Here is a 144,179-nt window from a genome sequence, read left to right as displayed (position 1 = left end):
TTGCAGGCACATCACCAGGAAATTCTGCAGAAAATTACTCTGCAGCAGTCATTGACGGACACATCGACGGACTGTTGCGCCTGCGACGGACCGTCGTATGCATCCGTCGTACTAGGTACATTTTTCTGTCATTATGAAATTAGGGCACACACGACGGAACCAACGACGGGTCATCACAACTGTGACGGACCGTCGTCGGGGAACCATCGCGTGATTAATGAGGTACACCCGACCTGACCCGGCAGGACCCTTTTCAAAAATCAGACCGTCTAAACTCCCCACCCCTTCATATTTCACCCCATTACTTCATTATTTCTCCCATTTCCCCCCTTACAATTCTCCCATGCCCTAAAGTGATAATCTACTAGTGAAAACTGCTGCTGTGGGTGTATACCTTGCCACCGAGTACTTGTGCATTTGTTTTTATCCATTTCTAAGGTATGTGTCTCTAATTTATACTCATTTATCTTGCATTTGTGTTTACTAGTTAGTATTAAGCTTAGTTCCTCATTGTATTTTGTTTACTTTAGATGACTCTGCCTAACCTAGGTTACAAATGTTCGAAATTACCATGTTTACAACCTTAGACATAGGTGCTTTTACATTCCTAGTTTCCTAGGTAGTTTGGTTAAACACATATAGGTCCAAAACACTACAAGGTCGATGTGGGTTCATCGGGGATGCTTAGGGTACCCTTAGTTCTGTCACTCAATGCAGAACGAGACCCCGATGATGGAACGTCGTACCCACGACGGACCATCATAGGGTCCGTTGCAAAATCCCTGGCACCCTGTCCCAACGGGCATATGTGACGGACCGTCGTCTTCTCAACGGTCCGTCCTGCACAACCGTTCTTGTTGTCAGAGACCCTGCTACTAAGAGTCTCTCATTTTTTCCCAAGTGTTCCCCAACGGACGCATGTGACGGACCGTCGTCTTCACAACGGTCCGTCCTGCACTACCGTTCTGGTTGTCAGAGACCCTGTTTCTAAGGTCTCTCATTTTTTTTCTAAGTGTCCTTCAACGGAAACATGTGACGGACCGTCGTAGCCAAGACGGTCCATCCTGCATGACCGTCATGACGGTCAGAGACCCCTCTCCTCAGGGTCTCCATATTTTTTCTCTAGTGTCCTACGACAGACATTTACGACGGACCGTTGTTCGTGTGACGGTCCGTCCTGCACACACCGTCATGCTAGTCACAGACTCTCCTTCAGGGTACTCTATATATACATAGTCCAAGTAAAACACGACGGACCTCACAACGGTCCATCATAGTCACGACGAGCCGTCACCAGGCCCGTCGTGTGTCACTGTTTCTACAGCAATTACATACTATTTTCACTGTTTTATTTCGTATGGTTTTGCTTGTCTTGTTTTTCCACTACTCGTACTAATAGTGATCCTTTGAAGGTACTATCTACTATGGCACCCAAGCAAGACCAAACCTACGCACGCGGGCGATCCAAGTCTGTCTCCCCGTCTGCACGTATGATCATCGGCTCTGATGATGAGCGGGACCCTGAGTATGTGCCCCCAGGCACTTCCACACCTTCTCGTGCTGCACGTGCTCCCAGAGCCACACCCAAAAAGGTGGCGTCCGGCGTAGTCACTGCCTCCCAGTCTGATGAGGAGCGCACACTGACCGGCACACCTTCTGGGTCTGCCACAAATGAGGAAGGAGCGTCTGGATCCTTAGGAATATCATGGTCCGAGGAAGCCTTTGGATCTGCTGAGGTTCCTGCACACGCTACCGCTGCAGCGTCGGCCTCGTCTGATGAGGCTGACAGTTCAGACTCCACATCCGGCGCACCAGCTCAAGTCCCCACCCCAGCCTCTGATCATCCCAATCGTTGGTGTGTCGACGGCCAGTTCCAAGTCTAGTCCGACGCCAAGTTCCTGAGTGATAAAGGAGTGATGACTCGAACACTCAATTTGGAGCGGCGGGTACTTACTGAGAGTCTCCCGACGATGCCTGAGATCCACAACCTCTTCACCAGGCATCACTTGGAGTGGACAGCATGTCCGTTGGGACGATACAGCGAGGAAATGGTCCAAGAGTTCTACGCATCCTACATAGCAACTCTCCGATCACAGATCGCTAGGCGAGCTGCCCCGCTAAACAGGCCCCACTGGAGCAGGTCCGAGTCCGGGGAGTGCAGGTTGACTTTTCCCTGGCAGCCATCCGCCGGTTTCTATAAGGCGAGAGTGTTGATGCCACTCGAACTCCCCCCACTGCCGAGTTTGACTACCGCTGGCAGATAGAGAAGGATGGCCAGTTTTTGCACGAGCCAACACTGAGAGAGACCACCAAGAGTTGGATGGCCCTGCACCTATCAGTCGATGGAGAGGGTGCCAATTGGGTGACTGAGACGAAGGGTGCCATCAAGAAGGCCAACCTCACGTTCACCGCAAAATTCCTGTGGCTGCTTTTTCGTCACTGCCTTTCCCCCACAGCTATTGATAACATCGTTACTTGGGATCGAGTAGTGTTGATGGCGGAAATGATAGCCGGATTCGAGGTGGACTTCGCATGGCTTCTCCATGCAGTCATGCACGAGAGGGCATTCAAGGTCACTACTACCTACCCTTTCTCGTGCATGATCTTTGCCCTTTGCAGGTCCGCAGGTGTGCCTATATGGCATGTAGATCTGCTGAAGACCCCACAGGGCACTGTTGACGTCGGCCTCATCAGAGACGAAGCCAATGAGTTGGCTCCATGCAGAGGGCCTCGTCCAGAGCTGCCCCCACTTGCTGATGATCTTGCGGATATGGTAGCCCAGGCATGCACAGCTACACAGGCGTCCACTGATACCACCCCGGTCGAGTCTATCCCGGGTAGTAGCACAGCCCCGAGCTCCTCTCGCACAACCCCTCTACCGGTACTGATCCCGCTTGCTAGGGTCCAAAAACTAGAGACACAAATGGCCACTCTTCTACATCATATCCAGCCGTGGATGCAGAAGTCGATTACTGAGTCTGAAGCGCGTCTAGAGAGGAAGATGTAGCTATTTACAGAGCGGAAGATTGCTGAGGTCAACCAGCGCCTGGATGCCTTTGAGTTGAGAGTGTTAGCCCGACCAGCCCCTCCGGTGGATGTGTCGACTCTTCAGGCTGCAGTCGACAGTCTTCGTGCAGACATCGACACGATCCTAGAGGCGAGGGTGCCGGAGTCTGAGGTCTGTCGAGCCTGCTGAGGACACCGTGCTGGCGGCCCTGTTTACTACTTCTGAAATTCCACCACCTCCCCCTCGAGAGAGTGCCAAGAGGCGTAGGGGTCGAGCAAAGGATGAGGTGCGAGCAAGGAAGAAGGAGCGCCGAGAGATGGAGGCTGCGAGGAGAGCCTCACTTACTGAGGAGGAGGCGCACCAGATCAGAGCATCACAGTTAGCGGCTGGGGCGTCTAGCTCCCGTACTGTAGAGACAGTAGGAGGCACTACTGATGGTGCGGTTGTTGCTGAGGACACCACTGAGGGTGTCCAGATTGCAGAGGACGTGGTTTCCGGGGAACCGGACCCACTAGCTTGCTGATCGACGGTGCTTTGCGCCACAGGTTTGCTTCACCTACCACTCTAATATCTAGATTTTTTTATGCATTGGGTCAATTGCATGCTTTTTTCTTGGGGGTGGGGTAAATGGAAAGTGAGTGTTAGGGTGAAGTCTGAGTAGCCCAACTCACTATCCTCTTTTGGGGTTTTCTTGCCTGTTTTCTTTTCCCCCAAAAGACTGATTACTTTTTCTGTTGAACCTGCATGTTTATATCTTTTGTACATAGTTTAAATCTAAAGCATGATGGCTAAAATGATATTCTGATAAAAGTGGAAAATGTTGCATGACTAGGCATAGTAACTGATAATTATGTTGCTCTAAGAATAAAATAGAATTACACCATTGCATTACGCTAAGTCTTCAATTCGAACTAGGTGTCTAATAATCTGTTATAGTGATGAGATGTCAAGTGAGTGTGAGGAAATTTGAATAGTCCACTATTGGTACTAAGCTAGAACTGGCCTGGTTAGTCCTGCTAAAAGTAAGCTGTAAGAGACAATTAGGAAAGGATCATAGGGCTTTATTCAAGATAGCCCATTTTTAGCCTAAATAAAAGAAACCAAATGAAAGTTATCCTTCTTTGATCCAAATAATCTGAGCTTAAAATTTAGACCTTTCTTTTTCACCCCAACTGATCTTTTCTGGGAACAATATGTTGGCCCTGGTCCCTCCTTGGACATGTGCACCTCAGCTTATGCCAAAAGCATAAGTTGAGGGTGGCTAATGCATAAAAAACCTTCGTTATGGCCCTGACCCAACTTTGGGTATTGTGTACCTTGACTCATGGCAAAGCCATGACTTGAGGGTGGCTGTTTTGAGAAATGCTCTGGAAAGTGGGGTTGAAAGAACAAAGAGAGAGAAAGATCTAAAGTAAAGTGACTCAAGAACTCTTTGAAAGAAAAGTAAAGAAAAATAGAAATATAAAAAAAACAAAAAAAAAAGAGGAAAAGAGTCACTTACACAAATGAAGAAAGAAGGGAAAAAAGCAAGGTGAAAGAATAGGAGAAACTGGGCGCGATAAAGTGATAGAAAGTGGAAGGTTTAGCCGATATGTCAAGGAGGGCAAAAAGTCAATAAAGTATACCTAAATATACCCTACCTGACTCTGACTCTATGTTACAAGCTAAGAAAGTCCTATCGTGATCCTAAGGGTTGTGTAGCAAACTTAAGGCAGTGAAAATAAGGGCAAGCTTATGGAAATAGGTATGAATGAGTGTTACTTTGTTCTGCGAGCGAGTGTTGCAAAGTAATTCTTATACTAAAACTGAAATCATTGTGTGAAAAATGAGGATTTTGTTTTGAAGTGAGGACACTAGTTGCAATACCGAAATTGTTAGCACCTCGGTGAGAAATTGAAAGAGGATAGGTGTTAGTGCATGGTGAGTCTGTGTCATGTTCTAATCCCACACAAGCCTAATAGTTATAGCATGCATAGATTTGATGAGATTAATCGGGATTGATAGCCAAATGATTGCAAAGGATAAAACATGGATACTATTGTACAAAGATTGTGTAATGAGTCATAGTGCGTCGCTTGAGGAAAAACAACGAATTTAAGTTGAGGGTGTTGATATACCGTGGTTTTACTGTATAATTAATACTTTTTCCTTAAGTTTAGTGTGTCCGAAAGTCTTTTTGTGCTAGTTTTTCTATGAGTTTCTCTTCGTTTTGCAGGAAATCTGTCCAAAGTTGAATGCGGAGATTTTGAGCGAAGAAATGCAGAAGAGACCACCTACGGAGCTAATGACGGTTCGTCGTGCTTGTGACGGTCCGTAGGTGGCAGCGTAGAGAAGCTGCTGAAGGAAGATGGGGAAGTCTGACCAAGTGTGGGGTTACGTAGCTTGTGACGGTCCGTCGTGGCTATGACGGTCCGTCCTGCAGATTCGTCATGAAGTTTAGAGAAGTGATCCAGTACCCAGATTCCAAGAGTTGAAGTGTTTTGAAACGAAGACCCTCGATGGACCGTTGTGCCTATGACGGTCCGTCATACTAGCCGTCGAGGGGAATGAAGAGAGCAGCAGAATAAATTGCTAAGTATGGGACGATGGAGTCCATGACGGTCCGTCGTGACCACGACGGTCCGTCGCGTGTTCCGTCGATCCAGCCGCATTTTTGCAGATTTCCAGCAAACAAAGTCCATGTTTAATTAGGTTTTTATTTTTTTAAATAGTTCGAAAAACCTCGTTTATGAGGTTAGACTCCATATTGTTAGGCTCCATATTATTAGACTTTTTGATTGTTGGATTATTGGAACTTGTGATTGTTGATTACTGTTAGATTTTGAGATTTTTACAAGTGATTTTTGGTCATTAATCAAGCAAACTTTTGGACTTTATTCTTTCTCATTGAAGTAAGTACATGAATTCTTATTTAATATATTTGAATATTGTGTTTATGGCTATGAGTAACTAAACTCCATAACTAGGGTTGTGGGAACCATATGCAAATAATGAGATAAACCCTAATTAAAAGAACAATTCTAGAATAGTGTCTTGCATGTATTAATAATTCTTTCGTTTAGAAGTCTTTTTAACGGATGGACAACGTTAGAACTCGCCTTAATGCTACTTGCCGGACCAAGGAGGTAGATAATAGGAAAAGAATTATTAACATAGATTTAGTGTATACTATCTAATAGGCTAGTATTGATTTGTACGAGGTAATAACTTAGTCAAATATCAAATACGATGCTTAATATGAGGTAAGGATAAGGGTTAGGATAGCAACACACGTGGCCGGACCAAGGTGCGGAGTGAGATTTTCTACATGTCGAACCAAGGATTTGGAAATACATAACATATCACTTTGCATGCAAGATACTAGGAAAGAATTGTTATAGTTAGAGTTATCAAGTTAGGAACCTGTGGGGAACACGTAAACCCTAGTTACTTTGATTAATTGATTAAAACCCAACATTAAAAGCTCTTAAGTGTCTCTTTCAAGTTTGTTGTTTATTTTCACTTATTTAGAGATAGAACCGCCCTTTTTATATTTTACTTTCCAAGGACGTTATTGACCAAATGATAGTAATAATAGGTTGAAGTTAAGTCTAAACTATTTTCCTCGTGGGAACGATCCCAACCTCACTAGTTGGGTTATTTACTTGACACGACCGCTTTACTTCTTCTTTGAGAAGTAAGTTTGAGCGTATCCTCTCATCTCTTCCCACACCTATAAGTTTGTCACAATACATTCGTAGGTGGGTTTTGGGATCCCCAATTCCATTGAACATCTCAAATTTTGGAAGCTTGTATTCTTCGGGCAGTTCTACATCAGGGTCCATGACAGATCCTCATTGCTAAATCCTCCTAACTTCTTGTTTCCTTCAACATGTTGTACCCTGTTGGTCAAGCTGTCTAATCTCTCAGTCAGGTTTTTTATTAGAATGTCATTTTGATGGGACTTTGATTCATGGAGGTCATGGGTCAGAGGGGCAATTTCCATGTATATTGGATTGAGGTTGTTGTTTCCAAGAGTATATGGCATATTTGCGTTTTGGGTTTTTTTTCGGGAAGGTTTGTTTGGTTTGTTGGTAATAGTGGTGAAATGGAACTTGGGTATTTTGGGCGTGGGGTGGTGGAAAGGTATTTGGACGAGTGGGTTCAGGTCGGGATATACTGATCGGAGGACTGTTTGGCATGGTTGTTTGGTTAGGAGGATTGTCTATGTTTTCTCCAAATTTGGTTCCAAGAGAGATAGACAACTTGGCCAAATCACGCATGTGGGCTACCTCTTCTTCCAATTCTGAAATCTTGCACTCAAGTCTTAGGACAAGATTATTTTGATGTTGTCCTCCCTCAAAAGCTTCTACCCTTTCATTGGTGCTGTTGTCGTCAACCATTTTACCTTTGTCTTTGGAGCTTGCTCTTTGAGAAGAATGAGAGGGGAGGGGGTCCCTTTTGATCGTGTCTGTGCCAGGATGAAGGACAAATCAACCTATGAAATGGGAAAACAATAGAATCAACAGAAAAGAGTTAGGGGTTAGGATAATATCATAATATCAACACGTTGTTTTGAGATAAACACCCTAAATGCACGGAACCTCGTTGACCCAAAGGTAGGCCTAAGCGACACATAAGTGATGCATAATAATTAATTCAAGCCTTATTTGCCAATTTGGAGTTAAGAGTTAGACAATAAAACGACTTTCAATTATTGAAATAATTTCTATTTATTACATCAATCTAGAGATAACTAAAGGGCTAGGGATAACACAAGGGGAATAAAGAGAAAAAAAACTTTAATTATGTTGCTCTCCAATGTTAGGCACAATTTGCTTCCTCATTTCTGGGGTAATGTCATAATCGGTGTTGAGGAGGTTGCGAGCCCATCTTCTATCTTTTCCATCGCCAAAACCAGGAAGACCTCCTTCGCTCAAATCTCTATGCTTTGCGTCTTCTAAAACCCATACGTAGTATTCAGGTGTGCAGAAGGGTCGGTGCTCCTAATTATCAATAGTTATCATATTCTTCCATCTTCGCAGTATAGTGGTCACTTGCGGTAATTCTGACCCAAAGTCATATCCATAGTGGCTCATGTAGGATCACAAAGGTATCATTTGGATCTGTCCGAATTGTCGAAGGACTCGAAGTGGTGCGTATGGTTGCACACCATTCAAACCGATAAGCTCAATGAAGTAAAGTTCATTTCCTCTTATGATGGCACATCGTGGCTTCAACCAATAATACTTCCATTGGATTTCAACGGTTGAGCGCTCCTTTAGGTATGTGAACCAGTCCTCCGTTCCCACAGGGGAGATAAAATATTTCATCCTTAGGCGATGGTTGATAATTTTGTTCCCCGTTGTCCCCCTAACAATGTCTACTTTATTAGCTCTTTGGTAGAAATGTTCGACGGCTTAAAGTTGCAGCAGAAAGTATCACCCCTCAAAGTATCTTTTTCCTTTGGTGCATGTAGTCAAAGCTCTTAGAATTTCTGCAAGTATCATGGGGACCAAGGTCTTCCCACCTCGAGCCAACATGCGAACCACGTAACACAAGCCGATGTTGATCTTTCCTCTTTCTCTAGGAAAAACCATTGAATCTAATAGGGCGACGGCGAATGCATTAAGACAATATTTTTCTAATTTTACAAAAGAGCAAGCAAATTCTTTGTGAAAGTTTTGATGACCTTCCTCATCCCCAAAGAATGAATAGAAGAACTCTAAAGAAATCCAACCTTCTTTCAGACAAAGTAGACTTGGATTATGACACATGCCCATTCGCTTCAGAAAAGATCTTGGACTAGGCTTGTGTGGAACAATCATTTCCAGCTCTTTGTATGCGAGACCCATGAATCCTCCCACTTCTTCGATTGTTGGGGTTAGCTCAAAATCCTTGAATTTGAAGACTAACCTCTCACTGTCCGAGAATTTCAACAATGCCTTAATTAAGTGACGATCTGACTCTACGGAGATCAAAGCAGTGAGGCCGCCTAACAGTTCATTTGCTTCTAACTCTCGATTTTTTTGAATATCTTTCCACCAAGTCTTCAAAATGGGACTAACTTTGACTACCATTTGCGTGTTGGGAAAGTGAGGGTGAGCCATGACTCTGCAAACAAAGTAATAAACGACTTCTAAACTCCATTTTGACAACGTTGGCTTGATTTAATTATTATGATAACGTTGACACATAAATATGCAATTTGTCTGAGGGTGTTGGGTCCCTTTAGTTGAGAGGGTGGCTACTAATTATGTGGATTGACACCAAGGGTCAAACCACCTAAGGCTTATGCATCATGTATGACTTAACCAAGACTTCTAAGAGTTGGCTTGGCACAGACTTGAAAGGAATTCTATGCGAGAGGCTCGTGGCTTCGCGGTAGTAAAACTATCCGTTACGTCCACGCATATGCCGACTCTCAATAATGGGTATTTGAATAGGATTGGAGTAGTTGTGAGAGGTGCAAAGGCACAACATCACGAGAACAAAATAAAAAAAGTAAGAGGGTCCCAATTGGGGGGAAGTATGAGTGGAATGTCAATTATCAAAGCAATAAACATTTAGCATTTAAATTGGAAATCAGTAACATATAGACAATTTATAAACAATAAATAGATAAATAAGCACGGATAAAAAAAGAAATTTAAACATATCAAAATATTTAAATCACGCAAATAAGGAAAGAGGATACGAGATAAAACATGTAAGCAAATAAGGGAAAAGGGACGAGGTGAAACATGGTAATAAACAATTAAGGAAAAGGGAAAGAGTGGAACATGGAGAGAAGACAGTAAATAAGGCAACAAAATAAAATAAACATGGTAAGCACCTACCAAATAATGAAATGACCAAAAATGAAGTAAACCCCACATAAATAAGCAATTAACACGTAATGGTAAGAACCTAATTTCCCCAGCGGAGTCGCCATTCTGTCGCGTCCTATTTTTGCAAAAAACGGGTTTTATGCACGACCTAACAACTCTTTTGGGATTTTGAATTTGGAGTCGCCACCTAACGAATTAAGGCGCGTTAGGGCACCTATATAGCCTAACTAAGTGTAGCTAAAGTCAACAAGCCAGAGATTAGGGTAAGAGTTCTAATTACCTTGAGGGGAAGGTGTTAGGCATCCCTCGAGGTCCACAAATGTGGGTCCCGACCGTGTCTCATGCAATCTATGTGGGGGTTAGAAGTAGCAATCAAAGTCACTTCATTATTATTTAATAATATACTTACTAAGTGATAACAAATATAAAACAATTAATAATATTTTGTTATTTTTTTTATTAATTTAGATATGCAAGGCTAGGTGATAGCAATAAATAAACAATAAAATTTAATTTTTATTTAAGCATATGAGACTATGTTATACACAAAATTGGCAAATAATAAGCAATTAATATGTACGAAAGTAAAATTTGAAAATTGATAAGTTTTGAATAGGAATTTTTATTTTAAAAAATGTTTGTTTCTTTATAGGGATGATGCCACGATATTGTTGATGGCGCTCCTCCACCATAGAAACAGTTTGTTTTGAGGTCGGTCTTAGACACATAAATATTTACATATAAATATACATAATAACTTTTGAAATTCATGTGTAGGTGGTACTTCCGGGGATGCGTCGGTTTAATTTAAAAATTTGAACTAGACCTCTTAGTCCTTTGACTTTTCCATTAACGATAGGTTAGGAGATAGTTCTTCTAATTTATTTTTAAAAAAATAAACAATGTCATAATCAATTCAAAGTTTTAAAGGATGATTGAATAATGACTTTTTTTAAAGCAAAAAAAAAATATTGCAAAAAAACTTTGTAAGAAGAAAAAAAATGGAACATTAATGTAGTAAATTTATTAAATGCAAAGATTTTTCTATGAAATATTCAAAAGCCAAGTAGTTTGTTAAATGCATGAAATGATTTACTATCACTATTATTTTAAGAAAACAACATATTGCATTTAAATGCGGATATCTTCAATAGGACAAATAAGAATACTAATTAAATAATATTAACTAATTTTAACGGGAGTGCACAAATATGCACAACAAATTTTATTTTTATTATGGATATGCTAAAAGTTATTTACAAGCCTATAGACATGATTTCTAGGTGTTCAAAAAAAAAAGACGGAGTAACACATATATGCATGATTTTGTAAATCTAAATGATATGAACAATTTAATCCTTAGGCATGGTTTCTACATGACAAGACAATGCTAAAAAGTTATAACATTTTTAAAACACCTAATCAGCCTACTAAATTATTATGATTTGATTTTAACATTAAAAAATTAATGGAGTCTAGTTAGTTTTTAAGACTTATTAACAAAAGCGTCAAGCAAATTGAAAATTGGTTAGATTACAACGCCTACAAACAGTAATTAAAGGTGGTCAAAGATAAACCTATAGGCATGAATTCTAACTTAAAAAAATAATTACAATGAACAAGTATGTAAATCCCCTTCCCCTAGACGATCCCTCAAATAAATTTATATATGAGAGCTTTAGAGTTATACAAATGTTACAACATTCAAATAAAAAAAATAAGAAAAAAAATATAGATTCAAATAAACAAATAAATCTTTCTTTATGACCAATCATCAACTTGAACTTCAAGTTTAAAACCTGTCAAAGCAATCAAATAACTACACAAGTAATCACATTTATTAGTCAAGGTGAGACAAATAATGCAATTATTTAACAACTTATACATAACAAAAGAATAGAACAATGAGCTCACACAAATGTAAGAATACAAAAAAAAATAATGTAAATGCTAATTCCGAATACTAACCGGTTAAATAGATTAGGAATGGTAGCAATGAAAAAATAAGTTGATCCAACCTTTATTCGAACAAAAGCAAAATAGCAAAATAGCGAAGAAGAACACTTGAATGTTTACCAGAATCTTAATGTGTTTTTAGAGTAGCAAGAGAGCAATGAGAGAGGGAAGAATAATGAGAGAACTTGTGATTGAGAGTGAATGAGTGTATGAGTTGATGAAATAATGAAGGGAGGGGGTCTTATTTATATAGCAAGGAGGGGGAAACAAATAAGGAAAAGAAATATTTAAAGGAATCAATTAATCATATTGTTTTCCTTATTATAAAAGAGGACCAAATCAAAATATTTTAAAAATAATTTATCACCAAAATACAAACAAGTAAGAAATCAGTAAGTTTATACATAAGGAAAACAAGATCAATTAAACTTATTTTCCTTAACTAGTAGAGAGTAAAATCAGTACAATCCTTTTTACCTTAATTAAATATAACTTTTCTAAAAATATAACAACTAAGAATATATTTGAAGTCAATCAAGGTAAAAAAATAGTCAATTAAAATGACAATAATATTTTAAAAGATATAAGAAATCTGCAACTACTATTGAAAATTAAAAGACTTACCATAATAAATAATAATCACAGTGAAACCAATATATACTTAGCATGTCAATACCCAAATCACATTTAGCAGACTTACTGGGAGGCAGAAACTGATTATCATACAATATTGTTTTCAACACGGCTAAAACATATGTGCTTTGCAAATTTTCAAAAAAAAAAAATCAACAAGAATAAGATCAAACAAATCACAATATATTTTCATACTCATAGCAAAATATTTCTAAAACATGCATAACATTAGGCAAATTAAATATTTATAATGAAAAAGTAAAACAGATACTAACCCAGATGGATCTTTTGAAATTCATCTTAAAGTCAGCCGAAATATTGAGATATGAATAGAATCTGCGCCGTTCATTTGCTGAACTTGCTGGCCGGAAACAAGAAAGAAGCAAGGCTCGCCGGAGTTGCCTATTTGTTGTTGTTTCTCGCTGAGCTGCTGCTTCTAGTCTGCTGCTATCTCGTCGAGATGTTGCTGCTGCTGTCTCGTCGAGATGCTGCTGCCGGTTGTCCCTGCAAAAGGAGGAGAGAAAGGGGAAGAGGAAGGGGAAAAGAAGACACGGGAGGGGAGAGAGGAGAAGAGGAGAGAAAGACGGAGAAGGGGGATGACGGGAGAGAAGGAGAAAGGGAGAAGAGGTGGCTAGCGGCTGACTTTGCTGGAGCTGCCACTGGTCGCCTGTCTTCGTCGGAGAGGAGAAGAGGAGAGAAGGAAAGAGGGAAGAGAGGAGAGAAAGAAAAGATGGAGGCGGGGAGAGGGAGAATGACGGGAAGGGAGGCGGCTGGAGAGGGGTGGCGACAAAGGGGCGTTGCCACCTCTGGCTGATGGGCTCGCCGGCCTGAAAAAGAAGAAGAAGAAGGAGGAGCGGCGCTGGAGAGAGAGAGAGAGAGTGGCGGCTTCCAAGGAGGGGAGGGAGAAGGATGAATGATTTTTAGGGATTAGGCTCTACGTTAGGTTAGAATAGGTGAATTAAATATGGACCATTGATTTATTACAAGATGAAGGTTTAGGATTCAATCTAGTTATTATTTTTAAGATGGATGGATAAGATTAATATATGAAAAAAATTAAAATCAAATTGGTTGAACGATTGGAATGGCTAAAATCGCAATTAAATTGGCTAGAATTGAAATGAAAGAGTGGCTATGATTATAATAAAAATTCAATTGGAGTGGCTAGAATTGGAATAAATTAGAATAGAATAGGCTAGAATTTAAATAATTTTATTAAAATACTACATACATTATAATATTTTTGTATAATTGAAAATCATCTAAATTTTAAAACATTTGAAATTCATTAAAAATTTTAATATATAATAATATTTATGATAATTTTATAAAGTAAACGATACTAAAATATATAATTTTTTAGAAAAATCGACTAAAACTTCAAAACTTTAAGTAAATTTTAAAATAAGAAGTGTTATATTGCAGGAACTCAGTCGTCAATTAGGTTTTCTTGCTAGGAATACAAATTGAGTGGTTAATATTTCATATTAGGTCGGTTTAACTTATTGAGACAAGGCGGGGCGTAGTTGAATCTATTTTCTTTTAAATTGAATAGTTCATTTAATTTCAGCCGTTCACGTGTTCTATGTTAGTCATAAGTGTATATTTAGCCCGAAAGTATAACGGGAGGGGTATATTTAGCCCGAAAGTATAACTAGGGGTATATTTAAATTATTTCATATTGTACAGGGTTTATATTTGACCCTTTGCCGAACGTAAAAATCAAGAATATATAAAAAAAATTAAAATGGTTTGAGGATACTTTTGTCCTTAATAGACTTATCCCATGGTATTATATCTCATGTATTACTAATACCTCCAAATACAAGGTATTAGTAACACATCATATAATATCATGTAGGAGGTATAACTAATCCATGAATTAGTTATACATAGATCCAATTTACTACCAAACATAGTATTAAATAATATCATACATAATACATGGACTATTTCTTTTAATACGGCTTGCCAAAGGATCGCTATATGTATTATTCATGATACTATTTGATTCTTTTTTGGTAGAATTATTAATTTTATACGATAAATTTAATAAATATTATATATCAATGAAGTTAATATATAGTAAATCATGATATTTATAATTAATAAGTTATTAATATATATAAATAAAGATAGAATCGTCCTTAATACACTAAGGGGCCGTTTAATATAAAAATAAATAATGCAGGGAATATTAATGTTGGGACTAGTAATGCAGAGATTAATAGTGTAGGGATTAGTAATTTAGGAATTATTCTTTCCAAGTGTTCGTTTCATTGTTTCTTAACTCATCTTATGCTTGGATTGAAACTTTATAAAAAACTCTTTTTCAATTATACCCTTGAATTATTATGTAACTGAGTTAAGGTAAATATTGCCGGACAATATTATATTTTATGGCCTTCTAACTAGCTATGAGAAGAATAATTTTGTTGTCATGTTTACTTTTTTTTTCAACATAAATTATTTAAGGATATATTGTTGTTACTTAGTATTGATTACTTACAAAATTTGTTATTTTTTGAATTAAAAAAAAAAGACGAAGATAAATTATCAACTTTTAAAATTGAAAAGACGACAAAGAATAGTAAAATTGAATAAATATACATTTACACATAAAAATTACAAGTTGTAGTTTTTATGTATATGTAATTTTATAAATTGTTAAATATAAAAATAATTAGAAAACCACACAAATATTTATATACATTCAATTAAAATCACAAACTTCATGTGGTGATATATTTGCGCTTTTAATTAGTTAATGTTAAACAACTCACATTTTGAATATCGTATCAATTTGTGTTTAATTTATTTAGTTGACAAACAACTTTTCTCTAAATAATTTATAAGTTAATCTATTTAAATAAATTTACTAGTACAAATATAAACCATAAATCAAGAAAATAATTAAAATGATTTGAGGGATATTTTTGTCTTTGCATATACTTATCCCATGGTATTATATCCTTTGTATTGCTAATCCCTCCAAATGAAAGGTATTACTAATACATCCTATAATAACATGTAGAAGGTATAACTAATTCATGGATTAGTTATACATAAGTCCAAATCACTATCAAACATAGTACTAAATAATACCATCATAATACATGGACTATTTATTTTATTGCGGCCTAACAAACGATCCCTAAATCAAACAATTTATAGAAAATAGTTTCCACATAACAAATTTGAACATAACTAATTCATGATATTACTTTCCAACATTTTTATACAGACTATATTGTACTGTTTTTATAAACTCAACTAAATGAACTATAAAATTTTTGTGTTATAAATATATTATGTTGTGGATGTTCATTACAAAACTTATTGGACAAACTTTTAATTGTGTTAGCTTAAATCCGATAATCATACAAATTTATAATCTTGCACAATACCTTTTATTTTTCTATAAATAAAAAGTCAATTCAGTTCATTAGTACATGAACATGAAGTTGAATAATATATTAGATTTTTTTATATAATTCTTTTTTAGTGTATTTATTTTTTTACTTTTATAACACGTTATCAATACATAATATTACCGTTCGAGGTGATCTTTCAAAATCTTTCAAAACTGCTAGTTTTGAAATTGCCAACAAACTTCAAGATATTAGTTACTATATATTATGATGCTTTACAGATTGAGACAGTATGTGTTTAGCTAGTTTTAGTTTAATTCCTACACATAATAATGTTACATTTTATTTGGAAATTAAGAAAAAATGAAATAAAATAATGTATTAGCAATGTCAAATTTTATGTGGAAGTTATTTTCTTGAAAACTGCAACTAAACTACATCTTATTTTAGTTGACACTGTTGAATTCATTCCATTTTTTAGTCAATTTTAGCTATTCAATTGGTACAAGCAATTATTAAAAAGGAATAGCAATTGGAGTTGAAAATAAAAGATTTGGTATTTGGCAAATTGGTAAGATTTGCAACCATTCTTGACTTTGCTATATTTACATATGTCATTAGAGACATAGGCATGGTTTTATCCTTCTATAAATAGAGCATTCTTGTTCATTTGTAGAACACACCAAGTTAGAGAGAAAAACCATTTTGATAGCACAGTGAGGTATTCCATACACTATACAAGAAAATAGTCTGTGAAGAAAAATAGAATGTGAGCGATATTTTAGTAAGACGGAAATCAAAAGAGTGTTGTTTCTTTTGAGCGTGTAGTAGTCACTTTGAGTATTGTGTTCGTGACTACAAAGTGTAAAATTCCTTACAATAGTAATATAAGTTGCTCCTCTTGACTCGTGGTATTTTCCCCTTATTCAGAAGGGTTTCCACGTAAAATTCTTGGTGTCATTATTTTCCTATTTTATTTCCATTACTTTTATCATATATATTTTTGTGCTCATCCGCGTTTTCCCAACAAACTGTTATTAGAGCCAAGGTTTTATCTGAGTATGCTCTGTTGTTGCAGCACAGTCTGAACTTCCAGATTAGAAAAGATTTACTTTGATTGGCGATAACTATATTTTTTAGGGAAAACAATGGAAGCCAACACAAGTAAAATGATTACTTTGAATGGTGTTAATTATGCCATTTGGAAGGGGAAAATGGAAGATCTGCTTTATGTTAAGAATTTTTACAAACCAGTATCTACCACTGTAAAGCCTGATAATAAAACAGATGAAGAGTGGAATCTGTTGCATAGACAGATTTGTGGATTCATTAGGCAATGGGTCGACGATAATGTGTTGAACCATATTTCTGGGGAAACACATTCTCAAACCCTATGGGTGCATCTTGAAAGTTTGTATGCTCGAAAGACTAGCAACAACAAAATGTTTTTAATAAAGGAGATGTTGAGTTTGAAGTATCATGATGGTTCTCGGATGACAGACCATCTGAATAATTTTCAGGGGATTATGAATCAATTATCTGCTATGGGCATCAAATTTGATGAAGAAATTCAAGGCTTGCTTCTACTTGGTACCCTACTAGATTCTTGGGAAACATTTAGAACGTCATTGTCAAATTCTACTCCGGATGGTATGATCTCTATGGATTCCGCTAAGAGTAGTGTCTTGAACGAAGAGATGAGAAGAAAAACTCAAGGTTCCTCTTCGTCGGATGTCCTGATAACTGGCCCCAAGGGAGAAATAAAACTCGAGGTTCTCAGCATAGAGAACAAAATAGGAGCAAATCCAAAGGCAGACTTAAGGATATTGAGTGCTATCATTGTGGCATGAAAGGGCACACAAAGAAGTTCTGCAGGAAGTTGAAGAGGGAGAACAAAAACAAAGAGGAAACTAAAGAAGATGGCAATGAAAATTGCCTAGCCACCGTCACCAATGAAGATCTTGTTACCGTTCTTGATGCAAACATGATAAATATTGCTTGTGATGAGTCAAGCCGGGTTGTGGACACTGGTGCCGCATCTCATGTGACATCAAGGAAGGATTTTTTTCTCTTTCTACACTTCTGGTGATTTTGGAACCTTGAGTATGGGTAATGAGACTATTTCTAGGGTGGTTGGTATTGGTCCAATGTGTTTGGAAACTAGTGTTGAAACTAAACTAGTTTTGAACAATGTGAAACATGCTCCTGATGTTCGTCTGCACCTAATTTTTGTTGGTGTTTTAGATGATGAAGGATATGTTAGTACCAACAGTGATGGAAAATGGAAGCTCATTAAGGGTTCCTTGGTTGTGGCTCGTGGTATCAAACGTCGTGGTCTATACTGAACTACGGCCTCTACTTGTGTTGATATGGTGAATGTGGTTGAGAGCGATAACTCTTCAACATTATGGCACAAGAGACATAGCCACATTATCGAGAAAAGACTTAATGTTCTAGCCAAGAAGAAATTATTGTCAAATTTCCAAAGTGCTAAATTAGAAAAATGTGAGCACTGCTTTGCTGGTAAACAAAATAGAATTTCCTTTAAGTCCTACCCTCCTTCGAGAAAGACAGAGTTTCTTGAGTTAGTGCACTCTGATTTATGTGGTCCAATGAAGACAAAGACATTGGGTGGTGCACTTTACTTTGTCACTTTCATTGATGATTGCTCGAGAAAACTTTGGGTCTATGTCTTAATGACTAAAGACCAAGTGTTAGGTGTGTTTAAACAGTTTCAGGCTTCAGTTGAAAGAGAAACTTGAAATAAAGTGAAATGTATTCGTACTGATAATGGTGGTGAATATTGTGAACCATTTGACGAATACTGCAAGCATCAATGTATTAGACACAAGAAGACTCCTCCCAAGACTCCTCAGCTTAATGTTTGACTGAGAGGATGAACAAGACCTTGATGGAAAGAGTTAGATGTTTTCTTTCTGAAGCAAAGTTACCAAACTTATTTTAGGGTGAGGCTTTATTGACCGCTGCATATGTTATTAATCTATCTCCTGCTGTTGCTTTGCAAAGTGATGTACCAAATAGTGTTTGGTATGGAAAGGATGTTTCCTATGACCATTTGAGAGTATTTGGTTGCAAAGCTTTTGTACATCTGCCGAAAGATGAGAGGTCAAAGTTAGATGCCAAGACAAGGCAATGCATCTTCATTGGATATGGCCTAGATAAATTTGGTTACATTCTATATGATCCAATTGAAAAGAAACTTATGAGAAGCCGTGATATTATTTTCATGGAGAATCAAACAATTGAAGATATTGAGAAAGCGGAGAAGGTAGAATCTTCAAGTTTTGATGGTATAGTTCATCATGATGAAGTTCCTCACACAAGTGTGCATGATGTTGTTGGGTTTGATAATCATGGTGACGCCCAGAATCATGTATCGAATACATGTTGATGTTTATAATAACAATGATATTGTTATTGATGATCCTGTTGCTCATGAAGTTGTGGACGAATCAAATATTCCGCTTCGGAGGTTCACAAGACACCATTTTGCTTCCTCCCGTTATTCACCCAATGAATATGTGTTACTCACTGACGGGGTAGAACCTGAATGTTATGAGGAGGCCATGAAAGATGAGCACAAGAATCAATGGATTGAAGCCATGCAAGACGAGATGAAGTCTTTTCATGAGAACCACACTTATGAGTTTGTAAAATTGCCCAAGGGCATGAGAGCTTTGAAGAACAAGTGGGTGTTCAAAGTTAAAGTTGAAGAACACAACTTGAAGCCTAGGTACAAAGCTAGATTAGTTGTTAAGGGATTCAGTCAAAGGAAAGGTATTGACTTTGATGAAATATTTTCTCCTATTGTGAAAATGTCCTCGATTCGCACAGTTATAGGTTTGGCTGCTAGTCTTAATTTAGAAATTGAGCAGATGGATGTGAAGACGGCTTTCCTTCACGGTGACCTAGAAGAAGAGATTTATATGGAACAACCTGAGGGCTTCAAAGTAGATGGTAAAGAAAATTTTGTATGCAAACTAAAAAAAGTCTCTATGGCCTAAAACAAGCTCCCAGAGAGTGGTACAAAAAGTTTGTATCTTTTATGGGGGAAGCAAGGCTATAAGAAGACTTCTTCAGATCATTGCGTATTCGTACAAAAAAATTTTGACAATGATTATATCATCCTTTTGTTGTATGTGGATGATATGTTGATTGTGGGCAAGAATACTTTCAAGATTGACGAGCTGAAGAGAGAGTTGTGTAAGTCTTTTTCAATGAAAGACTTGGGTCATGCCAAGCAAATTTTGGGCATGAGAATTGCTCGTCTTAGAGATAAAAGGAAGATTTATTTGTCCCAGAAGAAGTACATTGAACGTGTACTGGAGCGTTTCAATATGAAGAATGCTAAGCCTGTTAGTATACCTCTTGCTGGTCATATGAAGTTGAGTAAGAAGATGTGCCCTACAACTAGGGAGGAAAAAGAGAACATGGCCAAAGTTCCATATTCCTCCGTTGTCGGAAGTCTAATGTATGCAATGGTGTGCACTAAACCTGATATTTTTCACGCAGTTGGTGTTGTTAGTAGATTTCTCGAAAATCCGAGAAAAGAGCATTGAGAAGCTGAAGTGGATACTCAGATATCTTAGAGGAAGCTTAGATGGATGCTTGTGTTTTGGAGCATCAAATCCAATCTTGAAAGGCTATATAGATTCTGATATGGCAGGTGACCTTGATAACAGAAAATTCACTACTGGATATTTGTTTCCTTTTTCAGGAGGAGCTATACCATGACAATCAAAGTTGCAGAAGTGTGTTGCATTATCTATAACTGAAGCTGAGTATATTGCGGCTTCCTGAAGCCGCAAAGGAGATGATATGGCTAAAGCGATTTCTTCAAGATCTTGGTTTGAATCAGATGGAGTATATTGTCTATTGTGACAGCCAGAGTGCAATAGACTTGAGCAAGAACTCCATGTACCATGCAAGAACAAAACACATTGACGTCAGATATCATTGGATTCGTGAGAAAGTGGAGAATGAATCATTTCACGTCAAAAAGATTAACACAAGTGAAAATCCTGCAGATATGCTGACTAAGATGATACCGAAAGACAAGTTCGAGTTATGCAAAGAACTTGTGGGTATGACCTCTCTCTAAAGAAGTTGAAGATACCTTCCTCCAGTAAATGGGACTGGAGGTTGAGATTTATTGAATTCATCCCATCTTTTAGTCAACTTTAGCTATTCAATTGGTACAAGTAATTGTTAAAATGGAATAGTAATTGGAGTTGAAAATAAAAGATTTGGTAGTTGGCAAATTGGTAAGATTTGCAACCATTCTTGACTTTGCTATATTTACATATGTCATTAGTGACATAGACATGGTTTTATCCTTATATAAATAGAGCATTCTTGCTCATTTGTAGAACACACCAAGTTAGAGAGAAAATCCATGTTGAGAGCAAAGTGAGGTATTTCATAGACTATACAAGAAAATAGTGTGTGAAGAATAATAGAATGTGAGCGATATTTTAGTAAGACGGAAATCAAAAGAGTGTTGTTCCTTTTGAGTGTGTAGTATTCACTTTGAGTATTGTATTCGTGACTACACAGTGTAAAATTCCTTACTATAGTAATATCAGTTGCTCCTCTCGGCTCGTGATTTTTTTCCCTTATTCAGAAGGGTTTCCACGTAAAATTCTTGGTGTCGTTATTTTCCTATTTTATTTCCATTATTTTTATCATATATATTTTTGTGCTCGTCCGCATTTTCCCAACAGACACCTCATTCATTTATCTATTTGCTTTTCTTTTGTTATTTCCTTTTTCTAGTTCATGAAACTAATTTTTATTTTATATATACAGAGAAATGATGAGTAATGTCAATATGTCAGATTCGTGTGTACAGACTTTCTTTAAAGAAACTTATTATTTAACCTTTTCAATAATTCACAATGTATTTTCTAGATATAGCTCTTTACTTTCACTGAATGTTCCTTTTTAGAAATTTAGCTTTTATGAAGATATAACTTTTAAAATATTTTAATCTATAGCTCCAGGATTTTAATATTTTCAAGAAGCAATATAAAATATATACTCCACAATCGGGAAGAGGATAAATTGTTTTCCTTTCATTTGTATGGGGGACAACTTTAAACAAAACTTTAGGAGTTAGGATTAAGGTATTGCGAGTGGGGTGGGAGTGGGGGTTACTTATTCTAGTTTTTCCATTGGGTTACTTATTCTAGTTTTTCCATTATATTATTAAATACTTCCTTGTTACTGTATGTGACATTATTGATTTATTATGATATTTTTTTAAAAAAAAACTTTAAATTTTATGATCTAGAAAAGTTTTTAGATATTTATGTAATTGTAAATTATTTTATTGGGGTAAAGGGGAGGGATTTTAATGTTATATTATTTCTAATAATAATGACGTTACATTTTTTTGAAACTGACAGACAAAATTATCGCTAAAATGGGATGAAAGGAGTTACATTATTTAAAACAAAAGAATATGTTTGATCTCTTGGGAAGTTTTTATCGTGAATCCCCCCCACCCCACCTTTTTTTAAATAAATAATTTGTTGTAATCTTAATAGATAGAGTATGTGATAAATATTGGTAAAATTAATTAAAATACGTGTAAATTAGCCTTGACATTCCAAAGAAAAAAAAAAGGAGAAGAATCTCCATTTCTGCACCTAATAGAAAGTGGAGCCAAATTAAATTCCTTTGTATGTAGAACCAATCAAAATGTGATAAATGTTGAACTATTTTTCTGTCAAAGCATCTTTATTTTCCTGACCCATTTCATACATATTCGAGAGGTGTTGTGCTTGACTTGGAAAAATGTTTCAGCTTTTTTTTGACTCTAAGGAATGACCAACACTTACATATTTGGATGTTTCTGTGTGCTCATATTTAATGGGAAAAATGATCCAAAGTGGCAAATTTGAAGATTTGACTTTTTGGCAATGAGGTAGTGGTCCTTCAACCACACATTTAAAATTATGAAATGCATATAGATTTATTTTGCATTAAAAAGTATTAAAAAGTATTGAATTCAATTGAATTTATTAAATTCTTGCTCTATCTACTTGTTTATGAAGAGGGATTAAAGTACTAAAAAAAATTGTATGAGAGTGATAATACTCTTTCATCTACAATATAAAATTTTTCAATGTAAATTCATATTTAATTGAATTCAAATAAAAATAATGATGATAATAAAGAAGAGCACTAAGGTACAAATTTCCAAATTGGCAACATATGTGTGAAATAACGTGTGTACTCTAGAAGATTGCTGACATATGTACTGTGTGTCAAGAAAAATAATTTGGAGGTCTGAATTTTAATCATTCAGATTCATCCCATTAAGTATGTTTGATTTTTAGGTGTGACACTGAATCATTCAAATTCAACCCATTAAGTTCATTTGTTTAATTTTAAAAAAAACTCTTAATGGGTCTGAAGAGGACTGAATGAATCAGATCTGTAGGAGACTCTTAACAACATTCAAGCTTATTTGATAAGTTATCGAATAATAAAGGAAAAAAAGATAAATAAACCCCCGAACTATTGTAAATGGTACGTAGATATCCTTTGTCATACTTTAGGGACATTGGTGCCCCTGTCGTCCAAAAACTAGAGCGTATATGCCCTTTAGTCTAATGGAAGACTAAATAGGGACACGTGACACTATCATATTCATCGATCCGATGTTGGGTTGATGGATAAGATTATGACACGTGTATGTCCATTAGTATATAGGATATATATGTTCTAGTTTTTTGATGGCAGGGACACCAATGTCCCTAAAGTATGATGGAGGATATCTGCATACCATTTACGATAGTTCGGGAGTATATTAGTCCTTTTTCCCAATAATAAACATATCTTCTCTGCTTTGGATGTGTCTTTTCATCTCATAACTAAAAAATCTCTTTCTTACTTTTCTCAGTCAAACACCATTTTTCTCAACTGATAAGTTTTCATAAATACTTTCAAGTATTTTTTCTATATTTACAATTTTCTTGTATTGATGTGTGTCAAGAACACTAGTTGCAATAATATTTTTGGTGTATTGTTGTTTATCAAGGTTTTTGAATGAAAAAATAATACTCCAAGATCATGATTATTAAAACTTTTAGAACTTTTTCTTGAATAATAGTTATATATTTTGTTGAAATGAAAAATTTATAATATTTTATTAATATAATGTTTATTTCAAATTCTACATTCATATATTGAAAACAAACAATATTAATTATTTAGTGTTCAGATTTAAAGACCATATCTTGATATTCAGATGTGTATTCAAATCAAAACACCCAAATCTTAATGAAAATCTTAATATTCAGGTGTGTATCTTAATGGAAACAAATGAGGCCTTAGTTATCCCGGGATAACTTATCCTACCACGTATATGAGATAACTTATCCCATCATTATACTATAAATGGTGGGATAAGTTATCTCAAACATGTAAATCAAAGAAGATATCTAAATTTTATTCCAGGACTAATTTTTTTATCCCAAAACTATTTGTTAATCATATCTTCTGCCAAAAAAATGAGACAAGTCTTCAAGACATAGTCAAATTCGTGGGATTTGTAGGCTGAAGTTTACAAGCATTGTAGGCTGTCTAGCAATGTTGTTAGAACAAAAATTCGCCCATGTTTCAATTTGTATCAGAGCATGGTAGAACGATGGTGACAAACATTAAATTTTGTGAACAATTGCAAAGAATTGATCCTTCATTGGGATCACTGTTTAGAGATGGGATGATCTTTCATTGGTGGATCTTTTGACTTAGATTAATAGTTGGAAACAAGAATTTGTGACATTTCAGGGAGATACTGATTTATATATAGACGGCTGAAAATCTAAGAATTGAAGAGAGGTAGCAACACTACAAATGAAAGGACTGTCAGAGGAAATGAAAATCTTCAGGAAAAATTTGTAGTGTTGCGCGCATAAGGACCTCTGTGAGGGGAGTCTTCTAAGGTAAAATTTCCAGAACTAAAGGCCTCTGGAGACGCAAGCAGTGCTAATTTTTTTTTGAGAATTTCATATGAATTAAAGAAGTACTTCACAACTACCCAGGTTGCTGAAACAGACAACTTTTATATTGCAACTATGTATTTAACAGGTCATTCAAAACTTTAGCGGATGACTCGAAATGCGGACAACGAAGGTTCTGGCCGACCCAGAATTGATAATTGGGCCAAGTTAAAAAAGGAAATACATAATCAATTTCTCCCTAGAAATGCATCATAGCTGGCAAAGGATAGATCGAAAAGACTAAGGAAAAATAGTTCGGTGCGGTATTATATAAAGGAATTTACTTCTCTGATGTTATACATATAAAATATGTCTGCTAAGGAATAAATTACATATCTTTATTTTGGGCATGCAAAGATGGATCAAAATGAATTAAGGAGGTAGAACAGGGTGTGGGGGAATCGATGCCTCTGATTTTATTATGGACTTTTGAACTACTGTTGATGTTCCTTCTAGTTCAAAACCTAAGAAAATAGGTAACGAGAAGAGATACTAGAAAAGGGAGAATCGAAGGGACAATGCTTCTGAAAAAGGGATGACACGAATGAAGCAAGGAAACAAAGACATGACTAAGGGAAAACATAGTAATTTATAGAGCTATTTAACTTGTGGTGGTACTCACTTATCTAAGGCTCGTCCAAATTAGAAAATACTGAAGGATTTTCTTGATGGAAAGTTGAATCAATGTGAGGGGGAATATAATGTCATGGATGTCATAGCGAAACTTTTGGGTTTGTCTTTTAATTAGATTACTTTGATTAATAATGTTAAAGGTGTTTCCAATGCTTCGAATCCACATGCTTCACTGATTCATATCAAAATAGAAGTTCAAGAACAAAGTGTGATGTCTACGACTGATACATGGGCTACTCATACGTTTTTGGATGTCAAGATCACTACAACTTTAGTTGACTAATAGTCCCTCCTAGGTCAAGACTGTCAATACAAAGGCAAAAGTCATTGAACACATAACTACTAGTGTGCCTATTTCTGCTGAACATTGGGTAGGAAAACATAATATAATGGTAATGCCATTAGGTGAGTTTGAGATCGTACTTGAGATTGACTTCTTAAGGAACTTTATGCTTGTTTCTTTTCCTCACTCCTAGTTTTGTGAAAGGTATTTATCCATTTGGTTGGGTTGGTAAAGTTGATAAGAAAAAGGCATTGTTGTTGTCTGCTATGCTTGTTGACAATGGGTTGTGGAAGGGAGATGAAATTTTTCTTGTTTCGTTTGTTGAATTGAAGCCAAATGTGATGGTAGAAGTGCCGGATTGTATGGCTGAAGCGTCAATGCAGTTTGATTATGTGATGTCGTCTAAATTGACAAAGAAGTTGTCTCTAGGAGAGATATAGATCATAAAATTGAGTTGCTTCCATGTTCAATTGCTCCTGTGTAGGCTCTTTATCACATGGCTCCGAAGTAATTGGATGAGTTGCATAAGCAATTTAATGAATTGCATGATGCTGGACTGATTCATCCATCAAGGCTCCATATGGTGCATTTTTTTTATTTGAAAAGAAGTAGGATGGGAAGCTAAGGATGTGTGTCGGCTATAGGGAATTGAATAACACAACTATGAAGAACAAATATCCAGTTCCATTGGTGCAGAATTTGATTAACAAGTTGAGCAAGGCATGATGGTTCACAAAGTTAGATCTTAGGGTAGATGATGATACTACGATAATATGTGTAACTAGATATGGGAATAACCTCCGGACCTGCCAATCAAGGATTTTAACTAGTACCTCTTTATAAGTGAGAGTATACTTCACAACCACACTTTCTAAAGGTATAATAGATGTTGGATCGCCTACACACTTCTTCAACAACAAAATGTGAAAAATCAGATGAACTGCTGCTAGTTTTGTTAGCAACTCTAACTCATCTGACACTTTACCAAGACTTAACAAAATCTTGTTAGGGCCTACATGTATAGGATTGAGCTTCCATTTCTTTCCAAATCTCATCATCCTCTTCATAGGTGACCCTTTTAGAAAAACCTAATCATTAACTTGGAACTCTTATTCCCTTCTCCTTACATCAATATAGGACTTTTTTCAACTTCGGCTGTCTATAGTGTATCTCTAATTAGTTATACTTTCTCAATATCATCATGAACTGAATATGACCCTATTCAAGGATGCTTCACCTACTTCAAACCAACCAACTGGAGATCTACATCTACAACCATACAATGCCTCAGAAGGGGCCACCTAAATGGTTGAATGATCGCTATTATTGTAGGCAAACTGTATAAGAGGAAAAATATCATCCCAACTACCCTTCTAATCGATCACGAGAGCTCTAAACATGTCCTCTAAGGTCTGAATGGTATGGTCTGCTTGACTATCCGTGTGTGGACGAAATGTTGTCCTAAGGTTAACCTGAATACCAAGACCTTTTTGAATGACTTCTAGAAATGAGAGGAAAACGGAGGACCTCAATATGAAGTGATAGACAAAAGAACCCCATTAAACCTAACTATTTCATTAATTTAAAGATTTGGCGTAGTCCTTTTTAGAATTTGTAGTCTTAACAGCATAAAATTGCACAAACTTAGTGACTCTATCAACTATTATCCAAATAGAGTAATGTTGTCTGTGAGTACAAAGTAACCTGTAATGAAGTCCATGTAGATCACATCTCACTTTCAATTAGAAATTTTGATCTCTTGAGTCATATATCCTGGTGTCTTATGTTCTACCTTCACTTCCTGAATATTAGGACATTTATCCACAAAATCCTCTATATCCTTTTTCATACCCTTCCACCGAAAGACTTCCCGCAAATCACACTACATTTTAGTGGAGCCTTGATGAATAAAATATCAGAAGTTATGGGCTTCTGCATGAATCTGTTGTCTCAAGTCATCCACCTAATGAACACATAATTGAACCTGGTAGCAAAGCACACCATATTCCACGTGTGAGAAAACCTCAACTCTCCGTTGATGAACTTCACCCTTTAGTTGAAGCAATATCGGATCACGATCTTTGTTTCCTTAACCTTCGCTACCAATGAATAATCTAACCCATTCTAAACTGTTGCATCACCATTTGATATGTTTATAAGGTAAACTCCCAAGCGAGCAAACCTGTGAACATCTTTTGCTAGTTCTTTTCTTTCTTTCTCAACATGTGCTATACTGTCCATAAATAATCTATTAAGAGAATATTTTACTACGTTGTCCTTACAAAGATGATAATGCACACTCATATCATAATACTTGAGTACTCGTGAAGATTCAACTTTTTCTGGGTGAGCATATACTGAAGGTTCTTATGGTTTGTTAACACATCTATGTGAACACAATAAAAGTAGTGTCTCCAAATATTAATTACAAACACCATCGCTGCAAGCTCGAGGTCATGAGTTGGATAATTCTTCTTATGCACCTTAAGTTGTCTAAAAGTATAAGCTATAAACTTACCTCTCTAGGTCGACCCTAGACGAATCACAATAAATAATATAAATGTCTAAACCCTTTTGTGGGAGGCCATCTATGTGGGTTATTAGAGAAGGACAAAATGGAGATAAGATGGAGGAAAAGTTGATTTGCAAAGACAAACATGAAAATCAAGGAAAGATAGTGAATTGGTGCTCAAGTGGAAGTTCTTAAACACCCTTTTGTTGGTTGTTTTATGACTCACTATGGATGGAATTAACCTTTGGAGAGTGTAGCATCTGAGGTACCTATCGTGGCATGTACACTCTGGAACGATCAAGAATGGTGTTAGAGTTAATTCCAGTGGAGGTGGTGTTGTGGAAAGATATGAGTGTATCACATTCACGATGGAAAGAGGCGAAGAAGGGGAGGAATTGAGAATAAATGCCAAGAAATAGAGTAATTTAGCTGAGGAAGCTATGAATAAAAATGGTACATCAAGTGTGAATCTCAAGAATTTTGCTAATGAATTTTTACTTAGTCATAGTGAGTCACTCGTGAATAGTTTATTTTAATAAAATTGCTAGTAATCAATTAGTTTTTAAGAGCTTGTTCTCCGTTTCAGAAAAATAATGAATTTGTTTGAAACTATTCATAATTAAATAATTTTCTTTATTTCTGAAATAATTATTTTAAATTCTTCCTAACTTAAAACATTAACTTTGTCTTTCACTAATTTCCTATCTTTTCACTTTTAATTATTTTTAGAAATCTATTTTTGGTTTAAAAAAATACAAATGAAAAGTATGCTTAAATTTTAACGGGTTTTTAAAAGTTTTATTTGATTTTATTTACTCACTTTAATATATAAGAGATAAACTTAATTTATAAATAAGAATTTTGAAATTAAATTTCAAATTAAATCAAAAGGAAATACATATAAAATAAAAAGAGTAAATAAAATCAATATAAAAACAAAATAAAACAGACAATGAATGAAGGTAAAAAAAATTAAAAAGTATAAGACAAAGCATACATGTATAACTTAATTTAAATACAAGATAAATAAAAAAAGATATGTACAAACATAATAAACTTATTTGATGGAAGGTGTTACATCAGTACAAAAGGTGCTAGAATATGAAAAATTGAATTCGAGGGATAATAGGACCCAAATTACATTAAGCATGTCACTTTATTTCGTTCATATATGGTTCGTGAGGGATACTTGTGCATTTTTCCTTCTTTTGTTCAAAATAAACATTTATTATCGATATATACTTATGTCATGCTTTGGTAGATCTTATTTGTTGCACACGTTATCTTTTATAATGAAACATACTATTTGCCATCATTATATTTTTAGTTACGTATTACTCTAAAGTAATCACATTTCCTCTGTTATTTTTTGCTAAATAATAAAGTTGATTCTTGGTATACCAATGAATATCAAATACTTTTTAGAACTTCAAGAAAATTTGAGTAAAATGTCTATTGATATATTTTTATTTTACTTTTTTATATAATCTGAAAACATAAATGTTTAAGGTAGACGTTTAGAGAATATGATAAATTCTTTTGTTTTTTAATAGTACTAGCATTCATGAGCACGTGCGTTACATGTGTGAACCATTCTAAGTTGTCTTGTTATCTATCGAGAGACATTTGTAAAGTTGTGTTTTCATGAGTGCGTGCAATATTGTTGATGTAGTAGAAGTTTACATTGTGTTAAATAGTCTTCTCATGAGTGCATAAGTTATTAGTGATGTTTTAAAGTGATAAAGATTTAATTGATGCATTTTATATTATGTAGGATTTTTATATGCTATAATATGAATGACATCAACAACTTAATATGAAGTATCACATTTAAAGCATGAAAGTATTGTAAATTATGAATAATAATAATAAAATTAAATTATTTGAATGCAATACAATAACAATAAACAATAAATATGAACATGAAACCACACATTGTTTGGTTAAATATCACGATTTATGAGTGGATTGACGGACTTAAAAAATTATCATAAATTATATTAACGCATTGAGGAGTGTGGGTTGATGAAGAATAGATTATGTCTGCATAGGTGTGTTAGTGTCTTCTAAACTTGAGTTATGAAGCAATGTAATATTGTTAAATCCACCATTTGTACATGAAACATCTTTATAAACGATGTTCTTTGTGTATATCTCATTATGGCATTTGAGTTTCTTTGTTAGGACAATTACTTTTGTTCTGGACATAGATATCCCTCTTGAGAGTGCAACATACAACTTACCATGTGATAAAACATGTTGAGGCAAATACAACTCAACATTAAAAATTGTTTGACCTTGCACTTTATTTATAGTCCTTGTAAAGCAAAGACGTACTGGAAATTACTTTTAAGTAAATTTAAATGGATAGCCTTCATTTTCTAGTGGTTACAGTTTAAATCTAAAAGTAAAGACAAGCTTAGTTGCACAATGACCACTTGATATTTTAACATGCAAGACATTTAGGGAAAAACCTCGACATATCATTCGGGTGCCATTACATAAGCCATTTGTAGAGTCTAAATTCCTTAGTAGCATGGCATGCACATTATCCTTTAATTATAACATTCATTATCAAGATATGTAAAAATATATCCATATTGATTTTTGTTACCTAGTTTTCCTGATTGTAATTCGTGATGTATTTTTCTGCAGTACCTATGTGGCGGCAGTCCTTTTGTTGTTGAAGTATTTAGATATACTTCTTGGTAATAGTTGATGGTGTCATATTCATTTGAGTCAAAGCTACTGAATGTCTTGCTTTCACCAGGGAACATGTATATTAACTTCTCATTAAGATTATCCACATTGTCAATTTTTCTTGCTATGATAGCTCATTCCATGACATATTTTTCCCAAGTAGCATTTTATTGTAGGTTTGAAAATGTGTCTTTTATCATAGATTCTTCTAGAATTCCACCCCTATAATACTTGAGAGTTAATTGTTCAGGAAGAAGGATTCAATTATCTTTTATTATTGGTTCATCTCCATTACCCACACGATGTAAGAACCCACTGAATGTTGGATCTGTTCTTACTCTCAAATTCTTCATGATTGAATCTTCTCCATCAAAGGACAGAGATATGATTTTAGCAAGCTTGTATGATAATTTCTACTCTAGTTTATTGTGGAACTACTGGTAAAACCTGATAAAAATCTCCTCCAAAATCCATGGCATTTCCATAAAATGATTTATCGATGTCCATTTTGTCTCTAAACCTCATGTCGTCTGTTTCTATTTTTTACCGGTTGGCCATTAAGGCTTCATCCCATATAACCACTTTTGATTTTCTAATCAATTTGACAACATCGCTTTTCTTTTACATGTTCGTCATAGTTAACTCATCTGTTTGCAGGGGGATCTCGAACCTTGAGTGTGTTATACGTCCTCCTGATAAAATTGAAGTTTCTATGCCACTAGTTGTTGTCGACAAAATCTAGCATATTTCTTGATCTAAAATTAATAAGCAATGCAAGGGATATGTATAGGTACTTTTTCCTAGTTCCCCAGGTCCATCCACAAAGAATGATTGTTTACACTACTTTTGTAAATGCCCACTTTTGTTTTGAATTTAATTGTGATTGTGTATCAAACTCTTCTAAAGTTATTAACATGGATGTTCTTAATTTATTTCTCTATATTATGATGGACAATCTTTGAGCAATTTGTGATCTAGTTGAGGAATGTCATATATGTCTATGCTTTTACCTATACGTTCCAAACAATGACTACTACTATCGAGGGTACACTGTAGTATAGTTTGGTGTAAGTTTCCAAATAGCTTGCTAAAGTCCTCAGACATATCCTCATAACAAATATCCATACTTTTCTAATATGCATTGGGTTACAATGAACCAAATTGTAGCAAACAAAGTTTGGAGAGCTGATGACTTTTTAAAGATAACAACCTCTTAGAAACATTTTGATATACTATTGTTGTACTCTAGTATCCTCTTTCTTTGACCGCTTCTCTGAAGGTATAACATTTTCTTTCGTTGACAGTGACTAAGTCATTGAATGATAATGGTTCTCTTATATGGTATAACAATAACCTCTCATAATACCTTTTATTTTCTCGATTATTAGCTGTAAAATTTAATAAAGGTTTAGTAATACGTTTAACAATTATTGATGTGTATGAAGTTATAGTTTACTATATCTACCTTACCAATTGCAATGCGATCAATTATAGATCTTGTTTTCCTTTTGTCCAAGTTTTTACCTTGGGATTCCAAAATAATACATAGGAAATTCTCTATAAAGGTATGCTCGTGCTTGAGTGTCAATTGAGAAAATCCTGAAATACTCGGTCAACATTTTTTACTTGACACCATCCCAGGCGATGATATTTTGTGAATTTGCATTTTCCAGTAAAAATACCAGTAAAATAGTTTGAGCTTGTTTATACCTAGTATTTGTACTATTACTATTATATTTATTATTTTAAATAAATTATGTTTTGTTATGCATTAATATGTGTATCTAAATGTTTTTCTAGATGTAGTTGAAGGTTGATCACTGGAGATTGCATTTCATTCAAGTTGAACTCATCTATGTATTTCGGATGGTAAAACCCACCATGCATCTTGTTAAGTTTGAATCTCCTCAGTAAGTTTTTAAGTATCATTAGACTGAACATAAACAACATACAAATCATGACCTTTATATATATACTTTTATAGTTATTTTATTGCCTTGACTTTTGAGACATCAACATTCATGTGAAAATTGTATTTTGGGAGCAGATAAGGGCTATAAGGTACCACCCATTGATTAGTCATATTTATTCCATGATCACTCTCTATCCTTCCATCCCTTCTTTTATAAATTGGATACCCGTCCTTCGCTTGAATTGATTTCTTTTTGTATGGCCTAGGATAATGATATTTATATTTTTCATTTTGCATGCACGTGTTTGTTGGCAGTTTTTTCCACATGGACCATGCATCCTATGCATGATCAACATTTCATCAAAAATGGGATACTTCCATTTATCTGGAATCTCTGCTGAGATAAATCTATCATACTGATCTCCTGATTTTATCTTGTGCCATTCTTTTTCTTTGACAAAGAGTTGTATGTCCTCGTTTATTGGAATGTTACCATGAATACATGAGAAGATACAATTTCAAATATTTCTTTCTTAAAAGTTTTGTATTTTAGATCCTACAACTTAGCTCAGAATACTCTTGTTAATTTTCACAAAGTCAGATCTATCTTAAGGAGTTTGTTATTTGGATGCCAATATAGTCAGTATTACACGTCATTGTTATGAATAAATCAGTCCTTCCAAAATGTTCTACCAAATCCATTGCATTCATATAAACCATCTTATCATATATTTTGGCCCCCAATAAAAGATAACGGAAGTAGTATTCTTTGCCTAATTCTATTTGCCATGTATTCTCCCGTGCTATTATTATAAATGGTACCTCAATAAACCTCTCTTATAAAATTTGTTTGTTCCTTTATAAAATATTGTAGCATTGTCGTTTCCAATTTTATATACATGTCAACAAAAAATTATTGTAGTAATCGTCCACATATAAGTAATACGAACATTGCTGTTTCTCGTAGTTGTGGATTATAACAATAGTACTCTCTCCAAGAAACATCTCCTTTTGTCTCGTGCGGACATCTACAAGAGTTAGTAATCACATAGATATAAGTTATATTTTAAGTTAATTGCAATATTGGTATAAATGAAAAGTGTATGGTATAATAATTTTAAAGGTATGTCCTATTCTTTGATGTTCTTTTTTGGTGTGCTATGGATACTATATCTTTGGATTGATTTGATTGTAGAATAATGTTAAATAGGAGTAAATGACCAAAAATATTTGTATTTTATACCTTATTTGCAGTAGTATTTGGAAATTGAAAAATGGTGTACATAATATTTGGCACGTGGGAACCTATTGTAATTGTGTTTTTGAAATGCATTTAAAAAAGAAATATTTTTGTCTGTTTCATTTAAATCTGATAACTAAGTGTAATACACATTATATCTAGAAAAAAAACTAATGCCAAGCTGATTGTTTTCACATAAGTTAGGGCAAACTTAAACTATAAGGATCACGTGGGGAGATAATCAATATTTGGTGGTATTTAAGTAAATTTCAGTTAATCCTATTTTTCATGGCACAAGTTTTAATCCCAATACGTTGTTTGTACTAATCTTCATTGGTAAAATATTTCTATGACTTTTCATCTTTATCTTATATTATGTATTTTTTTCTTGAGTATTTAACTTGTAAAGTGTAACACTTCGAAAGTCTAAGACATGTTCTAGAGCCTAACATAAGTGTCAGAGGTTTAGACACTGTTTTAAGGTGTATTTTATTGAATACAAGTCATTTAGGAAGTCTAGAAATCAAAATGTCAAAGAACGTCCATGACATCCGAAAACTAGTTCAATGTGGTACTAGCGTGCCTTAGCCTATTTGTGTCACGACCCAAAACGAGCCGCGAGTGGCTCCCACACTTATCCTACTATGTGGGCGAACAAACCAATCTAAACCCCAACATTTCAAACATAATAAATAGAAAACAATGCGGAAGACTTAAAACTCATTAACAAAATCAATAATCAACTTCTAAAACTCAAAACTTATCATTATCCCCAAAATCTGGAAGTCATCATCACAAGAACATCGATCCTCAAATTACTAAGTCTAAGAGTATCTAAGAAGCTAAAATAACTAAACAGACAGTCCATGCCAGAACTTCAAGGCATCAAGACGTGAAGGAGAAGATCCAGTCCAAGCTAGAAACAATAGCTCACCCTGAAATCTGACGTGATGAAGACTGGCTAGAGTTGCGGTTGAGTTGAAGACGACGGTACGTTTGTTGCACTCCACAATGAACAAAAGGAAAACATACAAGTAGGGGTCACTACAAAACATGATTACTGAGTAGATATCATCGGCCAACTCAAAATAGAAAGCAATATATATCAGATAATATCCTAAAATCAACTACAATACTCAACAGGTAGCAACAACAAGTACAAGAATCATTGATAATAACGCCAAGTACACCCATGAGGACACAAGCCTCCATACCATACTCATTTGGAAAATAGGTTCATTAAATTGAGTATATTAACATCATTCAAGATTCATTCTTTTTACTATCCTAGTGTCGAAACGTGACACTCCGATCCTCTAATACTACGTGTCGGTTCGTGACACCCGATCCCCCTAATACTACGTGTTGGTTCGTGACACCCGATACCCTAATACTACGTGTCGGTTCGTGACACCCGATCCCCTAATACAACGTGTCGGTTCGTGACACCCGATCCCCTAATACTACGTGTCGATTCGTGACACCCGATCCCCTAATACTACGTGTCGGTTCGTGACACCCGATCCATTAATACTACGTGTCGGTTCGTGACACCCGATCCCCTAACCTCATTCTTTTAGTTCATCAAGCCTCCTTTTATACCAAGGCATCATCATTAACAGAGAGGGTTTTAGGTTTAAGCTTCACAACCTTATCTTTCCAACCCATTACAATTACATAATCACATCATGCACGCACACAATTAAGCATGTAGAAGACTTTACAATAATACCCAACACATATTATTCGCTATTAAGAGTTTACTATGAAATAGCATAAAAACCATAACCTACCTCCACCGAAGAATTCGCGATCAAGCAAGCTATCCCCCAAAACCTTTGCTTTCCTCTTCGTTTCTCTCTTCTCTCGATCGTTCTCCCTCTCTTTCTCTTTTTCTGATTTTTCCTTATTCAAACTCTTTTTCCTTTACGCTAATTACCATATAATTAAGTATAAAAGATGACCAAAGTAACCCACTAATTAATTCAAGGTTATCTCCTTTAACCCCCATGTAATTGAATTATTAACATTCAACCACTAACTTTTTAATTATAAGCAGGAATAGTCCAAAACGCCCCTTAGAACATTTAACAGTTATCCGACCCAGTCAGGGTTACGCAGCCTGTGACGGCCCGTCATTCCTGCGGCGGTCCGTCCTTCTGCTTCTGTCACAAAGTTAAGAGAGTCGATTTTGTTTAAGACTCTGTGATGGTCCGTCGTGCCTACGACGGTCCGTCCTTCCTTGTCGTCGCGAAGTTCAGAGAGTTGTTCTTAGTACCCAAATTTCAAGATTCTAAGTGTTTTGGAACAAGACCCCCTCGACGGTCCATCGTGCCCATGATGGTCCGTCGTGGGGTGCGTCGACTCAGACAGTTATTACCAGAAAATAAACTCTACTGCTCAAAACGACTAACAGATCGTTACAATAGATACCAATTTACCCATCGTTCGTCCTCGAACGATCACAAGAAGAAAAACAAGGAGGAAAAGGAGTAACTGAGTCTGTAAAAAGGTGTGGATATCTTTCTTGCATATCAGCCTCCTTCTTCCAAGTGGACTCTTCAACGGGTCGATTCTTCCATTGAACTTTGATGGATGCAATCTCCCTTGATCTCAACTTGCGGACTTCTCTATCCAAAATGGCAACAGGCTCATACTCATAAGACAAATTCTCATCAAGAAGGATTGAATCCCAACGAATGATGTAGTTTCCATCACCATGGTATCTTTTCAGCATAGACACATGAAATACCGGGTGCACTCCTGACAGTTCTGGGGGTAAGGCTAATTCATAAGCTACCTCCTTCACGCGCTTTAGAACATCAAATGGACCAATATACCTCGGACTAAGCTTACCTCGCTTACCAAACCGCGTCACCCCTTTAATGGGTGAAACCTTCAGCAAAACTTGCTCGCCCTCCATAAACTCCATGTCTCTAACCTTTCGATTTGCATATTCTTCTGCCTACTTTGAGCCGCTAAAAGCTTCACTTTATCTAACGATTCCCTCAGAAGATCACTACCCCAAGGTCTAACCTCAAATGCATCAAACCACCCAATGGGAGACTTACATATTCTCCCATACAATGCCTCAAATGGGGATATATCAATACTTTAGTGATAGCTATTGTTGTATGAGAACTCTGCTAAGGGTAAGAAGTTATCCCAATGACCACCAAACTCTATCACACATGCACGAAGCATATCCTCCAAAACCTGAATCGTTCGCTCAGACTGACCATCGGTCTGAGGGTAAAATGCAGTACTAAGATCCAATCTAGTACCTAATTCAGCATGCAATGTTTTCCAAAACTTAGAAGTAAACTGCGTACCTCTATCTGATATGATGGAGAGTGGGACTCCATGCAATCGAACAATTTCTGAGATGTAAAGTTTGGCTAACTTCTCTGCATTGTAAGTAACCTTGACCGGAATGAAATAAGCAGACTTAGTTAGTCTGTCAACGATTACCCAAATGGAGTCATACTTACCCATTGTCTTTGGAAGACCAACCACAAAGTCCATTGCAATTCTCTCCCACTTCTATTCAGGAATGGGCATTCTCTGAAGTATCCCTCCAGGCTTCTGGTGTTCATACTTTACCTGCTGACAATTCGGGCATTGAGCAACAAAATCCACAATGTCACGCTTCATCCTACTCCACCAAAAATGTTGCTTTAGGTCACGATACATCTTGGTTGCACCAGGATGTATAGAGTACCTTGAGCTATGAGCCTCTGTGAGAATAGTGTGAATCAAATCATCGACGCGGGGTACACATACCCTTCCCTTAATCCTCAAAACACCTTCCTCATCGATTTTTGCTTCTTTAGCCTCTCCTCGCAATACCTTATCTCGAATCCGGTTTAGTTTCTCATCAGTAAACTGCTTCCCCTTAATCTTGTCAAGAAAGGAAGATCTTGCCTCCACACAGGCCAAAAATCCTCCCTTCTCATTTACTTCTAGCCTCATAAAGTCATTAGCCAGAGTCTGAACCTCTCTAGCCAATGGGCGTCTAGAAATCTGCAAGTGGGCTAGACTTCTCATGCTCCCTGCCTTTCTACTTAAAGCATCTGCCACCACATTAGCTTTTCCCGGATGATACAAGATAGTGATATCATAGTCCTTCAGTAGTTCCATCCACCTCCTCTGTCTCAAATTCAAATCTTTCTGAGTAAAGACATACTGTAAACTATGATGATCCGTATAGACTTCACATTTAACCCCATATAGATAATGTCTCCATTGCTTTAATGCAAACACTACTGCAGCCAACTCCATATCGTGGGTCGGATAATTATGTTCATGCACCTTTAATTGCCTCGAAGCATAAGCAATTACATTCTTCTCTTGCATTACCACTGCACCCAAACCAGAATAGGATGCATCACAATAAACAATGAAATTCTTACCTTCCACTGGCAAGGTGAGAATTGGTGCAGTAGTCAACAAAGTCTTGAGCTTCTGAAAGCTTTCTTCACACTCGTCCGACCATACAAATGGAACACTCTGCTTAGTTAAGTTTGTCAGTTGGGAATCAACAAAAGAAAACCCTTGACAAATCGACGGTAGTAGCTAGCTAAACCAACAAAGCTCCTTACCTCTGTAACATTAGTAGGTCTTACCCAATTCTTCACTGCTTCAATCTTGGTAGGATCCACCATCACTCCATCCTTAGAAGCCACATGCCCCAAGAAGCACAATGAATCTAGCCAAAATCACACTTAGAGAATTTTGCATAAAGCTTTTTCTCTCTCAACATTTCCAATACAATTCTCAAGTGCTCCTCATGTTCTTTCTTTCTCTTTGAGTATACCAGTATATCATCAATGAATACGATGACAAAGAGATCCAGATATGGCTTAAAAATACCGTTCATCAAACTCATGAAAGCAGCAGGGGCATTCGTAAGCCCAAAAGACATTACTAAGAACTCATAATGTCCATACCTAGTCCGAAAAGCAGTCTTGGGCACATCCGTGGCCCGTATTTTTAATTGATGATAACCAGATCTCAAATCGATTTTTGAGAAGGTACAAGCACCTTGTAACTACTCAAACAAATCATCGATGCGAGGAAGAGGGTACTTGTTTTTAACAGTTACCTTATTCAGTTGTCTGTAGTCAATGCACATTCGAAAACTTCTATCCTTCTTCTTCACAAACAAAACCGGAGCACCCCAAGGAGATGCACTTGGTCTAATGAAGCCTTTGCTTAACAACTCTTGAAGTTGGACCTTTAACTTTCTTAACCAGTGGGAGCCATCCTATAAGGGGGTATGGAAATGGGGCGAGTACCCGGCTCCAGATCAATGCAAAAGTCAATATCCCTATCCGGTGGCATACCAGGAAGGTCTGCAGGAAACACATCCAGAAACTCACGGACTATCGAAATAGACTCCATTGAAGGTACTTGGGTAGTATCATCCCTGAGGTATGCCAAGAAAGCTAAACAACCCTTACTAACCATTCTCTTAGCACAAAGAAAGGAGATAATACAAACTGGAGTGGAAGTGTAGTCACCCTCCCACACTAACGGATCTGTCCCAGGCTTGGCCAATGTCAGAGTTTTGGCATTACAATCTAAGATTGCAAAATTTGGAGAAATCCAAGTCATACCCAGAATTACATCGAAATCAACCATTTCTAAGATAACCAAGTCTACATGAGTATTGCTCCCCACAAAAGTTACAAAACAAGACCTATATACCTTTTCAACTATCACAGACTCACCCACCGGAGTAGAAAAACGAATAGGCATGTCAAGCAATTCACAATGTAAGTTATGACCAGTAGCAAATGAGGAAGATACATATGAAAATGTGGATCCAGGATCAAATAATACAGAAGCCATGCAATCACAAACCAAAAGATTACCTGTGATGACAGCATCAGATGTCTCCGCTTCAGATCTTCCAGGGAAAGTATAACAATGGGCTCTATCACCTGTCTGCCCGTTGCCCCTACCATGTTGCGCTGCAGAAGTCCCAGTTTGCCCGTCACCCCAGCCGTTTTGATGGCCACCATTACCTCGGCCACCACGTCCTCCCGAATAACGGCCTCTTCAATGACCACATCTACCTATGATCATTGGGGGTCTGTAACTCTGTTTTGGACAAGTTCTCCTAATATGTCCAGTCTCTCCACATCCATAACATTCTCTGGATTCAAGCATAGGTCTCTGTGAGAACGACCGAGTCTGGGGATAACCTCCAAACTCAGAGAATTGTTGACCGGTCTGTGGTGGACCCCCCGCTACGGTCTGTAGTGAAGACTGAATAGGTCGGGCTAGATAACCTCCGAAACTCTACCCTCTGGAGTAAGAACCATTAAACTCTCCTCCCTTACGAAACTTTTTAGTTGCTGATGCCATGGTGAAGTCATCTGGCTTCACTCCTTCCACCTCTATCACAAAGTCTACCACTTCCTGAAAGCATTTTGCTGCAGCAGATACCTGTAAGGCTGAAATCCGCAAATATGACCTCAACCCTTTCACGAAATGGCGAATCCGCTCTTGTGGACTGAAGCAAAGCTGGGTGGCGTACCTGGATAATGCACGAAACTTAACCTCATAAGCAGTAACCGACATCCTACCTTGCTCTAGGCTCAGGAACTCATCTCTCCTCCTATCCCTCAAAGTCCGGGGTATATACTTCTCCATAAACAAGCTAGAGAATGATGCCCAAGTCATAGGTGGTGCTTGTGCTGGTTGACACTCAACATGTGACCGCCACCACATTTTGGCGTTCCCCTGAAATTGATAGGTCACAAACTCGACGCCAAATCGTTCTACTATGCCCATCTTGTGTAGTAGCTCATGACAATCCACCAGAAAATCATAAGCATCCTCAGATTCAGTACCCTTGAAGACTGGAGGTTTCAATTTCAAGAACTTACTGAAAAGATCGTGATGATCACTTGTCATTATAGGCCCTGTAGTCAACCGAGGAAACGTGTCTATTTCCAATGAGGCATCCATGCGGGGAGCCACAACAGCTGCATGTTGTACTCCCGGAACCTGAGGTGCTGGTGCAGAAAACACTGGAGGGGTCTGGCCCTGATAAGATAGCCCGCTAAGATAAGCAAGGACCTGATTAATCATCTCTAGGGTAGGTTGGGGTTGTAATTCCTCATTCTGTACTTGCTCATTTTCCCCTTCCTCCCCCTCTCTTACTACTTCCTCAGTCGGTGGAGGAGTCACCGCCCTAGTACTAGATGGGCCAGGTGTTTGCCCTCTTCCTCTAGAGGACGTCCTCCCGCGACCTCTACCACGGCCTCTTGTCACTGCCCCTCTTCGAGCTACAGCCTCAGTGGCTGGTTCAGACGCATCTTGTCTTGCCGGTGTTGGTGTCGCCGCAGTTGTTGCTCTAGTTCTAACCATCTGCGAAATAGAGTGAAGATGGTCAAATACCAATTTGTATCACCTAGATACCAATTGGCCCAAGTAATAGCACGAAAGAAAGAAAGAATGGAGTTTTCCTAAAGTCTTATAGCCTCTCAAAGAAAAGTAAAGGCGTCCCCCTACCGTTCCTCAAGACTCTACTAGACTCGTTCTTGTGTAATGAGACCAACGAAACTAATGCTCTGATACCAAGTTTGTCACGACCCAAAACGAGCCGCGAGTGGCACCCACACTTATCCTGCTATGTGGGAGAACCAACAAATCTAAACCACAACATTTCAAACATAATAAATAGAAAACAATGTGGAAGACTTAAAACTCATTAACAAAATCAATAATCAACTTCTAAAACTCAAAACTTATCATTATCCCCAAAATCTGGAAGTCATCATCACAAGAACATCTATCCTCCAATTACTAAGTCTAAGAGTATCTAAGAACCTAAAATAACTAAACAGACAGTCCATGCCAAAACTTCAAGGCATCAAGACGTGAAGGAGAATATCCATTCCAAGCTAGAAACAATAGCTCACCCTTAAATCTGACGTGATGAAGACTGGCTAGAGTTGCGGTTGAGTTGAAGACGACGGTACGTTTGCTGCACTCCACAATGAACAAAAGGAAAACATGCAAGTAGGGGTCAGTACAAAACACGAATACTGAGTAGATATCATCGGCCAGATCAAAATAGAAAGCAATATATATCAGATAATATCCTAAAATCAACTACAGTACTCAATAGGTAGCAACAACAAGTACAAGAATCATTGATAATAACGCCAAGTACACCCATGAGGACACAAGCCTCCATACCATACTCATTTGGGAAATAGGTTCATTAAATTGAGTATATTAACATCATTCAAGATTCATTCTTTTTACTATCCTGGTGTCGGAATGTGATACTCCGATCCCCTAATACTATGTGTCGGTTCGTGACATCCGATCCCCCTAATACTACGTATCGGTTCGTGACACCCGATCCCCTAATGCTACGTGTCGGTTTGTGACACCCGATCCCCTAATGCTACGTGTCGGTTCGTGACACCCGATCCCCTAATACTACGTGTCGGTTCGTGACACCCGATCCCCTAATACTACGTGTCAATTTGTAACACCCGATCCCCTAATACTACGTGTCGGTTCGTGACACCCGATCCCCTAATACTACGTGTCGGTTCGTGACACCCGATCCATTAATACTACATGTCGGTTCGTGACACCCAATCCCCTAACCTCATTCTTTTAGTTCATCAAGCCTCCTTTTTATACCAAGGCATCATCATTAATAGAGAGGGTTTTAGGTTTAAGCTTCACAACCTTATCTTTCCAACCCATTACAATTACATAATCACATCATGCACGCACAAAGCATGTAGAAGACTTTACAATAATACCCAACACATATCATTCGCTATTAAGAGTTTACTATGAAATAGCATAAAAACCATAACCTACCTCCACCGAAGAATTCGCGATCAAGCAAGCTATCCCCCAAAACCTTTGCATTCCTCTTCGTTTCTCTCTTCTCTCGATTGTTCTCCCTCTCTTTCTCTTTTTCTGGTTTTTCCTTATTCAAACTCTTTTTCTTTTACCCTAATTACCATATAATTAAGTATAAAAGATGACCAAAGTAACCCACTAATTAATTCAAGGTTCTCTCCTTTAACCCCCAAGTAATTGAATTATTAACATTCAACCACTAACTTTTTAATTATAAGCAGGAATAGTCCAAAATGCCCCTTAAAAAATTTAACAGAAATCCGACCCAGTCAGGGGTACGCAGCCTGTGACGGCCCGTCGTGCCTGCGACGGTCCGTCCTGCTGCTTCCGTCACAAAGTTCAGAGAGTCAATTTTGTTTAAGACTCTGTGGCGGTCCGTCGTGCCTACGACAGTCCGTCCTGCCATGTCGTCGCGAAGTTCAGAGAGTTGTTCTTAGTACCCAAATTTCCAGATTCTAAGTGTTTTGGAACGAGACCCCCTCAACGGTCCGTCAATCCCATGACGGTCCATCGTGGGGTCCATCGACTCAGACAATTATTACCAGAAAATAAATTCTACTGCTCAAAACGACTAACAGGTCGTTACAATTTGACTAACTTTTAGGAGTCTGAAAGTGATTAAAATTGCTGGAAGGTGTCTAAAACACATTAGGGTTAATTCATAGTCGAAACTTTCGGGCACGACTCCTCAAGTATCAACCAAGGGCTCTTGAAGAGGACCATTGCGATTTGGCCAGAGGCTGCCAATAGGCAGTGTGCACCAACGAGTGTTATTGACGATTCCTGTGTCAATCAAATGGGCATCGATTGCCTCCGTTGATGGAAACTTAAAATATTTGTCCAAGGTCGATATTTCATAGTTTCTGAACTTAACGGCGAACCAATAGGACGGTTGGTCCTTGGCCCATCGACTAACAAACGGGGCATGGACGTGGTCTCGTCCGTGGGACCACTGTTTTTGTTGCACATTTTAGCTTAATTAAATTAATTTGTTGGATTATTTAGGATGTTAATTAGAGTTAGGGGAGGTCAAATTAAGTTAGTTAACCACCTATATAATGCCTCTAACCTAATTAGACTAATCTAAGCTCTCATAGTTCACAAACCCAAATCCTCTTGCTTCTCCCTTCTTTCTCTCTCCCAAAGAAACCCCCATTGAAGATCAAGCTAGAGGTGGGTTCAAGGGATGCAAAGGTTCAAGTTTATCCATCAATCTTCATTAATTAATAATGTATGTGATTTCTTTCACCTTTGAGACCTCTTTTCTCGAAGGGTTCCATCAAAGTGATTTCAAAAGTTAGGTTTTCAAATGGTTTTCATCCAATACGAAATAGATGTTATGAATTACCTTGTTTATGAATTATTTTGGATGTTATGAATATATTAACCTGTATTATAACTCAATTATGTTATATATTGATAGATTGGTCTAGTTTTTAGAAGATGACCTATTCCCCTTAACCCTAGATTGTGATCTTGATATGAATTGGGTAATATTTGTTCAATTGAATTGGTTATTGGTTGAATTACTACTGAATGATGTTATTGTATCAACTATGGTTAGATTAAGATGAATTATTGCCTTGTTATGCTAAATCTTGAGTAATTGATCTACGTTATTTGAGTATATTATGGAATTGACCTATGTCTTTTATCTTAAGCTATTAATTAGTGATGGATTGTGATGTAGTGATTCAATTGAATTTGTTAATATGTTGGTTTATTGATATGTGATGATACTATACCCTTATGGGGTTGAGTTACGGGTTGATGGTAAGACCTTGATGATAAATTATGAAGGAGACTTAGTAAGTCTTGTGATCTTAACTCTTTACTTCAATTATGGTTACTTGTGGGTAAGTGATGATGTTGTGTTGAAGTATGCCTTGTATTAGGATTGATAGGATTGGTATAATGTTGAATTTAAATATCTTGACTATGACTTGTGAGGTGTTGGTTAAGGTGAAAATCTTATAAGGATTGGGATAATTTACTAATGTCCCTTATCATGATATGAATATGTTTATGTGCTAACCTCACCTATATAAATTGTAATGAAAGGACCATACTCATGTAATTCTTATTAATATATGATGATGATGTTTAAACAATGGATAGACCCTATGACCTACATTAAGCTATGATGATTAATAAAAGTATTAAAGACATTTCAAAAGGGACTATAGCTTAACACCGAGTGAACTAGATTGAGGAGTGTCCCTTCCCACATAGAGAAGGTAGGATCACTAATGTGCTCTTGAGATTGGAGACTTCAATGCATGTAGCATACGGATGATCCCAACTATATTTCCTAGTTCTTGAACTATTTTGCCCTTATAGGAATACTAGCTAGTGGATCCACGTAGTTGCTATGTTTGTGTTTTGGTACTACCTTGACAAGTACTCCTCCTTCTTTCGGTGTAGGATTTCATGACGCCGGATTCCAAATTAGCTTATGTTGTCTATGTCGGTTAAGACAAGATGTTCCCAAAAGGTAAAACTAATTAAAGGAATGAACTCTAACTAAGATGACCTAAGGGGTTTAGATTAGTCTAGGTAGGGGTATGTAACTCTACCTATACATTGCTCTAATTAACCTTATGAAAAGTGATAGAAGGATGTTCTTATGTATGTATATGCTTATAAATGTAAATGATATGTATATGATGATCTTATATGTTAATGAAACTATGTGACGTTGATTACTCTTATGAACATGCATATGGTCTATATTGCTAAAGTATGATATTATGTACCCTTAATGTTATGTTATGTGAACTTGGACATTGATTATGATTCTTGCTAGGTTTACTTGATTAAGTAAGGTTATAAGTATTTGCTTAGTTATTGCACAAGTTGATTTAAAGAGGCTTATGAGTACTGGTCTTGCTTTGGTTGTGTTGAAATGAACTCTTATTCATGCTTGTGGTGAAAGAGTTGCTTTGACTATGTGAAATATGATATTCATGTTGACTTGTCCATGCCTTGTATTGTTGGTCTTGTGATGTACATGCCTATGATTGAAGGAATATGTCTTATTAATTGGTATACTCTTGTTGAATGTGCATAAAGGTTTTTAAAGTAAATTTTATAGTTTATAAAATATCACTTTTTAGCATGATTTGATATTATATGTGCATATGGTCTCATACTTAGTACACGTGGTGTACTAACCCCATGTCTTCCTTTTCCCTGACATTTTAGGTTCCAATCGTTGAAGGGATTTAGGAGGCGACTTTAAGAGGACTTTGAAGTCTTAATAATCCAAGTTTGGTAGGTCCTCACTTTTCGAGGGTAATTCCCATATCAAGTTTATAATGTTGATTTAGTTTTGAAGACTCTTATGTTTTTTCCTTTTCATTGAAGTACTAAACATTGTATGACTTATATGTGGTCTTATTTCATTATGTCTGGGCTAGGCTCAAACTGTTATACTCTTATTAGATGGTATGAGATGAGACGACTATTTGAGACTGTTATATTTTATATATATCTATGTGCAATAAAAGTAGAAGACTATGTAATCTTTATATAAGAAGGGTCTATGTATACTCGATATAAATATTATGTGTATGTAGAGGTCTATGTATACCTCAATGTAGAAGTAATGAAAAGTTTTAAATTTCCGCTAATTTTTACCTAAGAATGTAATGATATAAGATAAGAGGCTAGTCTTAGTCCTTAAAGAGGACGAGGACACTAGTTACGTCGAGGGGGTGCTCCCCGGATGTGACAAACTTTGTTTAGATCATGAGGTTGAATATCTTTGAGTCGATGTCTCTATCAACCACGTCTATGTAGGTTCGTGTTCATTATTGTGAAGTGTGCCACACTTATGAAAAGGAATCTATGTAATGCTTAGGAAACTCTCACTTTCTTGGAAGTCCAATATCGTGCCTCTATAGTTTAGCTCTATATGCTTTTGTATCTAATACTCTTATTGTGATTATAGGTAATGAATAATCGAAGGCATGCGGCACAAAGACTTGTAGAAGAGATGGCCAATGCGGGAGTTCCTCCCTGTGGTGATCAAGTTCCTCTTCTTGAAGAAGATGTGATTGATGACCAAGCTCCGGTCGATCCTTCTTTAATGGATGATGCCATTGGCATTGCTCTTTATCAAATGTCCTAAGATATTATATCCAAGCACAAGCCGCCACTTCCCAAGATCAAGCCATGATGACTCAAGTTAATAAGGAGGTTATACCCCGAGCAAACCAACAAGTTGCTACCATGGCCTCCCATCTAAGGCATTTCACTAGAATGAATCCCCCTACTTTCTATTGGTCCAAGATATAAGAAGACCCCTAATAGTTCATTGATGAAATCTACGATATCCTCTTTGCTATGGGGTTGTCTACTAGTGAGAAGGACGAGTTAGCCACTTACCAACTCAAAGATGTGGCCCAATCTTGGTACGTCCAATGGAGAGATAATAGGTCTTTAAGGGGTGGACAACTGACTTGGGATGTTTTCAAGAAGGCATTTCTTGATAGATTCTTTCCTAGTTCATCAACCTTTGTCAAGGAGGTATGAGTGTGCTTGAATACTCTTTGAAATTCTCTAAATTTTCAAAGTATGCTCCTTCTTTGGTTTCCGATCCTAGGGATGAATGAACAGCTTTGTGACAGTAGTGTCGGATGATTTGCAAGAGGAATGTCATTAGGGTATAGTACATGACAATATGAAAATTTCTCTTCATATGGTTCATGCTCAACCAGTGGAAAAAGCAAGGGCTAAGAGAAAGAGTCGAGATGCCAAGAGGGCAAGATCTTTTGATGGTCGTTCTTCTAAGGGTAAACCTTATATCCAAAACAAGCCTACGTTAAAGAAAAGGGTTTTTAACCAAGTTCCTTCCAAATTCTCTAAGGCTAGGGATGATAGTGTGTCTAACCCAAAGCCTAGGAAGGGAAGGGATACTAGCTCACCAACTAAAAAGCCAACTTGTGAAAAGTGTGTCAAGAAGCATTATGGTGATTGTCTAAGGGAATGGATATTTATTTTGGTTGTGGAAAAAGAGGGAAAAGGTTCGAGATTGTGCAAATGTGAAGGGTCAAGATAAGGGTAGTGGTCAAACTCAAGCAAGTAGTTTTAATGATTCTCCAAAGAAGAATCACTTCTATGCACTTCATAGAAGGGGTGAGCGAGAGACTTCTCCCGATGTGGTGACCTGTATGTTGAAAGTTTTCTCTATTTATATATATGCATTACTTGACTCGAGCTCTACATTATCTTTTGTTACTCCTTTGATATCTAAGAAGTTTGAGATTTTACCTGATATTTTAAATGAACCTTTCATAGTTACTTACCCGGTGGGTGAGATGGTTGTTGCAAAGACGGTATATAGAAATTTTCCTATCATGTTGCCCAATAAAGTTACTTATGTTGAACTAGTAGAACTTGATAAGTTTGATTTTGATGTCATATTGGGTATGAATTGGTTGCATTCTTGCTTTGCCTCAATTGATTGTAGAACATGGGTGGTGAAGTTTAACTTTCCAAATGAGCCCGTTTTAGAGTGGAAGGGGGAAATTGTATTCATAGAGGTCGTATCATTTCTTGATTGAAATCTTATAAGATGATCTCTAAAGGATGTTTATACCATATTAACACTCAAGATTTAGACCCTGAAATTCCTCACATTATGTCGGTCCCCGTAGTGAGGGAATTTCTAGAGGTTTTTCCTAATGATCTTCCCGGTATTCCACCTGAACGGGAATTTGATTTTGGTATGGACTTGTTATTGGATACAAATTCCATTTCAATTCCTCCTTATCGGAAGGCTCCAGCCGAATTGAAATATTTGAAGGATCAACTTAAATATTTTCTAGACAAAGGCTTCATAAGACCTAGTATTTCTCCATGGGGTGCTCCGGCTTTATTTGTGAAGAAGAAGAATGGTTCACTTAGAATGTGCATTGATTATTGCGAACTGAATAAAGTCACTATTAATAATAAGTATCCTCTCCCTCGGATTGATGACTTGTTCGATCAACTTCATGGGGCAAGCTATTTTTCTAAGATTGACTTGAGATCGGGATATCACCAACTTATGTGAGAGGTGAGGATATATCAAAAAACGGCATTTCAGACTAGATATGGTCACTATGAGTTCTTAGTAATGTTCTTTGGTCTCACTAATGCCCCGACAACATTTATGGATCTCATGAATAGGGTGTTTTGAAGTTACATAGATTAATTTATCATTGTCTTCATTGAAGACATCTTGGTATATTTGAAAAATGAGGGTGATCATATAGACCATTTGAGGGTGGTGTTACAAGTGCTTAAAGAGAACCAATTATTTGCCGAGTATAGAAATGTGAGGTTTGGTTGAGGTTGGTGACATTTCTTGATCATATCATCTCTAGTGAGGGAGTTGAGGTTGATCGAAGAAAAACTGAGGCGGCCTAGAATTGGCCTAGACTATTGACTCCAACTGACATTAGGAGTTTCTTGGGTCCAGCGGGTTATTATCGGAGGTTTGTCATTGATTTTGCGTCCATTGCATCTCCCTTGACTACTTTGACCCTGAAGAGTAAGAAATTTGAATGTTGGAGGGCATGGGAGGGAAGCTTCCAAATCTTGAAGGATAGGCTCACTTCCTCTCCAGTGTTGACTTTACTGAAGGGTACCAAGTATTTTGTTGTATATTGTGATGCATCCCGAGTGGGTTTGGGGTGTGTTCTATGCAACATGGGAAAGTAGTAGCCTATGACTCTAGACAACTTAAGGTGAATGAGATAAACTATCCAACTCATGATCTTGAGTTAGAGGCTGTAGTATTTGCCTTGAAAAAATGGAGACATTACTTGTTTGGTGTTCATGATGATGTGTATATCGACCACAAGAGTCTACAATATGTGTTTACTCAAAAGGAGTTGAATCTTCGACAAATAAGGTGGTTGAAATTGTTGAATGATTACGACATAAGTATTCTCTATCACCCCGGCAAGGCCAATGTGGTTGCAGATGCTCTAAGTCGTATGGCCATGGGTAGTTTATCTCATGTACAGGAAGCCAAGAAAGACCTAGTGAAAGGTGTTCATAGGTTGGCAAGATTGGGTGTTAGGTTGGGAGATTCTTTGAATGGTGGTTTTATGGTCTATCATAACTCCGAGTCATCAATGGTGGTTGAGGTGAAGTCCAAACAACACCTAGATCAAACATTGATGGAGTTGAAGGAATCAATTCTTAGCAAGCTTAATGAGTCATTCTCCTTAGTGGGGATGATGTCTTGAGGTATCAAAGAAGGTTGTGCGTTCCTAATGTGGATGGTTTGAGGAATCGGATTTTTGAGGAAGATCATGGGTCCCGTTACTCCATTGATCCCGGTTTTACAAAGATGTATCATGACTATAGGAAAGTGTTTTGATGGGAAGGTTTGAAAAAGGACATAGTAGAATTTGTTGCTAAGTGTCCAAATTGCTAACAAGTGAAAGTTGAACACCAAAAGTCGGGTGGTCTACTTCAAGAAATCAAAACTCCTGCATGGAAGTGGGAAGACATCAATATGGATTTTGTGGTAGGTTTGCCTCGGGCACAAAAGCAATATGACTCTATATGGGTGATTGTAGATAGGTTGACCAAATCCGCTCATTTTATTCCCGTCAAGTCTACTTATTCGGCGGAGGATTATGCAAGGATCTTCATAGATGAGATTGTATATCGCCATGGTATTCTATTATCCATCATATCAGAAGGTTGCACAATTCACATCTAGGTTTTTGAGGTCATTCCAATACGTTTTGGGTACCAAGGTGAAGTTAAGCACTACTTTTCATCCCCAAACGGATGGTCAAGTGGAGTTTACTATTCAAACCCTTGAGGTTATGCTTAGATTTTGTATCATTGATTTCAAGGGAAATTTGTATAAGCATTTTCCTTTGGTGGAGTCTTCTTACAACAATAGCTACCATTCATCTATATATATGGCTCCTTATGAAGTCTTGTATGGTAGGACATGTAGATCTCCAATTGGATGGTTTGAAGTGGGTGAGTCTTCACTTTTGGTTTTCAATTTGATTTATAAGACTTTGGAGAATGTTCATATCATAAGGAACCGGTTGCAAACATCCTATACTAAGGAAAAGTCTTTTACCGATCATAGGAGAAGGGAATTAGAGCTTGAAAGAAGGTGATAAGGTGTACTTAAAAATTTCTCCTATGAAAGGGGTGGTTAGATTTTGCAAGAGAGGGAAGTTGAGCCCTCATTATGTGGGTCCCTATGAAATTTTACTAATGGCTGGTAAGGTTACCTATGAATTGAAACTCTCAAGTGAATTTGCCTTTGGTTCAACAGGTTTTCCATGTTTCTAAGCTTAAGAAGTGTATCAGCGATTCCGAGTCCATTATTCCTATTGAGGGTCTTAGTGTGAAGGATAACCTCTCTTATGAGGTGGTTCCAGTTGAAATCCTTGATAGGCAAGTGAAGAAGTTAAGGAACAAAGAAGTAGCTTCTGTAAAGGTGTTATGGTAGAATCACCTAGTTGAGGGTGCGAAGTTGGAGATCGATGCCGACATGATGTCCCATTACCCTCATCTATTTGATAACTAAGGTTAGTTATTCCTGTTATTAATGCAAATAATGACTAAAAATTTAAGTTGTTTGATTTTTGCTGAAGTTTTGCAAAATGAGCATTTTTGGTGTCATTACAGTGAAGTTATTGTGAAATGTTCCTATTCAACTTGAAAATTGTCAATTTGGCTCTTTGGCTTATTTTGAGTTATGTTGTGAATTTTGATATTGTGAGTATTTATGAAATGATATATAACATGTTAATAAGTTAAGATTTGGCATAATTGACTCATATTTGATATGTTGAGCTCTTGTTGTTGGGAGAAGGATGTTCCTCATAATGTGATTTTGAGCCTTATGTGTGGTCATTGAAGTTTTGAATTTCCTTGTGTAAATGATATTATTGATGTTGTTATGCATTTTTGTTGGTTGGGCTGCTAGTGTTGAGTCTATTCCTTCCTTCAAAAGACCTTAGTGTCATTCGGGGACGAATGATCGTAAGGCAGGGGGGATAATGTAACATTTCGATAGCCTACGATGTGTTCTAGAGCCTAACATGAGTGTAAAGAGGTTTATACACTGTATGAAGGTCTATTTTAATGAATATAAGTCATTTAGGAAGTCTAAAAACTAAAACTTCAAAGAACGTCCATGATGTCAGAAAACAAGTTCAATGTGGTACTAGCGTGCCTAAGTCTATTTGACTAGCTTTTCGGAGTTGAAAAATGATAAAAATTTGTGGAAAGGTGTCTAAAACACATTAGGATTATTTCATAGTAAAAATTTCCGGGCTCGACTCCTCAAGGATCAACCAAGATCCCTTGAAGAGGACCCTTGCGATTTGGAAAGAAGCTGCCAAAAGGCAATGTGCACCAACGAGTCCAATCTACGATTCCTGTGTCAATCAAATGGGTTTCGATTGCCTCAGTCGATGGACACTTGGAATATTTTTCCAAGTTCACGATTTTCATAGTCTCTAAACTCAATGACAGACAACCTGGACGGTTGGTCCTTTTCCTGTCGACTGACAAACGGGGCGTCGACGTGGTTTCGTGTGTGAGACCAATATTTTTGCTGCAGCTTTTAACTTAATTCATTTAATTACTCTTATTTAGGAGGTTATTAGAGGTTAGGGAGTTAAAATTAAGTTACTTAACCACATATATAAATCCTCTAACCTAATGAGACTAACCTAAGATTTCATAATTCACAAACCCAAATCCTCTTCACTGTCCCTTCTTTCTCTCTCCCAAAGAAACCCCATTGATGATGTCACTGCTGAGAATCAATTTCTAAGGATTACAATGTTTGATGTGACACAGTACTATTTTTGTTGTGATGTAAAAGACTATGTTAGCTATATATATAAAAAGGTAAATCACTTAAACTATAATAAATAAATGCAGATAAATAATATTATCCTTTTTTACTAAAATACTAATATATAAGGGTTTCATATTCCATAAAAAGAAGAATTTGAATACTATCACAAGTTGGTATTGAGTAAGGGTAAATAATTCAGCACCTTGTGAAAATTGACCGTAACTTTTCAATTGTGGAGATAAACATAAATGTGATAGCTATGGGGATACATGAGGTTCCAAAGAGTTTTGCAAAAGATGAAGTGAAGGTCGAAACCACAAATAAAAAAAAAAGAAGCCGAAGAATAAGTAAACTTAGAGAAAATGAAAAGATAAAAGGGATAGCTACAGAGACACCTCATGTTGAAAAGATATTGCAGGTGTGACACAATACTATTTTGGTTGTGATGTAAAAGACATGTATGAACTAAGATAATCATGTCAAATTCTATATACATGAATATTTTGTATGGGGTGCACAGATTTGCACATGGACATACATAATCATTACATGCTTTGGCTAAATGTATAAAGCATTCTTCCTCTTATAGAGAAAAGGGAATTGTAAAGCGCATTGCGGAAGGTGGAAATTTTTTTGTTAACAAGGCAAACAATAGAACATTTACAAGATGAACAACCACATTTGAAGAAGCAACCTATAATAAATTGGATACTTAGAGCTTTATCTCTAGAGTGTGAAGGTGGAGTTACATCGGGAAAAAAACATATTATACATAACTTGAACATTCAATGCTTTTATGAATATGAACTTTTAACATATTTCTCCCACCATATTTATATATGTAGGATTTGTTGTTTAGAACTTATATTTTATAATATTTTCATGTGACAAAAAATGTCTTACACTATATTTATTGTGATGCAAAAGATTTGAACATGAACCTCCACCATGTTGTTGTGCAAGAAGATATATGAAATTAGCAATCACAGAAGATTCAATACAACTATATGAAATGTTTGCGACTTCTACTGCAGACGCTATAGACTTTCGCGTAAACATTCATGCATATAATAGTATTTTTGTTTTTTTATCTTTTGGTGTCAACTTGGAAAAGGAAATAATATTTGCAAGAAAAGGAGTGTACACTTTTTCTTGACAAGGTCAAATTTAATACAATTTACCATCATTGATATTAAGTTATAACATTCCATGTTATTTATAACTATACTTCTTTAATATTGAAAACAAGTTGACCAAAAGGATGTCAAAGGTGAAAGAAGGAATATTGTTAGAAAAAATTGCAGAAAAAAACAAACAACTAATGGAGAGAAATGCATATGCGCAAATTCTTAACCAACTAAAAAACCAATCAAGTTTCCAAAATTTCCAATATCACATTGCTGAAATGCCTCTTTGGATCAACTAGTGTACAACAAACCATGAGTAAATAAAGTTTCGAAAAATTGGATAGATGGAAACAATCCAAATATACCTTTTAAGAAAGAAATAATTGTTCACAAGCATTCAGGGTACAAACAGTCAAACACTATTTCTGTTGTTATGACCCTCTTCAATATCATTTGCTCTTGTCACGAGACCGTAAAGGCAGATGTCATCAAGAAATAATAAAACAACACAAAAGACAACCTCACACAAGAGGGGTCACTCCCCAACTCTAACCTTTGATATGAATGTCAAAGGTTAGAGTTGGGGAGTGACCCCTTCTTGTGTGAGGTTGTCTTTTGTGCTGTTTTCTTATTTTTTGATGGCATCTGACTTTACGGTCTCATGACAAGAGAAAATGATATTGAAGAGGGTCATAACAACAGAAACAGTGTTTGACTGTTTGTACCCTGAATGCTTGTGAACAATATTTCGTGCTTAAAAGGTATATTTGGATTGTTTCCATCTATCCAATTTTTCGTAATTTTATTTACTGATGGTTTGTTCTACTAGTTGATCCAAAGAGGCATTTCAACAATGTGATATTTAAAATTTTGGAAACTTGATTGGTATTTTAGTTGGTTAAGCATTTGCGCATATGGATTTCTCTCCATTAGTTGTTTGTTTTTTTCTGCAATTTTGTCTAACAATATTCCTTCTTTCACCTTTGACATCCTGTTGGTCAACTCATTTTCTATATTAAAGAAGTATAGTTATAAATAACATGGAATGTTATAACATGATATCAATGATGGTAAATCGTATGAAATTTGTCCTTGTCAAGAAAAAGTGTACACTCATTTTCTTGGAAATATTATTTCCTTTTCCAAGTTGACACCAAAAGATGTAAAAGCAAAAATACTATTATATTCATGAATATTTATGCGAAAGTCTATAGCGTCTGCAGTAGAAGCAGCAAACATTTCATATAGTTGTATTGAATCTTCTGTGATTGCTAATTTCATATATCTTCTTGCACAACAAAATGGTGGAGGTTCACGTTCAAATCTTTTGCAGCACAATAAATATAGTGTAAGACGATTTTTAGAACATGAATATATGATAAAATTAAGTTCTAAACAACAAATCCTACATATATAAATATGGTGGGATAAAGATGTTAATAGTTCATATTCATAAAATCATTGAATGTTCAATTTATGTATAATATGTTTTTTTCCCAATGTACCTCCACCTTCACACTCTTCAGATAATGCTCTAAATATCCAATTTATTTTAGGTTGCTTCTTCAAATGTGGATGTTTATCTTGTAAATGTGCTATTGTTTGCCTTGTTAACAAAAAAGTTTTCACCTTCCGCAATGCGCTTTACAATTCCCTTTTCTCCATAAGAGGAAGAATACTTTATACATTTAGCCAAAGCATGTAATGATTATGTATGTCCATGTGCAAATCTGTGCACCCCATACAAACTATTCATGTATGTATAATTTGACATCATTATCTAAGTTCTTACATGTCTATTACATCACAACAAAAATAGTATTGTGTCACATCTACAATATCTTTTCAACATGAGGTGTCTCTGTAGCTATCCCTTTTATCTTTTCAACATGAGGTGTCTCTGTAGCTATCCCTTTTATCTTTTCATTTTCTGTAAGTTTCTTTATTCTTTGACTTCTTTGTTTTTATTTGTGGCTTCGATCTTCGTTTCATCTTTTGCAGATCTCTTTGGAACCTCATGTATCCCCATAGCTATCACATTTATGTTTATCTCCACATTTGAAAAGTTACGGTCCATCTTCACAAGGATACTGAATTCTTTCCCCTTACTCAATACAAACTTGTGATAGTATTCAAATTCTTCTTTCTATGGAATAGGAAACCCTTATATATTAGTATTTTAATATAAAAGGATAATATTATTTATATGAGTTGATTTATTATAGAGTAAGTGATTTACCTTTTTATATATATACTGAACATAGTCTTTTACATCACAACCAAAATAGTATTGTGTCAAATCAAACATTGTAATCCTTAGAAATTGATCCTTTGCAGTGACATCATTCTTTAATTGGTATCTTACACACATTTAAAAATTTAATCAACATGACTTAATTTATTTTGTAGCTATATGTTAAAGTCATTTCAATATTTAATTATTATATTCATTTATTTGGTGGAGTAATTAATATTTTTTATAGTCATTTGTGTAGCTTACCATTTCTCATAATCAATATCTTCAGTCTTAGAATCGGTACACATTGCCTTACTTTTTATAACAGTAACCTGCCTGTGGCAGATTTGTAAGCAAAATACGTGGATCCATGTTATTGTTAATGCCTGAAACCATGTCATTGAACTTATAGTACATTTCCTATACGTAAATTAGAAAATAAAATGGTTATATTTTAAACATATAATTTGAGTACACCATGATTTTTTCAAAGGAAAGTAACTATTCAATGACAAGTGAACTGTTTAATATATTAGTATTTTTCACTTAGTGAGCTGTTTGCATTAGTCTTCTGGGCATTAAATTTACGTTAGTCTTTTGTTCCTTCATCTTGCCATTCCTGTAATTTAAAAGTAATGGATTAAAAACATCAACGATGTATCATGTGGGAAGGCAATAAATAAGTGCGAAGAAACAAGTTACCTACCACTGTTTGGTTTTTCAAATTATGGATTGATTATGAAATTATTAATAGGAGTCGTGCAAAAGGACAAAATAACCTATTTTTTCCGGATTAATTAATTTAGTGATACTTCTATATTGATTGATACTTGATTCAAATATATCAATTGAGCAGATTTATACCTTGGTAAATGAAGTATTTCAAATCACAAAAGGCAAGCACTGGTCTGTCACTTTCAAGGATGTGCGTGTCACACCATGAGCCTACATCCTAGGCGAGATTGACACTAGATAACCATTGATGTCTCCAATCGAACCTTTGACCTGAGTTACTTACTTAGCAAACACTTAAATAACTATAAATCTATGAAATAAACTAGAATGTTATTAAGGAACATTCAACTTTTTCATTAAGGCAAACTCAAGTCTTAACATAAGATAATGACAATGAAAAGACTAAATAACTAACATGTGATTCTCTATGATGCCTCAAAAACAACTGATATGGATGTCAGGAAAACCCCCTCGTCTAATGAACTAATAAAATAACTAAAAGCAATATAAGGGAGTTTTCTAGAATGCAAAGAGGCTCACCAACAGACTTTGGAGTGCTCAACTGGATCAACAAGGTGTTGCATTATGATCCTAGGTACCTGTGTCTATATCATAGGATGATGCAGGAATACTGATATTAGTACATTGAATGTATGAGTATGCGATTTTTAATGCTAAACAAAATATAGGCTTGAAAAGAATCATAAAAGTTACCTCGCTCAACTGAACTCATTTCAATATAAAGCAGTTTAAAACAAGTGCAATATAAAGAAAAACTATTTAAAATATGATGTCAAATCTGTGTGTGTACAAAGATACACTATAACTTTAAAATGTATAAAAATACTATAAACTGTGTGTAAAAAAATTACAATTACTTTTGTGGGTATTTCTTCAACTGAAACTATCACTTAAGAGTTATCACGATGATACAATGTTTTGTCTCACGCTGCCAGGGACGTCCTAAACCTTGCCGGGTTTCAGAACCTGAACTTCTAAGTAGATCCACTAGTATATTCTAAAAATCACTCAAGGAATCATCTAAAAATTATGCCCCTTTTATACCCATAATGTCTACATGGTTTATGGGGGCTCTTAGTTGTCTGAACTCTTCCCTATATCGATATTCTATACTACTCCCCAATGTTACTAGCTCTTATATTTAAAAACATACTTATTTCTGCGATTTGAGATTATTTATCAAAAACTTACTTCAAAGGATATTTTAGAAATCATAGTTTCTCTCTTGCTTCATTTAAAAAGCAATTACTCTTTTCTGAAAAACTAGCTCAAAGGCTTTCCGGGAATCAAGGTTTCCTTTCTTGTGTAAATGTGAGAACATTTTAAACTCGTTGGGTATAAATATCTCCATATAATTCTTTGAAGAAATCAATTAAAACTTTACTCTTTACTCTTACTCAACTTCAAATTTAAGACTTCAAACAAAGTTAAAACATTTGAGAATGACTTTTGAAAACTTTATACATTTCTCTTTGACTTACTTCTTAACTTCTAGACTTTACTCTTACTTCTCTTGACTTTGATTTTATCTTTCCTTGAATTTGATTATGAATTCAAGGTTCATGATCTCATGTTTATTGATGATTTGATGATGCTTAGATGTGCCTTAGAGTGTTGGAATCAACTGGAAAACTGAGGTACATCAATAAGGAATTAGTACAGAAAGGTGGCGGAAGAATGAGGTGAACTAGCGTCCCCTGCAATCTGAGAGGCGTAGAGCGCCAGAGGGTAAAGATCAGAGATAGGTTTGGAAGCTCTAGCTGGAGCGGAGCACAGAACCCAAAGTTCAGACCCCATGTTTGGGCGCCCTGGGAGGTGCGGCGCCCCAGCATATATATATATATATATATATATATATATATATATATATATATATATATATATATATATATATATATATATATATATATGTTAGATTCAACTCAAATTTACACCCAAAAACTGAATCATATCTCAATAAAACGTCAACAACACAACCCACAAGGATTAAGACGAACTTCATAAAAAATTCAAGAAATTTACTTTCGGATCTAATGAACTCTGCTGAAATTTAATCATGATTGGAACGTGGGCGAACTTACCTTATGCTACGTTATCTCACATATCTCGTAGGGATCACCCTGTGACGAAATCCATAAACTAAACTCGACGATCTTGATGACTCTTTCTTCTGTTCTCTTTTCTCATCTTCTTTTCTATTTTCTCTTAACCCTAGCGTATTTTGTAAAACAATAAATAATCTAAATCTCATTAGACCCTAACTTAATTACCAAAAAAATAAAAAAATTTGTCAAGGAAAAGACCTACCCTTTCAAAATCTTCATTATACTTTCTTTATTCCAATACCTTTTCAACTCACTCATAAGAACTCGAAGTCGCGCATAATCACAGAAATTGGAACGATCATTGAAGAGATTTCCTACCATATCTAGAAGTACACCAAACTAATACTTACCTAGGATTTATTTCCATTTGAAGTCGACCAAACCTCAATTTTTCCTAACATAACAAAATTTCCAAATCTTCATTCTTTACATAATTGGTTACTTTCAAGTCTTAGTTTCTTCCTAGTTAATTCAAATCGTGAGATGTTACAATATATCCCCCTTGGTAACATTCTTCCTCAAATGAAATTACTCTTACTTGGCTAAGGGTTTAGCATCAAACACTTAGTTCAAATCCCCAACAAGCAAATGCAATAACAACATGCTAACCTATAAATAAAATGCCAAGAAAAGGATTAGGACCTTAATTGGGAACTTCTCCGGATTTGAAGAGATATGGTTATCTCTTATTCATATCCTCCTCAACTTCATAAGTAGATTCTTATAAAATTAATTCCTCCAAAGGACTTTAACTGTTGCTACCTTTTTTCCCCACAACTTGTGGACTTGGTTATCTAAAATCTGAATCGGAATCTTTCCATACGATAAGCTATCCTTGTTCCCAATATCTTTAGTTAGTATGATCAGTGAAAAATCACCTATGCACTACTTAAACATGGAGATGTGAAATACTGGATGTAACAATGCTAACTCTTGTGGTAACTCTAACTCATAAGATACCTTACCAACCCTCTTAGATATTCAATAAGGGAGAGTACACCAAGGACTAAGTTTCCCCTTTTTGCCAAATCTCGTAACACCCTTCATGGGTCAAACCTTTAGATACACTCATTCATCTACTTCAAACTCTAACTCCTTTCTCCTAAGGTCTGAATAGTGTGCTCTGCTGTCCTATCTGTTTGAGGATGAAAAGCAACACTTAAATTTACCTTTGAACGCAAGCCTTTCTGGAAAGATTCCAGAACTGTGCAGTAGATTGTGCACATGTATTTAAAACAATGGAGACCAGAACCCAATGAAGATTTACCATCTCTTGAAGATACAACTTAACATAATCTTCTACCAAATGGGTAGTCTTTACCAATAAAAAGAGGGTTGATTTTGTCATACGATCCACAATAACCTAAATAGAATCATGCTACCTGCTAGACGTTGGTAAATTTGGGATGAAATACATATTAATAATCTCCCACTTCCATTCAGGGAGTTCTATATAATGGGCGATCCCACCAGGCCTTTTTTGCTCCACTTTAACTTGTTGGCAATTTGGATGCTTAGTAACAAATTCTGCAATGTCCTTCTTTATACTATCAAACCAATACACCTCTCTCTACTTATGATACATACTTGTGGAATGAGGATGAATGGAATATCTGGAATATGAGCTTCCTCCATTATCCTCTCTTGGAGTCCATCCACCATTTGTACACACAACCTACCTTGATATCTCAATACACCATCTCCACCTTCTTCAAAAATTGATATTTTTTGCTCATGAACATTTGCCTTCTAAATCAAGAAAAATTAGGTCTAGGTCTTGCTTTTCTTTTACTTCTGACACTAACAAAGGTTAAGCCCCATTCATAACCACTACTCATCCTTCTAAGGATCCATTAGTTGGGCTCCTAATTGTGAAAGTCTATGAACATCTTTCGCTAAATCTCTGTTTTGTTAATCAACAAGGCAGTACTAAGCAAAGACAACCTGCTTAAGGCATCAGAAACATATTGGCCTTACCTAGGTGGTAAAGATTACTCATATCATAATCCTTAAGTATTTCTAACCACCTCATCTCTTAAATTAAGCTCTTTTTGAGTAAACACATATTGAAGGCTCATGTGATAAGGGAATAAATCAACATGAACACGATGCAAATCTACAACAACCAACTTTAAGTCATGGGTTGGGTAGTTCTTTTCATGAACTTTTAACTCTTTGGAGGCATAAGTTATAACCATGCCATTCTGCATCAGCTCACAACTCAAAACGACTCTAGACGCATCACAATACACCACAAAACCTTGAGTACCTTATAGTAAGGTCAAAATTGGGGTAGTAGTCAACCTATTTTTCAATTTATGAAAGTGTTTCTCAAAAGCTTCAAACCATTGAAATTCCACTCTCTTCTGAGTTAATTTGGTCAAAGGGGATGCAATAGATGAAGAACCTCTCTATGAACATTTTATAAGCCAAATCTAACAATCTCCTAATATAAGTTGGAGATGTTGGTCTAGACCAATTCTGCACAACCTCTATTTTCTGAGTATCGATTTTAATTCCACTCTAGACACAATGTGGCCTAAGAATTCCACAAAGTCAAGACAAAACTCACACCTAGAGAACTTGACATACAACTCTCTATGTTTTAAAGTTGGTAGAACTATTCTGAGATTACTAGCATGATCATATTCATTCCTTGAATAGATTAGTATGTTATCAATGAAGATGATAACAAACATAACTAAATAAGGTTTGAAAACTCTATTCATAAGTTTGATGAATGCTGCAAACGCGTTGGTCAATCCAAAGAACATGACCAGTAACTCAAAATGACCATGATGAGCTCTAAAATATGTGTTTGGAATATCACATTCCCTTACTCTTAACTGATGGTAGCCTTATCTAAGGTCTTTCTTAGAGAAGCAAGTAGCATCCTGCAGCTGATCATAAATATTATCAATCTTTGAGAGAGGATATTTTTTTTATGGTAACCCCTTTCAATTGGTGGTAATCTATTAAAATCCTAAGGGAACCATCATTCTTTCTCATGAGTAAGAATGGAGCACTCTAGCTGACACATTTGGTCAAATAATACCCTTATCAAGGAGATCTTTCATCGGATCCTTCAAATCTTTCAACTCTACTGGTGCCATTCTATATGGAGGAATAGATATAGGACGAGTATTTGGATAAACATCTATGCCGAAGTCTATCTATATCAAGAGGGACTTTGGTAGATCATATGGAAAGACATCTAGAAACTCTTTAACTACTTGAACTGACTGGACATGACTAAGTGTTTAACATACCCCTTAGAAACTAAATTCTTTGTCTTAAAGGGATGAAATGAAATGACCCTTATGTACTATTGAACTACTTTTCCACTCTAATCCTGGCTCATTAGAAAAACCAAAAATTTACAACCCGAGTTGTACAATCACCTGAGGCATAGCAGGAGTGAAGCCAATCAATGCCAAAAATGACATCAAAATCTACCATGTCTAACTCAATTAAATCAACTATGGTACCCTTGTGATTTATGGAAAATGGACAATCTTGATAGACTTTGTCTACTAGAATAGACTCAACAAAAGATGTAGAAACACTGAATGGTTCATTAAGTTACTTAGATATAATATAAAAATTCATAGCAACATAAGGAGTCACAATAGGTTAACTCGCTCATGTGTAGAAAAGCATAAAAAATAAAGTCAATGACTTGGATCATACCAGTGAAAATGTTTGGAAAATGCTCTTGCTCTTGGCGACTCTTGATGGCATATAAGAAGCTTGTTCCTCCGCCAGTACCGGAAGTAGCTCCTCTAAAAGCAGCTTTGTCTTGTGGAGCAACTGAAGAAGATTGGGATCTATTGCCCCCATTACCATCACCCTGCTTATTCTTATGACACTCTGGGTTGAAGTGCGCACTCTGACCACACTTAAAGCAACCAATGGATCCATAACAAAACATTCCTCAGTTGATAGACTCCTACCTACTTATCACATTTAGGAGTCTTAGTACCTTCTCGTGACTTACTACCATGCAAATGCGCAGGTTTAGCTTTGATGTTTTGAAAATTTTGACTATTTTACTCACCTTTTTTCCTTAGGTCACGTGCAGTAGAAGATAATAAAAAAGGTCCATTCTGCTTATGTTTAAAAGAAGACCGGTTCCCACTACTCTTTTCTGCCCGAATTCATGCCCTTATGTCTTAGCCCCCTTATTCTTAAACTTTTCCCTATATCTTAACTTGTCCTCCCCAATTTGTTGCACATGGATAATCAACCTTGCTATGCCAATATCACCTATTACCATGTTTGCCTTACTTTCCTTATTTAATAGAGGAAGAAATCAAACAAATAATAAAATCATCTTGCTCCTCATGTTACCAACCACATCTTTGCTTCTCTCACCTCACGAGGAAAGAAATGCCTATGAAGGATCTCTCGACTATAGGTCAGCTCATAATCGGTTACACGTAAGCATGAGTTAGAATGAAACTATATAGAGATGAACTCTATTGCACGAAATCAGTATGAAACAAGTGAAGATATTTCCTTAATGTTGCAGCCTTTAATTATAAATATGACACGCTTCACATCGATAACTAGGAGTCTACAAACATGGCTTCATAGATTCCGAGGACTCTTGAAGTTTATGCTATGATACCAAGTTTGTCATGCCGGATCCTACACCTGTATGCTCTGAGCCAAAAGCTGCATTGCATTCCAAAACCATGTGTTCGAAACATCATGGTCTAGGACTAGAGAAACTATGTTAGCACTGCATGCATTAGCATTCGTTGTGTAAGATCTACTAGGAGGCATGATCTTAAGCGCAAAACGATGAGTTAGATATGTGTAGTTGGATCATACCTCACGCACGATAAAAGTAGTAAGAAAGTGATGTTTTTCCAAAAACACTTTGTAATCTCCCTTTCAACGGTTGTGGTACACTTCTCACCCATGAAAAGGACTCCACTAAGTGCAGATTTGTAGATATCCCAGGACATTTACACCTAAAGCTCAGATACCAAATTTGTCACATGTCGAAGCCACCTTAGGACACGATATAGGACTTAGGATCATGAGTGACCCTAAGCTAACCCTGCCGGCATATCATAAGCATACTAATTAAACTAATGTAGGATATACTGTGCGGAAGTTAAATCATCATCAAAAATGAAATAATGGGGAATACCCATAAATTATCTGAATATGTAAAAACTGAGAGTTTAAAAACAACTGAAAAGTCAAATTCAATTGCTAAAGTTGAATCTAACGATGTCTGAAAATAGCCTATAAAATAGGTACATGCCCCCAACTAAATCTACTAAAAACTAAAACTAAGAATAGAATCAAAGGAAATTGATTAGATAAGATTCTCTTACACATATTGAAATGCATATCAGATCGTCTTCGGAGAATGAGGACTCACTACTACTACTGAGATGAAGATTAGGAACTGATCTATACTTGATTTGGAAGTTAAGAACCTAAACCTACATCAAGAGAATATGTAGCACAAAGTATACGTTAGTACTTGAAATGTACTGAGTATGCAGGAAAGAGTAAAGCTGAATTATAACATAACTGAACAAAACATATAAATGGGAAATGACATACGGTAAGCATGATGCTATACTGAAAATACTGAACATGAGCTAACTGAATGCAATGACCAAGTTTATAACATGCTAAGACTGAAATCTGACTGTAACTGATAATATGGTCAATGCAATCGATTCTGACTGAAAATGAGCAACTAATAACCGACATAAAACTACATGAGTTTAATATGGAGTCTGATGTTACACCTAATATGGAGGACCCAATATACCCTGCAAGAGGTATTAAGGCATCACAAAAATGTTCACAAAAATGATGCCCATAGAGGAAACTTACAACCTATGAGGCACATTGTTCTGGGACTTGAGGGTGACTGAACATAGTCCACTCGGTATTAAGCTTCTCTTAATTGATTATGTAATTAACAATTAATGATTGAATTTTTGTAATACTAGATAACTCAAAATACTGACATGCTTACTGAAAATGCGAAATTAATGTACTAATAATGGAACATTTAAATATGAGGCATGTATATATGAAATATGTAACCTTTCATGTGTATTTAACTATATAGCTAGGGTTCTGCATTTTTGATAGAATCTATATTAAACCATACTAAATCATGAGAATCTAATTAAGAAGATTAAAGTAACTTTTTCTTCATGATCTTCTGAAATTCTATAAATCCTAGGCACATATAATATTAAGAAAATCAGGAATATGATTGAATTCTAGGTTCTGTATGGATAAAATCAACCCACTAGTGAAATCCCACATATCTAGTGACGAAATACACGGAAAAATCTATAACAACCCAAAGATACTCCCTAGACATCACACTACGTATTCAACCTCTCAGAGGCCTTATACAAGCCCTTAGTGTATCTTCATCATATAAAGATAAAGTAGTGGAAAATTTAAAACTTTTCATAGAATAACATAATGCTAAAATCATTTTATTTATAAAGTCACAAAACATAGTTAAGATGTAAGTATCTTCTGCCATCTTACACTTGACATCAATAGATTGGGGACAGGACACTTAAAAACATAAAATAACAATCTAGACTATTACATAAACTTAAATAGCATCTTTACATGAATATCCTTGAAATCATAAGGACCCTCTTGAACTTGGGAATATCTATCCAAGATCTTCACTTTAGGAAAGATCCTCTAGCCATCACCACCTACACTTTGTGTAAAAAGATGAAGAAGAATGATATTAGTACAAGAATGAACTAAGTACGATAACCATGCAAATAATGCTTTAAAAGAGACATTTGGTAAGAAACAATGCATCATGTGTTTTTAGAAAAACTTCATGAACATCTATACAATAGGCACAACATAGACTACACCTCATCATACACATGAAAACCATTCATAACAACAATCCATTTTTCACATTTTGAGATATTCAATACACACCATACATTACCTTCCTTTTTTCTTAACTACTTTGCTTGAGCAACCCTTAAGTGATACTTAGTACAATGTGTCACCTTAATGTCACCAAAGATGAACTTTCATACAGCCTTCATCAACGCAACCACAGATATTCATAAAGTCATAAACACATCATAAGACATAACCTTCACATAATTACCATCACCTAAGACAACCCCTAAGTCACACTAGTGCAATGTGCAAGTATCATCCGATAATTCTACTTACACCAAGTGTTCCTAAGAAGCCACCCTAGACTAGGCATATCATATTCATCAAGTCATAACATCTTCATTTAACCTTAGACATAAGACCAACATACTTCATTACATAATCTAAGAACTCATTCATTTACTACAACTTTAGTCATAACTCATTTACTTCATATCATAGGTAAATCACCCTCACAAACCCTTCATAAGTTCACTTGTACAATGTACACATGGAGTCCAATTCCTCCACATATACTACGCAAACCCATTTGGAAGTCATAAGTGAAATTCACATACATAATCATAGTTCATGTTTTGATATAAGCAAAGTCACTTCAACATACATTCATAGTAATCATATATAAACATAAGTTTTTTTTTCATAAGAGGCTCCAATCCTATTCTTTTTTTAAAGTCCACTTGTGAAATGAATAGATACGGTCCATAGTCCTACCTATACTAAGTAAACTTCTCATGGAGTTATTATTAGAGTTCATATTCTTATCTTAGTTCATTTCATAACTTTTAACATAGCCATAACCAACATAGACCATGTGACCTACATGAAATCCGGTGTTTTACTCGCACACCGAAAAGAGAGGGTACTAATTGCCAAGGTAGGACCTTCATACATAATAGCTATTCTAGTGTATACACTAAGCTAAGACCTCGGGTAAGGTAGTTATAGAACAAGGAGATTGCTATTAGAAACCTTGACTTGTTAGACGTGGAGTTTTCCATCTCATGACACAACATCTATGTTGGGAACCCGGACTTGTTAAACATGAAGGTTCTCTTATGGGAAGTTGGACTTACAAGACGTGAAGACCCCACTCTCATTTTTCATGTTCACTCGGTGCTACTCTCAAACTCCCTTTTAAACATCTTTAAGCCTTAAGTTAGCATTAGTTCATAAAGTAGGCTTTAGGGCCTTACTCCCTCATATATCATATAGCTCAATGGTTATTAGGATGAGAATGTCCTTCAATTGTAGAACCTATTTTCTGTGAGAATGTCCTTTCACATAATTATATCACATTAGTCTAGTTTAGAGGACAATTGAGTAACACTTTTCAAGAGACTCACTTTTAGTAGATTATCGTAAACCTTATTCATTCATACATTCATGTGTGTGTATACGTATAAAAGAAAACTACTCACATAATCAGCTTTGGAAAAAACATGTTCATACTTCACTAATCATTTACTTTTCCTGCATAATATATAAAGGTGCATATGAGTATTATCCTTTCAAGTAACACCATAAACATATCATACTCATAGTTATACATGTAGTGTGTGTACATATTGGTTAGCATGATCATATAAGGGCAACGACCTTGTTGTTGAGGAAACCATTCTCCACGGATCACAACATAAACAATATCCTCAAGTCATGAACAACTCACATATAGAGAATTTAGGGACTATGGACCACACACACACATTGCATAATATGAGACAATAACACATTTAACATTTGAATAGAAGACTCCTAGCATTCATACAATCTCACATTCATATAGGGTTATATAGGTAGGGGGTCATTCTATAATAGCATTCATCATAACAAAGCATGTAGATCATACTTTACCCTAACATCATCATTCACATTATCAATAACCCTAAATCATGATACTAGAATTGAAGTTTACACACATAACCTTCAAATTCATGATAATAATCATATCAAATCACTTTAAATCTATTTCCCAATTGTCCATGATCACAACATGTATACATAGACTAGAATTTAAACATTGCTACCATCAGTAGACCATACCATACAACATCTATTACATTACCAAAGACTAGGAATTAGGTAAACTCACCAATCCTCCAAGCCATTATCATCATATATCAATCATAAACAATTCATAATCAATTGATATAGATAGAAATTGAATTAAAAATACATTACAAGTTTTGACAATTCAATTAACATCTAACCAAGATCACAAGACCCACTTTATAGACTAATTTGAGAATTAGGATGATCATAGGTTATTTCATAAATTCCATAGGAAATAATCATTAAAAAATTAATTAAATATTTATTCATCATGAAAATGACCTAGAAAATCGTTTGACAAGGAACCCATGCTTAGATTGAAAATTTGATCATAGAAACCCTTTTGAAAATCTTTGATAGAACTTCTTGAATGAAAGGTTATTCAAGAATAAAGGTTCACCATACCTTATTTATTGAATACCCACAAAATTTGGAGTAGAAAATCTGTAACTATAGCCTCAATGAATTCCTTCTTCCTCCTTGGGTCAGAGAGAAAACTTGAGGTTTTGAAAATGAGGTTTAATGACTTGTTAAAAGACCTTAAACTATTTATATTTGATGTATAAGTTATTTAAAAATCAACCCAAACTTAAAAAATTAAAATAAATTAGATTACATAAAACTCCTCACTTAGGGCAACCCCGTCAGGGACCACATCTGCTTCACGGTTCATGAAGGTGTTTCACGACCTAGTTGATGGCTCGTGGTCCTCTAGGTAGTGGACATATTTTCCATATAAAGCTCCATAATTATAAGGAATTTCCATGACCACCTTCACAGTCCGTGGTCAAGACCACTGGCCGTGAAGTGGTCCTTGAACATTTAGGCAGTGAGCTGCCAATTTGGGATAACCTTGTCTACTTGGCTAAGGCTTGTACCTTTTTGGCTTAGCTCCTTATCAGGTACTTTCAACCAACATAAAAAAGGGTCCTATAGACTCAAGTCTAAAACGTTTCTTCATGTTGAATCACAAAATTCCTTCAAACAAGGCTATGACCAACAAAAAATCATCAAAACACACAAACTCCTAAGACTAGTCCCCGAATGTCATGGTCGTCCCTTGATGTTCAACCTCAAAGCTCTTTAGACCAATTTATTTAAAGTTGTTTCTAACATTATTAACAAGTTGTTAACTCATAAGGCTCATGTGAGTCTCTAGTTTACCCTTTTTCATTTTGAGGGTCATTAAAAAATCTTTTAATTTAAGGACTGGAACTAGTGAGTTTGCATTATTGAATAAGGGTTTGATCGACTTTCTCCTCTAATTTTCTCTAAATTTGGTGAACTTTTTGGTGAACAATTGTTTTGGGTAAGTTCTAGTTACTTTACTAGGCTAAAACTGAGCAAAACCAAATAGTTTAAGGGTCCAACCCATAAGGAAAAGAAAAAATGGACCCTAACTTATAATTTGCTCAACCTACAAACGAGATTGATCGACGGTCAGTAGATGGATCAATGATCCGTCCTGTTAGACCGGCATTAACTTCAGAGGATGGGTTCAGGGGTTCTCGACTTATGAACTGATCTACCATCCATCTTGTTAGTCTTTCAGTCTGAGTTAGGTTCCATGTTCTGAAGGTATCGACCTACAAAACTATCGACGATTAGTGGAATGATCCACAATCAATCATGTTATTCCATCAATTGACTTCAGAGACCCTATTCTTAGGATCTTAACCTAAGAATGATAAAAAATTTGTGGACTTATCCATGATATGTCTGGTAATATGATGGTTTTATATGTTTATGGATACTAGGTGTTACACACTACTAGTTGAAAGAACTAGAATTGGAAAGAAACCATTTTTTGAAATTATCAACTTCGGAAATTTTGGCAAGTTAAGCTAAGTATGAGTTGTGTCTCAACCTCAAACAACCATAACTCCTAGAACAACTTGAGTTAGGTGTGATACAATATATCATATGAAAGATCTTTGAATTATCATTCTAAAGACACCCAGTTTTCTTATTTTTGAGTTTTTATGAGGGAGATATTGTCATGATCAGAGAGTACCCCCTAGTCGTAATCGCCATTATCTTCCTTGAAGAGGCCTTAGACAATCCCATCCCATAGATCATTGCATCATAGGTAGAATACAAAGCGGCAAATTTATAATCTTTTTTAAAAGTTCAACTTCACTTTACCTATATCAAAAATAGACAACAAGTGTCTCACACGACCATCTAACATAAGAGTATCGAAAAGTTGGGACTTTGACCCTACATAAATACAATCATTTTATAAGAGAATAAAACATAGTCCTTAAAAGATAGAATATAGAATGTCTTTAAACGTAGTCAATAACAAAATATAGATTTATAGACTTCGTCCTTAGACATGAGGACTTAGCAACTTGGGAGCTATCTAAGCTTCTTTAAGAATGGCCTTGAAGCACCTCAATGGACCGAACCTACATTTTTGTAGAAATAGAATAGATATGAGTTAGGTCAAACCACATGTACTAAGTATTGAAACACATGCAAGTAAAACATTTAGAAACATGCACAAAAGGACATTTTTGTTATATACATGCTCAGTTCACTTAAAAAGCCTTTATGCACTTTCCAAGAACATATACAAGTCCATATCGCCACAATAATAAGGCACATTCATATTTATGTTCAATAAAAGCATCCTACCAAAGCAATAGTCAATATTTCATGTTTAGAGTCCATTTCATCAATATATCTGAATACCTTACTCAGAATCCCAATCCAAGTAAACTAGTGCAATGTGTATGTGAATCCTTATAACCCCATATAAACCAAGTAAACTAGAAAAGAGACCATAAGTATTGTCTTTACCTTATATAACATCATAACAAGTGTAGTCAACATCATACATAACAAATTAAACCAACATCATGCATATCAAAAAAAACCATCATCATATAAGACAAATATCATATATATCATATATACATAAAGAACCCATCCTAACACTTCCCTCAAGGTCCACTTGTGCAATGTATAGGTAAAGTCCCATTCCCCTACCTACACTAAGGAACACCTCTTAAGTAGTGCTAGTTAGTGTTCATCTTATTACTTTTATTCATTCATTTTACTTTCAACCATAAACGATAATAGACCATGTGATTTAAACATTGAATCTAGTGTCAGACCCTCACACTGAAATGATGGCATCCTACTTGCCAAGATAGGATATATACATGATAATAGCTTCTAGGTGGATCTACTTGCTAGGTTTCTTATGTGGGCACACAGTTAAGGAACTAGGTGGTTGTTACTAGTAACCCTCTTTATGCTAATTCATATTCTGCTTTCCACCTAATGACAACATTGGGTGAACCTACCTTCCTTTTTGGAACGAACACCTCTCATTGTCAAGGTCACTCGTGCTAAACTAAATTCTCTTTTTGAAGTATCTTAAAGTCTTCCTTAACATTAATTCATAACATAGGTGTTAGGAGTTTAGCCACTCATATAACATGTTCATAGCTCCTACTTTCTAGGACGACAAAGTCCTTTCATCACAACCCAACATCATGTGAGAATATTACCTCATAAACATAGTAATAAGATGCACATAGGAATCACCTCCAATCCCTTATTATAATACACCGATAATCATCTCACAATTCATCACATTCATATCATGATAGCATATTCATAACTTCATCACATTCATATCATGATAACATATTCATACTTCTATTGAAAGACATTATAAATAATAGACCAACATTATTACAATAAAGTGTTCATGACCTTGAAGGTCTTACCATTTCCTCCAAGAAAACCCATTCAAGACTCTACCCCAAAATCAATGATATTTACTCAAAAATTCAATCATCATCATCATATAATTGTAATTATACAATAAAACACTTAGGGCCTGTTTGGATGGGCTTAATAAAAGCAGCTTTAAAAAAAACTTTTGAAAGTGCTGAAACTTATTTTTAAAATAAGCAGTTATGCATTTGGATAAAAGTGCTGAAGTTGTTATGCCAAACGTGAAAAGGGAAAAATGAAAAAAAAGAGATGTTAGGGTTATATGGGTAATTTGGAGATTGTATAAAAATATTAAGGGCAAAAAGATAAAAATGTGGTCAACTTAAAACAGCTTATAAGCTAAAAAAAAAAGCACCCCTACCCCAGCTTTTAACTTTTGGCTTAAAATAAGTTTTTTTTAACTTAAAATAAGTTATTTTGAGTATTGCCAAACAGTTAAATAAGTCAAAAACCAGCTTTTAAGTCAGTTTGACCAGCTTTTAAGCTGAGCCAAACAGGCTCTTAGCTATATCATCTCTATTAATTCATTTACATAATTCCAAAACTAGGGTAAGAAGAAAAAGGGTATTCATGGGTCTTTTTAGGGAATTGCGTCAAAGCGTAAGGTAACGCATGACTTCACTCATACACATTCATACAACATCACAATTAATCAATTAAATGCCAAATTAATCAAATTAGAAGAAAGACCCATGACATTGAGTGAAAACTAGGTTTTTGAAGGACATCAAAATTCAAAATTTGAAGAACTTTTGGGTTTGAGATTTATAAGGTGTTAGAATATTTCAATGACTTATGATACTTTAATATACCTAAAACAACTAATTATAATCGATCCTAAGTATTAATTAATTAATTAACTAATTTCTCAACTACCCCCACTCAAGCCGTGTTGAGGCAGTGAAGTTGGGGTCAATAGACGAGACTCCGTTAACGCCTTATCAACAACTCCACGAACCGTCCTTGTCAAACATGGTTTGGGAATGAGGGTCCATTTTGGGGACCAAGGGGGAGTAGTCTAAGTATGGAATTACGACCACCATTGATGGGGCATCAGTACATTGACGAATCGTCGATCCCTCTTATGGTTTCAAGCTATTTTTGACAGCTTTTAGGGTCAAGGGTTGGGTCCTCCTCAAGGACTCTTAGGGTAGCCTTTAGGGAGTCATAACCTGAAGTTTTGAACCTAAACACGTTGTAAAATATATTCGAAGTCTCAGTACAATAATTTACTCTCATACAACTCTTCAAACCTTTTCCAAGACATAATTGCATACTAGATTATTTTCACTAGTCTTCGGACGTCATGGTCATTTTTTGAAGTTTAGACTATAATACCTACTAACTAAGTCAATTACATTAGTATAGGTCTGTAACATCATTTTGATATATTATTCAATAGATGAGGCTCTAGTCTAGGTCATTGGATTTCAGAGGTATAACAATATCCCCCTCTTAGGGAACATTCGTCCTTGAATGACACTTTAAACATCTTTTTGGAACATACGACTCAAGATAGCAGCCAAAACAACACATGACATATAAGAAGGACTCAATAATCAAAGGAGGAAACATTCACTCCATTCTCAACACCACAAAGCATCATTTATGAGATAGAAACTATGTCACTCCAATTATGCACACCTTTCATTATTTCACATTTTTGTAAGGGGGAATGTCCTTCTCCTAATATGGCTCAACAAATTCAACAAGGACCAAGTACATCATTTCATCACTTCACACTGGAGCAATTTCGTAACAAGGAGTACCACATAAGGCTAATTATGCCACATAGTGAAGTGCTTACAATTATGAAGAATATATTACTTGATGAAACATGAATTGTCACAGGAACATGCATAATGAAGGGAAATCATGGAAGTTCAAATACACTTAAGACCCTTCATAAAACATAGCTAGGATAAATTACTAACCGCAACCTTGAATAGAAGAGGATTGAAAAATATGATAATATCGGAACTTCATATCGTCCTAGACCTCTCAAGTAGCATTTCCAAAATATGATTCTTCTAAATAACCTTTACGGATGCTACTTCTTTATTCCTCAACATCTTCACTTGTTGGTCTAAAATCTCAAGTGGGACCTCTTCATTGGAAAGGTTAGCATCAACCTCTAGACTTTCTAGTGAAAGGATAGACATCGGATCACTTATGAACTTTTTAAACATTAACACATGGAATACTGAATATACCTGAGCCAACTCAATAGTTAATTTAAACTCATAGGAAACACTTCCAATGCATTTCAAAACCTCATACGGCCCCATACCAGGGACTTAGTTTTCCCTTCTTCAAAAGCCTCATCACCCCTTTCATGGGTGATATCTTCACATAAATCAGTTCACCTGTGATAAACTCAAGGTCCTTCTTTCTATTTTCGCCATAAGATTTTTGTCAACCTAACAACAATAACCCATATAAAATCATTTTGCCTTCGTGTACGAGGCAACCCACAATGAAATTGATATTAACATCTTCTCATTTCCTAGTAGGGATAGCTGTATCTTAAGTTAAACCTCCCAGTCTTTGATGTTCGGCCTTGAATTCTTGACAATTAGAATATAGGGACATAAACTCCACTATATCCTTCTTCAAGCCATTCCACAAATAAACCTCTTGTAGATCACAATATATTTTTGTGGCACCCGTATGAATGAAATATTGGGAACCATAAGCCTCATCCAAAATTTGTCTTCTTAAGTAATCCGCATCCGACACACACAACCTACCTTGGTACCTAAGTACACCATCCCCTTTGGGAGAATGACTCATTGAACTTACTAGAAAACGATTCCTTGAACTCCATCAATAGAGGATCAAGATGTTGCTTAAACTTCACCTCAACCACTAAAGACGACTAAGAGTTACGATGAATCATGAAACTAACTTTTGTAGAATCTTCAAGTTGAACACCCAACCCGACCAATCTATGCACATCTTTCACTACCTCTTTCTTACCAACATTATCATGGGCTACACTTCTCATAGACATTCGACTAAAAGCACCCACAACCACATTGGATTTTCTGATTTGGTAAAGGACACTCATATTATAATCCTTTAAAAGATCTAACAACTTTCTTTGACGGAGATTTATCTCCTTTTGACTGAACACATATTGGAGACTCTTATGATCGTGAACATTTCTACATGCACTCCAGAAAAATAGTGTCTCCAAATTTACAAAGTAAACACTATGGCCGCTAGCTCAAGATCATGAGTTGAATAGTTCTTCTAATGCACCTTGAGTTGTTTAGAGGCATATTCTATCACCTTACCATGTTGCATGATGACGCAATCCAAACCTACTCGAGAAGCGTCACAATACACAGCAAACCCTTTGGTACCCTCTGGTACGGTCAATACCAGAGCGAAGGTAAGCCTATCTTTAAACTCTTGAAAACCTCTTTCAGAAGCTTTCAACCATTCTAACTTAACTTTCTTTTGAGTTAAGGTTGTCAAAGGAGAAGAAATAGATGTAAACCCATCAACAAATATCCTATAATACATGGATAAACCTAAGAAACTTTGAAGTCGATGGGAATTAAAGGTCTAGGACAATTCTTAACCGCCTCTTTTTTCGTCGGATTGACCTCTATACCCTCACTTGAAACAATGTGACCAAGAGAAACAACCGGTTCTCAACCAAAATTCACAGTTACTATAGTTAGAAAAGAGTTGATGTTCCTTGATGACTTGGAATATACCCTTCAAATGACCTATGTGTTCATCCTCACTCTTGGAATATACCAAGATATCATTAATGAAGATAATTACAAATGAATCAAGATAATGCTGGAACACCCTATTCATAAGGTCCATGAAAGACGCCAGGAAATTAGTTAGGCCAAATACATGTATAGGAACTCATAATTACCATACCTTGTTCGGAAAGAAGATTTAGGAATGTCAGCTTCTCTAACTCTAAGTTGATGATAACCCAAGCTTAAGTCAATTTTTGAAAGTAACTCGCACCTTCCAGTTGATCAAACAAATTATCAATTGTAGGAAGATGATACTTATTCTTTATAGTGACTTTGTTCAATTGTCTGATATAAATATACACTCTAAGAGACCCATCTTTTTTTTCCACAAATAATACTAGAGCGCCCCATGGAGATATGCTTGGTTGTAAAAAACCTTTGTCTACTAAATCCTTTAGTTGAGATTTCAATTATTTCAAATTGGTCGGAGCAATTTGGTATGGAGGAATTGATGCGGTTTGAGTATCCAACAACAAATCTATGCCAAAACTATTTCTTGTTCAGTAGGAATTATGGGTATGTTATCGGCGAAGACTTCTAGAAAGTCTTTCACTACGGGGAGAAACACTAAAGGAGGTGCCTCAGATTTAAGGTCCTTGACCTTCACAACATGATATAGTAATCCCTTAGAAATCATCTTACAAGCCTTTATACATGAAATATTTTGACCTCTAGGGATTAAGTTTGCCCTCTTCCATTCTAAAACGGGTTCATTAGGAAATTGGAATTTAATTACCCTTGTTCTACAGTTAATTGAAAAAAAAAATCATGCAACCATTTCATTCCAAAATGACATCAAATTTCAATGTGTCAAGTTCTACCAAATCAACCAATGCAACTCTACTGGACAATAATACGGGGCAACTTCTATAGACTCTTTTAGGAACAACGGAGTCATCCACTGGGGCAAAAACAAAAAAAGTTTCAACTAAGACATTGGGGAGCACATTAAACTTCATCGACACTAAAGGATTTACAAAAGATAAAGTGGCACCGGTATATAGCAATGCATAAACATTAATTAAAGATACTTACAATATACCGATAACAACATTGGGAGAATTCTCTTAATCATCCCTAGATTTGAGAGCATAGAAGCAATTCTTTTTAGGAGCATCAAATTTGGACCGCTTGCTTTTGCTTGATTACTCTCCCTATCTTGAGTCTTTTCCATGGGACAATACCTCACCATGTGGCAACTCCTTCCACAACCAAAACAAGTATCCGTACCCATTAAAATTTTACCCGCATGCTTCTTGACACATTTTGCACAACTAGGTTTCTCACTTTATGAACCACCTCTTTTCCCCCCTTGAGGATTAGGTTTAGGAACCCTATAGTTGTTATCCTTGGAGAAATTACAAGGAACTTGGTTGGGGAATATTTTCTTACATTTTGGTTTGTCTTGGATTCCAAACTTACCCTTAGAATTACCTCCATCATAGGGCCTTGCCCTCTTGATCTCCCTATTCTTCCTCTTAAGCCTACTCTCCTCAACTTGTTAAGCATGAACCATAAAACAAGAAATTTCCATGTTGTCATGAAGCATTGCTGCACGACACTCTTCCAAAAGATCATCGAACGCACTCATTACAAAATGGCACACTTAATCTCTAGGATAGACACCAAAGAATAGGCATATTTTTACAACTTAGTGAATTTCAAAGAGTATTCTTTAAAACTTATACCTCCTTGACGAAGGTTGATTAACTCTTCCAATTTTACCTCTCTTTTATCCGTTTGGAAGAACCTATAAAAAATGTCATCCTAAAGATTTACAAACTTATAAGACCCGCTCTCAAAGCCCTATTGTCCTTTCATTGAGTGTACCCTGTTTGAACCAAATCCTTGAGTTAATAAGAGTCTAGGTGGACCTTCTTATTTGAACTCACCCCCATAAAATACAAGATCTTATAAACCTCATCAAGAAAGTCTGGAGGATCTTCATTCACCTTAGATCCAAAGAACATAGGAGGGTTCATCCTTGTGAAGTCCCTTAAGTAAAAATCCATGGTACTAGAATTTAGATTCATAGGGGGTGCAACTTACCGGTTTGCTTGATCCATCATAGATTGATCTTGAGTAGTTATAGCTTGAGCTTGATTAGTCATGGCATGAGTCAAGTTTAGAATAGTCGTCGTTTTCTCTCCTTCCTACATGATTGTAGGATTGACCGGATCTCGACCACCTAGAAAAAATTGTTCTTGAGGAGGAGTTTAGTTTTCTTGGGTAGGAAATCCTACATTAGCAATGTCCTCTCCAACCCTTCTTGAGTCGGACCTTATAGTAGTCATAGCTTATAACCACAAGAAAAATATTAGAAGAAAAGGACCCATAGAGTTAAGACTCTTGAGGCACGACTTATGAATACCAAAGGAAATGAGAATTTTCCTAAGAATCACGTATCCTCTCATTCATAAATGTGGCGCGCTTCACAAATATGAACAAAACTCTACATAGACGTGGTTTTGTGAGACATTATTCCTAAGATTTATTAAACCTCATGCTCTGATATTAAGTTTGTCATGATTGGAGAGTACCCCCTAGTCGTAACCGACATCATCGTCCTCAATGACTCCACAGAAAAGCCCTTAGCATATACTATTGCGTCATAGCTAAAATACAAAGCGGAAAATTAAAAAAATTTCTTTGAAGTTCAACTTCACTTCACATATCGAAAATAGACTACAATTGTCTCAAACGGCCATCTAACATAATAGTATAGAAAAGTTGGGACGTAGACCTTACATCAATAAAATCATCTTATAAGAGAATAAAACATATTCATTAAAAGATATGAAATAGAACAATGTATTTAAATATAGTCAAATAATAAAAGTTAGATTTAAAATCTTCGTCCTCGGACTTGCGGATTCACCATCTTGGGAACAATTGAAGCTTCTATGAGAATGACCTTCAAGCACCTTAATTGCCCGAATCTACATTTTTGAAGAAATAAAATAGATATGGATTAGTACAAACCACATACACTAAGTATGGAAAAATATGCAAGTAAAACATTTAGAAACATGCACAAAAAGACATTCTGTTTATAAGAATTCTAAGTTCACTCAAAAAGCATTAACGCACATTCCAAGAACATATAAAAGTCCATATCACCACAACACTAAGACATATTCATATTCTTGTTCAATAGTTGCATCCTACCAAAGCAATAATCAACATTTCATGTGTAGAGTCCATTTATCAATATATTACAATACCTTACTCACAATCCCAATCCAAGCCAACTAGTGCAATGTGTATGTGAATCCCTATAACCCCACATAAGCAAATTAATCAAGCAAAGAGACCATAAGAATCGTATTTACTTCATATAACATCATAACAAGTGTAGTCAACATCATACAAAACAATTTAAACTAAAATTTTGTTTACAAGTAAAACCATCATCATATAAGACCAACATAATATATATCATATATACGTAAAGAACCCACCCTAGAACTCCCCTCAAGGTCTACTTGTGCAATGTATAGCTAAAGTCCCATTCCCTTACCTACACTAGGAAACAACTCTTAAGTTGTCCTTATTAGTGTTCATCTTATTACTTTAATTCATACATTTTACTTTCGGAAAACTTTTCCATAACCGACAATAGAACATGTGAGCTAAACATGGAATCTAGTGTCAGACCTTCACACCGAAAGGATGGAATCCTACTTTCCAAGGTAGAACATACGCATGATAATAGCATCTAGGTGGATCCACTAGCTAGCTTTTCTACAGGGGCACATAATTAATGAACTAGGAGTTTGTTACTAGAAACCCTCTTTATGGCAATTCAAATTGTAGTCTCCACCTCATGAGAAAATGGGGTAACCTACCTTCCTTTTGGGAAAGGATACCTCTCATTTTCAAGTTCACTCGGTGCTAAGCTAAATTTCCTTTTTGAAGTATCTTAAAGTCTTCCTTAATATTACTTCATAACATAGGTCTTACGAGTTTATACCCTCATATATCATGTTCATAGATCCTAGGTTTTAGGATAAAAAATTCCTTTCATCACAACCCAACATCATGTGTTAATATTATCTCATAAACATAGTAATAAGATGCATATATGGATCACCTCCAATCCCTCATAATAATACACCTATAATCATCTCACAATTCATCACGTTCATATCATGATAATATATTCATAACTTCATGACATTAATATCATGCTTACATATTCATACTTCAATTGAACAACATAATCAGGGATAGGCCAACATTATTACAACAAAGTGTTCAGGACCTTGAAAGTCTTACCATTGCCTCCAAGAAAACCCATTCAAGAATTTACCCCCCAAATAAATAATATTTACCCAAAAATTGAATAATAATCATCAGAATAATCATAATATAATAGTAAATTATACAAGAACATACTTAGCTACATCATATCTATTCATAAATTTGCATAATTCAAAAACTAGGGTAAGAGAAAAGCGATATTCATAGGTCTTTTTAGGGAATTAGGTCGCAACCTAAGGTAACACATCAATTCACTCATACACATTCATAATACATCACTATTAATCAATTAAAGACCAAATTAATCAAGTTAGAAGGAAGACCCACGACATTTAGTGAAAACTAGGTTTTTGAAGAACATTGAAGAACCTCTTGGGAAAGGGGTCCAAAAGTGAAAAGCCTCCATACCTTATCAATATTTAGATATTTGTGAAGGAAATTATTGTTGTTGAAGACCTACAGAAACCTTGATCTTCTTCTTCAATGTGGTTCTTTGGGGTAGTGAAAGAATTTTGAGAGAGATGAAAGATTTTGGCTTTTGAGAGTATGGGTGTTATACTAGTTTAATGACTAAGGATACTTTAATATCCCTAAACTAAATAATTATCACCTTTCCTAAGTATTAAATAATATATTAACGAAATACTCATCTACCCCCACTTAAGCCTTATGGAGGAAGTGAAGTTCGGGTCAATCGATGAGACCCCGTTGATGCCTCGTCAACCAGTCCACAGACCATTCTTGTCAAACGTGTATTGGGACTGAGGGTCCATTTGGGGGACAAAAGGGGAGGAGTCTAAGTATGTACTCATGACCACCATTTAAAGGGAGTGAGTCCATTAACGGCTCATCAATCCCTTTCGTGGTTCCAAGCTATTTTTTGACAGCTTTTAGGGTCAAGGGTTGGGTCTTCCTAAAGGATTCTTAGGGTGGTACTTGGGGAGTCGTACCTAGGCGATTTGAACCTAAACACATACTAAAATATATTAGAAGTCTTACTACAAGATTTTACCCTCATACAAATGTTCGAACCCCTTTCAAAACCTAAAGGCACACTAGATCATTTTCATTAGTTCTACGGACGTCATATTCGCTTCTTGACGTTTAGATTCTAATACCTCCTAACTAAGTTAATTATATTTTTCTATATGGAAACATAATTTTAGACATTATTCAATAGGTGAGGCTCTAGTCTAGGTCATTGAATTTTGGAGGTACAAAAGATATGCCCGTTTGAAGTCGGGCTATCTTGAAAAAGATAGTCAGAACCAAATTTTGGAAGGTTATTTTTGTCTTTTAATTATCCAATTATTTTGATTCGTTTTTAGTCATTACTTAGGGGTCTAAACTGAATTCGTTCTGTTTATTCACTCAAATTATATGCTAGGGTTTTAGAGAGAAGAACTCAGTAGGAGAAAAGAAGAGAAAGGTCAAGATTCATTGATTTCTTGAAGAAGTCATTGAGGATTTTGCAAAGAATTCAAACCTGCGAGGTATGTGATACTTTCATAGCATTGAAATCATTCATACATACACCAAACATGTATATTTTAACGTTAATTTGTCCTAAAAATATTGAAAGTTTGATGTTCTTTATGTGTGTTCTTCAATTTACTTTTGTTCTTTAATTGGGCTGAGGTTCTAGGAGTTCCTGAGATAATCGTACTCAATATTAGAGTTTCTTTGAGTTAGATTATTGTGTACATGTATTGGTTATATGAATCAAAAGAAAAATTGAGAAAAATAATAGAACTAAATCTAATTAAGGTTAGAAAAAGAGTTGAAAATTTCATCATGAATACATGGGGGAAGCTAGCGAGGCGTGCCCTATCTGCGCTACTGAGAAGGCCAGTTGTGTACCATTTTGTAGTATTTCAAATTTAGGGGCTGGCGACCTGCACAATCAGTGCACCCGGGATGTGTAACCCAACTTGCTCATCGTGGATTAGCATATTTGAGTCCTTCTAAAGTGAACTAACACTTCCTATAAACTCTAACTACAGTTAGTGACTTATAAATATCTACATATCATCTATAGACACAAATCATAGCTTCGAATCCATTAGATTCTTTCCAAAAGTTTTTGCAAATGTTTTAAGGTCTTGAACATTGAGTTGAGTGACAGTAAAAATGAATTTCATTTCTTCAAAACATTATATGGGAACTAAGTATTCCCAAGAGTTAAAATATTTTCACGTTTAGACAACAGAGGAAACACTTATTTCCAAATGAGTTTCATGAGTAGTTTTAAGTTCAACCCCTTTTAAGAGATGAATTTTTTAAGTAATATTCTTAAACCACAGAGAAAGAGTTATATTATTAAACATATGAGTTGAGTATTATTGGAAGTAGTATTGAGCACTAATATAGGGATGAGTTCATAATAACTCAAGTCTCCATAAACCATGTATCCATTATGGGTAGAAATGGTCAAACTTTTAGATGATTCCTCAACGTTTATAACATAGACTAGTGAATCCACTTAGTTGAGGCGTTCTATATTCTGTAAAGTTATAGAATAGTTCTGGTACATGGTTGAGACGTTGTACTATCTTAGAGCTCATAGTGATGGTTTTCGGTTAGATAAACTCTCATATAAGTGTACATATATATATATATATATATATATATATGTATGTACACACACATACATACACACATTGAGTACCTACATTTGAAATGCTTTATATAAAGTGCATCTTTACTGTTGTTTATGTATGCATTTAGTTGAGTATCCATGAGTTGAGTATAGCGGAGATAAGTGTTTCTTAACGAATGTAGTTCAAGCTTATGTTAAGGTTAGTTCCTGGCATGCTCTTACATCCATTGTACTGATCCCATGTTTCCTGAATCATTTTATGATGCATAAACACGTAATGACAATAAGGATCAAGCGCCTCGTTAATCGAGTCAAGCACTCGGACTCCAACTCGGAGTAAGTTGGTGAGCCTCCTTGCTTTTCGGGGGATCCCCTTTTTATATTATTTTAGAATTTTTAGTTGTTAGGATGGTCGGAGGTCTTTTTCTGACATCCCTCATAGTACAAAGGCTTCATGGACACTTAGTTATTTATTCTTTAGACTTTCTATTTTTAGTTGTTTATGTTAAGACTTAAGCTGCAACTTTGGCTAAGTCGAATGTTTAATTCTAAAACATTCTAAGTTTAGTTTGACATAGTTGATTTTATATTGCATTTAAATTCCCTTATTGATGCTTAAAGTATTACGATAAGTGTCTAGCCAGGCCAAAGGTTCTCTTGGGGTTAGTAATGGTTCTCGAGTGCCAGTCTTGCCCAGGGTGTAGGATCAGAGTGTGACAGATGTATAAGCTTTTTAAGACATATAACTATCAACACCAAAGTCAGGATTATATTAAGACAAAACAAATACGAACCAAATGAAAATATAACAATTTCAAAACCCTAATTAATGAAACTCAATGTAATTTACGCAAATAAAAAAACTTTTTTTTCAAGCCCTAACATTAACACATTGTAGAGGTCTATTCTTTTTCACATCATACCTGAATAAAAACCCAATATTCATAAATCATAACTATTAACTCAAAATAATTAGTCTTCAATAATTAATAAAAGTTGATGGTATAGCTAACTTGCAATTCGAAACAACAAACTCATACAGTTAGAGAGTAGAAGAACATGAGAAAGTGTAAGTATGTATAATAGAATAGTAAAGAAGAAAAGAAAATAATAGGGCATGACGACAAGTCATAAGGTTAAGTTGTAAGATTTATGCGGAGATATGTCGTGGTTGGATGAATGGAGAACTTTTGTATTCCGCCTAATAATTTGTCAAAAACCATTACGAATGTACCTTTTAACTACACTACATTGCATTTCATAAGTATGCCTATGTTTAGGCATATGTTTGAAGGATGAAAAATATGTAATGAGCGTGAAGAGGTGAAATGTTAATTATTATGAACAATGGGAAATATATTTTAAACGATACAAGGAAAATAAGATTGATTATGCAAAGTTAATGGACTTTGAGGATTGTGTTTTTGTGATTTATTAAGGTATTTCACCAAATAAAATTAATTCAATAGGTATTTTTTGAATGTATTTATATCTTTTCTTTTCTCAAACTAAGCAGTATTAGAACTTATAATTAAGTAATTAACGTGTGTCTTCGCTAAAAGTTAATAAATTTAGATGAGATATACAGGCAAATTGTCAATGCTAGATTAATCAAAAACACTATGCTTGAGTACTCTCACCCTAAATTATAATTTCATGAACTTGAAACAAGAAAAAGAATCAAACATATGAGTCCAAGAAATGATAGGAATTTTAAATTTTTTGAATATAGATAAAAATTTAGTGAAACAACAATATAACTCGTCGCTTGAAATTTTTTGTTCCCTTAGGTTACATAGGTAAAACTAATAGTACCGACATTCCTTGTTTGAGTATTTCAAATTGTTGAACTCTTAAAGTCAATACAAACATTACACTCTTTATAAAAAATTATAATGTAAATAGATAATATGTATGTATTATATACTGAACTTTTTTATATTTATTTAATGTGTTTGTTTTTGTATTTTAATTTTAAATCAAGTTATTATCTTTCTGGTTATCTTTTAAAAATAAAACTTATAATCTAATATGTACATATGTCATTCTTTTTATACTTAATTTGATAGTACATATATATATATATATATATATATATATATTAGAAAGGAGAGTTTCAACATGTTAGTTTTTAGTCATTAATAAAAAATTTGAGAATATTATAGTCTTTGACACGTTATTTCAAGATTTACTTGTTTAAGGTGGTTGTCCTATATGCTCAGTTATTTACACCTCAATATTAACGCCAAAAAGTAAGTCATCGTTTTCATTTAAATTATGAATCATACCCTAAATGTAAAAAGTCATGGAGTATGGTAGAACCCATGCATAGAGCTTTCCAACTGACACATAATATTTATTTTGTAATTTTCTTCTTATATTTTTCATTTTCATTTGAATTTGGTGAAACATAATTATTTATGTGCATAATAATGTATAAAGACTCAGATTAAAATGTTTAAATTACTCTACCTTGCTCTAATTAACTTCACATATTTATCATTTAAATCTCGTGAAGGACAATTACTTATTCATATCCAAGTGTATTTAATTGTATAAATTTATTATAATAATATGATTAATGAATTTATATCGGTTTTTTTAAAAAAAAATCATTTTTTCATCAATACATAAATAGTATACTTTATACGTATGAGTATCATTTTAGTATTTAATGACATAATGTTTTTATTTATATAATGATTTATCATTTAACAATTATCCATCATTCATGAATAAAAAATTTATTCAACTTTAAGTATGCAATACTATGTGTATATAATCAGCAAGTATTTAGGTGTGTTCGATACGACGAAAATTACTTTTTTAGAAAATAATTTCTAGAATAACAAGTATGTTTCTTACTTATTTTTTTATATTTGATATTGCATAAGTAAAAAAAATTTATTCTATGAACTTTTGTTTATAATTTAGACAAATACTATGAGGGATGAATTAGATGGAGAATAATGTAGTGGTGGTGGGGACGGGGATGGAAAATTCAAAGGGATGAGGTAAAGTTGAGGTGTGTTAACGTTAAATGAGAATGAACAAAAAATCTATTGTCCTAAAGAAAACATTTTTCAAAGATTTACACCAATGAAATATGAAAATATTAACATTCACAATATTAGTTACATCCTTGAATGTATCAACTTTTTTTCTCTAATTTCACATTTTTACTTTTTTATAAAAACGTTTAATAATATACATTTGTGTACTTATGTACTTTATTCCTTTACTTTAATTTGTTTGTCTTATTTTTTTAATATATTTAAAAATTGCACAAAAAATACTATAAATTATGATAATTGACAACTTAAAATATTTTCAAAAAAATAGATAAAAGATACTATTGCTTATAAAAATATTTGATTGATTCATAAGATCAATCCACGTGTATTACACAAAATAGGACAAAAAAATAACATGTATTATTTAATTTGAAAACTACATAAAAAGTAACATATATTATTTCAAAATTACATGCAAAATACTATATATATATTGGGACAAGGGAAGTAACATATTATTTCAAATCACATAAAAGTATTATAGATTGCAATAATTAACAATTTAAAATATTTAAAAATCATGTTAAAATTTAATTCTCTTTAAATTTTATTAATATCACATAAATATTGGTTCCGTGCTAGCACGGGTAATTGTATCTAATATGATAATAAGACATACTAATTATTATCATGTTTTTTGTATTTCTTAGTTTAAATTATTGTTCATTCGTGCATTTATTGCGTCATTTTTTACTGAATGGTAAAAATGATTCTTGAAACAAAAAAAATGTCATGCTTTTGTATCTCTAATGTCTTAGAACACAATATATTTGATAATATAGCATACTACTATTATGTATATTTTTCATTCCTTAGACTAAAATACTCATGCATTTTTTGTGTTTTTACTGAATAATTGATAATTCACAAAATAACAAATATTTATACATTGTATCTCAAATTTGTTGGCACACATTATATCTAATAGTAAACATATTACTTGCAATCTTTATGTTTTTTTTAAATATTAAAGTACATATGCATTTCTTGCGTTTTTTCGCTGAATAATAATGATTATTCTTGGAAAAATAAAAAAATAATTCTTTTCTATCTCTAAATTGTCAGCACACATTATATTTGATGATGAAACATACTACTTGCTATCATTATTTTTTTTTGCAATTTACTCAAAAGAATTCATGTATTTTCTATTTTATTTTATTTTTACTAAATATTAAATTTATTTTTAGAATAACAATAAATTCAAATCCTTCTTGGAGCTTCTAGAAAGTTGAGTAAAATATCTTTTAATACTTTTTTATTAAATAAATATTTATATTATATCAAAACTTAATAGTTAATGTGAATATTTATAGAATATAATGAATTTTCTAGATTTGTTTTTGTATCTAGAACCATCTATTTAATAGTATAAATATGTGTCACCATAATCATCTCTAACCAAGTGAGTTCAAAAAAATAAAGTTCTCCTACCCAAAACCCTCTTTATCTTTCATGAATACTTCTCTCCTCACCACCGAAAACTTAAAAAATTTTAAGAATGAAAAGCCTTATGTTCTTATAGCACTTTTCCTAAGCCAAGGCCAAACCAACCCATGTCTTCAATTTTCCAAACAATAAATCAATCTAGCATTGATGTCACTTTAACTATGAGTCTATCAACTTTCAGTAAAATAAAAAAAAACTCTTAGCCATTGAAGGATTAAGATTTGCTCCTTTCTCTGATTAATATGATGAAAAGTTCTAGTTAAGCTCAGTTGATGACTTTGATTTGTTCTATTCTTCTGTAAAGTCTCGTAGGTCAAAATTCAATTTAATCAAATGCAAAAAATGGTACCCCCTTTTCACTTGTCATTTATACAATTACCATGGAATGGGTTAGTTTAGTGGCCAAAAAGATTAATGTCCCATTGACACTATTTTGAATCCAACCTTCCTCCGTTTTTTATGTTTACTATTGTAGATTCACAAGTTATTCTCATTATTTCAAAAACTGTAATTCTAAGGATAACATAATAGAGTTACCGGGGTTGCAACCACTTAGTCCAATTGATTTCCTGTGTTTAGTGTTTGATGACGTGGAAAGAAAAAATTGGCAGTTAAGTCTATTAAAAGGCAATTTGAAATGTTCAATAGTGAAGAAAATTCAAGAGTTTTTCTGAACACTTTTGATGCTTTGGAGTTTGATGCTCTGAGAATTATAAAACATGTTATTATGGTGGGAATTGGGCCTTTAATGCCTTGAGTATTACTTCATGATGATACTTTTCGAGCTGATATGATTGAGATTAGTTCGAATAATTATATGTATTGGTTGAGCGCAAAGGATAAGAGATCAATTTTCTACATAGCATTTGGTAGTCATCCCGAAATATCAAATCAATTGATGAAGGAGATTGGTCATGGGTTGTTTAAATATGGGAGGCAATTTTTGTGGGTGATTAGGGAAGGACAAGATAGAGATAAGATGGAGGACAAGTTGAGTTGCAAAGACAAACTTGAAAATCAGGGGAAGATAGTGAGTTGGTGCTCACATGTTATGACCCAAAAATGGACGTGATGGCACACATGTTATCCCACCAAGACAAGTCAGCCTTAAACTCAACTATTATAGTAAAATGCGGAAAATTTACTATTAACTTACATTATACCCCAAAACCTGATGGTCACATGTACAAGCCTCTAAAGTATTACAATAGATTCAAAAGAAAACTCAAGTCTCAAATGAACTTGTTTCTAGAATAGAACTAGATCATAATTAAGGAGAAATAAAGTTTGTTGATACGATAAACAACTACCTCACAAATCTCCAAGAAGTCTGGGAAAAGAAGAAAATACATCACAAAGGTCCGCGCTAGTAACCTACAAAAAGATTGTAGAAGCAATAGGTGAGTACCAAAGAACACGGCGCTCAAAAAGTAAACCTCTAAACATAATCCAAGTGGATGAAATACGAGTACTCCTACCACCCCAATCGAACCTACACAAATACAACTTGCATAAAAATTAGTCCCACCTAACAACTCACAGTTAACATAGCACGTAGCTCACCAACAATACTTTGACAAATAACATATCCTCCACAACAACACTTTGACAAATTACATATCCTCAACAACAACACTTCAACAAATTACATATCCTTATCAACAACACTTCAACAAAATACATATCCTCAACAACAATACTTCAACAAATTACATATCCTCAACAACAATACTTCAACAAATTACATATCCTTAATAAAAATCTCAATATTCATCAATCACAAGTTCCGCGGAAATCATCAAAACACCATATCAAGTTCACTAATGATAAGTAAGTGCAATGCAATAGAATGCAATGTCAAGTATTATGATGCATGTCTGACCTAGTGATATACATTCGTTGTCTCTCAGTCTGGAACCCATGGGGAACATATATGTCCATGCATCTGTAGGGGCGCACGACATGACTCTCGATAAGAGTAATCATCGCGGCGCGCGATATATCCCTCGAAATATAATATCCATCGCAGTGCAAGATACGTCCCTCGAAATGGTAGATGCTCTTCAAGTTCTCATTCTTTCTCAATACACATAACACTTGTCACAACTATGTCTCAGCATAATACAAATGACATGTTCACAAATAATGAGGAGATGACCATTTTCATAACATTGCACAATTTACAGCAACACAAACATGATATCACATCAATAATGATTCAACAAGCCTTCAAACCATTCTCAACACGTCACACATAAACAATTATCACATTGCCTTTTGTTACCCTTTTTTTTCATCATTAGAATTAATCAATGTGGGCAAGTAAACCCATCACCAATCTTGTTACTCCCAAACATATACCGCAAGAAAATACACACATTCCATACACTTAACAAGGATTTAAAAATCAACTTGCCTCAAATAGTCAAATAATCACTCTAGGGTTTGAGTCCTCCCTTTAATCGTACTTCCAACTCAGAGCAATCTATTCAAATAAATAATCACAATAAGATTTCAAAACTAACAACACGTATATTATTCTTTCTCTAGTCTAGACACTAAACCTACTCAAATTAATAATCAAATTCCTAAGTTTAATGCCAATTAACATATAAACTTTCATACTTTCCAAGTTTTAAGCCTAGGATTAAGTCTCAATATATCAATAACTTTAGTTTATTATGTAGTAAGTAACTCAAAAATTTAACTAACCATCATTCAAATCTAAATATTACCTAATGATTACCCATAATCATTATCCAATGATTACATTAGCCATTAAAAATTTTCCACCAAGAAAACGTTAACATAAGATATTAAATTCAATTTCTCTTGTTTCTATATCAATGGCAACATTGTTGTTATAATAAAAATAATAAATAGTAAAATGTGTCAAGTAGTTACTAAATCAACTTAAGCTTAACGATAATATACTACACATATACAGACCTCGCTTCCATATGCATATTAACCACAAGTGATATTCCATTATAATTGATCAATGTTTGGACATAATTATTGCTGAAATTACATACTTTTATCCATAACTATTATTCCGCCAAGTTCAATATAGTTACACTACCAGATTATCAATTTATTTCGTTAACAAATATTATAATAATAACATTACTATAGCTCATATCAATATAGGCAATAAAATAAGATGTTCGCAATTTTATGACTTACTTGAAGAACGCACCCAATACTATCGCTAGAGCCACCAAAAAATTAAGTGTTCTCTTCTAACATTGTTTCCCCTTAAATTAAGATCTAAAAATGACAACCCTAATAACTTATGTTAATTTATATGGGAAATTATTATTAATAATAAACAAATTACCCCTAGATTAATTAACTATTGTTAAATGACTATTCAATATTATCTAAAATGATTTTTTGGATCCGGGTCATTACATTATTCACCACTAAAAATCATATTTGTCCTCGAACATAAAGAAGACGAAGGAAGAATAAGCAATGTTACCAACTATCTCTGTTATGACCTATTAGTCGGTGTTCATCTTTCAGTGACATCTTTTAAGACCATTCCATCAAGATTGGAATTTCAAATAAAACTTTGGAATATCTAAAAAATAGGAGTGATTTTCAAGCCACGGACTAACCCATGGTCTCAATCTCAACAAAACCCCATTTGACCTTAACACAACTATTATGATGAATCTTTTGTTCCAAAACCAAGATAACGTTTTGAATAAATAATGGATACAACCAGAAGTGATCCTGAATCAGCGACCACACACTCATAATGCACATACCATCACATATTTTATCATGATTCCCTTTTCAAAAGACAATCTTTTCACGAGCCCAAGTTATTAAAATTTAACTATTCAGGGAATCTCTTATATAAGTTCTCATAATAAAGGTTATTTCTGTATACATATTGAGATACTTTACTATTTCAACAACGCCACAATTATCATAAATAAAAAGAACAAGTTTGTCCGTGGTTCCTACTCTATCAAGAGAAAATAAGAGGACATGTACATCTGAATCACCACTAGGAATTCATCCATAGATGACATATGCAATGAATCAGACTCCAAATAATGTCAAAGTAAGTAGGTGGTTAGCTTAAGAATATACGGAATCAAGGTCGAATAACACTAGATACTCTCTTCATAATGCCCATATCAATATTTTCATTCATCTAACTACATCCCTCAATTTTAATTATTTTTGCCACCCAAAGAAAAAAACAGTCTGATCTCCATTAGAATTTTACACATGCTCGATTTACCAAACCCTGCATACTTCTCAAAGTACTCCATCAAAGCTAACACTCTTAATATTAACAAATATCATAATCACACCAACCATTTACCTTACTTTCACACTTTCACTAGCATCACATTTTTCTTAGCAAACACACTATTCTCTCCAAGATTTTGAACTATGGTTTCTTATCTTTCCATTTAAGCATCCTATGATAGATATGAATCGCACTTTAAAATGATAGAACTAATTCCAAACTAATAGTACTTTCCATTTGAGGTACAACATTGAATCACACCCAAAGACAACTTCACACAAACTTTCACTAGAATATTTCAACTACTAATTTCAAATCGTCAAATAATTCATTCTAGAACTCGTAGAAATTCTTAGTCACTTCAATAATCCTTTATATATTATAAGCTCATAGCCTCTACTCACCATCAAATGCTTATGTAATGCATCATAAAAATTTATAGTCTCATAAATAAAGTAGTTTCAATCCCTCAAAATTTTCATTAATATTTTTGTAATTTCATAAGTCACCTACAAAAATTTGACAAATCTAGCCCCAATAATATAGAATCTTCCACTTACATTTGTTTGTCACCCAAACAAAGATCTAATCTTCATTAAGTCACTGATAAGCTCTAAGTTAGTTAGTGCCGAACAATTTCACATCTCTCAGTCATATCTAAATTCATTGCCGAAAATCAATAAATCTTTCAACTACAATCAGGGTTAATACGAGAGGTCTTAATCCTTCCTTTTTCTTCAAATTATTCCCATGACACAAAATTCTAAATATCTTGAACCCTTCAATACACCAGACTTTTGTTCCTTTGGTTGACTCGCTTACCAATCTCTTCCTTTAAACTATAACATTTTATGAAACCCCCTTAGGTGTAACAATCAAAAGTAACCTAATTTACTACTTGAATTATTTTTAAGTCTTTCCAAATACTCAATGTGATCGATCATTTATTATATTACCAATCCATACCTTGACTCTAAACTATAACATTATGTGAAACCCCCTTAGGTGTAACAATCAAAAGTAACCAAATTTACTACTTGAAATATTTTTAAGTCTTTCCAAGTGCTTCATACTCAATATGATCGATCAATTATTACCTTAACAATCCATACCTTGACAAAACCATAAATCTAAACTCAAAATGAAAACTTTGAATTTTAAATCCAAATGTGTACCCATTTCCTTTATTTATCAACATTAACTCATACCGAGAAGATCATATCCAACAGGCCACACATATCCTCAACAACAATACTTCAACAAATTATATATCTTCAATACAAGCTTAATATTCATCTATCACAAGTTCCATAGAAAGGCAATCACAAGATCACGAAAACATGATATCAAGTTCACTAATGATAAGTATGTGCAATGCAATGGAATGCATTATCAAGTATAATTATGCATGTCTGACCTAGTGATACACACCCGCTGTCTCTCAGTCTGGGATCCATAGGGACATATATGTCCATGCATCTGTCCAGGCGTATGACACGATCCTCGATAATAGTTATCATCACGGTGCACGATACATTTCTCGAAATATAGTATCCATAGCAGCGAGCGATACGTCACTCGAAATGGTAGATCCTCTTTAAGTTTTCATTCTTTCTCAATGCACATAACACTTGTCACAACTATGTCTCAGAATAATACAAATGACAAGTCCATAAATAATGAGGAGATGACCATTTTCGTAACATTGCACAATTCACAGCAACACAAACATTATATCACATCAATAATGATTTAACAAGCCTTCAAACATTTCTCAACACGTCACACATAAACAAATAATTACATTGCCATTTGTTACCCTTTTTTTTCATCATTAGAATTCATCAATGTTGACAAGTCATCCCATCACCAATCTCGTTACTCCCAAACATATATCGCAAGGAAATACACGCATTCCATACACTTAACGAGAATTTAGAAATTCACTTGCCTCAAATAGTCAAATAATTACTCCAAGGTTTGAGTCTTCCCTATCATTGTACTTTCAACTCAAAGCAATCTATTCAAATTAATAATCACAATAAGATTTCGAAACTAACAACACACATATTATTTTTTCTCTAGTCTAGACCCTAAACTCACTCAATCTTATAGTCAAATTCCTAAGTTAATGCCAATTCACATGTCAACTTTCTTATTTTCCAAGTTTTAAGCCTAGGATTAAGTCTCAATATATCAATAACATTAGTTTATAATGTAGTTAGTAACTCAAAAATTTAACCACCCATCATTCAAATCCAAATATTACCGAATGATTACCCATAATCATTATCCAATGATTTGATTAGCCATTAAAAATTTTCCACCTAGAAAACGTTAACATAAGATATTAAATTCAATTTGTCTTGTTTCTCTATCAAAGCCAACATTGTTATTATAATAAAAATAATAAATAGAAAAATGTGTCAAGTAGTTACTAAATCAACTTAAGCTTAACGACAATATACTACACATATATAGACCTCGCTTCCATATGTATATTAACCACAAGTAATATTCCATTATAATGAATCAATGTTTGGACATAATTATTGTTGAAATTACGTATTTTTATCCATAACTATTATTCCCCCGAGTTCAATATAATTACAATACCAGATTATTGATTTCTCTTTTATAATCAATATTATAATAATAATATTAATATAGCTCATATCAATATAGACAATACAACAAGATGTTGACAATTTTATGACTTACTTGAAGTAAGCACGCAATACCATCGCTAGAGCAGCCACCAAAAAATTAAGCATTCTCTTCTAACGTTTTTCCCCCTTAAATAATTATCTAAAAATGTCAACCATAATAACTTATGTTCATATATATTGACAATTATTATTAATTATAAAGAAATTACCCCTAAATTAATTAACTATTGTTAAATGACTATTAAAATTATCAAAAATGACCTTTCGGATCCGGGTTATTATATCACAAGTGGAAGTTCTTAAACACCCTTTTGTTGGTTGTTTTCTGACTCATTGTGGATGGAATTAAACTTTGGAGAGAAAAAACATCTGAGGTACCTATCGTAGCATGTTTACTCTAAAACGATCAAGTTTGTAATGCAAAACTCATTCAAGATATCTGGAAGAATGGTATTAGAGTAAATACCAGTGAAGGTGTCGTGGAAACAGATGTGTTCAATAGATGTATCACGATCGCGATGGGAAGCAACGAAGAAGGGGAAGAATTGAGAAGAAATGCCAACAAATGGAGTGATTTAAGTAAGGAAGCTATGAAGGAAAATGATACATCAAGTATGAATCTCAAAGGTTTTACTAATGATATTGTACTTTGTCATAATGAGTACTAAATTACTTGTGAATAAGTAATTTTAATGAAATAGATAGTAATTAGTTAGTTTTTAAAATCTTCTCCTCCATTTGGGGAAAAAATAGTGAATCTGTTTGAATTTATTCATAACGAAATACTTTTCTTTGTTTCTAAAATAATTATTTAATTTCTTCCTCACTTAAAACATTAATTTTTTTTCATTAATTAATTTCTTATCTTTTCACTTTTAATTATTTTTAGAAAATTATTATTGTTTTAAAGTAATACTTTTCATTTTATTTGCTCACTTTAAAATCTATTCGAAATTAACTAATTTTATATATATGATTTTTGTAATTAAATTTCAAATAAAATAAAAATGAAAGACAAATAAAATAAAACAAGTAGATAAAATTAATAGAAAAATAAAAGAGAAAAAACAATGAATGAAGGTAAAAAAAATTAATAATTATAAAACAAAGCATATGTGTATTAATTTAATTTTTATAGAAGATAAAGAAAGAAAGATATGAATGAATTATTTTTTAAAACAATAAATAAAAAGCTTTAGAAAACATTTAATTCTTTTTTTAAAAAGAAAAATTATTTACACACATTACAAACATATATAACAAACTTATTTGATTGTAGATGTCACATAAATACAAAAGGTGCATGAATATGAAATAATGAGTTCGGGATAATATGACCTAATTAAATTAAGGCATGTCACTACATTTCATTCATAGTTCATGAGGGGTACTTATTCATTATCCTTTTTTTTCTTAAAAATTAAAATTTATAATCAAATATAACTTATGTCATGATTTGGTAGCTCTTTTTGTTAACACACATTATCTTTTATAATAAAACTTCCTACTTGGTATCACTATGTTTTTTGGTCACTAATTACTCTAAAGTATTATATTTTCTCTGTTTCTTTTTGCTAAATAATAAAGTAGATTCTTGGTGTAACAAAGAATTTCAAATAATTTTTAGAGTTTCAAGAAAATTTAAGCAAAATGTATTTTGATATATTTTTATTTAATTTTTTGAATAATTTCAAAACATAAATATTTAAGGTATTACGAATATGATAAACTCTTTAGATTTTTTCATAGAGTCATGGGCACGTGCGTTGAGTGAGCCATGCTAAGTTGTCTCGTTATCTTTGACAGACTTTTGTAAAGTTCTGTTGTTATGAGTGCATGTAAAATTATTGATGTCGTAGAAGCTTACTTTGTGTTAAATAGTCTTCTCATGAGTGCATAATTTATTATTGATCTGGTAAAGTGATAAAAATTTAATTAATGCATTTCATAATATGTAGGATAGTTAAGTGCTAAATTATGAATAACATCATCAACTTAATATGAAACATCAAATTTGAAGCATGAAAGTACTGTTAATTATGAATAATAATAATATTAAAACATTAGAATTCAATACAATAACAATAAAGAAGATACTTGAACATGAAGCCATACAATGTTTGGTTAAATGTCACAATTTATGTGAGTGCATTGAGGGATTCAAAATATTATCATGTATCACGTAACACATTAAGGAGTGTGGGCTGAGAAGAATCTGCATTGGTGTGTTAGTGTCTTCTAAACCTAAGATCTAATGCAATGTAATATTGTTAGGATTCCACGATTTGTAAAGAAATAATTATCTATGTTACAATGGATATATATTTATATGAGGTTATACTACATAAAACTTCTTTATAAACGACGTTCTTTGTGATTATTCCATAGATATCTCGCTATATAGTGCAACATATAAATGACTATGTGAGAAAACATGTAGGCGCAAATACAAATCAACGTTTGGAATTGTTTGACCTAGCACTTTATTTATAGTACTTGTAAAGCAAAAACATATTGGAAATTGCTTCTGAATAAATCTAAACGCACAACCTTCATTTTCTAGTGGTGACAGTTTAATTCTGAGAACAAACATATGCTTCATTGCATAATGACCACTTGATATTTCGCAATGTAAGACATTCTCGGCAAAGCCTCGACATATTATTCGGGTACCATTGCATAAGCCATTAGTAGGGTCTAAGTTCTGTAGTAGCATGATAGGTGCATTTTACTTCAATTCTCACCTACATTCAATAAGATATGTCAATATATATCCATATTGATTTTTCTTACCTCCTCTTCATGATTGTAATTCATAATGTATATGCTGCAACACCTATGTGGCGACAGTCAAAGCTACTGTTGTCATTTTCTTTTGAGTCAAAGCTACTGAATATCTTATTTTTTACCTGGGATCATGGATATTAAGTTGTCATTAAGGTTATTCACACAGACATTTCTGCTTGGTACGATAGCTCGTTAGGAACCATATTTTGCCTTAGTGGCATTTTCTTGTAGGTTTGGAAATATCTCTTTTACTATCGATTTTTCTGGAATTCCATCCCTACAATGTTTGATAGTTAAGTGTTCTACAGGAAGGTTTAAATTGTCTCTTATTATTTGTTCATCCCCATTTTCCATGCAAAGTAAGAACTCACTGAATGTTGGACCCATTCTTGCTCTCATATTTCTCGTACATTGAATATTATCCATCAAATGCCCGAGATTTGATTTTAGCAAGCTTGAATTTATAATTTATAATCTAGTTGATTGTGGAACTATTAGTAACACCTGATGCAAATCTCCTCTAAAAAACATGACTTCTCCACAAAATGATTTATAAATGTCCATTATGTATCTAAATCTCATGTCGATTGTTTCTATTTTTTGCCGCTTTGCCATTGGGGCTTCATCCCATATAATCTCTTTTCCTTTCCTAATAAATTTGATAGCACCACTTTGCTTTGACATGTTCATCATAGTTGACTTATTTGTTAGGAGGGTATCTCAAACCTCGAGTGTGTTATTTGTTTGTACTACTTTTGTAAAAGCCTGCTCTTGTAGATTTAACTGTGATTGTGCATCAAAATCTTCTAAAGGTTTATGTAAATTTCTTAATTTACTTCTCTACATTCTGATGCACAACCTTCGAGTAATTTGTGATCTAGTTGAGGTATTTTATATATATATATATGTGTGCTTTTCCCTATACGTTTCAAACAATGACTAATACTATTTAGGGTACACTGTAGTATAAAATCGTGTGAGTTTCCATATAGCCTCCTAAATTCCTCATCCATATCCTCATAATAAGTATCTAGATTTTTCTAATATCCGTTGGGTTACAATGAACCAAATTTCATCAAACAAAGTTCGCAAAGCTGATGACATTTTAAAGAAAACAGCCTCTCCTAAAAAATTTGATATACTGTTGTCAGACTCCAGTAACCCTCTTTCTTTATCTTCTTATTTGAAGGTATCACATTGCCTTCCGTTGACAGAGAATAAGTCACTGAATGACAATGGTCCTCTTATATGGGATAATAATAACCTCTCATAATACCTTTTCTCTTCTCGAGTATTAGCTTTACAATTTAATTAATGCTTTGTAATAAGTTTAACATTTATTAATGTTTATGAAGTTATAGTTTACTACATCTGCTTTACCAATTTCAATGAGGCCAATTAGAGATCTTGTTTTCCTTTTTGTCCAAGTCTTTCCCTTGGGATTCCAAACATAATACTTAGAAAATTCTCTGTAAAGGTATGCTCGTTCTTCAATGTCAATTGACCACATCATGAAATACTCGGTCAACATGATTACTTGACACCATCCCGGGCGATGATATTTTGTGAATTTTTCTTTTCTAGTAAAAATACCAGTAAAATAGTGTGAGATTGTTTAGAGTTAGTATTTGCATTATAACTATTATATTTATTATTTTGAAGAAATTGTGTTTTGTTATGCATTAATATGTTGAATGTTTTCCTTGAAGATGCAGTTGAAGGTTGATCACTAGAAGTTGCATTTCACTCAAGTTGAATTCATATAAGTGTTTCGGGAGGTAAAACCAACCGTGCATCTTGTAAAGTTTGAATCTCTTCAATAATTTTTTCACCATCATTAGACTGAATATAAACGGCACACCGATCATGACCTTTATATATATAGTTGTATAGATACTTTATTGCTCTGACTCTTGAATAGACCTCAATATTTATGTGAAAATTATATCTTGTGAGTAGATAAATGCTCTAAGGTACTACCCATTGATTAGTTATATTTATTCAACGAACACTCTCTATCTTTCCATCGCTTCTTCTATAATAAATTAGATATCCTTCTTTTGATTGAATTTATTTGTTTTTGTATAGCTTAGGATAATGATATTTACAACCACTATCAATATACCATTCATTACTTTTTTCTGAAAGATCCCATCGAGAAGCAAGGAAAAGATAATCTTCCATTTCTTCCTCCTGTTCTTTACAGAAATTTGTTTGGTCTTGTTGCTTGTGACAACAAGCATTCTCAATGTGGCCAAATTTTTTGCAAAATTTACATTGGGACTTACCTTGTGCCAACATTTTTCTGCATAGTGATTAGTTCTTTTTCAAATTTTACAAAAAAAAAAACCTAGTACTTTTGTCACCTTTTTCATCAACCTTCTTAGAAGAATTATCCCGATCCTTATTCTTTTTTGAATTATAATTCTTCTTTTGTTTTTTTTTTTTGAGAATTTTTAAGAATTCTCATTTATTCTAGAAACTCGTCTCTTTGGGTTAATCTTCAGGAACCTTTGCATCTCGTGTGCACGAAATGATCCGACTATCTCTTTGATAGAAAGTTTAGAAAAATCTTTCATGTCATCGGTGATAGGAATAATGTACTCATACTTTTATGTTACACAAATTAGAATTTTTTCCATACTTTGTTGTTCGGCAATTGTATCACCTTTATTTCTCATTTCATAAACAATATTCACGACTCTTGTGCAATATTCATCTATTTTTTGAGATTCCATCATCTTCAAATTTTGAAACTCTCTTCTAAGAGTTTGAAGATTTATAGTGTGTACCGTTTCGTCACCATACACCTCAGTGGTAAGAGACTCCTAAGCTTGCTTTGCAGTCTCACAAATAGCAATTTTTGCAAAATATGCTCTTGAGACTCGCAGTTGGATTTTTGTCAAGGCTTTTACATCTTGACGGTACTTAGCCTCAAGATTTTTCATCTCTGCTACTGAAAGTTTAGATGTGTTCTCATTCTTATCTTCCAGTAGTCAAAATCATTTAATCAAAAAATGGAGTAAGAACAAGTGAAGTATCATCACCTTTATTTGTTTTGGATGCCATATATTTCTTTTCTTCTAACCCCAGATTAAGAACGAAAACCTGCTCTTGATACCAATTTATAGGAAATACGGAAGGAGAATATTAACTTTTAGAGAATGTTCAAGTTTTATATAGGCTACTTAAGGCCATTTGAGATGATTATAATAATCAACTACATCACTATTTATACTACTCAAAATATAAAACAAAAAGTCTTGCACAATTAGTTAAATACATGTATCACAAATTACTAGATACATGTATAACAAAATTCTAAAAGACTTCTTGAGAAACTAAGAGACAATATTTAAAATACTAAACATCAAGGTGTGAAGTGAATGCATTAATTCAAACATTTATGTACCTATATGTATAGGCTTTTCTACGTTTTTTTTTGCAGTTAGGGTTTTTATGTGATTAGTCAGATCAAAGTGACGCTGAATGAAAAATGAGAGAAACTCTGACCCTGATAGGATGCTAGAAAATGAGAACATGTATGTTTTATCTGAAGAAATATACTACTCGATTTCCTGAACATTTCTACTCCTTAATTTTCCTTACTCTCTATTCGGAACCCCTTGTCTGTTAGGTTGTGGAACCTAATTAATATTTGATGTATTGTCATATATTAGGTTGTACTATTTTTTCTCCATTTAATCACTATAACAAAAAATACTTTGAATTATTAATATATATACCCACCGCCGTGGAAGCTTACTTACGGGGTGTTTCCACGAAATATTGATTTCTCTCTTTCTCTCTCTAGATCTCTCATCTCTTTCTCTTGAAAGTTCTTAATTCATAAAGTGTGTGTGTGCGAATTCGGTCCTAACATTGTCTATACCTAGTTATGTTTTGTTGTGGATAACTAGTTACAAAGCTTTGTATTTGCTCTTTGGATGATCTGCTCACAACAAAAAGTTATTCGTTAAAAAAGTGTAAAATCAAAGTTTCTTTTATTAAATTTTTTGAAGAATGTGAAGTGAACATGTGGAAAGATTTTTCATTAAATTTGTTGAAGAATATTTAGTGAACATGTGCATTTATTGTGTTTATGCACTTGTATAGAAAGATTTATGTTTGCTGGATGATATACGAACTTGGTTTTGGTGATTTCAATGTTAGGTTAAATTTTAGATGCTTGTTCTCTACTCATCTATTTAATCAAAATATTTTTTTTTTGAGCAACAATTTTTTTATTTGATGGATGGAGATGTTCAATAAGTTAAGAGACTAGTAGTGAGTTTATATGTTTAAACTAATTAAAGGAATCATATTATGCTACTCTGTTAGGAGCTTTAATATGAAATGATCTAGTTTTTAAGTTGTATTAGGTATTAATTGAATTTACATAATCGTATGTTAGGCTTGCGAATATAAATTCTTGAATAATGATGGATCTTTCTATCTACTGAGAAACTTTTCATAGTGACAAGTATCATTTTCATTGAAAGTGTGGCTACACTGCACTCACCATTGATAAATATAGTAGTTACTTTAGGATAAAAGTTTTCCATCCAAAGATAGACTACAAATAGAGCATATTCCTTGATATTTAAGCAGCATTGAAGCCCTTCCTTGAAAAATATTTAAAGTTGCTTTCTTCCGCATTTAAGTGGTTTGTAACTAAATTACTAAAGTTTAATTTGTGTAGTAGTGAATTTTTTTTTCTCATTCTCAGTATCCGGATACTTCTGTAGTTGTTCTAAATTTATTTGGGGCAATCTTGTTTCATCATTTTCCTCTTATATGAAAGGCTGTACAGATTTTTTGTAGTATTTATGTTAGTTAAAGATTTATTTGGTAAGCATTTAGTGTTTCTAATAAGGATGCAGTAAAGTGAACTCTTTTAAAAATATGATTTGCGAAATAAATGCTGTTGGCTTATGTTATGAATTTTGTGCACCTCAAAATTGAAAATCTTGTTGCCAATCTGTGTTATGAAAATCAGAAATTACTGGTTGTAGTAAATCATTCAGAAACACGAAGTAACTGAGATTTTTAGAACCAATAAATAAGATGAACAGAAAGTTATTTGTAAAAGATAATTGAATGTGTAAAACTTACCAGAATCTGGAATACTCTTATTTATAATTTATGAAGAAAATCAAGTCCACTGAATTCACAGTGTCCTCTTAAGGAAATTATCAAATCTGTGTTTCTGGTGGAGACAAAAATCTTTGTGATTTTATATTCCTTTAAGTCTGCAATTATAATTTATTGCTTACTTATATTGTATCAATTTTGTTTATCATAAATGGAAAACACTAGTGTTACAGTGGTTGTTACTGCACCAACCCGAACTCTTGTTTCACAAGCAGAGAAACCGGGTAAATTCACAGGTGTGAATTTCAAAGGATGACAGCAAACGAGTATTTTTCTGGCTTACCACTCTTGGTCTACAGAAATTTACAAGTGAAGATACTCCAGTTCTTGCTGATGATATGCGAGATAGGAAAAAATTCATGGTTGTTGAAGCATGGAAACAGTCAGACTTCCTACGTAAAAGTTTCATTTTGAGTGCTTTAGAGGATGACTTATATAAAGTCTATAGTGCAATAACAACTTCAAAAGAGTTGTGTAATGCACTTGAGAAAAAAACATAACACAGAAGATTCATGCTTGAAAAAGTTTGTGGTTGCGATGTTTTTAGACTATAAAATGGTAGATAGTAAAACTGTTGGATCGCAAGTGTAGGAACTTCAACTTATTCTCCATGATCTGATTGTTGAAGATATGGTAGTAAATGAATGTTTTCAAGTGGCTGCAATGATCGAGAAGTTGCCTCCTTCGTGGAACGATTTCAAGAATTATCTAAAACACAAGCGTAAAGAAATGAAGCTTGAAGATCTTGTGATTCGGCTCAAGATTGAGGAAGATAACAGAAATGCCGAAAAGAAGTCGCGTAAGAGTTCAACAATCATTGGAGTTAATATTGTTAAAGAATCTCCTACCAAAGACAAAAAGAGAAAGAAGATCAACGGGTAGAAGTCAGAACAGGCCAAGAAGAAATTCAAAGGCAACTGTTATAATTGTGGCAAGGCTAGTCATAGATATTCTGATTGTCATGCTCCAAGAAAGGACAAAAACAAAGGCAAAGGCAAAAGTCAAGCAAATATCGTGGAAAAGATGGAAGATGCAGATGACTTGTGTGCAATGATATCGGAGTGTAAATTAGTTGGAAATCCCAAGGAGTGGTTTCTCGACTCAGGTGCCACTAGACATATTTGCTCTGCGAAAAAAACCTTTGCAACGTACACTCCTGCTGAGTACAATGAAGATTTTTCATGGGAAACACAGAAACAACAAGAATTGCAGGAACTGGGAAAGTAATGTTGAAAATGACATCCGGCAAATTGTTGACTTGGAACAATGTTCTGCATGTACCTACTATTAGAAAGAATTTAGTTTCTGCTGCACTACTCGTTGAGAACGGGTTTAAGTGTGTCCTAGTTAGTGATAAGGATGTAATAAGTAAGAATGAAATGTTCATAGGAAAGGGATACCTCAATGAGGGTCTTTTCAAACTAAATGTAATTGTTGTTGACCGTATTAATAAAAATTCTTCTTTTGTTTACTTATTGGAGTTAAGTGATTTATGGCATGCCCGTTTGGGACATCTAGAAGTATTGCCTGATTTTAAATGCGATAAATCGAAATGTGAAATTTGTGTGGAAAGTAAGCTTGTTAAACATCCTTACAAGTCTGTTGAAAGAAATTTTAAAACTTTAGGCATAATTCACACAGATATAAGCGATATGAAGTCAACACCATCTCGTGGTGGAAAAAAGTATTTTATAACTTTTCTTGATTACTGCACTCGATTTTGTTTTGTATATTTGTTTAATAGTAAGGATGAAGCAATTAATGCATTTAAGCAATACAAAAATGAAGTGGAAAACCAATTGAATCTAAAGATAAAAATGATTCGGAGTGATAGGGGTGGAGAATATGAATCTCCTTTTGTAGAGATATGTTTGGAATATGGTATTATTTGTCAAACTACTGCACCATATACACCAGAGTCAAATGGTTTGGCAAACGGAAGAACAGAACATTAAAGGAAATGATGATTGCTTTAATGATCAATTCTAGTTCACCTCGAAATCTTTGGGGGGTGGGGGGAAGCCATCCTTATAGATAATAAAATACTCAATAGAGTACCCCATCGAAAAACACAATCAATTCCATATGAGTTGTGGAAAGGAAGAACACCCAACTTGAAATATTTTAAAGTGTGGGGGTTTAGCCAAGGTAGAGGTTCCTTTACCGAAGACGGTTAAAATTGGACCCAAAACAATAGATTGTGTCTTTATTGGGTATGTTGTGAATAGTAAAGCATGTCGATTTTTGGTTCACAAATATGATAATCCTGACATTCATGTTAATACGATAATTTAATCAGATAATGCAGAGTTTTTTGAAAACATTTATCCGTATAAAACTGAAAGTGAGTCAATCAGTGAAAGACCTAAACGACCACGAGAAGAATCAATGGAAAATATTCTAACTAGTGAGGAACCGAGGCGAAGTACTCGACAACGAAAATCTGTTTCTTTCGGACCAGATTTTGTAGCACTACAACTTGAAAATGAGCTTCAAACATTTAAAGCAGCTATGTCTTCGTCAGAGTCAATTTATTGGAAAGAAGCAGCCAATAGTGAGATTGAATAAATTTAAGCAATCACACTTGGGAATTGACTGATCATCCTCCAGGAAATAAACCTTTAGGATCAAAGTGGATCTTTAATAGGAAAATGAAACCTGATGGGACTATTGAAAAATATAAGGCTAGACTGGTAGTCAAAGGGTACAGACAAAAGGAAGGACTGGACTACTTTAACACATACTCTCCAGTAACAAGGTTAAAATCAATTAGGATGTTAATAGCACAAGCAGTAGTGCATGATCTTAAAATCCATCAAATGGATGTAAAGAAAACCTTCTTAAATGGAGAGTTAGAGGAAGAAATTTACATGGAATAACCTGAAGGGTTTATAGTTCCTGATAAAGAAAAGAAAGTGTGCAGACTTGTGTAGTCACTTTATGGACTCAAGCAAGCACCCAAATAATGGTATGCTAATTTTGATCAAATAATGTTGGCAAATGGATTCAAGATTAACGAATGTGATTAATGTGTTTACATTAAAAACATTATGAATCATGAAGTCATTGTTTGTTTGTTTGTTGATGGCATGTTAATAATGAGCAAAGAAATTGGCGATATAAATGCTACTAAGTGCATGTTGTCCAGCATGTTCGATATGAAAGACTTAGGAGTTGCTGATTTGATCTTAGGGGTCAGGATTATCAAAACTCCCTAGGGACTAGCATTATCTCAATCTCATTATATTGAAAAAGTATTCGATAAGTTCAAGTACTTGAATTTCAATGTAGTCAAAACTCCAATTGATTTAAGTTGTACATTTAAAAAGAATGAAGGTCAAAGTGACTCTCAATTGGAATATGCCAGAGTGTTGGGAAGTTTGATATATATTATTAATTGCACGCGACCAGATATAACATGTGCTATTAGTAAACTTAGTCGGTACACTAGTAATCTGAATCAAACTCACTGGATGGCTATGAAATGTGTGTTGGGTTATCTAAAATGGACACAACATTATTCTTTGCATTATAATAAATATCCTGCTGTGATTGAAGGATATAGTGATGCAAATTGGATCACCGGGTCAAATGATGTAAAATCCACGAGTTGTTATGTATTCATACTTGGTGGAGGAGAAGTCTCTTGGAAATCTTCCAAACATACATGTTTTGCTCGCCCCACAATGGAATCTTAATTCATTGCTTTGGATAAGGCTGGTGAAGAAGCGGAATGGCTCCGGAATTTCCTAGAGGATTTTCCATTCTGGCCCAAACCTGTTGGACCAATTTGCATACATTGCGATAGTCCAGCAGCAATAGGTAGGGCATGTAGCGTTATGTACAACGGGAAGTCAGGTAGGCAGTAGAGTTATGTACAACAGGAAGTCACGTCATATACGACGTAGACATAACACCGTAAGACAACTGCTCTCTAGTGGAATTATCACAATTAACTATGTAAAGTCAAACGATAATGTGTCAGATCAACTAACGAAATGCCTAGTGAGATAGGCAGTTGAAAGATCATCTAAGGGAATCGTTTTACGGCTTAGGACAAGTCAGCATGACGGTAACTCTATCTAGCAGACTGGAGATCCCTAGAGCTAGATTCAAGGAGAAAAACAAAGTTGTGGCTGACGGTTCGACATTATCAATTAACTCAATCCATTCTCATGATGAATACAATGTTCAAGGAAAAGGTTAAGACTTTAAGGCTTGTTAATGAGGTAATAAAGCTTAAAGTTTTTAATGATTTGCTAAGTTTGGTAGATTTGACCAAATAGTGTATCTACGAGATGACACAGTTAGAAATCACCTATGTGAGTGTGAAGTGGAAGCCGCTTCAAAGAGAAATTTATTTCAAAAGCCTATTCTCTATACAGTCATGAAACCAGGAGGTGTTCATGTCATATACGAACACAACCGTAAGAATCATAAACAGTAAAGGGTTAATTGTGTGACATATTGTTGTCTAGGTATACACCAATGTTCGACGGTTCAAAGATATCACATCTACCGATTGACCAAGTATATCTGACATATGTTCACTACGAAAAGTCCAAGGGAAACCTACTTATCCAGATGCAATTAATCCTTGCTTGTAAAGTACACCATTGTCCGTGCATTCTTATGTTATAACTATTCCCCATCAATGTGGGGGATTGTTGGGTATGTAGGAAGAATTGATGGGAAATAGAGGGAAGGAGATGAATTTGAAAAGTTTAGAACTTGAAAGGTTGGGAACTTGAAAAGTCCTCTAATGCTTTAATGAAAAAGGCAATAGTCCCTCATCAGTAATGGAAACGAAAATAGGAGGGTTTAAATAAATAAACACTCCTATTTTAATTATTTATTTAATTAATTTAATGGCCAAAAATTATTTTCAATTAATTAGGTGATAACAGAAGTTAATCGAAATGTTTTCAACTTGTTAGTTAACCCGACCCGACTCGGATCCGCACGCGTGACCCGTTTTAAATTCCGTTATATTTAGAAATTCCCACCATGACTGTTCTGAACGGTTGCAACTTTCAGGAACGGTCAATACCATTTGAAAGTTTGCAACCTTTCATTAATGGTCGTGTCAATTCTAAAACGGTTGCAACCTTTCAGAATATATTCTTCTTGCCTATAAATACCATTCAGTCTTCAGAATATTAAAAAAACGAATTTTCTGATCTTTCTTCTTCTTAAAAACACATATTTCTTCGTGTACTTTCCTGTTGTGGATTAATTCGCTAACAGTAGAGTTTTTGGTATCTATACTCTACTGATTAAGATCATTTTACCCTGCAAACCTCGGATACTAGAGGGGAATAATTTCCTTAAGGGGATACTGTGAATTCAGTGGACTTGATTTCTTCCTAAATTATCAATAAGAGTATTCCAGAATCTGGTAAGTTTTACAGATTCAATTATTTTTTACAAATAACTTTTTGTTCATCTTATTTACTGGTTCTAAAAATCTCAGTTACTTCGTGTTTCTGTATGATTTATTAGAACCAGTAATTTCTGATTTTCATAAAACAGATTGACAACAAATCTAGTATATGAGGAAATATATATAAATGTATAAGTTGTAGGTAGTAGCATGTGAAGTATCACAAACAGTTATGAGATCACATTAACAGATGTTGTTAAAACTAAATTTGATATGTCAAAATGTCTTTTTTCGGTGATTTGTTCCGCCTTAGAGAGAAGCCTCCGCGTAACTTGCCTTTTTTGGTCATAATTTCTAATTCTTGAAGTTCAATCACAAAGGCTAATATTGCAAAGTAAATAATATCTTCTAAGCTTTTTACAAGCATTATGTGGAGGACATGGCACAAGTCCTCATTCAACATTACACTATCAATCTTAAGTTTCTTTCTTAGTGGATAACTAATGATACTTTATATTTTTCGGGTAGAAACAATGCAAGCACATACAAAGACATTACTGACATATAATGCGAGAACAACGTCTACTTCAGCAAGCAGAAGCAACTCTGTGTACCACTCCAAAGGAGATCAGTAAAGAAATGGTAATTGCACAAATGAGTGAAACTCTTCATTTTGTTTTGCTTATGATTTGAGTTTAAGATTGTATGTGTATTGTCATTTTTAACTTACCCTAATAAAATTTTGATTAAATTAATGTGTTCAAAATGAATTGCTAAATAGTAAATAATCTTTAGTTAACAATCTGTTTATGTATTTTTAATTTACTAAGGACCTATTAAAAGTCAATAAGATGGGGATATGAATATTGTGGTAAAATTATTTCCTTAAAGTTGGATGTTTTGAATACTTGTTAGTTACTTCATTTTTCCCAGGACTCCTGAAACCTTTGATCCAATGATAGTTCTTTTATGGTTCAATTCTAAAACAATTTCTGAATTGATTCCAGTCTATTGTAATCCTACTGCCATTGTTGAATTAGTGAGACCATAACCTAACATTGATCGATTTTTTTTACTTGGACAACATTTCTTTTCGGTTGCTATTTGCTTCTAAAATGGTATGGTATCTCTTTAAGGATAATCAATAGGAGCTTGTGATGGTCGTGTATATAGTTTCTCCTAGAAACTAGTGCGCACAAAGATTGAGCCATGTCTTACACGATTATTGTTAAACAATATTCTTTTTATTTGATAAATTTTGTTATTTGATTAGTATCTAATTACCTTTATTTTCTTGCAGAGTACATTTATTCACAAAGTATAAACGAAGTGGATGTGATTTGTATCTGTACCCCAAGAAATGAAGTTACATATGGAGTGGAAATAAAAATAGATGTAGACAATGGTTTTTTGTTTTTTTCTGGATCAACCTTAAGATAGTAAAGGGTTGATCTTATTGTACTTCTTGAGTTAAAGGTGACATTTCACATCATTGTAAAGATACATATATAACAATTATTAAAGATTTGTTGGAACTTGAATGGCATCTATTATTTTCATCATCTTTCAAATTATATACAAAAATGCAGTGGTTCCTTATCTCTATTTAGCCATATATATTATAGGGATATTCCAAAAAATTTGTAAATAAGAACTAAGATCCATGATCTAGCTACGAATTTAGCTTGGATAAGACACTAGAAAAGAACCTAGCTAGATTAGCTATGGATGAGAAATATCCCTAGCCAATATTTAGCTAAGAGTCTACTAGCTACAGACTTTTTCTAGGTTCATTTTCCTTGCTAAAGTGACATTAGCTAGGGATATTACAAGTTATCAAGGAATTTGGTCTCTAGCTAATCACACGTTTTCTTGTAGTGGACTCTTGTTACCAAGTAAGGTCTATCTTGAAGAATTTCACCGGGGTGCAGTTTTGTTTTCATATCAATCCAGTCAGGATTACACATCATTGTTATGAACAAATCGGGCATTCAAAAATGTTGTACCAAAGTAATTGCATCCATATATACCATCTTCTCATATCTTGTGGCCCCCAATAAAAGATGATGGAAGTAGTATTCTTTGCCCATTTCTATCTCCCGTCCGGACACTATCAAAAATTTGATTGTTGCTTTCTGAAATATTCTAGCCTTGATGTTTCCAATTTTATGTACATGTCAACCACAAATTGTTGTATTAATCTTCCATATAGCAGTAATACTGACATTTCTAATTCTCGTAGTTATAGTTTATAATAGTAGTACTCTATGCAAGAAACATCTCTTTTTTTCCTCTCGCGGACAGCTACAAGGGTTAGAAATCACATAAATATTAGTTATATTTTATGTTACTTCCAATATTTGGTATAAATGAAAAGTGTATTGTACAATAATTTTAGAGATCTTTCCTATTCTATGATGTTCCTTTTTGGTGTGTAATGGATACTACATCTTTGGATTGACTTGAATGTACAATAATGTTTAATAGGAGTAATTAACCAAAAATATTTGTCTTTTGTACCTTATTGGTAGTAGCATTTGGATATACGAAAATAGTGTACATAATATTTTACATGATGGAAAATATTGTCATATATTGTGATACATCTAGAGTGGGTTTGGATTTTGTTTTAATACAGAATGGAAAGTGTTCATATGCATAAAGTATGAGCTTTTGAACAATTTGTAGATGGTGTGTTGAGACATAAAGGTAGGTGGTGTGTACCAATGGCGGATTGAATCCATGAGAGGATCATAGAGAAACCTCATAACTCCATATATGAAATTCATCCGGGTTCCACCAAGATGTACCGTGACTTGAGAAAAGTCTATTGCTGGAACAATATAAAGAAGAGATAACCACATCTCTTCGAATCCGAAGAATTCCTAATTTAGATAGTAATACTTTCTTATTATTTATCTAGAGTTGGCATTTTTGGTTGCATTTTCTTCTAGGCTGTTTAAAATTGATGTTGCACCCTTAGCCTAGTAAGAGTAATCTTATTCAAGGAAGAATGTTACCAAGGAGAAATATTATGACAACTCGCAATTTGAAATAACAAGGAAGAAAATAAGAATTAGAAATAATAATTTTTTTGAAAGAATAGAAATCTAGAAATTTATCTCAGTCAGTAAAGTTGAGTGTTTGGTAAACATCAAATGACCATAACTTCTAGTTCATGATGAGTTAGGTGTATTTCCAAATATGGTTGGAAAGGTCATGGAATGATATTTCTGGCTGCGCTTAGTTTGTGCGATTATGAGTTCATATGAGTTAGTTATGCCCTTTCGATGTTTAGATGTTGGAATAAGGGAAGTCTCGAAACCAGATTTTAGAAGAGTAGTTTGGTCTTTTTCTTACCCTACTTAATTAATTCGTTTTTAGGAGTTTTATTGGGATAAAATCAGATTTTAGTCATTTTACTAAAGTTTATTTCACGCTAGGGCTTTGAGAGAAGAGAAAAGAGGAGAAAAGGGAAGAAAGTTCAAGATTCGTCAAGAACGTTCACGAATTGCTTGTGGACTCATCAAGAGGTGATTCCTATAAGGTATGTGAGCTTTATTAATGTTGGGTTCATTCACCCAAATGTCAATCATGTTATATTCAGCATAAATTTTTTCTTGAAATTTAAGGATTTAAGTTCTTGATGAGTTCTTGAAAAGTATTCTTGAAGCTTCCTTATCAATTAATTTTTGATGATAATATTCTATTTGGGTTAACATTAGACGATGATATCTCTTATAATATAAGGATTTATGTGATCCTTCACCCATTCAATTATAGGTAGTTAAATCTTCTTTCTAACGCCACCAATTTCGTGTCAATCCAATTTCTGAGTAAAAAAACGTTAAGACTATTTTAGAAACCTATACAATATTGTTATGAATTAGCCGATGGGAAAACAGTATAAAGGTTTTTTTTATTTCTTTACCTCCAAGAAAATTCTAAAAAAAAATTTGGACTAATAAAATGTTCAAAAAAGTCAGATTTTCATCTTTAGTAATGAAAATCATAATTCTTGGCCATGGAGATTTCAAGAATCTCAAGGAAGGGTTTCTAGATCATTTAACTTCAAGATATAATTTCAAGGTTTATATTCAAGTTCTTATACATGATTCTTCAAGAACTTTTTTATATCTCTCTAAAATCATTTCTAACAATCATGATATCTTTTCTATCACAAATCATGATCCTTAAATCCATAATTTAATTCATGAAAAGTCAAGAGTCAAGTCAAGAAGTTAAAAGTCAAGTCATGAAGTCAATAGTTTAGTTATAATAAGTTGTTAATGTTTTTAAAACATTTTTACAAACCTTTTAACTTTGTTTTTAAGAGTTGACTTTTGAGTTCACTAAAGAGTAAAGCTAAATTTCACTTGTTCAAAAGTATATGGAAACTATGTATTCCCATGGAATTTAAAATGTTTTCATATTTAAACGGTAAGAAAACTTTGATTTCTTAAAGATCCTTTGAGTTTGTTTTACATTAAAGCCAGTTTTTCAATATAGAGCCTTTGATCTAGTTTTCAGTTAAAGGGTAAATACTTTCACAATTAAGAAGAGAGGTAACTGAGATTTCCAAAATATCCTTTGAGCTATATTTTTTAGTACTAATTTCAAATCACTTAAAGAATTATATTTGACAAACATAAGAGCCACTATATTTTTGGAGTAGTATTGAGCACTGAATTAGGGACGATCATGAGTTCAGATAACTCATGCCTCCATAAAGCCATTTAGCTACGATGGGTTAAAAAAGGGTCATACATTTTAGATTAATCCTTCTCACACCAGACTAGTAGATCCATTAGGTAGTTAAGATCCTATACCTTTTTCCGGGTATAGGATGCGCTGACACCGTGAGGTAGATCATTGTATCATCACTATAATTCTTATGTGATGGTTGTCGGTTAGAGAAACTCCAAAAACAGTAATTTGTATTTTTACATATATATAATATATTTGTATTTTCGTAAACAAACTGAGTTCATATTGTATCTTTGCATTCACACTGAGTTTATTGTATTTCTAAAATATAAATCTAAAAACCATGTTTTTTAAGCTTGTCTTTATATTGAACTTGTTTTAAATTACTTTATATTGACATGAGTTCAATTATATTGAGTTGAGTTGAGTTGAGCCTGGTAAAATCTTCAGTTTCTTTTAGATTCTTTTCAAGCCTATGTTGTATTTAACATTTCAACTTGCATATTCATACATTCAATGTACTGATGTCAGTTGGATTGCGTCGTATTATAATATAGACACAAGTTACTAGGATCAACATTCTAACGCACCTTTGATCCAGACAGTTTCGAGTCAGTAAGTGAGTCTCTTTGCTTTCTGGAGGATGCATTTTCATTGCCTTAAGTATCATTTTAGTTCATTATGATGTTGTGGTGTCTGTTCCAACATCCATTTTAGTTATACTAGAGGCTTCATAGACTATGACCAGATGTTAGTCCTTTGTGTATTTTCTCTATCATTTCTATTGTGAAGACTTGAGGTTTGCCATTTTTTCCCAAGTGTATGTGTAATACATAAAATATTCTTAGTTTTTCTAGTTTCACTGGTTTGATAGATTTGAGTATTGTTTTCCGCTTAGCAAGTAAGCCAAGCAAAGGGTTTGCTTAGGGCGAGCAATAGTCATCAAGTTCTAGTCCCGCCAAGGGTGTAGGCTCGGTGCATGACAAACTTTTTTAGCAGAGCACATAATTAAGGAGTCCTAGTGAATCTATGATGTTGTGTCTGTAGAGTTCTAGTTATCAATGTTTACATGCTCCACATATATAATTAGAAGGTTGCAAATATAGGAAATTCCTCACTTCCTTCAAACTAACTTCGTGCATTTGAGTTTATCTCAAAAAAGTTTCTTTGTAACTAATGCTTACGCGTAATCGATTGTGAGCTGACTTTGTTTGAGGAGGCCTTTTAAGTGAATTTCTTTCCCCCGTGATCTAAGTAAAGCTAAGAGATTGTTGTTGACATGAGAAGTAGAATGAACTTCTGTGTAGCTGGGTTGTTTTGTCTATCAGTAAGGGAAGTAAGATTGATGATCCCTGTGCAATAAGTCTAGGAGGAAAATCTAGAGATAGAGAAGAGTTCAAGAATTAGAGGGCTAAGACATAATGAACGAGTCCGGGCAGCAAAATAATTATGTGAATTGTTCTTCTTCTAACAGAAGCAGAAATGACCTGCTTCATCATCTGCTAGTGCACATGCACCAAGGAACCAATGTGTTTACAATACTCAGATTTCTCAGAACTTCAGAGTTACACATGCGCATTCGCAAGTAAGGCACAAAGGGTTACTAAGAATCATATATGTACCAAGTGTGGTTGAAGTCACTAGGGGTGTGTCATGATGGCTCCACTAGTTTTGTCAAGTGTGCCCATAATCGTCATTCTATAAGCAAGTATCCTAAGGACATATAGAGAAAATGGTAACGAGGGCAATATAACACAATTTCCTTCAGTTCCTTCATGAGATAGAGTTGCATCCAAATAAGCTACTTTAGGGGCTGTCGGAGAAGGAAACCATTTTTATGCTATCACTAGTCGACAAAAGCAAGAGGATTTGCCGGATGTTGTCATTGCTATATCCAAGTCTTTAGTTTTGATGTTATTTGTGACACACTTCTTGAGCCCTTCACTGTTTCTACACCTGTTGGTGAGTTTTTTTTAGCAGAGAAAGTCAATCGTGATTGTACCTTTTCCGTATATCACAAGAGTACCATAGTTGACTTAGTTTAGTTAGACGTGGTAGTTTTAATGTCATTCTAGGTATATACTTGTTTCATGCCTATTACATCAATCAGTTGTAAAACTCGAGTTACAGTTTCCAACGAATCAGTTATAGAGTTCAAGAGTAATTCAGCAGTGCCTAAGGGTAATTTTACTTCATACCTTAAGCCAAGAAAGTTAGTTTTTCTAAGGGGTGTGTCCATCACTTGGTTCGAGTTAATGAGTCTAGTTTTGATATACATCCTACTCAATCTGTTTTTGTAGTAAATGAATTTGCAAAAGACTTTCCAGATGATCTTCCTAGAGTTCCTTCTTAGAGAGAGAGAATTTTTGGTATAGATGGTGTCCCACATATTCATCCTATATCTACTCCTCCATACAACATGGCACCAACAGAGTTTAAAGAGCATAATGAATAGTTGAAAGACCTCCTAGAGAAGGGTCTTATATCACCAAGTGTCTCACCTTCGGGCGCACCAGTCTTATTTGTGAGGAAGATGGATGGTTCCGTTAGGATGTATATAGATTACCATAAGTTTAGCAAAGTTACTATCAAAAACAAATATCCTCTTCCAAGGATTGATGATTTATTCTATCAACTTTAGTGTACTACCTATTTTTCAAAAATTGACCTCGGATGAGGGTATCATCAGTTGAGCAAGGGAATGTGATATTCCAAAGACAACATTCAGAACCTGATATAATCATTACTTGGTCTTGGTTATCTCATTTAGGCTAACTATGCACCAACAACGTTCATGGACCTTATGGATAGGTTCTTTAAATCTTATTTAGATATGCCTGTTATCGTCTTTATTGATGACATACTAATCTATTAGAAAATGAAGACGATCATGCTAATCATCTCAAAATAGTTCTCGAGACATTGAAAGATCGATAGTTATAGTTCTCTAAGTGTCAATTTTTGCTTGAGTCTGTAGCATTCTTAGGTTACATTATGTATGAAGAGGAAATTGATGTTGATACTCAGAAATTTGAGTCAGTGAAAAAATGGCCTAAACCCACGTGTCCGACTGATATTAGGAGTTCTAGGGCTTGGATAGCTATTATAGAAGGTTCATAGAGGGATTTTCATCGATTTTGTCTCCTTTGACAAAGCTGACGTAACATACAGTGAAGTTTCAAGGTTTGAAGCTTGTGAGAAAAGCATTCAGGAAATGAAGAAGAGGTTGACTACTGATAGGTTTTGAACTTATCATAAGGTACTAAAGGTTTTGTTGTGTATTGTGATGCATCTTGAGTGAGTTTGGGGTTCTGTATTAATACATAATGACAAGTTTTCATAAGCAAAAAGTATTAGATTTTGAATAAGGTAGAGATAGTGTGTTGATACATAAAGGTAGGTGGTGTGAATCAATGGTTGATGAAACCCAAAAGAGGATCATAGCTGAAGCTCGTAGCTTCGAATATTCAATTCATCTGGGTTCGACCAAGATGTACCGCGACTTGAGAGCAGTCTATTGGTGGAATATCATAAAAAATAAATATCTAAATCTCTTCGAATCCAGAGAAACTCCTGATTTAGGTACTAAATCTTTCTTTGTATTTATTTAAAAGTTTGCATGTTTGGTTGCATTTTCTTATTGGGTGTTTGACATTGATATTACACCCTTAGCCTAGTAAGAGAAATCTCATTCAAAGACGAATGTTCATGAGAGAGAGATATTGTAATATCTCACAATTTGAAATAACTAGGAAGAAGCTAAGAATTGAAAATAGTGAGTTTTTGTAAATAATCAAAATCTGGAAATTTACTTCAGTTAGAAAAATAGTGTTTTTAGTCAACTTCAAATGGCCATGACTCCTAGCTCAGGGTGATTTAGGTGTATTTGCAGATATGGGTTGAAAGTTAATGGGATGATCTTTCTAACGTTGTTGAATTGCGCAATTCCGAGTTTGTATGAGTGAGTTATGACCTTTGGATGTTAGGCTGTATGAATAAGGAAAGTCTGAAAACCTAATTTTAGAAGAGTAGTTTGGTCTTTTCCTTACCCTACTTAAAAGTGTATTTCACACTAGGGCTTTCAGAGAATAGAAAAGAGAATAAAAGGGAAGAATGTTCAAGATTCATCAAGAACGTTCAAGAATTGCTTGTCGATTCGTCAAGGGGGTGATACCTAAGATGTATGTGAGCTTTCATAGTGTTTAGGTTCATTCACCCACACACCAATCTTGTTATTTTCAGTATAACTTCTTTCTTGAAATTTAAGGATTTAAGTTCTTGATGAGTTTTTAAAAAGTGTTCTTGATGCTGCCATATTGATTAAGTTTTGATGTTAAGATTATTATTGGGTCAATTTTAGAGGACCATATCAATTTGAATAGAAGAAGTTAAGTTATCTATAACCTATTCAATGAAGGTTAAATGAATCTACATTCCAACACCACAAATTTCGCGTCAATCCAGTTTCTGTGTAAAATGATATAACTATTTTTGTAACCTATTCAGTGATATAACCAATAAGCTGACAGGAAAACATTATAAAGGGTTGTTTTTAACCTCCAAGAAAGTTCTAAGAGAATTTATTTCCTAGTAAAAGGTTCAAAACAATCAAATTTTTCATTTTTACTATTAAAAACAATAATTCTTTGCCATGGAGATTTCAAGAACTAATTCAAAAATCTCAAGGAAGGTTTTCTTGATCATTTACCTTTTAGCTAGGGTTTCAAGGTTTCAATTCAAGTTCATATCCAATATTCTTCAAAAACCTTGTTCTTTCCATATAAAATTATTTCTAATCATCATGAGGTCTTTTCTATCAAAAATCATGTTCCTTGAATCCATAATTCCATTCAAAGAAAGTCAAGAAGTTTAAAGACAAGTGAACAAATCAATAGTTTTATCAAGATAAGTTCTTAATGTTTTTCAAAAGTCTTACAAACGGTTTAAGTTTGTTTTTAAGACTTGAGTTTCGAGTTAAGTAAAGAGTAAAGTTAAAGTTCAGTTCTTCAAAAGTATATGGGGACTATGTATCCCCAAATTGTTTAAAATGTTTTCAGATTTAAACAAGTAAGAAACTTTGATTTCCAAAATAGACTTTTAGTTGATTTTTCAGTAAAGTGTCTTTGAGCTAGTTTTTCTGTGAAGAGCTATTTGGAGTAGTTTTTTTAGTAAATAGACATTGAACTAGTTTTCAGTTAAAGAGTAATTTCTTTCACAATTAAGTAGAGAAGAAATGTAGGTTTCCAAGATAGCCTTTGAGCTATGTTTTTGAGCATTACTCTCAAATCACAAAATAAGTATATTTGAAAAACATAAGAGCCAGTATATTTTGGGAGTAGTATTGAGCATCGAATCAGGGACGAACATGAGTTAAAATAACTCGCGTCTCCATAAAACCATATAGCCACCATGGGTTTAAAAGATCGTACTTTTTAGATGAATATTTTTTATGGTAGAGTAGTGGATCAATTAGGCAGTTAAGGTCCTATACCTTTGGCTTGGTGTAGGACGCACTGACAGCGTGAGGCAGATCGATGTATCATCGCTATAGCTCTTAAGTGATGGTTGTCAGTTACAGAAACTCGCATCACAATATTTTGTATTCTTATATACATCAGATATATTCGTATTTTCATATACAAACAGAGTTCATATGGTATCTTTGAATACATACAAAGTTGTTATTGTATTTTTAAATACATAGAATTGAAAACCATGATTTTAAGATTTTCTTTATATTGCACTTGTTTTGAACAACTTCATACTAACATGAGTTCGTTTATATTGAGTTTAGTTGAGCAAGGTAAGTTCTTCATTTTCTTTCAGATTCTTTTCAAGCTTATACTGTATTTAGAATTTCAAAACTCACATACTCGTACATTCAATATATTGATGCCAACTTGCCTGCATTGCAATATGATGCAGACGTACGTAACTAGGATCGAGATTCAAGCGCACTGTTGATCCAATAATCAATTTAGAATCAGTTTTTGAGCCTTCATTGCTTTACGGAGGATCCATTCTCATTGCTTTCAATATGAGTTTAGTTTATTATGATTGTGAATTTGTCTGTCATGCTCCAAGCCTATACTCTAGATGTGACCGACACCCAATGACCATTGCTAGCCTTAAGAGATCCTTGGCCTGACTTACTTAACTCAGTTGAAGACTTAAACATAAGATATAACTCAAGAATAACATTAAGAAAAGTAATTATCCAAAATTGAAACTTCAAGTTTTACAAATGAAATGAAGGAACAAAAAAAAACTAACACCATCCAACTATGAAGCGTCTAAAGTAAAGATGGATGTTGGACATGACCCCAAATTATCCTAACATCTCACTTGTTCAACGGTACGCTAACTGCTTATCCTAGTTACATGTGTCTGCATCATAATTCAATGCAGGCGAACTGGCATCAGTACATTAATGCAAGTTGGAATGCTAACAGAACACTTAAGCTTGAAAAGGACTAAAAGTAATGTGCAATATAAAGAAAATTGTCTGATACGTGATGAAAACTCAATTCATGAAATCAATTCATCAATTCGCTGAATTGTAACAAATTGGTGTTTGGGTGAATTAGACCAATACAAAAGATCCTACATACCGAAATAGGTATCACCCCCGACGAATTCCACTAGAATATCTTGGCGTTCTTGGTGAAAGCTTGCTTTTTCTCCCTTCTCCTTCTTCTCTTCTTTTTTCTCCCAAACCCTAAGCGGAAAAAAGTATTTTTCTAATTTGAACGAAAATTTGGTTTTACCCCAATTAAACCCTTAAAACAAATTAGAAAATAGTAGGGTGAAAAAACCACTTTACCCTTACTAACATCCTGATTGGACTTTCCTTAGTGCAACAACATAACTTTTGAAGACATATCTCCCTCAGACAACATCAAAAATGAGAAAACTCAGCGAGAAGATCTTTCCATCCATATACAGAAATCCCCCTAACTCCTCCTGAATTAGATGTTATGGACGTTTGAAAACTCATATTTAAAAACATAGGAAATTTCCAGATTTTTCCCTTTATTTCGAAAAGTGATTATTTTTGTTTTCTTGGCTTCCTAGCTATTTAGGGATACGAGATGTTACATTGTCCCAACATCTATCTTAGTTATGTTTGAGGCTTCATAGACTTTCAGATATTAGTCGTTTATGTCTTTTCTCAAATATTTCTATTATTAAGACTTGGGTTTGCCATTTTTGGCCAAATCAAATGTGTAATACTTCTCCATTATAACATTTTATGTTCAGTTAGTTTCATAGATTTAATAAATTCTAGTATTGTCTTCTGTTGAGTAAGTAAGTCAGACAAAGGGTTTGCTTGGGGCCAGTAATGGTTATCGAGATCCAGTTCCGCGCAGGGTGTACACTCGGGGAGTGAGAATAACGTTTTTGAAATGAATTATAAAAAGTAAAACTGATACGTTGTTCGTACTAACCTTCATTCGTAATGTTTTGTTTAAAACTGATAAGTAAGTATAATGCATGTAATATCAAAAAACAAAACTAATGCCAAGTTGAGTGTTTTCACATAAGTTTGGGAAAACATAAACAATGAGGCTTAGATAGGGAGGTAATTAGTATTTGGTGGTATTTAAATAAATTTCAGTTAGTCCTATTTTTCATGCCACAAGTTTTAATCCTAATACGTTGTTCGTACTAACCTTCATTCGTAAAATATTTTTATGACTTTTAATCATTATCTTATATTGTTCATTTTTTTCAGTATTTAACTTGTATAGAATTTTAGTAAATTTTTACTATAAGAGGGTGAAAGGTGGAACACGTTACCTTGGGTTGGCGAATATCGTATCAACTGATTTGAATGTTGGAATATCATTGGTTAGAGGTAGGGAGTTACCACTTCTTGTGTGAGGTTGTCTTTTGTGTTGTTTTTCTTATTCCTTGATTTCGTCCGTCTTAACCTCTGGAAAAGAGAAAAGGATTTTGAAGAGGGTTATAACAACCATAATAGTGTTTGACTCTATGTTTGTAACTGAATGCTTGTGAACAATTTTTTTGCTCAAAAGTTATATTTGGATTGTAGGGAAATTAGTAATGAATGATAGATCTAATTGTATATTTTATAACATGGGTAGATAGAAAAGACGGTAAGGAACCCTTAAAACTTTACAAAATTGAATTTGAGCGAGTAGAACTCCCAAAAATAATCATTTCGTGAATGGATACATTTTGCCTCCATCGAGGCTGTTGGAGATGGATTTTGGCTGCTGTAGCGGGGTGGGTCCATTGTAGTGGAACAGACGTGACTTAAAGTCCCTAATAAATTCCTCAACGACCATATTTGGTATTTTCAACTTTTATGCTGAGGAGGTGACCCCAGAGGAGTTCTTGATAGTTTTGACCATTCTTGAGGCTAAAGGTAGGTTTTTAACACTGCGATTCCATTTTTAGATTCGTAGAACCTATTTTCTTGAGTTATTATCAATGGAGAAGAGTTTTGATATGAGAATTATGGTGGAAAAATCCCTAATTTTGATACTAGGGGATTGGTCTAGGTGTTATTGGGTTTGTTATAATTCGAATATTTAGACCGTTGAATATTGATCCTTGTGTATATTAATTGTTTGTAGAGCTAGAATTAGTGGAAGGAATCCGGAAAGGGAAGATTCAAGTGATTTAGGGGATTCAAGCTTGGATTCGAGGTAGGTGATGGTTGTGATTTCATGTTAGTGTGGTATATATTTGTAATTGCTTCGTTAGAATGAATGTATGTATGAAAATGTATCATTATTGATCACTATAAAGGGTTTGATCTAAGAACAAAAATATTTCACTGATTTAACCCACTTTGGAAGCCAACAACCTTGTCGACTTCAACCTTTCAACACTTAGCCAAATTAAGGACTGTTTTGGTGTTAACTCAAAAAATAGGCAGAAATTTTTTTGAGACTAAATCTTGCACATTTTAAAAAACATTAAATGGCAGACAACAATATGATTAAGCCACGAAAATATAAAATTAGACAAAGTGAACCATGTTTAAAGAAAACTTAATTTCAAACTTGCATTAATAAAGTGAATACATGAACACTCCCAAATCGTACCAACCTTGGCACTATAAGTTAAACCTAGACCTTAAATTAGACTTGAAACTATAGCTAGTATTCCCTAATACTTAGAACAATCAAAACCAGAATTACACCATAAGGTAGCTTGCACATTTATAATACTATGTGCAGCCAACTACCGACAAGTGGCGTAATAAGAATAAAACCCTTGTTTGTTTTAGCCTGATCTTATCCTATGTAGTTGACACCTCACAACTACTAGGTATATTCAAAATAATTCAAACAAGGAGCCCAAAACAAGTTGCACATGAAATGAGATAATGCTGCACTTTTTATATTGTCTGTAATGTGCTTGGCATGTGTTTTGTAACTTCCTGTAAGATTTGACTTTACTTGCCTTTTGGATGATTTGTTCCCATTTTTAAAACTGCCATACATAGAATTTTTTTGCCTTGCATTGCTCCCACTGAGCCATGCCACAGTCATAAATATATGTCATTTCTTCATCCCACATTGGCATCAATGTCCTTTCATTGTTTCCTTAGCCTTGCTCGGCGTTTCCCTTTTTCTTTCTTTGAATATTAATGCTATGCCGACACAACATTGTTAATCTTTCATATGGTCAAGTCCGCACCAAGGTGTCTTGCCTTCAACTCCTTGGTGCTCACTTGTTGCTTCGAAATAAGGCCATGGTGCCATTGTGCACACCTTAGCTTCCTCAATAATCCGTCACCAACTTAGCCTTGCATGTTTGTTTCCTTGGATTATGCAAGTGACAAGGTTAACATGCTTAATACCTTGTCCATGCTGTCATTTGATTGAGTGACTTAGATTATGGGTCTAACAGTCACCCTAATCATATGTGAGGATAATTGAATAATTGTATGCCACAACCACCTCTTGTTTTATGATCTTGATGATGTACTTGTGTATGTGATTGTGGCGTATTGATGTGATCAGATTGTCACGTTCTTGAAAGCTAATTTGGATAAGATTGTCACGTTTCGACATAAATATTGGATCAGGTTGCCACATTTGGTATAACTATGGGATCGGATTTCAATGTTCCATCAAGATAACTAGGTTCAGGTACCATGCAAGTACACTAATAGTTTGAGTTTAAGTTCCTTGAGAGGACCAACTAATTGTGATAATTTTATTTATAGTTTATGAACTATGACTTATGACTTCTCAAAGGGTTATACTTAGTAGGGGATAGGAGGAGGGACTACATTCATGCATTTCACAAGTGGACTTTAAGAGTGGATGTAGTGTAGTTATCTTATGCTATGAAGATGGTACTAACCAATTTTGTTTATATTATGTATGTTACATGGTTATATTTTTTATTTGTCTTATATATGTTTCACTTAGTGAGATAGTCACGTTCTCCTACCAGTACAATGTGGTTGTGTGCTGATACTGCACTTGGTCTTATTTTTGTTGAGTACATGACATCTTCTAGGGGATATTGATAGACATTGGTTACAAGATAAGTGATCGTTCAGATTCAAGGGTGAGCTAGTTTTTTCGGGCTGCCTTGAGTTCTCTTTTTGTACTGTTCATTCTATTTCGACTTAGACTATTTCTTTAGATGACTTTCTATTAGACTTATGAATCTTGTTAGAGTTTTCGTACAGTGACTTTTAGGTCCTAGAGTTTTATTTCCACATTCGTGTTAGTTCATTTATTCAGTTCCATAATAAATAAATTAGTTATTTAAAATTGCTTTTGTATCATAAAATGCCTACTTTTCAATAAGTTTCTTTGTTGGGTTGTAGTAATGGTTTTTCCACTGGAGATTTAGTGTGGGTGCCAATCACCACGTTTTGGGTCGTGATAAGTTTGTATCAGAGCCCTAGGTTCATTGATCTCTTTATATTAAAACAAGTCCAGTAGAGTCTTGCGAAATGGTACAATGATGTTCATACTTTTCTTCGAGAAGCTATAGGACTTTAGGAATAACTCACTTTCATTTTACTCAATTCATTATATGACTTCAATTCAATTAGGATATGGGTGATACATATTTATATCTTTCAGCCTTCACTCTACGGTCCAACCTAATGCCATAGAAGTGGTAACACCATCACTAGCAAGAGAAGAGAGGTGTATAGATTACTAAAAGTTGAATAGGGTTGCTATTTGGAACAAGTATCTATTATCTCGGATGGATGAACTTTTTGATCAATTACAAGGTCCATCGATATTCTATAAGATTAATTAAGGCCTTGTTACCATTAGTTAAAGAGTGAGACAACTTAGAATTAGGTTCAACCATGTTTTGTGATTGAAATTAGCAGTTTTGTGGGGCTTGATAGCTTCTATTATTGCTTGTGGTATGAGTTGGCTCTAATTAGTATCTCCCAATTCCAATTGGTATAGCAACGAAGTTAATTATATGAAAATCACACAAGTTAATTTGAATTGAGAAGGTTCCAGTTGGTATCAAAACTTAAGGATTGTGTAAGGCATGATTGATGGTCGTTTATTTACGAACTAATAAAATAATTTGGATTTTATCTGTGAATTGTAACTTGGAACGGTAATGTGTGCTTCTAGTTGTCTGAAATTAACTATGAATGTAAAGGGTGTATTACTTTGATGCTTTGCTATAATTAGGTGCCTAGTATTGATTGACTGAATGTGGAATGTGGAATGTGTTGATATAAATGTTGAAAGTGTGCCAGTTTTAACTGCTTGAGTGTCATGTGACATGTTGTAAAAACAAAATCATCATGAGATTAGGCGTAAGTGGCAGAAAAATTACGATGTTATATTTCAGAGAGAAATCAATGTGCATTGTGACAAATTGATGATCGTTTGAATTTCTGGGTGTATCTTGGGAACGAATGAATTGTAGTGATGAATTTAATGTAAGGAAAATTGTGGAAAATGTTTCATTAAGTTTGCTCGGGGTAACTAGTGATTATCCTTGCAATGGTAATTATTCAAAAGGCGCTAAGTAAAGCTGGGACCATGGAGAAATTACAGAAGATAGAAAGACCCCAGGAAAGTTTTTGTTTGGGTTCTAGTCTCGTCAGAGGCACTACAACGGGATTGTACTCGATGGAGTGGTTCTGTTATAGAGGGATTAATTCCAATAGAGAGGGATGAAGGGAGGCAGAACCTCTCTAGCTTTTCCCTGTTTTCCTAGTCATAATTATGGACCGCGAATAGTACCTTAGTGTTCAACAATAGAATTTAAGTTGTAAGGTGTGTTAAAATTGTGGAAAAACTAGGCATATGATGGTTAGATGTGGTTATCACAAGTGCTAAAATTGTTGTGACCGGATGACTAATGTGTTCTTGATCCGAATTCTACTTATACATACATGTTAGTTCAATTGTCTTGTGATTTGATGTGTTTTTTTTATATACTTGATACCCTCATCCATGTAACTACCCTAGTTGAGGAGTCAACGATAATCACTCATATGTATCGTATTGTCCTGTTGTGTGATGGATTCTTTGTTGTTCCCTTTTATACTGGGCTTAATTGTGATGCCAAGATGGTAACTCTAGAGATTCCCAATAGGGAAAGATCAGAGTTGGAAAGGGTGTACCAAACTAAGCTAGCTAAAATAATATCCTTCATTCAGGCTAGAGAACTGGAAGGGAAGGACTATTTAGCATAATTGACTCATATTCGGAATGTTGAGGTCGAATCCCCCTCTACAGAGTTTATTCCTGTGGTGTTAGAATCGAGATACCTTAAAAGCTCATTTCTGAAGACTTCTTTATGAATGTTTCATCAACCCTAGTGTTTTCCCGTGGGGTGATCCTGTCTTTTTGTAAGAAAGAAAGTCTCATTGAGTATAATTGGGTTAAGGCAATGAAATACTTTAGGAAGTGCATACAAAAAATTGTGTTAGTCCTTTGAATTTGACGAGTATACCTGAGTTTGAGGGTTATGTCTATGAAAATGATGAGTTGTAGCGATAGTCAACGATGACTGAACATAATGGTAATAGGAGTTCGTAGTAGATGGTGACGAGATGCAACTAGATAATAAGATTGTGGCTAAGCAAATTTTGTGTAGAAATTTATGACTTGTGAGTATCTAAGGTTCTAGTTTTCCATTATTTGGTGAATAACCTTGTCGTATGGACATTTTAAAGAGATGGTGGATACCTTTCGAATAGAAATAAAAAAAGGTAGAGTCAAAATGAATTAAAATAGTGGGATGAGTGCAACCTTTAGAGAGAGGCGAGAGCAATAATATTGTATCAACTGCAAAAACTAAAGAGATATATTTAGAGGCGAAAATAATTGAGTTCAGAGACTCATGTTTTATTTCGTGATGGTGTGGATATTGTAATATGGTCACAAGTTTTTGAGATTCAGTAAAAACTATTTAGAAAAGACTTGAGAAAGAAGTGTACAGACTTCAGCTCGAGAGTGATGATAAGTTCTTTGTTTTTGTTTTGAGTTTGGTAATGAGTACGATTGAATCTTCGTAAAGGATATTGTGAGACTGATGGGATGCGATTAATTATAAACAAAGATCCATGAATTCATAAAAACATCCGATGTATAAGTTAACATTGAAATATAAGGGGATTTTGTTATACAAATGAATTTAAAATTCAGAATTCTGATTGTAAAATCTACATCCGTGGTGAATTTTTTTTAATGGTGTGTAATGGTCATATAGGACTTGTCCAAGTGATAGTCAACCCATTATATATATATTGGGTTTAGATGTACTCATATATCTTCTCTTAAGAGATAATATGTTATTAAATTTTTATAATTCTTTACTAGTAACAATACAAAGTAACTTTGCCTATGGTCCGATATATTTTAACTGTTATCCTAATTATTCAATGAATATTAATAATAAAAATATAATTGATACATTAACATTAAATTTTAAGAGTAATAATATGAATAGTAAGGATATAACTAGGAAAATAACCATAATATATACAATATATTATAAATTAATGAAAACTATCTTCGGCCTTAAGGCTAAAATGGTAAGTAATAAAAAAGGTACCATACTCATGGAAACATATTATAATAACACCTTGTCCCAAATATAATAAATTGGGATGATGTATCGATAAAAAATGATTGGCATTTTGACTCCGTAACAGAGCCATAAATTGTAATGGAAAATTCAAAATTTGACCAATTTATTAAACTTCAAGATGGAGAAATCATATATTTATAGGAAAGAGAATCTTAGGCCCGTCTATGTGGCGTCACCAAAAGCAAGAATTTTCTTTTAAATTTATTTATTTCCAAATCTAGCACTCCTCTTTGGTGAAAAGATGTGTCTTTTATGAATAGTTGTGACTTTAATGAAAAGTTGCGAATTTTATCAAAAGTTGTGACTTTTATGAAAAGTTATGACTTTAATGAAGAGTTGCGACTTTTATCAAAAGGTGTGACTTTTATGAAAAGTTGCAACTTTAATGAAGAGTGTTGACTTTTATGAAAGATAGTGAACTTTCGAAGCGTTGTAGCTTTTCCAAATAGTTGGAACTTTTCTGATAAAGTAGACTAAAAGTTTGTTCACACTACCCTTTATTGTCTATAAATAGTGGGATTTCCTCTCATTTAAAATAACAAAATTTCTGATCTTCTCTTCTACATGTGCAAAATCGAATATTCCGGTACTTTGTTCCCATTAAGTGACTTATTTTCACCATTGTTTTTGCATCTAGAAGTTGGTTAATAAAATTGTTCATCTTGGGAGGATGTAATTCTTTAATCTATTGTATTGGAGTGGGTAAATTTACTTAAAGAGGATATTGTATATTAAGTCAACTCAATTTTTTTCATTTTCATTCTATCTTTACATATCTTGGTGTGGTTTTTTACACTCAAAATTTTATGTTTATGATATTAATTGTTGTTTTTAGTACATATTTTAAACTCAATTGTTTATGTTTCTTCAAAGTTACTTTCTCCGGTTAGATTTAACATATACATATGTCTTACATATATTCATTGTGCAGAAAATAATTATTGTACTCAGTTCCAAGAATTCATTGGTTGATTTTCTATATTAAATTCTATAACTTAAAAGTACTATATATAACCTTACACATACACACACACACACACACACACAAACACACACACACACACACACATATATATATATATATCATATATTATTAAAAGTGGGAAGCTCATAACCTCAAAGTTGAATAACAATTTTATCCTTATTTTACCTCTATTTAATTAATTAAATATTAAGCAAAAGTTTTATATAAATTCATCCATCAAAAAGATCTTAATGCATCATATATTCATGTACGAATTAAAAGTAGATAATGAAGAGTCTAATAACCTTTCAATTTTAATTTGTAAGATAGGTAGGGGTAAGCGAAGAGTCTATCAAACATACTCACACCACATTATTTATATTCCTTCTGTTATTCAACTTTGTAATAATCTTGCATTCTACAGTAGGTTAGTCTACACCCCTTGTAAAATTCTCATTACCAGTTTGTAATGATAAGAATTCTTACAATTTTATTTATTTGTACTCTTTAAAATTTCATGCATATTCATCTTCTTTTTGTAGAGAAATATGTAAATTATGATAGTTACAAGATGAATATAATCTAATATGAAGTTGTAAGTAAGTATTTATTTTTCTTATCTCCATCGTTTTGAGTTCTTAAATATAACTTTGTAGTTGATTATTGTACTTTTGTATTCAACATTTCTTCTATTTTTAGGATATATATAGTAAAGTTAATCACATTTTGTATTTATCATTAATTATTTTGAGGGTAAACATGTTCAATCTCATAGAATAATAATTATGTCTATTTCATTGTTTGATAATCATTTATCTTTTTAAACCAACATATTTGTACTTTTTCCTTTTTATATGTAGTCTCAAATATTTAAAAAATCATGTACTTAACAGTTATAGAAAGGTACAAAATAAGTGAAAAATTAAAAATAAAATAAAAAATAATGTATAGTAAAAAAATGACTAAGTGATACATGGAATAATATTGTTTTAGAGTTTATTATATATATATATATATATATATATATATATATATATAGTTTATCTTTAATCTTAACATATTCATGCCTTCTTTTCTATTTGTCTTATTTATTGTTGTTATATGATTATAGTTTTTTATACACATGATATGTTTTGTCAAGAGTAAGTATTGTTTTGTCTAGAGTAAGTCTAGTTTTAACAAAATGTAATTCAATTAATATTTTTGTCTATATATTTTAATGTGATGTCATTCATTATGGATGTCATGTCTTTATTTACTTTTTTTTTTCGTTTGAAATTGTAATATTTTCTATAAATTTGATGGTATACCGCCCAAACATTTTGTACTATTTTTTTATACGTATTTTTTTTTATAGACAATCTCTTTTTTGACTATTAAAACTTGTGTTTAGTTATTAAAATATATTAATTCCTCTGATAAAATAAAATATTAATTTTTCATGAAGCCTCCAACATCTAACACAATATTCTTATGTTATATTTTCTGCAGAGTTATATTCTTATGTTAAACTTACATATGAAAGGACTTAGATTTGAACTTAGCTATCTAAATTAAAGTTTTCTTATATCAATTAGGGGACAAACGTGTGATGCACGTTTCGAGATCTAATATATATATATATATATATATATATATATATATATATATATATATATATATATATATATATATATATATATATGGGAATGCCTTCTTATATTTATATTCTTATTTTCTTATTTATTTTCCTTATAATGTTGATTTATGATCAAATGATTTATTATTTAGTGATTAATTCATTCAGTAGAGGTTCTTGAGTTATGTGATAACAACAAATTATTAAATTCATGTTGGAATATTGCTAATATTCATTAAGAAACTATTTTCCCATTATTTTTAATATATGAAGATTGTAAAACAAATATTTCCAAGTCCAATTAAATTATAATTTATGACCGCGCGAAGCTCGGGCGAATTACCTAGTAAATAAAATATTAAAATGGGTAGATTTCCTAGAAACTATTCCCAAAATAGAACATATGAATTCTAAATCCATAAAATCTACAAGTCCCACTAATATTTTTAAGAAATAAAAGGTTCTTTATGTTTGATTCGATTATATAAACCTTTTGAACCAGATATTAAATATCTAACTAAAATTTGGACTAGTGTAGAGAATTTTATTAAAACACAATGGTATATTCAAAGATATTCTTTATCCGAAAAATTAACCTTTAATATTAAAATTGTATAATACTAATAGCAACATAGTTGAATCTAAAATTCCTCCTTTAGAATAAATTAGTCTACACGTAGCCGGTAGAATTATTTCTGCCTCTCCTTTTGAAATAGATATAGTCGATAATGAAGGAAATCCGATAAATAAATATATAAACAAAATTCTACAACAAAATAATTATACAAATCTACTACTTTATGTAGTCTCTAACCAATTCTTGAAGCCGATACTAAATTAGTTTTTAAGGATAAACTAAGTCCTTCCTATAGTGATAAAAATAAAAAACTAGAAACTCATCCAATATTTAAACTACCAAAATTTTCTAAGAAGAAATTCCCCAGGTTTCAAGAAAAGTTTGAAATCATAGATAATCTTATAGAAACAATAAATAAAAAACTAAAATCTACAAATATTAATACCTTGTACGAACATGATGATAATCATATTAATAAATTAAGTTCTAATTATTATAAGCAACCAACTTTTTCGGATATGCAATATGAAGAAAATGAGTTTCTATCTCATACTTCACATTCGGGAAGAGAAATAGCTTAATAGAATATTGATGAACTAGAGAAACATCAAATTTATGATAATTACATGAAATGAAAATGAAAATTATGACATAAGATGAAATATTTATTAGATAAACAATCCTCTACTTTAAATATAACTGGATTTACCGACACGTTTAAAAGTTGGTAGGATGATTATCTCACAGAAGATAATGGACAAAGTATATTAAATATTACTACTATTAACCCAGTTATTATGGATGAATTTTCAGGGCAAACCATAGAGAATCAAGTCCTAGACCAGCACCTTAATTTATATATAGCTAATCATTTTATTGGAGAATTTCAACTTTTCCATGATAGAAGTTAGAGATAATATCTAATTAATCTTGCCCAAAGTTAGACGATTTTAGATGATATAAAATGGCCTTCTCAAAAAATTTATGATTATATAATTTTGTAACCATGATTATTGGAAAGAAAAAATTATTAGTGCTCTAACAAAACTATTTGCTTATAAGGTTAGACTAAAAGTAAAAGATCGATTTGAAGGAAAATTTTCTTACAATCAATTAACCTATGGTGACCTCATACGTTTTAAATATATTACAGGATTAGAATTATTTACACGTATGAAACTTAAGAATCAACTAAAAGGGGATATTAAAATATCACAAAATGAACTAGGAAACTTTTGTCAAGACTTTGATTATATCAAACTATCCACCCCATCAAAAGAGGATGCTAAAAAGGGAACAATAAAGATAAACATAAATAAGAAGAACCCATCATTGCAAAAGGAGGTTCAAAAAGTCTAACCATAATCATGGTTAAAATAGATTTAAATCAAACAACACTAAAACATATGGAGGCTGTGGAAAAACAAGACATTGAGTCAAAGACTTCCCAGCTACTAATAAAAAGAAAAACAAAATTAATATGTTAATTTTGGAAGAAGAAGTTAAAATAAATTATTTTCAATTCTAGAAGAAAATGAAAACAGCTCCTCCTCCTAAAAAAATCTTAGCGACGACGATACGCTAAATATAGCTTATAGTTCTGAACATATATAGTAAATCATCAGAGGCTTGTGAATGTGGTAGTGCAATTTGCATCTACAAAAATCATTCCATAAATGTCATCACTAGTAGTAATAACAAAACATTCTTTGATATGATAAATAATATTGAAGATCCTAGTTTTAGGGAAAAAATAAGAAATTGCTTTAAGAAATTTAGTCCTTGATAAACAATATGATAATAGATCTTTTAAACCTTTTGATATGACAAATGTTTTGAATAAATTTTAACAACCAATTAAATCAGAAATAACCTTACATAGTATTCAGATTGAATTATTACAAATAAAAGATGAAATAAATGATATTAAGCAGAAACTCAACATCCTAGAAGTTGACACAATTACTAGTAAAACACCACCTAATCTAGAACCGGAAAATTATAAATCCGAACCTAAAGAAACATTAAAAGAAGTAGAGTCTCTCGAATAACCTCTATCTAAATTAAGAATTAATATCATTACGATCATTAGAACGCAAGGCATCCATACCAGGGTGCTAAGTAAACCTCTTATATTTCCTTACTTAAACAGTATGTCAAAAGGAGAGACTAATTTTCTAAAAGAGAAAAATATTTTTAAAATAAATCTATTTTCACACAAAGAAAATTACACAATATTAATTATTAAACCTTCTCTTCCTCCTAGGTTTTGCTTAGCCTTATTTATAGCACTAGGAGTTACTCAATATGAAAATAATTTAAATAATGACTTCAAAGCAGTTCATTATATTTTTCAAAAAAAATTATACATTTTCTAGATGGAAAATGTTATCATACAACTTTGTTTTTCAAAAAGGGAGGAAATCTCCCAAAAGTTTAATAAAATAATCTTTCAGGGAAATAACGAGACCACTAATAAGAGCTTTCCCTACGTTGAACTACAACTATGAGAAACTAATTTTGTAAGCTACACCTACACGAAACAGAGATGTTAGTATTACTGCTATGTGAAAGATTACTAAAACAATATGTGGTTGACTTGTACATAATGTTGGAAACAATAACACTAGAATATTTTAAAAAGGAACAATCAAATTTTAGAAGAGAAATTTATTAAGGTATCGTTGATAGTGTCAACATTGGAGAGTACAAGGGAGATATAATTGGGCATAGAATACTACTTCCATCATCTTTTATTGGGGCCAAGAGATCTGAGAAGATGGTATATATGGATGCAATGAATTTGGTACAACAATTTGGAAGGTCAGATTTGTTCAAAACAATGACGTGTAAGCTAGACTGGATTGATATTCAAACAGAACTATGCCCCGGTCAAACTCCTCAATATAGACCTTACTTGGTAACAAGAGTGTTCCGAGCTAAGTTGAATAAAATACAAAAGTCCAAAATTTAAAAAAAGAAATATTTGAAGTTGTAGCTTCTCATGTGTTCATGGTAGAATTGAAAAACATCGACTACCACACATACACCTCCTTCTCATATTAAAAGAAGGGTACATGATAAAATCAGTAGATCAATATAATAGGTTTATTTGAGAAAAATGTCAAGAACCCATCTTTCATGAATTAGTGCTCAGACATATAATGCATGGTCCATGGGGAAACAAATTACCAACAACACGTGCACACAAAATGGAAAACGTATATATCATTATCCTAGGCTATACAAAAACAAATCAATTCGATCAAAGGACGGATATCCAACTTATTATAGAAGAAGGGATGGAAAGATAGAGAGTGTTCATGGAACAAATATTAATAATCAATTAGTAATACCTTGTAGCCATTATCTTCTCACAAGATACAATTTTCACATTTGTGATAAGGTTTGCTCATGAGTAAAAGCAATAAAATATATATAGAAGTATTTATAAGAGTCATTATCAGTGTGCTGTTTATGTTGAGTCTAATGATGGTGAAAACATTATTGATGATATTAAACATTTATAATATGAACGTGTGTGTTTTACCACCCGAAGAATTTATATGAATTCAACTTGAGTGAAATGCAACCTCCACTGATCAACCTTCAACTGCATCTTCCAGGAAAACATTCAGGTACACATATTAATACACAACAAAACACAATTTCTTTAAAATAATCAATATAATATTCACATGACAAATACTGACTCTAAACGAGCTCACACTATTTTACTGGTATTTTTTCTGGAAAAGCAAAATTTACAAAATAACATCGTTTGGAATGGTGTCAAGTAAACGATGTTGACCTAGTATTTCAGGATGCGTTGATTTGACACCGAAGCACAATCATACCTTTACAGAGAACTTCGTAAGTATTATGTTTGGAATCCCACGGTAAAGACTTGGAAAAAAGGAAAACAAGATCCGTAATTGGTCGCATTGCAATTAATAAGGCAGATGTAGTAAATTATAACTTAATACACATTGATAATTGTTAAACTTATTACAAAAAATTAATCAAATTGTATAACTAATACTTGAGAAGGGAAAAGGTACTATGAGAGGTTATTGTTAGACCATATAAGAGGACAATTTTCATTTAATGAATTATACAGTATCAACGGAAGGCAATGTGATACCTTCAAAGAAGCGCCAAAGAAAGAGGGTTACTAGAGTCCGACAATAGTATATCAAAAATTTTAGGAGAGGTTGTTGTCTTTAAAATACCATAAGCTTTGTGAAGTTTGTTTGCTAGAATTTGGTTCTTTGTAGCCCAACGAATATTAGAAAACACTTGATACTTATTATGAGGATATGGCTGAAGAGTTAAGGAGGTTATACGGAAACTCACACAATACTATATTACAGTGAACCCTTAATAGTATTAACGACTTTTTGGAACATATGGGCAAAAGAATAGACACATATGACATTCCTCAAATACATCACAAATTGATCAAAGTTTGACCATCGAATGTTGAGAAATAAATTAAGAAATATACATGTAAGTACATTTAGAAGATTTTGCTGCACAACCACAATTAAATCCATAACAAGAGCAAGCTTTTACAAAAGTAGTGCAAACAAATAACACACTCAAGGTTTGAGATCCCCCCCCCATGCAAAAATATAAGTCAACTATGACGTACATGTCAAAGCAAAGTGGTGCTATTAAATTGATTAGAAAAGCAAAAGTGATTATATGGGATGCAGCCCCGATGGCCAAGCGACAAAAAACAGAAACAATCGACAGCTACATTATGGAAATTTATAAATCTTTTTATGGAAAAGTAATAGTTTTTGGAGGAGATTTTGTCAGGTGTTACTAGTAGTTCCACATCAACTAGAGCAGAAATTATAAATTCAGGCTTGCTAAAATCATATGTCGGGCATTTGATGGATAATATTAAGAAATATGAGAGAAAGAATAGATCCAACATTTAATGATTTCTTACTTCGTGTGGGTTATGGGGGTGAACAAATAATAAGAGACGATTTAATTCTTCTTCTAGAACAATTAACTGTCAAGCATTGTAGGGATGGAATGCCAGAATAATATATAATAAGAGAGATATTTCAAAAGCTATAAGAAAATGCCATTAGGGCAAAATTGGTTCCTAACGAGCTATCTTACCAAGCAGAAATGACCATATGGATAATCTTAATGACAAGTTAATATCCATGTTCCCAGGTGAAAACAAGACATTCAGTATCTTAGACTCAGCAGAAGAAGATACCAACAACTATTACCAAGAAACTTATTTAAATACATTAACACCAACTGGACTGCCACCACATAGGTATTACAGAAGATACATTAAGAATTATAATAATGTAGAGGAGGTAAGTTAAATCAATATTGATATATTTGACTTATGTTATTCAATGTAGGTTAGAATTAACAGAAATTGCATGCTACTAAGGAATTTAGACCCTATAAATGTCTTATGCAATGGCACCCGAATAATTTGTTGAGGCTTTGCCGAGAATGTATTACTTGCCAAAATATCGAGTGGTCATTGTGCAATGAAACTTGTGTTTCTTTTAAGAATTAAATTGTCACCACTATAAAATGAAGGCTATCCATTTAGATTTATTCAAAAGCAATTTCAGTACGTTTTTGCTTTGCAAGGACTACAAATAAAGTGGTAGGTCAAACAATTCCATATGTTGATTTGTATTTTCCCCAACATGTTTTATCACATGATCAGTTGTTTGTTGCACTATCAAGAGGGATATTTATATCCGCAAGAAGAGCACTTGTCCTAACAGAGCAACCCAAAAACCATAATGGGATATGCACAAAAACATAGTTTATAAAGAAGTTTTATGTACGATAACCTCATATAAATATATATACGTTGTAACTTAGATAATTAAATCTTTGCAAATCGTGGAATCCTAACAATATTACATTAAATCATATCTCAGGGTTTGAAGACACTAAAACACTTAATCGATTCTTCTCAAGTCACACTCCTCAATGTGTTAACGTGATACATGATAATTTTTTGAATCCCTAAATCCACTCACATAAATCGTGACATTTAACCAAACATTGTATAGTTTCATGTTCATGTTTCTTCTTTATTGTTATTGTATTGTATTTTAATGTTTTATTATTATTATTATTATTCATAATTTGACTTATTTAGCTGTTTCGCAATCCTCAAAATAACTTATTTTAAGTTAAAAAAAAACTTATTTTAAGCCAAAAGTTAAAAGCTGGGGTAGGGGTGCTTTTTTCCCCCAGCTTATAAGCTGTTTTTAAGTTGACCACATTTTTACCTTTTTACCCTTAATATTTTTATATAATCTCCAAATTACCAACATAACCCTAACATCTCTTTCTTCTATTTTTCACTTTTCACGTGTGGATGATAGACAATTACTATTTATAATGAATAAAAATAAAATAAATCTTAAATCTTTCAAGTGATCTATTCAAATTATATATTATTAAAATGTAAAATAAGTTGCACATACAACTTAAATAAAAAATTATATTCCTGTTATAAATAATTTGTGATAATAAAGAAATATTTGAATCATAGACTATTATTATTATCTATGGATGAAACTAAAATAAAATCTTAAATCGTTCTTTGATCTATTTAAATTATATATTTTTAAAATCTATATTAAGTTTATATTCCTCTTATAAATAATTTGTGATGAGAAAGAAATATGTGAATGCTAGCAAAATATAATTATTTATGGCTGTAAAATATAAATTAATTAACTTTTATTATGTTAACAGCTTTTAAGGGTATTTAAGACATTTTGATTTAAAAGTTATTTATCAGCACTTATTTGCCAAACACATCAACAACTTTTTATTTAACTTCAGCACTTTTATCCAAACGCATAACTACTAATTTTAAAAATAAGTTTCAGCACTTTCAAAAGTACTTTTTTAAAGCTGCTTTTATTAAGTCCATCCAAACGGGCCCTAAGTTTATGATGTCATTCATAATTTAGCACATAAATATTCTACATATTATGAAATGTATTTGTTAAATCTTTATCACTTTACAAGATCAATAATAACTTATGCTTTCAGGAGAAGACTATTTAACACGAAGTAAACTTCGACATGCACTCATGACAACAAAACTTTATATATTTCTCTCGATAGATAGCGAGTCAACTTAGCATAGTGCACACAACGCACGTGCACATTACTAGTACTTTAAAAAAATCTAATGATTTTATCATATTACCTTACATATTTATGTTTTGAGATTACGTAACAAAATCAAATAAAAATATATTGAAAGATATTTTGCTCAAATTTTCTAGAAGTTCTAAAAATTATTTGACATTCTTTGTTATACCACGAAAAAACTTTATTATATAGCAAAAAAAAACAAACAAAGAAAATGTTAGTACTTTAGAGTAATAAGTGACCAACAAACATAATAATAGCAAGTAATATTGTTTATTACAAAAGATAATGTGTGTTAACAAATAAGAGTTACAAAATCATGGCATAAGTATATATTCAATTATAAATTTTATTTTTTAAGAAAATAATGGATAATAAATAAGTACCCTCATGAACTATGACCGAAATCTAGTGATATTCCTTAATTTAATAAGGGTCGTATTATCCTTCAAAATCAATATTTCATATTCATGCACCCTTTGTGCTGATGTGGCATCTTCAATCAAATATTTTTGTAACATACGTAGATAATTTTTTTTAAAAATGATTAAATGTTTTTTTAAAAAGATTTTTATGTGTTTTTTAAATAATTCTTTGATGTCTTTTTTTTTATCTTGAGTGTAAATCAAATTAATACATATATGCTTTGTTTTATACTTATTAATTTTTTTTTACCGTTATTCATTGTTTTTTCTCTTTTATTATTCTATTAATTTTACTTACTCTATTTTTTTTCTTTACTTTTGATTTTATTTGAAATTTAATTACAAAAGTATCACATAAAAATAAGTTAATTTCGAATAGATATTAAAATGAGTAAATAAAATCAAAAGTATTTTTTAAAACAAACATAATTTTCTAAAAATAGATAAAAGTGAAAATATAAGAAATAAATGAAAGAAAACATTTAATGTTTTAAGTGAGGAAGAAAATAAAATAATTATTTAAGAATCAAAGAAAATTATTCATACGAGTAATTTCAAACAGATTCACTATTTTTTTCGAAATGGAGAAGAGGCTCTTAATAACTAATTGATTACTAGGTATTTTATTCAAATCATCTTTTCACGAGTGATTTGTACTCATCATGACCAAGTACAAAAACATTAGCAAAACCCTTGAGATTCATATTTGATGAACAATTTTTCTTCATAGCTTCCTTAGCCAAATCACTCCATTTCTTGACATATCTTCCCAATTCTTCCCTTTTTTTTCTGCTTCCCATCGCGATCGTTATACATCTATTGAACTCATCTCTTTCCACGACACCACTCTCACCAGCATTAACTCTAATACCATTCTTCTAGATATCCAGAATGACTTTTGCATTTGAAACTCTACTGTTCCAAAGTGGACATGCCACAATAGGAACCTCAGATGCTATGCTCTCCTAAGTTGAATTCCATCCAGAATAAGACAGAAAAACAACCAACAGAACGGTCTTTAAGAACTTCCCTTTGTGAGCACCAACTCACTATTTCCCCTGATTTCAAGTTCTTCTTTGCAACCCAACATATCCTCCATCTTATAACCATATTGTCCTTCCCTAATCGCCCATAAAAATAGCCTCCCACATTTCAGCAATCCATCACCAATCCCCTCCATCAATTGAGTTGATATTACATAGTAACTACCAAATTCTATGTATATAATTGATCCCTTATCCTTTGAGTTCAACCAATTCATATAATTATTAGAACTAATCTCAATCATATAAGCTCAAAAAATATCATCATCAAGTAATACTGAAGGAATTGAAGGGCCAATTCGCACCATAGTAACATGCTTTATAATTCTAAAAGCATCAAACTACAAAGAATCAAAAGAGTTGAAAATAACTCATGGATTTTCTTCACTATTCAACATTTCAATTTATCTTTTAATAGACTTAAATACCCAATTGGTAATTTCCATGTCATGAAACACAAAAGATGGGAAATCAATTGGACTAAGTGGTGGCAATTCCAGTAACTCCACTATATTATCCTTAACATTTCAGTTTTTTAAATAATCAGAATAGTTTTTTAATCTATAATAATAAACACCAAAAACTGTGGCTGGTTGTATCCAAAATAATGTCGATCAGACATTAATCTTTTTGACCACTAAACCAACTCATTTCATGACAATTTTATAAATAACATATGAAAAAGGGGTACAATTTTTTGCATTTGATTGGATCACATTGAAAATGAATTTCGACCCACGAGACTTTACAGAAGAATAGAAAAAATGAAATTCATCAATTGAGCTTCATTGGAACATACCGTCATAGCCATCACACAAAGGAGCAAATCTTAATCCTTCAAAGTTGGGGAGTTTTTTTTATTTTGCTGAAAGTTGATAGGCCCGTGGTTAAAGTGACTTCAATTTCTAAATTGATTATTTCTTTGAAAAATTTAAGATATGGCTTGATTTGGCCTTTGCCTGGGAAAAGTGATCTAAGAACATGAGGCTTTTCATTCTTCAAAATTTTCATGTTTTGGGTGGTGAGGAGAGAAGTATTCATGAAGGATAATGAGGGTTTTTGTAACGACCTGTTTAGTCGTTTTGAGCAACAAACTTCAATTCCGGAAAAACAGGCTGAGGCGACTGACCAAACGACGATCCGTCATGGGCACGACAGACCGTCGCAGGGTCTGGTTTCAAAACACTTAGAAAATCTGAAATTGGGTACTGAAAATCGACTCTCTGAACTTCGTGACGGAATGGCAGGATGGACCGTCACAGGCGTGACGGACCGTCATAGATTGTTCAGTGGAAATTGACTCTCTGACTCTTGCGACGACCTGCAGGACGGACCGTCGCAGGCACGACGGCCCGTCACAGGTTGCGCAAATCCCAGGCAGAGTCGGATTTCTGGTGAAGTTTTAAGGGACGTTTTTGGACTATTCTTTCCTTAATTATAGATTTCGTGGGGTTATATTAATAACTAAAATTCTTGAGGGGTTAAAAGAGGTAACCCTAAGTTAATTAGTGGGGTATTATTTCCATCTTTTATTCTTAATTATATACTAATTAGGGTAAAAGAAAGAGGGTTTGAATAAAGAAAATAGAAAGAACAAGAGAGAGAGAGAGAATCGAACGAGAAGGGGGAAACAAAGCTTTGGGAAAATTATTGCTTGATTCAACTCTTCGGTGGAGGTAGGTTATGGTTTTCATGCTTCATAAGTAAACTCTTAATAGTGAATGATATGTATTGGTAGTATTGTAAACCCTACTATATGCTTAATGGTATGTTTGCATGAATATGATTATGTGATTGTGATAAGATAAGCATGATGAAAATATTGAATCCCATATCTTGAAAAGAAACTTTAATATACATTATTAATGATGATTCCTTGGTATAGAAGAAGGCTTGATGAATTAAAGTAATGGGATTGATGATGCCTTGGAATAGAGAAGGCTTGATGATTTACAGAATGATATTAGTGGATCGGAGTGTCACGTTCCGACACATAGTATTAGTGGATTGGAGTGTCACGTTCCAACACATAGTATTAGTGGATCGGAGTGTCACGTACCGACACATGTAGGGGATCGGAGTGTCACGTTCCGACACATGTAGGGGATCGAAGTGTCACGTACCGACACATGTAGGGGATCGGAGTGTCACGTTCTGACACATGTAGGGGATCGGAGTATCACGTTCCGACACGTAGAATTAGGGGATCGGAGTATCACGTTTCGACACATAGAATTAGAGGATCGGAGTGTCACGTACCGACACATAGTAGTAGGGGATCGGAGTGTCACGTACCGACACAAGAGGAGGAAAGATAATGAATCTTGAAAGATGATAATATACTCAACTTAATATACTTAATTCCCAAATGAGTATGGTGTTGAGGCTTGAGCCCTCATGGATGAACTTGATGGTACCTATTGATGATTATAATACTTGTGGTTGCTACATGTGAGTTTTATAGTTGATTTACGATAATATTGATATATACTGTTCCCTATTTTGAGTTGGCCGATGATATCTACTCAGTACCCGTGTTTTGTACTGACCCCTACTTTTATGTTTTTCTTCTTGTTATTTGTGGAGTGCAGCAAACGTGCCGTCATCTTCAACTCAACAGTAACTCAAGCCAGTCTTCGTCACACCGGATCTTCAGGGTGAGCTAACGCTTCTAGCTTGGACTGGATCTTCTCCTTCATGTCTTGATGCCTTGAACTTCCGGCATGGACTAGCTTCTTATGTATTTTTAGCTTCTTAGAAACTCTTAGAATTAGTAGTTTAAAGTAGATGTTCTTGTGATGATGACTTCTAGGTTTTGGGAAAAATAGATGTTGAATATTGATAGTTATTGAATTGGTTTTTATTAATGAGTTTAAGTCTTCCGCATTACTTTCTGTTTATATTATATTGAAATGTTAAGGTTTAGATTGGTTGGTTCGCTCACATAGGAGGGTAAGTGTGGGTGCCAGTCGCGGCCCGGATTTGGGTCGTGACAAACTTGGTATCAGAGCATTAGGTTCGTTGGTCTCATCACACAAGAACAGGTCTAGTAGAGTCTTAAGGAACGGTAGGGGGACGCCTTTACTTTTCCTTGAGAGGCTATAAGACTTTAGGAAAAAATTTCACTCTTTCATTCTTTCTTTCGTGCTACTACTTGAGTCCAATTGGTATCTAAGCGATACGAATTGGTATCTGACCATCTTCACTCTCTTTCGTAGATGGTTAGAACTAGAGCAACGACTACGTCAACACCAACACCGGCAAGACAAGAAACAACTGAGCCAGCCACTGGGGCTGTGGCTCGAGGAAGAACAGCGACAAGGGGCCGTGGTAGAGGTCGTGGGAGGACGTCCTCTAGGGGAAGAGGACGAGCACCTAGCCCATCTGATACTAGGGCAGTGACTCCTCCACCGACTGAGGATGTAATAAGAGAAGGGGAGGATGGGGAAACTGAACAAGTGCAGAATGAGGGATTGCCACCCCAACCTACCCCAGAGATGATCAATCAGGTTCTGGCTTATCTTGGCGGGTTATCTGATCAAGGTCAGGCACCTCCAGTGTTTTCTGCGCCAACACCTCCGGTTTCAGAAGTACAACATGCGGCTACTATGGCTCCCCACAGGGATGTTCCATTGGACATAGGCACATTTCCACGTGTGACTACTGGGCCTATAATGACAAATGATCAGCATGAACTTTTCAGTAAGTTCTTGAAATTGAAACCTCCGGTCTTCAAGGGTGCTGAATCGGAGGATGCTTATGATTTTCTGGTTGACTGTCACGAGCTACTACACAAGATGGGTATAGTAGAACGGTTTGGTGTGGAGTTTGTGACTTATCAGTTTCAAGGGAACGCCAAAATGTGGTGGCGGTCACATATTGAGTGTCAACCAATAGAGGCACCCCCTATGACTTGGGCCTCGTTCTCTAGTTTGTTTATGGAGAAGTATATCCCCCGGACTTTGAGGGATAGGAAAAGGGATGAGTTCTTGAGCATAGAGCAAGGTAGGATGTCGGTTAATGCTTATGAGGCTAAGTTTCGTGCACTATCCAGATATGCCACTCAACTTTGTTTCAGTCCTCAAGAGCGGATTCGCCGGTTTGTGAAGGGGTTGAGGTCAGAATTGCGGATTTCGGCCTTACAGGTAGCGGCAACGGCAAAATCCTTCCAAGAAGTGGTAGACTTTGTGATAGAAGTGGAAGGAGTGAAGCCAGACGACTTCACCCCAACATCGACATCAAAAAGGCTTCGAAAGGGAGGTGAGTTTAATGGTTCTTACACTAAAGGACAGGGTTCGGGAAGTTACTCAGTCCGACCAATTCAGTCTTCACTACAGACTGTAGTTGGGGGACCACCTCAGACCGGTCAACACTTCTCCGAGTGGCCTAGGATTGACTCCAGAGAATGTTATGGATGTGGGGAGATTGTACATATTAGGAAAAATTGTCCCAGACAAAGTTATAGACCCCCAATAGCTAGAGGTAGAGGTGGTCATGGTAGAGGCCGTTATTCTGGAGGACGTGGTGGTCGAGGTAATGGTGGTCACCAAAACGGAAGAGGTAATGGGCAAACTAGGGCCACTACATCACAACATGGTAGGGGCAACGGACAAACGAACGATAGGGCCCAGTGTTACGCTTTCCCTGGGCGGTCTGAAGCGGAGGCATCTGGTGCTGTCATCACAGGTAATCTTCTGGTTTGTGATTGCATGGCTTCTGTATTGTTTGATCCTGGATCCACGTTTTCTTATGTATCTTCCTCATTTGCTAATGGTCTAAATTTACATTGTGAATTTCTTGATATGCCTATTCGTGTTTCTACTCTGGTGGGTGAGTCTGTGGTAGTTGAAAAGGTATATAGGTCTTGCGTGGTAAACTTTGTGGGGAGCAACACTTATGTAGATTTGGTTATCTTGGCAATGGATGATTTTGATGTGATTCTGGGTATGACTTGGCTTTCTCCGCAATTTGCAATCTTGGATTGTAATGCTAAAACGGTGACGTTAGCCAAGCCTGGGATAGACCCGTTAGTGTGGGAGGGTGACTACACTTCCAATCCGGTCCGCATCGTCTCCTTTCTTCGTGCTAAGAAAATGATTAGTAAAGGGTGTTTAGCTTTCTTGGCACATCTCAAGGATGACACTACCCAAGTACCTTCGATTGAGTCGGTTTCAATAGTTCGTGAGTTTTTGGATGTGTTCCCTGCAGATCTTCCTGGTATGCAACCGGATAGGGATATTGACTTCTGTATTGATCTTGAACCCGGTACTCGCCCCATTTCTATACCCCCTTATAGAATGGCTCCCGCGGAGTTAAGAGAGTTAAAAGCACAACTTCAAGAGTTATTGAACAAAGGCTTCATTAGACCAAGTGCATCTCCTTGGGGTGCTCCGGTTTTGTTTGTAAAGAAAAAGGATGGCAGTTTTCGAATGTGCATAGACTACAGACAACTGAATAAGGTAACCATAAAGAACAAGTACCCTCTTCCTCGCATTGATGACTTGTTCGATCAGTTACAAGGTGCTTGTGTCTTCTCTAAGATTGACTTGAGATCCGGTTATCATCAATTGAAAATACGGGCAACGGATTTGCCAAAGACTGCTTTTCGAACGAGATATGGGCATTACGAATTTGTAGTGATGTCCTTTGGTCTTACGAATGCCCCTGCTGCATTCATGAGCTTGATGAACGGGATTTTTAAGCCATATTTGGACCTCTTCGTGATCGTATTTATTGATGATATATTGATATACTCAAAGAGCAAGAAGGAACATGAAGAGTATTTGAGAATGGTTTTGGAAATGTTAAGGGAGAAAAAGCTTTATGCCAAGTTCTCTAAGTGTGAGTTTTGGTTAGATGCAGTGTCCTTCTTGGGACACGTGGTTTCTAAGGATGGAGTGATGGTGGATCCTTCTAAGATTGAGACAGTGAAGAATTGGGTAAGACCTACTAATGTGTCAGAAATACGGAGCTTTGTTGGGTTAGCTAGCTACTATCGCCGATTCGTCAAGGGATTCTCTTCTATCGCTTCCCAATTGACGAACTTGACTAAGCAGAATGTCCCATTTGTATGGTCGGATTAATGTGAGGAAAGCTTTCAGAAGCTCAAGACTTTGTTGACTACCGCACCTATCCTTACCTTGCCAGTAGAGGGTAAGAACTTCATTGTTTATTGTGATGCATCCTATTCTGGTTTGGGTGCAGTACTAATGCAAGAGAAGAGTGTGATTGATTATGCTTCAAGACAATTAAAAGTGCATGAACGTAGCTATCCCACTCATGATTTGGAATTGGCCGCGGTAGTGTTTGCATTAAAACAATGGAGACACTATTTATATGGGGTTAAGTGTGAGATCTATACG

General features: G+C 34.2%; 2 pseudogenes; one reads left to right on the top strand and one right to left on the bottom strand.

Moving 5' to 3' along the window:
* The first annotated feature begins 28,284 nt into the window (after nt 1-28,284).
* Nucleotides 28,285-94,575, top strand: LOC101257859 (UDP-glycosyltransferase 75C1-like; annotated as a pseudogene).
* A 42,831-nt stretch (nt 94,576-137,406) lies between these two features.
* LOC101257563 (UDP-glycosyltransferase 75C1-like) lies at nt 137,407-138,828 on the bottom strand (annotated as a pseudogene).
* Nucleotides 138,829-144,179: the final 5,351 nt, after the last annotated feature.

The sequence above is a fragment of the Solanum lycopersicum genome, chromosome 5 (genome assembly GCF_036512215.1).
Source record: "Solanum lycopersicum chromosome 5, SLM_r2.1".
Taxonomy (NCBI): domain Eukaryota; kingdom Viridiplantae; phylum Streptophyta; class Magnoliopsida; order Solanales; family Solanaceae; genus Solanum; species Solanum lycopersicum.
This window is presented reverse-complemented; position numbering and strand designations above follow the sequence as displayed.